The sequence below is a fragment of the Calypte anna genome, chromosome 13 (genome assembly GCF_003957555.1).
Source record: "Calypte anna isolate BGI_N300 chromosome 13, bCalAnn1_v1.p, whole genome shotgun sequence".
Classification (NCBI taxonomy): domain Eukaryota; kingdom Metazoa; phylum Chordata; class Aves; order Apodiformes; family Trochilidae; genus Calypte; species Calypte anna.
In genome coordinates, this window is record NC_044259.1 from 1,895,969 (window position 1) to 2,008,478 (window position 112,510).

The 112,510-nt window shown below is 55.1% G+C and overlaps 8 protein-coding genes and 6 pseudogenes across 8 annotated transcripts; all 14 read right to left on the minus strand.

Annotated features, from left to right (window-relative positions):
* Positions 1-321: 321 nt before the first annotated feature.
* On the minus strand, positions 322-2,814 carry LOC115599102 (annotated as a pseudogene).
* Positions 2,815-2,844: 30 nt separating this feature from the next.
* On the minus strand, positions 2,845-11,554 carry LOC115599103 (protocadherin alpha-2-like). Its single transcript, XM_030459383.1, has 3 exons — positions 9,845-11,554; positions 9,089-9,799; positions 2,845-3,240 (listed from the first exon to the last, which is right to left on the minus strand). The coding sequence occupies exons 1-3, from the start codon at positions 11,552-11,554 to the stop codon at positions 2,845-2,847; spliced, it is 2,817 nt and encodes a 938-aa protein (XP_030315243.1).
* A 3,357-nt stretch (positions 11,555-14,911) lies between these two features.
* On the minus strand, positions 14,912-17,477 carry LOC115599104 (annotated as a pseudogene).
* An 829-nt stretch (positions 17,478-18,306) lies between these two features.
* On the minus strand, positions 18,307-24,333 carry LOC115599105 (protocadherin alpha-3-like). The gene is made up of 2 exons (XM_030459384.1): positions 21,877-24,333; positions 18,307-18,402 (listed from the first exon to the last, which is right to left on the minus strand). The coding sequence occupies exons 1-2, from the start codon at positions 24,331-24,333 to the stop codon at positions 18,307-18,309; spliced, it is 2,553 nt and encodes an 850-aa protein (XP_030315244.1).
* An 832-nt stretch (positions 24,334-25,165) lies between these two features.
* LOC115599106 (protocadherin alpha-3-like) lies at positions 25,166-31,206 on the minus strand. The gene is given in 5 exon segments (XM_030459385.1): positions 25,166-25,261; positions 28,749-28,964; positions 28,966-29,232; positions 29,234-29,955; positions 29,958-31,206. Coding segments are annotated over 5 exon segments (2,550 nt in total).
* An 828-nt stretch (positions 31,207-32,034) lies between these two features.
* Positions 32,035-38,060, minus strand: LOC115599107 (annotated as a pseudogene).
* Positions 38,061-41,678: 3,618 nt separating this feature from the next.
* On the minus strand, positions 41,679-45,334 carry LOC115599108 (protocadherin alpha-3-like). Its single transcript, XM_030459386.1, is given in 3 exon segments — positions 41,679-44,201; positions 44,203-44,330; positions 45,244-45,334. Coding segments are annotated over 3 exon segments (2,742 nt in total).
* Positions 45,335-47,845: 2,511 nt separating this feature from the next.
* Positions 47,846-50,413, minus strand: LOC115599109 (annotated as a pseudogene).
* A 5,356-nt stretch (positions 50,414-55,769) lies between these two features.
* Positions 55,770-58,322, minus strand: LOC115599110 (annotated as a pseudogene).
* A 5,017-nt stretch (positions 58,323-63,339) lies between these two features.
* Positions 63,340-65,903, minus strand: LOC115599111 (protocadherin alpha-3-like). Its single transcript, XM_030459387.1, is given in 3 exon segments — positions 63,340-64,414; positions 64,416-65,614; positions 65,616-65,903. Coding segments are annotated over 3 exon segments (2,562 nt in total).
* Positions 65,904-69,506: 3,603 nt separating this feature from the next.
* LOC115599112 (protocadherin alpha-8-like) lies at positions 69,507-72,072 on the minus strand. The gene is given in 2 exon segments (XM_030459388.1): positions 69,507-70,796; positions 70,798-72,072. Coding segments are annotated over 2 exon segments (2,565 nt in total).
* Positions 72,073-77,426: 5,354 nt separating this feature from the next.
* On the minus strand, positions 77,427-79,986 carry LOC115599113 (protocadherin alpha-3-like). The gene is given in 2 exon segments (XM_030459389.1): positions 77,427-79,583; positions 79,585-79,986. Coding segments are annotated over 2 exon segments (2,559 nt in total).
* A 3-nt stretch (positions 79,987-79,989) lies between these two features.
* On the minus strand, positions 79,990-86,271 carry LOC115599114 (protocadherin alpha-5-like). Its single transcript, XM_030459390.1, is given in 5 exon segments — positions 79,990-80,162; positions 82,423-82,434; positions 83,504-83,582; positions 83,787-84,278; positions 84,280-86,271. Coding segments are annotated over 5 exon segments (2,748 nt in total).
* Positions 86,272-105,353: 19,082 nt separating this feature from the next.
* Positions 105,354-109,894, minus strand: LOC103534767 (annotated as a pseudogene).
* Between the last annotated feature and the right edge of the window lie 2,616 nt (positions 109,895-112,510).

The window sequence follows — 112,510 nt, forward strand, 5'->3', positions numbered from 1 at the left end:
TCCCATGACCATATTCCACCTAAAGATTAAAAAGGCACTGAAATTTCTTCCAGGTGTCACAACATGTCACCTGCCCTCCTGCAAGTGCCCTTGGTACCCTCTGCACAGACTAGTAGTAGACACAAGTAGTGTAGACCTTCAATTTACCTTCAGTTATTCTGAAGGTCCTAAATGTTTGTGGGGAAAAAAAAAAATCTCATTTGTCATCCCATGACCATATTCCACCTAAAGAGAAAGATTAAAAAGGCACTGAAATTTCTTCCAGATGTCACAACATGTCACCTGCTCTCCTGCAAGTACCCTTGGTACCCTCTGCACAGACTAGTAGACACAAGTAGTGTAGACACAAGTAGTGTAGACACAGTGTAGACACAAGGCCAAGTGCTCCAAAAGAAAAGTGAAGGCAGAAGTACTCACCACCAGGACAGCACTCAACCGATCACTTTGGACCTGCTGCACCTGGATGCAGGGTCCTGGCACCTGTAACCTGGAGCTGCCGGGCACATTCCCAGCATCACCATTTGGGATGTTGCTGCTATGAGGGCCAAGACCTACAGCTGCCCTGTACAAGTAGGTATGGGTGAGTTTACCCACACCAGCGACCTCCAGCATGTCTGGTGGGAGGTGGGAGCTGGGGAGCATGTGCACGCTGTAGCAATACTTCTCATACTGCTTGGGTGGGCAGCAGCAGCAGGGGTGGCAGCGGCAGAGCCGCAGGATGGCCAGGAAGAGGAGGAATGCTGCGAAGATGCAGGAGACGCAGGCCAGGGAAACAATCAAGTAGATGTTTGTGGCATTGAGCAGCGGCGGGGGCTCCCCGTAGTCATCAAAATCGGGCAGCACCTGGGGCAGGGTGTCAGCCAGCAGGATGCCCACTGTCACAGTAGAGGAGAGCGGGGGCTCCCCATGGGTCCTGCACCACCACCACCACCCTGTGCTTCAGGAAGTCCGTGGAGCGCAGGGAGGCGCATGGTGCGCAGCTCGCCCGAGTGTGGGGCCAAGCGGAACAAAGGTGGAATCAGAGGATTGGGCCAGGTGATAGGAGAGCCAAGGCGTTCTGGGCGTTGTCCTCGTCAATCTGCCACCACTTTGGTCACCAGGTAGTCCTCATCAGCCAGGCGGGGCACGACTCCACAGCTACTGAGCCGTTCTGGTTGGTGGGGTAGAGGATGGCCGGGGCGTTGTACGTTCTGGTCCGAGATGTAAACGTTCACAGTTTATGGCAGCACTCAAGGCTGGTGACCCATTGTCCTTGGCTTCCACTTGAAATGGAAGCTCCTAAGCTGCTCAAAGTCAAAGGCAACGTGTTGCATAGATGCTCCGGTTGGCCAAGCTCACAGACAAAAGCTGGCCAGAGCACTGCCTGGCAACTGTGGAATCCCTGAGCACGTAAGAGACCCGCCCGTTCTCCCCCATATCAAGGTCAGATGCTGAGACCTGGTAAAGAAAAGCACCAAGGGGATTGTTCTCCTCCACAGACACATCAAGTGTGTCAGCACTGAAGACAGGGGGGTTATCATTCACATCAGAAATCTGCACCGCAAAGGGTCTTCTGAGTGGTGATGGGTGGAGAGCCCAAGTCTGTGGCAGTAATGGGTGATATTGTACTCGCTGATCAGCTCTCTGTCCAGAAGCCCACTGGTGACCAGGCTGAAGTAAGTTTTCCAGGGAAGGTTTCAGCTGGAAGGGAAGGTTATCAGGGATCGTGCAGTTACTTTCCCATTCTCCCCCAGGGTCCCTTATCGATTAATACTCAGCAGAAGCTATCACTGTGCCAGGAACAGCATCCTCAGGATGGGACTGGAAAGGGATGTAACTGTTATCTCTGGGCCATGATTGTTCACATCAGTGATTTCCACCAGCAGCTTTGCTGTGCTGGACCATGCAAAAGCCCCGTTATCCCTTGCCTCATCAGCATTTCCAGGAGAGGTCTCTGAACAGCTAAAACGCCACGACTGTCACCATCCCCGGTGTGAGGGTCGATGAAGAACATTTGCTGCAGATCAGCAGAAGTCGTATTGCTAAACGAATACCTGACCTCTCCATTTGGACCTTCATCCAAGTCTGTAGCATGCACCTGCACTACCAAAGTGCCACTGGGGGAGTTTTTCCAAGACACTCACCCTGTAGACCGAGTGCTCAAATTCCTGGTGCATTGTCATTGGTATCCAGCACAGTCACAATGACCGGGACATCACCAGACTTTGGAGGATCCACCATCTTTGGCTGTAAGGACAAGTCTGTGAGCTGCTTGATGCTCCCTAATCTAAGGCTTTCTCAGCACCAGTTCAGGATATTTAACTCCCATCCCGCGTGTCTGCATTTCCAAGTGGAAATGTTCATCAGGGCTCAGAGTATAAATTCTGGACACTGTTGGTACCTTCATCAAGGTCTTGGGCGTTGGGGAGTGTAAACCGTGCCCCGGGCGACAGAAATTCAGGCACACTTACATGATATTCACTTAAGGGAAAGGTGGGAGAGTTGTCATTTATGTCCAAGACTTTAAATTCCATCCTATAAAGCTCTAGAGGGTTTTCTAACACGAGTTCATAATTCAGAAGACAGGCAGACTTTAACTCACAAAGCTGCTCTCTGTCTATGGGCTCATTAACAGACAAAGTCCCGTGCTTCCATTTATATGAAAATATTGCTTACTTGAACCGGTGATCATGCGAAATTTCCGAGCAGAAAGCGTAAGCTGCATCTATTCCTAAATCCTTTGCTATGTTCCCAACAGACGCCCCACGCTCCGTTCCTCGGTGATGGAATACACAACTTGCCCTCCACGGCGCAGCAAATAAGGCAGAAGACCATTAAAATAGACCCGCATTCTCCTCCCCTGGCTCAGCTCCCCGCAGACCGGCTCAGCAGGAACATAATCCAGAATTTCACCACCCCCCGCCCCCTTCCCCTTCCTTCCAAAGTGCCCAGCGCGAAGCAAAAGCCCCCGGGGGGACCGGAGAGCGGGAACAGACGGGCACCGGGGAGCGAGTTGGCTGCAGGGGCGCGGGAGGTGCCCCGGTTCCGCGGCAGTCCCGCGCCCCCACCCCGCCGGTTGCCGTGCGGGGAGAGGCGGCAGCTCCGCTGCTCCCGCACCGCTCGCTCTGACCGGGACCCCGAGCGGCTCCGGTGCGGGCGGCGGCCGTGGCGCCACCCAGAGGCCCCGGTGATACCTGCACCGCCCGGGAGTGCGGGGCTGCGCTCCCCCTCACCGGCTGCTTTCCTCTTTCCCGACCCTCTCTTTTTATATTTTGAACTCCCCGGTGGAGATTCGGAGGGGTCCCGGGTCCCCCAGTCCGCGGCACCGATGTGATGGAGGAGAGATGCAGGGCAGCCCCCGCTCCATCCCTCCCTCCCTCCCTCCCTCCCTCCGCTCCTTGCCGGTACCGCGGCGGAAAAGAAACGCGGATGAGAAGTGACAGGAGTTGGCTAAACATGGGTCAGCACAGTCTAGGCAGGCTCCGGCTCAGCACGACATTTCCCAGAGGGGTTTTGAGAGTGCAATTAAAGGAAAGCAGTCGACTCTACACTTGTTAAACCTTAAAGAAGGGGGGAAAAAAAAAAAAAAAAAAAAAAAAAAAAAAAGGGTGGGGGAGAGGGAAAAAGGAAGTAAAAAAGAAAGAGCCTCTTTCCTGCCTTCTTCCTGACAGGAGATAAACTAAGACAGATTATTGGAGGGATGGCTGTCTCCTCTGCCAGACCCCAGCACGAATGCATTCGGATCACCCACCCGCAGTCACAGCCGAGCTCCCTCCCATCCAGCCCAGAAGCAGGGGGGGGAAGCTGGGAGGCTGCAGAAGTCCAATTAGTTTGTGGGAGGAGTTAATACCGGCGCAGAGAGGTCTTGCGTTTAGGACATGCCCAAGAACTAGAGCGGAGGCTGACACCACACAGCGAGAGTAGAAAAGAAAAGGGAAAAAAAAAAAAAAAAAAAATCCAAGCCCTCTGCTTTCCCGACTTTCCTGCCCCCAAGGGCAAAGACGGCAACCAGCACCCGCATCCCCGTTGCCCCCCTGCCCAAGAACGTGGGAGAGAGCAGAAAGCATTTCAGAAAACCTTCTTGGCGTGACCCTCTGGCTGTAATTTAAACAATTTTCCATCTTCCCTCTGTGAGATCTTGCTAGCACAAGGTCCTGATCGATCAAAAGCAAGAGGCTAGAAACATGTGACAAGGACACATATTAACCCTTCTTCCATTCACTGTGTTTAGAAATGCAAGCTGAGAACTCCCAGGAAAAGTTAAAAAACAGCAATTTCAGTTACACAGACTATCAAGGCCCTTCAAAACAGGAAGAAAAATCAGTACCACAGCCAAAAGTTGTAAATTAAATTTAGACAAATAAATAAATATTTTAAAAACAAACAACAAAAAATCTCTGCATCCTCACAAACTCAGTAAACCTCCCAGTGAGGTTCCGCCCTGCCCACACCAGAGCAAGCTTTGGCCCAGCACAAATATCTGCAGATATTATGACTTTTGAACTCCAGTCACTCCTGACAGTACCTGAATATTGCATTTTACTTCAACTGTGTTGACACTACAGCATGTGTTCGAGCTGCAGGAAGGATGCTGAGTGCAGGACTGTAGAGCTCCTGTGCATCCACCTTAATTCACACACTATGTGAACTTGTTCAAAGGACCATAGCACACAGTATTAAATCTCACTATTTACAACTCACTGTTTACTTGCTGTTTGTTTCTTTTTCCTTGATTGGAAGCTGCAGAAATCCCCAGCTCCCCACCTTAAAATTGCCATCCAGACTCCTCCCACCCTAAATTTGGCCTTAGACTCCTGCCAACATAGACGTTCTCTAGAATAAATGAAAAAGTTGCTGGATTTCCTTCTCTGTAGTGATGCAGTCATTAGAAACACCCTGAACCAATTCAATAAACTCCATTAAAGTCATAGGAAAGACTGATAAAATTCCTGAATTCTGCAGCAAAGAAAAACCCACCTGCATGGGAAGGCTGCAGCAGACCATGCTGGTGTCCCAAGCTGCACACACAGAACCTGCTCACCCATCTGTGACTGGATTAGCAACTAAAAAAAGCCAAAAATTTGGGCCTCAAGATCCTCCTGTTGAACACACAAACTCACTCAAAAGGCAGATTTTCCCTAAAATCTTAATATTGGAACAACAAGTTGTGGTTATGTGCCTGAAGTCCCAGCAGCACTTGCAGAAATTTATATGGTCAAAATCAAAGTAATTATCCATCTGCTTCTTTCCAAGAAGTACTCACTTCTTGAGAAGTATCTGGGAGCCTACATGGATTTTGTCTTTAATTCACTCATTTACTATTGAAATAACTTTTTCAGCTTTCAACTACATCTCTTTAATTTTGTAGCAAACTTAAGCCGTGTTCACAGGGCCCTAAGGGAACTTGCCTCCAATTCACTTTTTTAAAACATTTTAAACATTTTTAAACCTAACAACCCTGCTTTAGTATTTTGCCATCCCTTGTCCTATTGTCCATATCCACACCCTGCTGCAGACACTGATGTCCCCAGAAGTCAGGCAGCTTAACTAAGTGGAACATGCAAGGTTTGGGCCATCTCAACGTCCAGCTTCCACAGCACTGCCTTCCCAGTCCAGCCTGGATCAGTGCCTGATCCACGTACCACTCAGACCTGTCAAAATCCAGTGCTTAGCGATGTTAAATATCCAGAGGCAGCTACACCACAGCCATTCCTGCCCAGAAGGAAGCAACATTATTGTGCCAAGGGTAGAATCCAGCCTTGTCCTATGTGCACTCTGCATGGCAGAGCCTCAGGACCACTGATGCTCAGCTTCCCCCATCCTGCATCCCCAGGGGTCTCAAAGGTGCTTCAGGTTCTTCACTCTCACTCATTTTGTCACCCTTTCACCTAACCCCTCTTTTCAGGGTCTCCAAAGTTCTCCTCTCCATCTCAAGACACTCGAATTATATTATTTACACATAAATCTTATTAAACACTTTTAATGAAGACACTTCCTTTGGTATCACACCAAGATAACATAATCACCATTTAAAAACTCCCCCCCTTTGAGTTTAAAAACTCCCATCTTTGCCTTCAATTTGCCAATCTCCAAATTCCCTTCCCATTCCTAAAGCTGGTTTGACCCAACTCGCCAAGGAATTCCATAGTTTTGCAATCCCAAAGGCACAGTCCAGGCCCTTTGCAGTCTCACTCACAGCTACACAACCCCTCGCATCAGCTGCCCCTCCCTGATGCTCACACAGAGCTTCCTCCACATCCCTCCTCCCATCAGGCAGTTCCAGTCCTGCATTTACACCACATCAGAGCCCGGAGTGTCCCTCAAGTATTCTTTTTTCGTGCCCAGTCTTATATTTTTAGCTAATCACCCCTTTTTCCAGCAATTAGTCCAGCCGGGCACACTGGCCTCAGAACAATGGTAGCAAGAGAAAATTCTTCAAGAAGCAAAGACAAAAAAATTAAGGTGCATAACAAAACCAGGTCACCTCGGGGATGTGAAGCACATGGCAGCACCACACGAACAGCCACTCGTGTTTGAGCTGCAGCATCTATGCCAGCAATGATCTGAAGACGCCGTTTCCGCGGGTAATTCAGAGACGCGGAGCTGTGCGGGGCACGTCCCGCTCCCCTCAGGCTTGGGAAAATCCCAGAGGCACCCACCGGAAACTCAGGAGTGCCGATGGTGCTAGATTAGGACATGGCTTTTCAGCGGGAGGCAGCAGAAGGGGACGAATCCCTTGGGTGAGCAGACGGAGCGTCAGCCCCGCGGTTCTCATCCAAGGGGAACCAATGAGTTGTCCGCCTCTGGACCGACACGAAACCCCAGCCTCCATCTCTGCCTGGAAGGAGCATGTGAAAAGCTCCTCTTGCACTGAAAGGAGCCCGACAGTAAGTAGGATTTCTCTACAGGCTGAGAAAGACAGGTCTCAAAACAAGGAGCTCCTTCTCGGACCGTACCCGAACAGCCAGCGAGGAGCCGGTGACGGAGCCGCAGGAATCCCGTTACCACACGTGGGCTACCCCGGGCAGGGATAAGAGCAAGGACAGGGATACCCACGGTAACCCGAAACGCCGAGCTCCTCCCAATGGGGAACCCAACGGGGCAGCCCCTCAATCCCACGGGCTCACTCCCAGCCCCGTGTCCCCCCTGAGAAATGGGGTGGGACAGGGCAGCTCTGCTGCTGCAGCGCTAGGCTGATCCGTTCCTGCTCCCACAGACCCAGTGCCCTCCTCGGGCACTGCCTGCTGGCAGAGATCTCCAGATGCCCTTCAGCAACCCCGCAGGAACCCGCAGCTGCTACATGGGGACAGCGGGAGGGGAGGTGACCACAAGGAGTTCGGGAGAAAAATCTCGAAGGCAGAGGATTTCGGGATTTCAGCGAACCCCACGAAAATCCCAATTACTCACATCAAGCCACAGAAATACGGACTCGCAGCGTGCAACTGACTATCCTGCCCCCAAGAACTCGTCCCTTGGGACGACGGAAATTCGTGTATTCACTCCCAGTCAGAGCCCACAGGGCTTGGCAGAAGGGGCGGAGGGGACAGTTCCGAAATGATCATCCAGTGACTCTCACAATTATCTCTGGCTGCCGTGCCGCTCATTTTCCTGCCTGTCCCTCAGTTCCGAGGCTGCGAAACAGCCTCCGACCGCCGCAGCGCTGCGGGAGCTGAAGCCGTCGCTCCCCCGCCCGCCTCCCCCCGCGGAAGCTCCTGCTTGATAGCTCCGCCTCGACTGCCACGACGGACAGCCCTGTTCAAGACATTAATTAATAGTTCTGACTCTGATAGCGACTGCTGCCCAGATGCTACAAAGCAGAAGCATCCGTGAGCTCTGTTTCTAAAGTTGAAACTCCAGAAATACTGAAATATCCTACAACACTGAGAGTAATTTACAAAAATCTACAGTAAATCTCGTTCAGATCCGCAATTCGTAACTGGACCCAGAGAATTCGAGAGAAACCATGCTGAAACCGAAGCCTCCCCTGCACCAAATGATTTGCATTAGGATTTAATCGCCTTAGTGATAAACCAAGCAAAAGAATTGCTCCCCACACCTGTGGGAAACTGCTGTGCTTTCCCATCCTCTCCCACAAAATCGGTGAAACCTTTTTGGAACTTAATAAAAATATTACCCTTTAGGAGGTGGCGGTTTGCTGTCCCTGCCTTCTTGACACGTCCATGTGAATTAAGCTACAGCTCTGGGATAAACCTTGTTACTCACAGGTGAAGGCTGTTCACGCATAGATAAAGAGGTGATAACCCACTCTCCCCAGGCATATCAGATAACAGGAGCACAGCAGGCTAGAAAACCAATCCCCAGTAAATACACAAATTACCCAAACACAGAGCCCTTAATAGGGATCTAAAACACTTGCAAGAGGGAGAAAGAAATTCGCTGGATGCGCTCAATTTATTTTTTTTTTCACCAGAGAGAGACAGTAGACTCCTACCATTTATCTTTAAACGGACATGAAATTTTCAGCTTTCATTACTGTTTTTCAGCCCTCCCGTAAAGACCATCCTTGTAATTGTGGAACCAACGACCTGCAAGGTTTTTTGTTGTTTTTTTTTTCCAACATTCTTAGTTTAAAACTTCCGTTAGTAGAAAACTCAACAAAACGCACATGCTCACTGTACCTCCTACCTTTCACTTAATGAGATGGATAAAACATACCAGCCAGATGAACTAATAAAACCCAGGATAACCCTTGATAAACAGGAACCCACTATTCATTCATCAAACAGAGAATAACCACATGTGCACTAAAACACAACTAATACAGTCAGCCTGAGGGGAACCACCCAATTCCTGGCCAAGCAACGCACGTTTCCATATGGTGAAAGATGCTTTAAAACAAATATAAAAATATGATCCGCTAAGACCTACTACTGCCATGAAAAACACACCACAGGGCAGAGGACCCAAACAAACAAAAAACCAACACAGATAATTACGGCTATATGCAATAAAAACCTAAGAATAGGAGTTAAACTGTAAAACTCGAAAAAAAAAATTAATAGACCCGTAATTCATGAAATGAAAAACGTGGAAAAAAACACGAACGGGAAGAAAGAAAACGAAAATATACATAAGCGACAACGCTTACCGCGCCTGAAGAAAATGGGGACAGAGAAGGCCCATTCGCAGAACTGTTTTCTGCCGCGGTGCCGGGCGGCGGCGGGAAGTTGGGGCTGAAAACCATCAGATCGCTCTTGCCCGCGCCCTCCGCCACGCACAGGCTCCGGCTCTGCCGCTGCGAGTACGACCAGCTCCCCACTTCGCTGGCGCACACCAGCGTCGTCGGACCGGGCCCCGACACCACGCCCGCCCGCGCCGACCACCGCGACGCCACGTACAGCACCACCGCCAGCACCAACAGGCTCGACACCGCGCAGATGGCCACCACCAGCCACACGTTCCTCGACGACGGCGACAACAACGAAACCTCCTCGGACACCGACGGCGTCCGCGGACCCGACGACCCCGCGGCCACCGCCGCCGACGCCTCCGCGCCCTCCACCAGCGACACGCTCAGCGTGGCCGTCACCGAGCGCGGCGGCTCCCCGTGGTCCCGCACCACGATCACCAGCCTCTGACGCGGGCCGTCCGACTCCTCCAGCGCCCGCGTCGTCCTCACCTCGCCGCTGTACAGACCCACGCGGAACGGCACCTTCCCCCGCGGCTCCCACAGCTCGTACCGCAGCCACGCGTTGTACCCCGAGTCCGCGTCCACCGCACGCACCTTCGCCACCACCTGCCCCGCCGGAGAACCCCACGACGCCCACGCCCACAAAGGCGGAACCGCGCCCGACGAACCCTCCACAGACCACGACTCCCCACCCGCTCCCCCTCCCGCCTCCACACCCGCCCCGCCGCCCGCAGCCGGCAGCAGCGACGGCGCGTTGTCGTTCTCGTCCACCACGAACACCTGCACCGTCGCGTTGCCGCTCAGCGGCGGCTCCCCCGCGTCCACCGCCCGCACCTCGAACTCCAGCACCTGCACCTCCTCGTAGTCCAGCGCCTGCACCGCCCACACGCGACCGCTCTCCGCGTCCACCGACACGTAGCTCGACGCCGACCGCCACCCCCCGACCACCGCCTCCGACAACGAGTACCTCACGCGACCGTTCCCCGCCTCGTCCGGGTCACGCGCCCACACGCGACCCAGCTCCGCGCCCGCCGCGTTGTTCTCCCGCGTCAGCACCGTGTACACCGCCTGCGAGAAACTCGGCGCGTTGTCGTTCACGTCCGACACCGACACACGCACCCCGCGCCCCCCCGACAGCGACGGCGACCCGCCGTCCTCCGCCAACACCTCCACCTCGTACTCCGACACCCGCTCGCGGTCCAGCGCCTCACGCACCACCAGCGAGTACGACCCCGACAACCTCGACACCAGACCGAACGGCGACGACGGACGCACCCAGCACCGCACCCGACCGTTCGCCCCCGAGTCACCGTCCCACACGCTCAGCAGGGCCACCACCGTCCCCACCGACGCATCCTCCGACACCGGCACCGACAGCGACGTCACCCGCACCTCGGGCGCGTTGTCGTTCACGTCCAGCACTTCCACCACCACTTTGCAGTGACCCGACAGCGGAGGGGTGCCACTGTCTCTTGCTTCTACCATGATCTCATAACTGTTCATTTCTTCGTAGTCCAACTTCCCTCGAAGTCTGATTTCCCCTTTCTTTTCGTCAATAGAGAACATTTCTTTCACTTCAGCAGACACACGCCTGCCGAATAAATATGTAATATCACTGTTGCTTCCTTCGTCCGCGTCCGTGGCACTGAGCGTGATTAACAAAGTTCCGAGGTCTGAACCCTCTAAGAGTTTCACTTTATACACCGACTGGTTGAACTGGGGCGCGTTGTCGTTGGCGTCCAGCACCGAGATCACCAGCTCCATCGTGCCCGTCAGAGACGGACGGCCCCCGTCACTCGCCGTCACCACCAGGCGGTGCACCGGAACCGTCTCCCGGTCCAGGGCTTTCGTTAATACAAGAGCCAAGGACGCGGTCTCGTCGTTATTCCCTTGGTGATCAAGAGAGAAGTGCTCGGTGGCGCTGAGCGTGTAGGAGAGCTGCGCGTTAGATCCGACATCTGCATCCGACGCGCCCTCCAGCGGGAAACGGGAACCGGGCAGTGATAATTCCGCGATAGTCAAGGCTTCTTCCTTCACGGGGAAGACCGGGGCGTTGTCGTTGATGTCGGTGACCTCCAGCTCCACGTGGAAGACGCGCAGCGGCCGCTCCACCAGCACCTCCAGCCGCAGGGCGCACGGCGCGCTCTTCCCGCACAGCTCCTCCCGGTCCAGCCGCGAGCTCACCACCAGCGCCCCGCTCGCCCCGCTCACCTCCACGCTCGCCCGCCGGCCCTGCGCCACCAGAAGCAGCCGCCGCGCCTCCGCATCGCCCGCCTCCAGGCCCAGGTCCTGCGCCACACGCCCCACCACCGTCCCGACCTTGGCTTCCTCCGACACCGAGTACCGCACCTGACCCACCGACACCCGCCACGCCGCCTGCACCAAGAACAACACCCGCAACACCGCACCGCAACACACCGACATCCCTCACACCACCGCCGCCGCTCCCCGCACGGCTCCCGCCGCCTCCCTCACGCTCGCCTTGAGGTTCCCCGTATCGCCGCTCTGTTCTTGGCGGCTCGGTTCTGCCCGGTCCGGTCCGTCCCAGTCGCCGCTCGCTGCAGTGCCCGCGGTCGGGGTGGAGCCGCCGCTTTCCCGGCGCCTTCCTGGACAACAGCGCCACCTGGCGCCCGCCCGCGGCTCTGCTGCGGCTGCGACCCCCAGGGAGGGGCCGGATGCGACTTCGCTCGCTGTGACGACACCGTCCGGAACATCCCTCCTGAACACTCCCTTTCTATAAAAACGAAAACAAATGGTTCTCCGTTTTCTCTTTCTTTCCTCTTCCTTCGTCTCTTCCTTATCTGTTTTTCCTTTTTTTTTTTTTCTTTCTCTCAAGTTTTTTTCTCTTTTCTATGTTCTCTCGTTTCTTCTTTTATTCTTCCTGTTTCCCAGATTTTTCCGATCTTCCTCCTCTTCCTCCTTTCTTCCCTAACCGCACTTTAACTGACATATATACTTGACAAGACGTTTTCTAAACATCTACATAAACCCAGAAATCACAGCTGTGAAGGTCTTCACTGGAAAGAACCAACCCCACTTCCCACCTCCTGACTTTTGTCTTCTCTACACGCTTCTGAGAAGCCTTAATTCAGTTTCCTCGTTGATTTTTTTCTCTGCAGAGACAGCCCAGCTGTTTCCACTATTGGAGAATAATCTATTCTTGGTCTTCCTTTTATGGCAAGTACTCAGGTCTCCAGAACAAACAGTTTCACATGGAAATTAGTTGCGTCCAATGCAGCAAATTTAAAAGCAAGCAGAAACGGTGTATTTTTCCGTGGCTATTTTTCCTTGGCTTTATGACAGTGATTGATGAGTTCTTTCTTACCTTTTTAGGCAGGCAGGCACTCACGGTACAGCAAACGGTGTGCCCATTACTGATGGATATGAGCTACCCCAGGCTGTAATACGCCCATCCCATAGCTGAATACAACCCAACAGGGCTGCAACCACCGCTCTGCCACGATACAGTTTATGTTGCAACATATTCCCACGTCATCGTGGTCTCTACACTACAGACACTGCTGCTACCCCACCACAGAGACCAGGCAGCAACACAAAATGGATGATTTCACATGGTACTGAGCTGCTGGTTCTACTAGAGAAGTATCGATAATGCCAGAGGAGGTCCAAACTAAATGAAGATAGCAAATGCAAAAAAAAAAAAAAAAAAAAAACAAACAAACAAAAAAAAACCAAAAAAAGAAAAACAGTCCATGTGGGTGTATAAATGGATCATCTTTAATTATACCTGTTGCTATCCTAACAGTTGCTTTGATTTATCATTTTCAGGTCTCCACTGTCAGGGCTGAGTTCAAGGATTCCTGTTCATGGTTTTAGAGATTCTGGGCTGGAGAAGCAAACAGGTTTTGTCCAGCCACTCAAATCCCTGTTGTATCACTGATGTTTCTGTACCCACTTCTGTCGAGGTAGAAACAGAAATTCCACCTTCATAGAAGTGGATGCAAAACTAATCCTGAAGATTCACATAATTCTCTTGAGGTAAATAGATAGTACAGGACAATGAAGCACTGTGATAGCAAGGGGCACAAAGTGAAATCAAGCAGTCAACACTATTTAACAACAGGGCTCTTGCTCACAATGACTGACACATCTCCCAAAAAGAAAAGCAAGCTAGAGCACCCTGTGTGGGGGAATCAGAACTATCAAATCTCATCCCAGTTCACATTCACATAATCATCATAATGTACACGCACAACGAGATACAAAATCACTGTTTATTTTAAAACTATTCTCAGGAAGAAAATAAAAATAAATAAAGGAAATACAAAGCCTACCACAGCAGAGTACATGGAAACATCAGAGTCAGGAACTGTAGCTGAGGGGCTTCAAAAACATATTCACCCCAACAAAACAAGTCCTCTGGCAATATATCTTGCCTAATATAGCACTACAGCTGCAGGTTTTTCACACCTACCTTGGTTTGTGCTCTTCTGCTGTTAAATACTTTGTATTGGAAAGTAGATTCGCATCATACTTAAAAATGGGCAGCATTAATGCTTCTGCTCTCTTTTCCACGTCCACAGTTAATTCTCTAGTAGCTCACAAAGTAATACATGACATGCAAGGTGAACAGAGGAGAACCTGGAGTACCAATTCTTGACACCTTGCATCATCTCTTTTGCAGAGAAGAACCAAAAAGGAGAACAGACGTCTAATTAGGCAAAAAACTAGAGATTCACAGCAGAAAAAGCAAAAATCTCACTAAGAATACTCTGCCTGCAATACAGGAAAACGCACACAAATGAAGACACTCAATGGAAAATGAAACAAAGCTGAACTGAGGCACTTGGAATTAAGATTAACTACTCAGATGGCAGGAAAACTGAACCTGGCCATTGAGCATCATCATAAGGTCAACACTGAAGTCAAGCAGAGGTCTTCGCCAGGAAATGGCAAGGCATCTCAAAAGGTCATAGAGAGTGATGTAACAAAGGTTACAGGAGATACTGCCCGACAAAGGAGAGTAAAAAGAGTAAAGATACAAATCTGCTGAGAAGTACTGCAGAAACAGCTGATGACCTTGAGTACGGAGGCAGGAAAATGGCAAAAGATTGGACACCAAAAAGCTGAACAAATTAATATGTGGCTTCAACAGAGACTGTCAGTGATTCTGAGACAACCACTTGGAATATTTGTGAAGGTCCTTTCATTCCTAACATGGAATGAAGAGAGGAGGCAAAGAGGAGTTTCAAAGGATGGCAGCAGGATGACCAAATACATAGAGCAGCTTCGGTCTGAGGAACGTTTCCACGTGTTAAAAAAATAGAACACTATCCTGAACATGACAGAGGTCTTTAAAGCAGAACTACCATGAAGAATGATAAGAAGCAAAGGCATGAATAACTGGCTTAGATGACACCATGAGAAAAACCCATCCCCCTTCAACATCTCAGGAATTACATCCAACTTCATCCTTTCAGCACGGGTTATGACAGCACATTCCCAGAAAACCTTAAATCCTATCTTACACCCTCAAACTCCGAATCTACTTATAAAAAAAAAGCCAACCAGTGCAACAGAGCTCAGTAGCACACCCTACACCACATAAACATGAAACAGAAGATATAAGAATCGAGGTCATACTGATATGGAAACTACCAGCAGAATGGCGCCGAGCAATTCCATACTCGAGGAAAACAAGTGTGTGGCCAAAAAAATCTTAAAAATCCAAACCTTCAGCGCTGCAACAATTTGCACACGAAGGACATAATAAAATCCTACAGAGACCAGAGAGCAAGCAACCACCAATATTCACTGCAATCAAGATATATGGGACGATCGCGCCTCCCAAAAGCCCGAGATCATAGAAAGGGTGAAGACAGCAAAAGAAAGAGCCCGGGGAAGGACACGGGGAGGGCCACTGACCGTGTCCAGCAGAGCGGGCGGCTCCGGCTGCGTCTCCTTCGCCGCGGCGCCGGGCGGCGGCGGGAAGTTGGGGCTGAAAACCATCAGATCGCTCTTGCCCGCGCCCTCCGCCACGCACAGGCTCCGGCTCTGCCGCTGCGAGTACGACCAGCTCCCCACTTCGCTGGCGCACACCAGCGTCGTCGGACCGGGCCCCGACACCACGCCCGCCCGCGCCGACCACCGCGACGCCACGTACAGCACCACCGCCAGCACCAACAGGCTCGACACCGCGCAGATGGCCACCACCAGCCACACGTTCCTCGACGGCGACAACAACGAAACCTCCTCCGCCACTGACGACGCCCGCGGACCCGACGACCCCGCGGCCACCGCCGACGCCGCCTCCGCGCCCTCCACCAGCGACACGCTCAGCGTGGCCGTCACCGAGCGCGGCGGCTCCCCGTGGTCCCGCACCACGATCACCAGCCTCTGACGCGGGCCGTCCGACTCCTCCAGCGCCCGCGTCGTCCTCACCTCGCCGCTGTACAGACCCACGCGGAACGGCACCTTCCCCCGCGGCTCCCACAGCTCGTACCGCAGCCACGCGTTGTACCCCGAGTCCGCGTCCACCGCACGCACCTTCGCCACCACCTGCCCCGCCGGAGACCCCCACGACGCCCACGCCCACAAAGGCGGAACCGCGCCCGACGAACCCTCCACAGACCACGCCTCCAAGGACCCACCCGCTCCCCCTCCCGCCTCCACACCCGCCCCGCCGCCCGCAGCCGGCAGCAGCGACGGCGCGTTGTCGTTCTCGTCCACCACGAACACCTGCACCGTCGCGTTGCCGCTCAGCGGCGGCTCCCCCGCGTTCCACCGCCCGCACCTCGAACTCCAGCACCTGCACCTCCTCGTAGTCCAGCGCCTGCACCGCCCACACGCGACCGCTCTCCGCGTCCACCGACACGTAGCTCGACGCCGACCGCCACCCCCCCGACCACCGCCTCCGTCAACGAGTACCTCACGCGACCGTTCCCCGCCTCGTCCGGGTCACGCGCCCACACGCGACCCAGCTCCGCGCCCGCAGCGTTGTTCTCCCGCGTCAGCACCGTGTACACCGCCTGCGAGAAACTCGGCGCGTTGTCGTTCACGTCCGACACCGGCACACGCACCCCGCGCCTCCCCGACAGCGACGGCGACCCGCCCGTCCTCCGCCAACACCTCCACCTCGTACTCCGACACCCGCTCGCGGTCCAGCGCCTCACGCACCACTAGCGAGTACGACCCGACAACCTCGACACCAGACCGAACGGCGACGACGGACGCACGAAGCACCGCACCCGACCGTTCGCCCCCGAGTCACCGTCCCACACACTCAGCAGGGCCACCACCGTCCCCACCGACGCATCCTCCGACACCGGCACCGACAGCGACGTCACCCGCACCTCGGGCGCGTTGTCATTCACGTCCAACACCTCCACCACCACTTTGCAGTGACCCGACAGCGGAGGGGTCCCCTTATCCGTGGCCTCGGACTTGTATCTTCATATGAACGGACGTCTTCAAAGTCCAGGCCGCCCGTCAGACGGATCTCACCCGTTTTCGGATTTAAACTGAACAGGTTTAATCCTTTTGCGGGATATGAGTTACTCGCACTGAACGTCATGTCGGCATTGCTTCCAACGTCCGGATCCGTGGCGTTCACCCGCGCCACCAGTGTCCTCTCTGCAGCGTTCTCGGGCAGCTGCACTTATTACACCGACTGGTTGAACTGGGGCGCGTTGTCGTTGGCGTCCAGCACCGAGATCACCAGCTCCATCGTGCCCGTCAGAGACGGACGGCCCCGTCACTCGCCGTCACCACCAGGCGGTGCACCGGAACCGTCTCCCGGTCCAGGGGTTTTGTGAGCACCAAGAACAGGGATTCTCGGTATTCGTCACTCCGCTGTAAATCCAACGCAAAGTGCTCGGAGGGGCTGAGCGTGTAGGAGAGCTGCGCGTTAGATCCGATATCTGCATCCGACGCGCCCTCCAGCGGGAAACGGGAACCGGGCAGCGACAGCTCCGCGATGCTGAGGTTTTTCCGGTCGGCGGGGAAGACCGGGGCGTTTGTCGTTGATGTCGGTGACCTCCAGCTCCACGTGGAAGACGCGCAGCGGCCGCTCCACCAGCACCTCCAGCCGCAGGGCGCACGGCGCGCTCTTCCCGCACAGCTCCTCCCGGTCCAGCCGCGAGCTCACCACCAGCGCTCCGCTCGCCCCGCTCACCTCCACGCTCGCCCGCCGGCCCTGCGCCACCAGACGCAGCCGCCGCGCCTCCGCATCGCCCGCCTCCAGGCCCAGGTCCTGCGCCACACGCCCCACCACCGTCCCGACCTTGGCTTCCTCCGACACCGAGTACCGCACCTGACCCACCGACACCCGCCACGCCGCCTGCACCAACAACAACACCCACAACACCCCACCGCAACACACCCACATCGCTCACACCACCGCCGCCGCCGCCTCTGCCCCCCGGTCCCCGCACGGCTCCTACCGCCGCCGCCCGCACGCACCGGCTCTGCTGCCCGGGGCCCCGCGCCGCCCCCCCGCACTCACAGCCGGGCTCTCCGCCGCACCGGGGCGGAGCCGCCTCGCCGCTCGCCGCCGTTTCTGAGCCTGCAGCGACACCGTGTGCTGCTCCCTCCACCCAACACGCTCCGCGGCACCGACCGAGCAAATGGATCTGAAACGGTCACCTCATCTCCGGTCTTTTTTTTTTTCCGGTCGCTTTTCTTCTTTCTTCTCTTTTCCTCACCCCTCCTTATTTTTTATTTCCATTGCTTGTACAGATTACTTTTTTTTTTCCCTTCCAGGTTCTGTCTTCCTTTCTCATCTCTACTTTACTTTTTCTCTTTCCTTATCTTCCTTCTTTTCTCTCTGTTGCATCAGCCTTATTTTCTGCCCTGCCTCACATTTCTTCTGCTTTTCTGTCTTGCCCTGCCGTGCCCGATTCTATTTTCTCTTTGCACTTCTTCTTCCATCTTTCTGTCGTCTTCAGCTGCACTTCCAATCTCCCCAGTCTTCTCTGGCCTTGCGGGTGCGACCACTAGAGATGGAGCTATGGGCTCTAATTGCGGGCCATTAGCACTAATTACGGTGTTTCAGCTCCGGAGCTTCACACTCTGACCAAAGGGGAGGCTTTTAGGGACTCACTCCAATCAGCGTCTAGAGGCAAGATCTACGCACCTCCTCTATTGGCTCCTGCTCTCTTGTCTTCGACAACTTCCTTTCTTTAGTGCTTGCCTCCTCTTGTTTCCTTTTCATCCCCTCACCCGTCGCTGGTCCATGCTTGTACGCACGTTTTACCATTCATCCTTTCCTTATCTTCTGTCTCTTCTTTGTTCTTTGCTTCGTTCTCTTCTTCCTCGGAAAAGCACAGAGCAGCAACAGTTCCCGACCACTGCTCATGTAGCTCGATGAAGAACCATTCCTTTGGCCTCCTTTTCCACCTGCACCATCAATGTCAAACTCTTGCTTTCCCTTTCAAGCAGGCACAAAGCAAACCCCCGTGCTCAGGGTCCCCACGGAATCTCTGCCACTCCTATATTATGATCCACCCATGAAAAGCCATGATGGAAAAAATCACAGCATTTTCACTGAGAACACTTCCTCGTGCAACACTTCCACTCCAAGAAACAATTCGAGGTCCCACTCCATCCATGCTTCCTTCCATATCCTTACAGAGTACTGGGAAGCAACAAGGAAGGAGTGATGGCAGTGTGGTGCTGTTGCTGCTAAATCCATAGACTGTGTCAAGTTGTAAGGTAAAGATAACCGAGCCCAACTCCCAATAGAGGCAATACTCAGACAACCTACATGAAGATACCATTACAATTCCCAGAACAAAAGTACACCTCTCTCCCTGACTCACCTCCTCTAGGTATGAATGACTTACCTGCAGCATCACTGGTTGCTTCTTCAGAAAAGAATCATTTTCAGGGAGAGTAATTGCTTATGAGGGACATTTCCCCTTAACTTTATCAGAAACTGCTGGGGAAGGTGGATTAAAAAGAATGCCACACATTATGGAAAAGCCTTGAAATCACTGGACACTGCACAGGACTCCCTTATGTGCTTCTGTCACAGGGAAATAGGAGGGAGACCTGAAAGCTGAGGAATTGTCTCAAGGTCAGCCTCAGCTCAGAAGAACAGAAAAGTCATCCCACACACTGATGAAAAATGACCCGAATGTCTGCGACCTGACAGCTGCTGAAAATGAGCATCTCATATCATCCATTGTCACCAATATTTTGCCCACATAAGCAACAAAAAAAATAGAATCATGGAATCATAGAATTGGCTGGGTTGGAAGGGACCTCAGAGATCATCGAGTCCAACCCTTGAACCACCATTGCGGTTCCCAGCCCATGGCACTGAGTGCCACATCCAGTCTCTTTTTAAAGAAGGGTGGAAGTATTTTGTAAGAAGAGAGAAGAATGGCAAAGGAACAATCTCACTGTAGTAATACACAAGAAGAACAACATGGTACAAGAAATTCAAAACTTCTTCAGGTCCTAAAAGGATCCCAGGGAAGGAGCACTGTTGTAGAGACTCTACCTGAGATTTTTCTACTCTCATCTTCTGTCTCATGCCCACACAAATGGGATCTCCATTCATCAGACAATGTCCAGTCCTTCCACAAAGACACAGACTGTGTTGTACACAGCATCACCATTTCCCTCAGCCAAGACTCTTCCCCAATCAAGGTTACCCTCACCATGACGGATCCCCAGGCCCTACATGGTCTCACTCACAGGACTGATGTCAGCAGTAGTGATTTCCTGCTCTGGGCAGGAGCCAGGCCTTTGCACATCCTCACCTTCCCTTTCAACTGGCACAGAAACCATACAGAGGGATGTAAAGCCACACAGTGTCTGACAGACTCATCCAGCTGCCTGAATTTCACCATCAACTTCTGGTGATTTTCAGCAGTCTCAGATTGAAATACTGCAGAGCTGCACATCAGAGTTTCTAAAATATTCTGTGACTAGAGCAGTGATAGCTCTGATCCCAGTCTGCATGAATATTTTTCTTTGAGAAAACCACACAAAATGCTGAAGCACAAACCCCCTCCCCATTAGCAGCTGAGGGGAGAAGCTGTACCATAGGAAACCAGAGCTGAGCACCTGTGAGGATATGGCAAGTACATACCTGAGTTAAACATGACAAGGGGGCACAGCTGCTCTACTGAGCTCAGCTCTTGAAGTACAAAAGTAGAGGATAGCAAGAAAACACATATGTCACCACGCCACCCCTCCTTAGTACCACTGCTTACAAATCCCATGTCAGGAGGGGCAAGGAATTACCATGGCAACATTAGAGGCTACCAAAACTACCATGCATTCCCAACAATACAAAGAAGACAGGCAGGCTGAAGAGCTCCTCACCCCCAGCACTCTTCTGAAGAAGGAATAAAAAATCATTTAAAACTTCATTACAGAATTATCAGAGTTGGAAGGGACTTCTAGAGATCATCTAGTCCGACTCCCCTACTACAGCAGGATCACCTAGAGCACATTACCAGGACTGCATCCAGGTGGGTTTTCAATATCTCCAGAGAAGAGGACCCCACAACGTCCCTGGCAGGCTGTACCAGTGCCTTATCACCCTCAAAGTAAAGAAATTTTTCTTATGTTTAGATGGAATTTCCTATTTCCAGTTTGTGCCTCTTGCCCCTCATCCTCTCACTGGGAATTACTGAAAGGACTCTGGCTCCATCTTCCTTGCACAACTCTCCTTTAGATACTTGTAGACATTGATAAGGTCTCCCCTCAGCCTTCTCGACTCCAGGCTAAAGAGTCCCATCTCTCTCAGCCTTTCCTCAGAAGAGAGGTGCTCCAACCCTCCAGACATCCTTGCTGCCCTCCGTTGGACTCTCTCTAGTAGTTCCCTGTCTCTCTTGGGCTGAGAAGCCCAGAACTGGATGCAGTATTCCAGCTGTGGACCACCAAGGGCAGAGTAGATGGGGACAATGACCTCCCTCGACTTACTGGCCACAGTCTTCTTTATAAAACCTAGGATTCTGCTGGCTATCTTGGCAACAAGGGCACACTGCTGGCTCATGGATAATTTACTATCTATCAGGATTCCCAGATCCTTCTCGTCAGCTCTACCTCGAACAGGTCCACCCTTAACCTATACTGGAGCTTGGGGTTCTTCCATTCCAGGTGCAGGACCTACACATGCTCTTGTGGAACCTCATTAGGTTCCTTTATCCAGCTCTCCAGCTGTTCAGGTCACGGTGGATGGCAGCACAACCCTCTAGACTGTCAGCCCCCCTTCAGAATCCAACCGCCCTCAGGAGTTTGGAACTCCCGAGGCTCCAGTTGTTATCAGGCATCATGTTTTCCACAGGAAAAAAAAAACCAACAAGCAGTGGGAGAACAGATTTCTCAGTTAAAAATAAAATAAAACAAAAATTTCAAACCACCACACACCTGATAACAGCAAGATCATCAGTCAGCACAGGTAAGTAAAGAGCAACCAGAGGACTGTGCCCATCACAGCCCACGGCACCTGCACACCTTCAGGATGCTTCAGATGGGAAGAGCGATTTCACTTTATAGGACAAGGAAAACACCCACAACATCAAACTGCAGCTGTGGAAAGAAACTGATGTCAGATGTGCCACTATCACCGCTTAACCCACCTGTATAAAGCAAGAGTCTGAGCAGGTCCATAACGGCCACCAATATAAAGCGAACGGAACAATTAACACCATCAAGGACCTACCAAGAGCAGGATCCAGGGGACAAGCCCCAGTGGTAAAATTCCGAGACCACAAAAAGGACCAAACAGAAAGGAAGGGGCGAGTGCCGGGACAGGGAGGGCCACTGACCGTGTCCAGCAGAGCGGGCGGCTCCGGCTGCGTCTGCTTCGCCGCGGCGCCGGGCGGCGGCGGGAAGTTGGGGCTGAAAACCATCAGATCGCTCTTGCCCGCGCCCTCCGCCACGCACAGGCTCCGGCTCTGCCGCTGCGAGTACGACCAGCTCCCCACTTCGCTGGCGCACACCAGCGTCGTCGGACCGGGCCCCGACACCACGCCCGCCCGCGCCGACCACCGCGACGCCACGTACAGCACCACCGCCAGCACCAACAGGCTCGACACCGCGCAGATGGCCACCACCAGCCACACGTTCCTCGACGGCGACAACAACGAAACCTCCTCCGCCACTGACGACGCCCGCGGACCCGACGACCCCGCGGCCACCGCCGACGCCGCCTCCGCGCCCTCCACCAGCGACACGCTCAGCGTGGCCGTCACCGAGCGCGGCGGCTCCCCGTGGTCCCGCACCACGATCACCAGCCTCTGACGCGGGCCGTCCGACTCCTCCAGCGCCCGCGTCGTCCTCACCTCGCCGCTGTACAGACCCACGCGGAACGGCACCTTCCCCCGCGGCTCCCACAGCTCGTACCGCAGCCACGCGTTGTACCCCGAGTCCGCGTCCACCGCACGCACCTTCGCCACCACCTGCCCCGCCGGAGACCCCCACGACGCCCACGCCCACAAAGGCGGAACCGCGCCCGACGAACCCTCCACAGACCACGCCTCCAAGGACCCACCCGCTCCCCCTCCCGCCTCCACACCCGCCCCGCCGCCCGCAGCCGGCAGCAGCGACGGCGCGTTGTCGTTCTCGTCCACCACGAACACCTGCACCGTCGCGTTGCCGCTCAGCGGCGGCTCCCCCGCGTCCACCGCCCGCACCTCGAACTCCAGCACCTGCACCTCCTCGTAGTCCAGCGCCTGCACCGCCCACACGCGACCGCTCTCCGCGTCCACCGACACGTAGCTCGACGCCGACCGCCACCCCCCGACCACCGCCTCCGACAACGAGTACCTCACGCGACCGTTCCCCGCCTCGTCCGGGTCACGCGCCCACACGCGACCCAGCTCCGCGCCCGCAGCGTTGTTCTCCCGCGTCAGCACCGTGTACACCGCCTGCGAGAAACTCGGCGCGTTGTCGTTCACGTCCGACACCGGCACACGCACCCCGCGCCTCCCCGACAGCGACGGCGACCCGCCGTCCTCCGCCAACACCTCCACCTCGTACTCCGACACCCGCTCGCGGTCCAGCGCCTCACGCACCACCAGCGAGTACGACCCCGACAACCTCGACACCAGACCGAACGGCGACGACGGACGCACGAAGCACCGCACCCGACCGTTCGCCCCCGAGTCACCGTCCCACACACTCAGCAGGGCCACCACCGTCCCCACCGACGCATCCTCCGACACCGGCACCGACAGCGACGTCACCCGCACCTCGGGCGCGTTGTCATTCACGTCCAACACCTCCACCACCACTTTGCAGTGACCCGACAGCGGAGGGGTCCCCTTATCCGTGGCCTCGACTTGTATCTCATATGAACGGACGTCTTCAAAGTCCAGGCCGCCCGTCAGACGGATCTCACCCGTTTTCGGATTTAAACTGAACAGGTTTAATCCTTTTGCGGGATATGAGTTACTCGCACTGAACGTCATGTCGGCATTGCTTCCAACGTCCGGATCCGTGGCGTTCACCCGCGCCACCAGTGTCCTCTCTGCAGCGTTCTCGGGCAGCTGCACTTTATACACCGACTGGTTGAACTGGGGCGCGTTGTCGTTGGCGTCCAGCACCGAGATCACCAGCTCCATCGTGCCCGTCAGAGACGGACGGCCCCCGTCACTCGCCGTCACCACCAGGCGGTGCACCGGAACCGTCTCCCGGTCCAGGGGTTTTGTGAGCACCAAGAACAGGGATTCTCGGTATTCGTCACTCCGCTGTAAATCCAAGGCGAAGTTCTCGGTGGAGCTGAGCGTGTAGGAGAGCTGGGCGTTAGATCCGATATCTGCATCCGACGCGCCCTCCAGCGGAAAACGGGAACCGGGCACCGACAGCTCTGCGATGCTGAGGTTTTTCCGGTCGGCGGGGAAGACCGGGGCGTTGTCGTTGATGTCGGTGACCTCCAGCTCCACGTGGAAGACGCGCAGCGGCCGCTCCACCAGCACCTCCAGCCGCAGGGCGCACGGCGCGCTCTTCCCGCACAGCTCCTCCCGGTCCAGCCGCGAGCTCACCACCAGCGCTCCGCTCGCCCCGCTCACCTCCACGCTCGCCCGCCGGCCCTGCGCCACCAGACGCAGCCGCCGCGCCTCCGCATCGCCCGCCTCCAGGCCCAGGTCCTGCGCCACACGCCCCACCACCGTCCCGACCTTGGCTTCCTCCGACACCGAGTACCGCACCTGACCCACCGACACCCGCCACGCCGCCTGCACCAACAACAACACCCACAACACCCCACCGCAACACACCCACATCGCTCACACCACCGCCGCCGCCGCCTCTGCCCCCCGGTCCCCGCACGGCTCCTACCGCCGCCGCCCGCACGCACCGGCTCTGCTGCCCGGGGCCCCGCGCCGCCCCCCCGCACTCACAGCCGGGCTCTCCGCCGCACCGGGGCGGAGCCGCCTCGCCGCTCGCCGCCGTTTCTGAGCCTGCAGCGACACCGTGTGCTGCTCCCTCCACCCAACACGCTCCGCGGCACCGACCGAGCAAATGGATCTGAAACGGTCACCTCATCTCCGGTCTTTTTTTTTTTTCCGGTCGCTTTTCTTCTTTCTTCTCTTTTTCCTCACCCCTCCTTATTTTTTATTTCCATTGCTTGTACAGATTACTTTTTTTTTCCCTTCCAGGTTCTGTCTTCCTTTCTCATCTCTACTTTACTTTTTCTCTTTCCTTATCTTCCTTCTTTTCTCTCTGTTGCATCAGCCTTATTTTCTGCCCTGCCTCACATTTCTTCTGTTTTTCTGTCTTGCCCTGCCGTGCCCGATTCTATTTTCTCTTTGCACTTCTTCTTCCATCTTTCTGTCGTCTTCAGCTGCACTTCCAATCTCCCCAGTCTTCTCTGGCCTTGCGGGTGCGACCACTAGAGATGGAGCTATGGGCTCTAATTGCGGGCCATTAGCACTAATTACGGTGTTTCAGCTCCGGAGCTTCACACTCTGACCAAAGGGGAGGCTTTTAGGGACTCACTCCAATCAGCGTCTAGAGGCAAGATCTACGCACCTCCTCTAATTGGCTCCTGCTCTCTTGTCTTCGACAACTTCCTTTCTTTAGTGCTTTGCCTCCTCTTGTTTCCTTTTCATCCCCTCACCCGTCGCTGGTCCATGCTTGTACGCACGTTTTACCATTCATCCTTTCCTTATCTTCTGTCTCTTCTTTGTTCTTTGCTTCGTTCTCTTCTTCCTCGGAAAAGCACAGAGCAGCAACAGTTCCCGACCACTGCTCATGTAGCTCGATGAAGAACCATTCCTTTGGCCTCCTTTTCCACCTGCACCATCAATGTCAAACTCTTGCTTTCCCTTTCAAGCAGGCACAAAGCAAACCCCCGTGCTCAGGGTCCCCACGGAATCTCTGCCACTCCTATATTATGATCCACCCATGAAAAGCCATGATGGAAAAATCACAGCATTTTCACTGAGAACACTTCCTCGTGCAACACTTCCACTCCAAGAAACAATTCGAGGTCCCACCTCCATCCATGCTTCCTTCCATATCCTTACAGAGTACTGGGAAGCAACAAGGAAGGAGTGATGGCAGTGTTGGTGCTGTGCTGCTAAATCCATAGACTGTGTCAAGTTGTAAGGTAAAGATAACCGAGCCCAACTCCCAATAGAGGCAATACTCAGACAAACCTACATGAAGATACCATTACAATCCCAGAACAAAAGTACACCTCTCTCCCTGACTCACCTCCTCTAGGTATGAATGACTTACCTGCAGCATCACTGGTTGCTTCTTCAGAAAAGAATCATTTTTCAGGGGAGAGTAATTGCTTATGAGGGACATTTCCCCTTAACTTTATCAGAAACTGCTGGGGAAGGTGGATTAAAAAGAATGCCACACATTATGGAAAAGCCTTGAAATCACTGGACACTGCACAGGACTCCCTTATGTGCTTCTGTCACAGGGAAATAGGAGGGAGACCTGAAAGCTGAGGAATTGTCTCAAAGGTCAGCCTCAGCTCAGAAGAAACAGAAAAGTCATCCCACACACTGGATGAAAAATGACCCGAATGTCTGCGACCTGACAGCTGCTGAAAATGAGCATCTCATATCATCCATTGTCACCAATATTTTGCCCACATAAGCAACAAAAAAAATAGAATCATGGAATCATAGAATTGGCTGGGTTGGAAGGGACCTCAGAGAATCATCGAGTCCAACCCTTGAACCACCATTGCGGTTCCCAGCCCATGGCACTGAGTGCCACATCCAGTCTCTTTTTAAAGAAGGGTGGAAGTATTTTGTAAGAAGAGAGAAGAATGGCAAAAGGAACAATCTCACTGTAGTAATACACAAGAAGAACAACATGGTACAAGAAATTCAAACTTCTTCAGGTCCTAAAAGGATCCCAGGGAAGGAGCACTGTTTGTAGAGACTCTACCTGAGATTTTCTACTCTCATCTTCTGTCTCATGCCCACACAAATGGGATCTCCATTCATCAGACAATGTCCAGTCCTTCCACAAAGACACAGACTGTGTTGTACACAGCATCACCAATTTCCCTCAGCCAAGGACTCTTCCCCAATCAAGGTACCCTCACCATGACGGATCCCCAGGCCCTACATGGTCTCACTCACAGGACTGATGTCAGCAGTAGTGATTTCCTGCTCTGGGCAGGAGCCAGGCCTTTTGCACATCCCTCACCTTCCCTTTCAACTGGCACAGAACCATACAGAGGGATGTAAAGCCACACAGTGTCTGACAGACTCATCCCAGCTGCCTGAATTTCACCATCAACTTCTGGTGATTTTCAGCAGTCTCAGATTGAAATACTGCAGAGCTGCACATCAGAGTTTCTAAAATATTCTGTGACTAGAGCAGTGATAGCCTCTGAATCCCAGTCTGCATGAATATTTTTCTTTGAGAAAACCACACAAAATGCTGAAGCACAAACCCCCCTCCCCATTAGCAGCTGAGGGGAGAAGCTGTACCATAGGAAACCAGAGCTGAGCACCTGTGAGGATATGGCAAGTACAATACCTGAGTTAAACATGACAAGGGGGCACAGCTGCTCTACTGAGCTCAGCTCTTGAAGTACAAAAAGTAGAGGATAGCAAGAAAACACATATGTCACCACGCCACCCCTCCTAGTACCCACTGCTTACAAATCCCATGTCAGGAGGGGCAAGGAATTACCATGGCAACATTAGAGGCTACCAAAACTACCATGCATTCCCAACAATACAAAAAGACAGCAGGCTGAAGAGCTCCTCACCCCCAGCACTCTTCTTGAAGAAGGAATAAAAAATCATTTAAAACTTCATTACAGAATTATCAGAGTTGGAAGGGACTTCTAGAGATCATCTAGTCCGACTCCCCTACTACAGCAGGATCACCTACGAGCACATTACCAGGACTGCATCCAGGTGGGTTTTCAATATCTCCAGAGAAGAGGACCCCACAACGTCCCTGGCAGGCTGTACCAGTGCCTTATCACCCTCAAAGTAAAGAAATTTTTTCTTATGTTTAGATGGAATTTCCTATTTCCAGTTTGTGCCTCTTGCCCCTCATCCTCTCACTGGGAATTACTGAAAGGACTCTGGCTCCATCTTCCTTGCACAACTCTCCTTTAGATACTTGTAGACATTGATAAGGTCTCCCCTCAGCCTTCTCGACTCCAGGCTAAAGAGTCCCATCTCTCTCAGCCTTTCCTCAGAAGAGAGGTGCTCCAACCCTCCAGACATCCTTGCTGCCCTCCGTTGGACTCTCTCTTAGTAGTTCCCTGTCTCTCTTGGGCTGAGAAGCCCAGAACTGGATGCAGTATTCCAGCTGTGGACCACCAAGGGCAGAGTAGATGGGGACAATGACCTCCCTCGACTTACTGGCCACAGTCTTCTTTATAAAACCTAGGATTCTGCTGGCTATCTTGGCAACAAGGGCACACTGCTGGCTCATGGATAATTTACTATCTATCAGGATTCCCAGATCCTTCTCGTCAGCTCTACCTCGAACAGGTCCACCCTTAACCTATACTGGAGCTTGGGGTTCTTCCATTCCAGGTGCAGGACCTACCACATGCTCTTGTGGAACCTCATTAGGTTCCTTTATCCAGCTCTCCAGCTGTTCAGGTCACGGTGGATGGCAGCACAACCCTCTAGACTGTCAGCCCCCCTTCAGAATCCAACCGCCCTCAGGAGTTTGGAACTCCCGAGGCTCCAGTTGTTATCAGGCATCATGTTTTCCACAGGAAAAAAAAACCAACAAGCAGTGGGAGAACAGATTTCTCAGTTAAAAATAAAATAAAACAAAAATTTCAAACCACCACACACCTGATAACAGCAAGATCATCAGTCAGCACAGGTAAGTAAAGAGCAACCAGAGGACTGTGCCCATCACAGCCCACGGCACCTGCACACCTTCAGGATGCTCAGATGGGAAGAGCGATTTCACTTTATAGGACAAGAAAACACCCACAACATCAAACTGCAGCTGTGGAAAGAAACTGATGTCAGATGTGCCACTATCACCGCTTAACCCACCTGTATAAAGCAAGAGTCTGAGCAGGTCCATAACGGCCACCAATATAAAGCGAACGGAACAATTAACACCATCAAGGACCTACCAAGAGCAGGATCCAGGGGACAAGCCCCAGTGGTAAAATTCCGAGACCACAAAAAGACCAAACAGAAAGGAAGGGGCGAGTGCCGGGACAGGGAGGGCCACTGACCGTGTCCAGCAGAGCGGGCGGCTCCGGCTGCGTCTGCTTCGCCGCGGCGCCGGGCGGCGGCGGGAAGTTGGGGCTGAAAACCATCAGATCGCTCTTGCCCGCGCCCTCCGCCACGCACAGGCTCCGGCTCTGCCGCTGCGAGTACGACCAGCTCCCCACTTCGCTGGCGCACACCAGCGTCGTCGGACCGGGCCCCGACACCACGCCCGCCCGCGGCCGACCACCGCGACGCCACGTACAGCACCACCGCCAGCACCAACAGGCTCGACACCGCGCAGATGGCCACCACCAGCCACACGTTCCTCGACGGCGACGACAACAACGAAACCTCCTCGGACACCGACGGCGTCCGCGGACCCGACGACCCCGCGGCCACCGCCGCCGCCGCCTCCGCGCCCTCCACCAGCGACACGCTCAGCGTGGCCGTCACCGAGCGCGGCGGCTCCCCGTGGTCCCGCACCACGATCACCAGCCTCTGACGCGGGGCCGTCCGACTCCTCCAGCGCCCGCGTCGTCCTCACCTCGCCGCTGTACAGACCCACGCGGAACGGCACCTTCCCCCGCGGCTCCCACAGCTCGTACCGCAGCCACGCGTTGTACCCCGAGTCCGCGTCCACCGCACGCACCTTCGCCACCACCGCCCCGCCGGAGACCCCCACGACGCCCACGCCCACAAAGGCGGAACCGCGCCCGACGAACCCTCCACAGACCACGCCTCCAAGGACCACCCGCTCCCCTCCCGCCTCCACACCCGCCCCGCCGCCCGCAGCCGGCAGCAGCGACGGCGCGTTGTCGTTCTCGTCCACCACGAACACCTGCACCGTCGCGTTGCCGCTCAGCGGCGGCTCCCCCGCGTCCACCGCCCGCACCTCGAACTCCAGCACCTGCACCTCCTCGTAGTCCAGCGCCTGCACCGCCCACACGCGACCGCTCTCCGCGTCCACCGACACGTAGCTCGACGCCGACCGCCACCCCCCGACCACCGCCTCCGTCAACGAGTACCTCACGCGACCGTTCCCCGCCTCGTCCGGGTCACGCGCCCACACGCGACCCAGCTCCGCGCCCGCAGCGTTGTTCTCCCGCGTCAGCACCGTGTACACCGCCTGCGAGAAACTCGGCGCGTTGTCGTTCACGTCCGACACCGGCACACGCACCCCGCGCCTCCCCGACAGCGACGGCGACCCGCCGTCCTCCGCCAACACCTCCACTCGTACTCCGACACCCGCTCGCGGTCCAGCGCCTCACGCACCACCAGCGAGTACGACCCCGACAACCTCGACACCAGACCGAACGGCGACGACGGACGCACCCAGCACCGCACCCGACCGTTCGCCCCCGAGTCACCGTCCCACACACTCAGCAGGGCCACCACCGTCCCCACCGACGCATCCTCCGACACCGGCACCGACAGCGACGTCACCCGCACCTCGGGCGCGTTGTCATTCACGTCCAACACCTCCACCACCACTTTGCAGTGACCCGACAGCGGAGGGGTCCCCTTATCCGTGGTCTCGACTTGTATCTCATATGAACGGACGTCTTCAAAGTCCAGGCCGCCCGTCAGACGGATCTCACCCGTTTTCGGATTTAAACTGAACAGGTTTAATCCTTTTGCGGGATATGAGTTACTCGCACTGAACGTCATGTCGGCATTGCTTCCAACGTCCGGATCCGTGGCGTTCACCCGCGCCACCAGTGTCCTCTCTGCAGCGTTCTCGGGCAGCTGCACTTTATACACCGACTGGTTGAACTGGGGCGCGTTGTCGTTGGCGTCCAGCACCGAGATCACCAGCTCCATCGTGCCCGTCAGAGACGGACGGCCCCCGTCACTCGCCGTCACCACCAGGCGGTGCACCGGAACCGTCTCCCGGTCCAGGGGTTTTGTGAGCACCAAGAACAGGGATTCTCGGTATTCGTCACTCCGCTGTAAATCCAAGGCGAAGTTCTCGGTGGAGCTGAGCGTGTAGGAGAGCTGCGCGTTAGATCCGATATCTGCATCCGACGCGCCCTCCAGCGGGAAACGGGAACCGGCAGGGGAGTTCTCCGATATGCTGAGGTTTTTACCGTCGGCGGGGAAGACCGGGGCGTTGTCGTTGATGTCGGTGACCTCCAGCTCCACGTGGAAGACGCGCAGCGGCCGCTCCACCAGCACCTCCAGCCGCAGGGCGCACGGCGCGCTCTTCCCGCACAGCTCCTCCCGGTCCAGCCGCGAGCTCACCACCAGCGCCCCGCTCGCCCCGCTCACCTCCACGCTCGCCCGCCGGCCCTGCGCCACCAGAAGCAGCCGCCGCGCCTCCGCATCGCCCGCCTCCAGGCCCAGGTCCTGCGCCACACGCCCCACCACCGTCCCGACCTTGGCTTCCTCCGACACCGAGTACCGCACCTGACCCACCGACACCCGCCACGCCGCCTGCACCAACAACAACACCCACAACACCCCACCGCAACACACCCACATCGCTCACACCACCGCCGCCGCCGCCTCTGCCCCCCGGTCCCCGCACGGCTCCTACCGCCGCCGCCCGCACGCACCGGCTCTGCTGCCCGGGGCCCCGCGCCGCCCCCCCGCACTCACAGCCGGGCTCTCCGCCGCACCGGGGCGGAGCCGCCTCGCGCTCGCCGCCGTTTCTGAGCCTGCAGCGACACCGTGTGCTGCTCCCTCCACCCACACGCTCCGCGGCACCGACCGAGCAAATGGATCTGAAACGGTCACCTCATCTCCGGTCTTTTTTTTTTTTTCCGGTCGCTTTTCTTCTTTCTTCTCTTTTCCTCACCCCTCCTTATTTTTTATTTCCATTGCTTGTACAGATTACTTTTTTTTTTCCCTTCCAGGTTCTGTCTTCCTTTCTCATCTCTACTTTACTTTTTCTCTTTCCTTATCTTCCTTCTTTTCTCTCTGTTGCATCAGCCTTATTTCTGCCCTGCCTCACATTTCTTCTGTTTTTCTGTCTTGCCCTGCCGTGCCCGATTCTATTTTCTCTTTGCACTTCTTCTTCCATCTTTCTGTCGTCTTCAGCTGCACTTCCAATCTCCCCAGTCTTCTCTGGCCTTGCGGGTGCGACCACTAGAGATGGAGCTATGGGCTCTAATTGCGGGCCATTAGCACTAATTACGGTGTTTCAGCTCCGGAGCTTCACACTCTGACCAAAGGGGAGGCTTTTAGGGACTCACTCCAATCAGCGTCTAGAGGCAAGATCTACGCACCTCCTCTATTGGCTCCTGCTCTCTTGTCTTCGACAACTTCCTTTCTTTAGTGCTTGCCTCCTCTTGTTTCCTTTTCATCCCCTCACCCGTCGCTGGTCCATGCTTGTACGCACGTTTTACCATTCATCCTTTCCTTATCTTCTGTCTCTTCTTTGTTCTTTGCTTCGTTCTCTTCTTCCTCGGAAAAGCACAGAGCAGCAACAGTTCCCGACCACTGCTCATGTAGCTCGATGAAGAACCATTCCTTTGGCTCCTTTTCCACCTGCACCATCAATGTCAAACTCTTGCTTTCCCTTTCAAGCAGGCACAAAGCAAACCCCCGTGCTCAGGGTCCCCACGGAATCTCTGCCACTCCTATATTATGATCCACCCATGAAAAGCCATGATGGAAAAATCACAGCATTTTCACTGAGAACACTTCCTCGTGCAACACTTCCACTCCAAGAAACAATTCGAGGTCCCACCTCCATCCATGCTTCCTTCCATATCCTTACAGAGTACTGGGAAGCAACAAGGAAGGAGTGATGGCAGTGTGGTGCTGTGCTGCTAAATCCATAGACTGTGTCAAGTTGTAAGGTAAAGATAACCGAGCCCAACTCCCAATAGAGGCAATACTCAGACAAACCTACATGAAGATACCATTACAATCCCAGAACAAAAGTACACCTCTCTCCCTGACTCACCTCCTCTAGGTATGAATGACTTACCTGCAGCATCACTGGTTGCTTCTTCAGAAAAGAATCATTTTCAGGGGAGAGTAATTGCTTATGAGGGACATTTCCCCTTAACTTTATCAGAAACTGCTGGGGAAGGTGGATTAAAAAGAATGCCACACATTATGGAAAAGCCTTGAAATCACTGGACACTGCACAGGACTCCCTTATGTGCTTCTGTCACAGGGAAATAGGAGGGAGACCTGAAAGCTGAGGAATTGTCTCAAGGTCAGCCTCAGCTCAGAAGAACAGAAAAGTCATCCCACACACTGATGAAAAATGACCCGAATGTCTGCGACCTGACAGCTGCTGAAAATGAGCATCTCATATCATCCATTGTCACCAATATTTTGCCCACATAAGCAACAAAAAAAATAGAATCATGGAATCATAGAATTGGCTGGGTTGGAAGGGACCTCAGAGATCATCGAGTCCAACCCTTGAACCACCATTGCGGTTCCCAGCCCATGGCACTGAGTGCCACATCCAGTCTCTTTTTAAAGAAGGGTGGAAGTATTTTGTAAGAAGAGAGAAGAATGGCAAAGGAACAGTCTCACTGTAGTAATACACAAGAAGAACAACATGGTACAAGAAATTCAAAACTTCTTCAGGTCCTAAAAGGATCCCAGGGAAGGAGCACTGTTTGTAGAGACTCTACCTGAGATTTTCTACTCTCATCTTCTGTCTCATGCCCACACAAATGGGATCTCCATTCATCAGACAATGTCCAGTCCTTCCACAAAGACACAGACTGTGTTGTACACAGCATCACCATTTCCCTCAGCCAAGACTCTTCCCCAATCAAGGTTACCCTCACCATGACGGATCCCCAGGCCCTACATGGTCTCACTCACAGGACTGATGTCAGCAGTAGTGATTTCCTGCTCTGGGCAGGAGCCAGGCCTTTGCACATCCTCACCTTCCCTTTCAACTGGCACAGAAACCATACAGAGGGATGTAAAGCCACACAGTGTCTGACAGACTCATCCCAGCTGCCTGAATTTCACCATCAACTTCTGGTGATTTTTCAGCAGTCTCAGATTGAAATACTGCAGAGCTGCACATCAGAGTTTCTAAAATATTCTGTGACTAGAGCAGTGATAGCTCTGATCCCAGTCTGCATGAATATTTTTCTTTGAGAAAACCACACAAAATGCTGAAGCACAAACCCCCCTCCCCATTAGCAGCTGAGGGGGAGAAGCTGTACCATAGGAAACCAGAGCTGAGCACCTGTGAGGATATGGCAAGTACATACCTGAGTTAAACATGACAAGGGGGCACAGCTGCTCTACTGAGCTCAGCTCTTGAAGTACAAAAGTAGAGGATAGCAAGAAAACACGTATGTCACCACGCCACCCCTCCTTAGTACCACTGCTTACAAATCCCATGTCAGGAGGGGCAAGGAATTACCATGGCAACATTAGAGGCTACCAAAACTACCATGCATTCCCAACAATACAAAAAGACAGCAGGCTGAAGAGCTCCTCACCCCCAGCACTCTTCTTGAAGAAGGAATAAAAAATCATTTAAAACTTCATTACAGAATTATCAGAGTTGGAAGGGACTTCTAGAGATCATCTAGTCCGACTCCCCTACTACAGCAGGATCACCTAGAGCACATTACCAGGACTGCATCCAGGTGGGTTTTCAATATCTCCAGAGAAGAGGACCCCACAACGTCCCTGGCAGGCTGTACCAGTGCCTTATCACCCTCAAAGTAAAGAAATTTTTCTTATGTTTAGATGGAATTTCCTATTTCCAGTTTGTGCCTCTTGCCCCTCATCCTCTCACTGGGAATTACTGAAAGGACTCTGGCTCCATCTTCCTTGCACAACTCTCCTTTAGATACTTGTAGACATTGATAAGGTCTCACCTCAGCCTTCTCGACTCCAGGCTAAAGAGTCCCATCTCTCTCAGCCTTTCCTCAGAAGAGAGGTGCTCCAACCCTCCAGACATCCTTGCTGCCCTCCGTTGGACTCTCTCTAGTAGTTCCCTGTCTCTCTTGGGCTGAGAAGCCCAGAACTGGATGCAGTATTCCAGCTGTGGACCACCAAGGGCAGAGTAGATGGGGACAATGACCTCCCTCGACTTACTGGCCACAGTCTTCTTTATAAAACCTAGGATTCTGCTGGCTATCTTGGCAACAAGGGCACACTGCTGGCTCATGGATAATTTACTATCTATCAGGATTCCCAGATCCTTCTCGTCAGCTCTACCTCGAACAGGTCCACCCTTAACCTATACTGGAGCTTGGGGTTCTTCCATTCCAGGTGCAGGACCTACACATGCTCTTGTGGAACCTCATTAGGTTCCTTTATCCAGCTCTCCAGCTGTTCAGGTCACGGTGGATGGCAGCACAACCCTCTAGACTGTCAGCCCCCCTTCAGAATCCAACCGCCCTCAGGAGTTTGGAACTCCCGAGGCTCCAGTTGTTATCAGGCATCATGTTTTCCACAGAAAAAAAAAAAACAACAAGCACTGGGAGAACAGATTTCTCAGTTAAAAATAAAATAAAACAAAAATTTCAAACCACCACACACCTGATAACAGCAAGATCATCAGTCAGCACAGGTAAGTAAAGAGCAACCAGAGGACTGTGCCCATCACAGCCCACGGCACCTGCACACCTTCAGGATGCTCAGATGGGAAGAGCGATTTCACTTTATAGGACAAGAAAACACCCACAACATCAAACTGCAGCTGTGGAAAGAAACTGATGTCAGATGTGCCACTATCACCGCTTAACCCACCTATATAAAGCAAGAGTCTGAGCAGGTCCATAACGGCCACCAATATAAAGCGAACGGAACAATTAACACCATCAAGGACCTACCAAGAGCAGGATCCAGGGGACAAGCCCCAGTGGTAAAATTCCGAGACCACAAAAAGACCAAACAGAAAGGAAGGGGCGAGTGCCGGGACAGGGAGGGCCACTGACCGTGTCCAGCAGAGCGGGCGGCTCCGGCTGCGTCTGCTTCGCCGCGGCGCCGGGCGGCGGCGGGAAGTTGGGGCTGAAAACCATCAGATCGCTCTTGCCCGCGCCCTCCGCCACGCACAGGCTCCGGCTCTGCCGCTGCGAGTACGACCAGCTCCCCACTTCGCTGGCGCACACCAGCGTCGTCGGACCGGGCCCCGACACCACGCCCGCCCGCGCCGACCACCGCGACGCCACGTACAGCACCACCGCCAGCACCAACAGGCTCGACACCGCGCAGATGGCCACCACCAGCCACACGTTCCTCGACGGCGACAACAACGAAACCTCCTCCGCCACTGACGACGCCCGCGGACCCGACGACCCCGCGGCCACCGCCGACGCCGCCTCCGCGCCCTCCACCAGCGACACGCTCAGCGTGGCCGTCACCGAGCGCGGCGGCTCCCCGTGGTCCCGCACCACGATCACCAGCCTCTGACGCGGGCCGTCCGACTCCTCCAGCGCCCGCGTCGTCCTCACCTCGCCGCTGTACAGACCCACGCGGAACGGCACCTTCCCCCGCGGCTCCCCACAGCTCGTACCGCAGCCACGCGTTGTACCCCGAGTCCGCGTCCACCGCACGCACCTTCGCCACCACCTGCCCCGCCGGAGACCCCCACGACGCCCACGCCCACAAAGGCGGAACCGCGCCCGACGAACCCTCCACAGACCACGCCTCCAAGGACCCACCCGCTCCCCCTCCCGCCTCCACACCCGCCCCGCCGCCCGCAGCCGGCAGCAGCGACGGCGCGTTGTCGTTCTCGTCCACCACGAACACCTGCACCGTCGCGTTGCCGCTCAGCGGCGGCTCCCCCGCGTCCACCGCCCGCACCTCGAACTCCAGCACCTGCACCTCCTCGTAGTCCAGCGCCTGCACCGCCCACACGCGACCGCTCTCCGCGTCCACCGACACGTAGCTCGACGCCGACCGCCACCCCCGACCACCGCCTCCGACAACGAGTACCTCACGCGACCGTTCCCCGCCTCGTCCGGGTCACGCGCCCACACGCGACCCAGCTCCGCGCCCGCCGCGTTGTTCTCCCGCGTCAGCACCGTGTACACCGCCTGCGAGAAACTCGGCGCGTTGTCGTTCACGTCCGACACCGACACACGCACCCTGCGCCTCCCCGACAGCGACGGCGACCCGCCGTCCTCCGCCAACACCTCCACCTCGTACTCCGACACCCGCTCGCGGTCCAGCGCCTCACGCACCACCAGCGAGTACGACCCCGACAACCTCGACACCAGACCGAACGGCGACGACGGACGCACCCAGCACCGCACCCGACCGTTCGCCCCCGAGTCACCGTCCCACACGCTCAGCAGGGCCACCACCGTCCCCACCGACGCATCCTCCGACACCGGCACCGACAGCGACGTCACTCGCACCTCGGGCGCGTTGTCGTTCACGTCCAGCACTTCCAGCTCAACGCTGCAGTGACCCGACAGCGGAGGGGTGCCACTGTCTTTCGCTTCAATCCGAAAATCAAAGATACTGACGTCTTCAAAGTCCAGGGCACCAGTCAGACGGATCTCCCCCGTCTTCGGGTTGACGGCAATCACATCTCTTCCACTCGGCGGAATGAAATTGGTTGCTGTGTAGGTCACCTCACTGTTGCTCCCCTCGTCGGGATCCGTGGCGTTCACCCGCGCCACCAGTGTCCCCTCTGCAGCGTTCTCGGGCAGCTGCACTTTATACACCGACTGGTTGAACTGGGGCGCGTTGTCGTTGGCGTCCAGCACCGAGATCACCAGCTCCATCGTGCCCGTCAGAGACGGACGGCCCCCGTCACTCGCCGTCACCACCAGGCGGTACACCGGAACCGTCTCCCGGTCCAGGGGTTTCGTTAATACAAGATCGGGTACAGTATTTCGCTCATTGGATTTTTGTAAATCCAACGCGAAGTGCTCGGTGGGGCTGAGCGTGTAGGAGAGCTGCGCGTTAGATCCGACATCTGCATCCGACGCGCCCTCCAGCGGGAAACGGGAACCGGCAGGGGAGTTCTCCGATATGCTGAGGTTTTTACCGTCGGCGGGGAAGACCGGGGCGTTGTCGTTGATGTCGGTGACCTCCAGCTCCACGTGGAAGACGCGCAGCGGCCGCTCCACCAGCACCTCCAGCCGCAGGGCGCACGGCGCGCTCTTCCCGCACAGCTCCTCCCGGTCCAGCCGCGAGCTCACCACCAGCGCTCCGCTCGCCCCGCTCACCTCCACGCTCGCCCGCCGGCCCTGCGCCACCAGACGCAGCCGCCGCGCCTCCGCATCGCCCGCCTCCAGGCCCAGGTCCTGCGCCACACGCCCCACCACCGTCCCGACCTTGGCTTCCTCCGACACCGAGTACCGCACCTGACCCACCGACACCCGCCACGCCGCCTGCACCAACAACAACACCCGCAGCACCCCACCGCAACACACCCACATCGCTCACACCACCACCGCCGCCGCTGTCCCCCGGTCCGCGGGTCCCCGCACGGCTCCTACCGCCGCCGCCCGCACGCACCGGCTCTGCTGCCCGGGGCTCCGCGCCGCCCCCCCGCACTCACAGCCGGGCTCTCCGCCGCACCGGGGCGGAGCCGCCTCGCCGCTCGCCGCCGTTTCTGAGCCTGCAGCGACACCGTGTGCTGCTCCCACCACCCAACACGCTCCGGGACACCCACTACTGAAAAGCTGCCTTCAGCCTCATCTCCTCTCCGACCCTTCCTCCTCTTCGCCCATTTGCCTTCTTCTTTCATTTCCTCTTTTCTTCCCATAATTCTTTTTTCCTTCTTGCTCATTCTAACATCCTTGGATTGCTTCCTAACCTTCGTTATTACGCCTTTCTCCTGGTCTTCTTTTTTTCTTCTTTCTTCTTTTTTTTTCTCTCTGCTTTCTTCTTATGTTCCTTTTCCATTTCTGTTTTGCTTTTCTCTGCCTTCCTCCTCCCATCCTTCTCTCCTCTTCTGTAGTGCCAGCAGCTCCCCTCTCTCTTCGGATGCTGTGACCAACAGCATCAAAATAGAATCATCTCCACTAATTATGTCTTCATCGGCACTGATTACAGGGCATCAGCTCTAAGCAAGGTTCCAGTGCTTAACCACCCGTTCCGTAAAGAAGTCTCTCCTGATATCCAACCTAAATCTCCCATCACACAACTTGAAGCCATTTCTCTGTGTCCTGTTCTCTGTCACCAGTGAGAGGAGACCAACCCCATGCTCACTACAACCTCCTTTCAGGTATTTGTAAAGAGTGATAAGGTCTCCCCTCAGCATCTGATTCCCCACACCATACAGCCTCAACACCCTCAGTTGCTCCTCAGAAGGGATGCTTTCCAATTTCTTCACTGGTTTTGTTGCCTTTCTTTGGACTTCCTCCAACACCTCAATGTCCTTTTTGTATTGAGGTGCCCCAAACTGAACACAATACTCGAGGTGGGGCCTTACCTGTGTCGAGTTCTCGTCCTTCAGGTTCATTTTCTTTCACTCCAAGCACTGCCTCTCTCAAATCCCCACCCCTTCTGCAAACACCTTACTTGTCTGGTTTTTCCATTTACCAAAGTGTTTTCTAAAGCTCTACAACCTTTACACAATCCACCACCCACAGCCCTTTTGTCACACACGTGCCCTCGTGGCATCCTTAAAACCTGCAAAGAGGGAACCACATTCCTGCCTTGCTCTGGTCAATGTAAAGCAGGCAGACTGAGTCTCCATCTCCTCTTCCCTCCCCTTCCACCAGAAGGCCATGCTCTTCAGCATCCAGGCCTCACAAAGAACCAGCAAATAACAGAGCCAGGCAATCACACAGCAGAGGAAACAATCCACCACCCTCTGAAAGACAACTCCAAGCACCGGGAAACATGGACATCCATGCAAACAAGAACCAAGGAATCCAAACAACCCACAGCAGCTTTTCCTTCAGGAACTATGGTGGATGTCTTCTCATCAGAAAGGAAGAGCATGGACATCAACAAGGCATATGAATATTCAGTAATTCTAGAGATCCTTATATGATCCAAGGCAAAAAAGCCTGTGAACCAGGAATATTCCCAGGGCTTTTCTCCTACAATCCTTTATCCTAAGTCACGCAAAATGACATCTCCAGAAGTAAAAACATTCTCCAGTTCTTCCCCACTGACACACCCCATGTTCTACACAGCATCTCCATTGTCCTCAGCACAGACTCTTCCCCACTCACAGTCACCCTCCCCATGACACAGGTACAACCTCTGCTTGGTACCACTCACAGGATCACTGCCAAAACACTCACACTTCCTCCTGACCCCACAACATGCCCAGCACCAAACCCCACTCTGCAAGTGCCTCGTGCCTTTGCACATCCTCACCTTTCCTCACAAGCAGTGTGCACAATCTCCAGAGGGCTGGCAAGTCCCTCACTCTCTGGCAGGCTCTTCCCACCTGCCTGAACCTCACCACAAATGCTTTGGGCCTTTTCAGCAACCTCAGATGGAAACACTGCAGAGCTGGACATTACCATTCCTAAGGATTCGGGGATTAGAGCTGAGACACCTCTGATCCCAGTCCACAGGGATTTTATTCTCCAAGAGAAGCACACCCAACACACAAGTGTCAGTGCTCTGAAGGTGTCAGCTGGGTCAGGAGGAGAGAGATGAGCCACTGTGCAGGGTTGGCACATCCATGGATTTAACTCGATGAGTAAAGCCTGGCAAGCAGACACAGCAGCTCTCGTGAGGCCAGGTGTGCAAGGGCACAAGTAAGCAAAGTCAGGTGCACATGAAATTACACCCCCCTCATCAAATCTCCTGGGCTGAGTTTCTTCCTGAAGAGGAACAAGAACCATCAAAGCAACATCAAGAGCTGCACAAGCTCCAGGGGATCCACAGCTACAGAAAGAGAGATGGGTGAGACTCCCAGAACAGAAATCAAAAGATTCCATCAGAGGCTCTTCAGGATTCTGCATCTCACCTCATACCACCACATCACCTGTGTCAGGCAAAGCAGCACCAGGGGACTGGCTGTGGTGGGAGATCTTCAACACCTTTAGAAGTACTGTGGGTATTGCAATACCACAAACTATCCCAAGACCTACAAGGCCTCCAGATCCAAGTATCTGGAGAGCAGAAAATGATCAATGGCAGGAACTACCAATGCCCCCCATCTTTCACTCCTTCCTCTCACCATCCTCCATTCCACACCCTGTGACATCTGTTCTCAAGACACACAGATCATCTCCCATTACTGCCTTAAGACATGGCCCATGGACTTCCCCAGGATTTCCAATTCAGACAACTCTTCCCACTGCTCCAGGACACATTCCACATCACGACAGGACCAGGCCCTGTGTACTGCCACTGCCACATTCACCTCTGTCTCATGACACTCTTTCCTTTACCACGTGAGTGCTTATTCCATCTTGTGTGGAGCCTTCCCATCAGTGACACCAACATAAGTAAAAATACAGATGGCAACACAGACAGCATGGCCAGCAGACTGCTCTCTCTTTCTACAGGAAATCTGGCACAGCTCTAAGTAGCAATGGAACTGATTTTCTACTGTTAGAGAACAACCCAGACGTTCACAAGCACCTAAATGCAATGGAGATAACTCTGTAGAAGAATATGGTTTTTAGTTATTTTCATTTCTCTGTGTTTTTTATTCTTTCATTATTTCTTTTATCCATTTCAGGCATGTTGCTGCTGATACCAATATCGAAAGCAAACACTGAAAGCACATCCAGCACATGTCACACCACTTCTCTGCCCAGGAACAAAAGCCCAAAATGCTCCCCATCAATGACACCACCACAAAGATCACAGAGATGGCATAACATACACTGTGCTCAGCAGACACCCTGGTCAGGGTACAATAAGGCTCACAGTGCTAACACAAACACGGAAAGAACACAAAACCAGCCCAGTGTATTGCGGCAGGGGGAAGTCAGAACCTAGAAGGAGTTTCGACCTCAGCAAAAAGCAACCTCCGGCGAGCCCGACAAGGCAGATGCAACGGTGCCATGGCAGAAGAAGAGGTCCCATTAACACCCGCCAAGCACCCACTGAAAACGGGAACCCAGGGGCGAACACACCTACGACGAGCCCAGAAACATGGGATGGGCCAAGAAGGCAAAGAGAAGGGACAAGGGGAGGCGGAGCAGGAAGGGGCGAGTGCCGGGACAGGGAGGGCCACTGACCGTGTCCAGCAGAGCGGGCGGCTCCGGCTGCGTCTCCTTCGCCGCGGCGCCGGGCGGCGGCGGGAAGTTGGGGCTGAAAACCATCAGATCGCTCTTGCCCGCGCCCTCCGCCACGCACAGGCTCCGGCTCTGCCGCTGCGAGTACGACCAGCTCCCCACTTCGCTGGCGCACACCAGCGTCGTCGGACCGGGCCCCGACACCACGCCCGCCCGCGCCGACCACCGCGACGCCACGTACAGCACCACCGCCAGCACCAACAGGCTCGACACCGCGCAGATGGCCACCACCAGCCACACGTTCCTCGACGACGGCGACAACAACGAAACCTCCTCGGACACCGACGGCGTCCGCGGACCCGACGACCCCGCGGCCACCGCCGACGCCGCCTCCGCGCCCTCCACCAGCGACACGCTCAGCGTGGCCGTCACCGAGCGCGGCGGCTCCCCGTGGTCCCGCACCACGATCACCAGCCTCTGACGCGGGCCGTCCGACTCCTCCAGCGCCCGCGTCGTCCTCACCTCGCCGCTGTACAGACCCACGCGGAACGGCACCTTCCCCCGCGGCTCCCACAGCTCGTACCGCAGCCACGCGTTGTACCCCGAGTCCGCGTCCACCGCACGCACCTTCGCCACCACCTGCCCCGCCGGAGACCCCCACGACGCCCACGCCCACAAAGGCGGAACCGCGCCCGACGAACCCTCCACAGACCACGCCTCCAAGGACCCACCCGCTCCCCCTCCCGCCTCCACACCCGCCCCGCCGCCCGCAGCCGGCAGCAGCGACGGCGCGTTGTCGTTCTCGTCCACCACGAACACCTGCACCGTCGCGTTGCCGCTCAGCGGCGGCTCCCCCGCGTCCACCGCCCGCACCTCGAACTCCAGCACCTGCACCTCCTCGTAGTCCAGCGCCTGCACCGCCCACACGCGACCGCTCTCCGCGTCCACCGACACGTAGCTCGACGCCGACCGCCACCCCCCGACCACCGCCTCCGACAACGAGTACCTCACGCGACCGTTCCCCGCCTCGTCCGGGTCACGCGCCCACACGCGACCCAGCTCCGCGCCCGCCGCGTTGTTCTCCCGCGTCAGCACCGTGTACACCGCCTGCGAGAAACTCGGCGCGTTGTCGTTCACGTCCGACACCGACACACGCACCCCGCGCCCCCCCGACAGCGACGGCGACCCGCCGTCCTCCGCCAACACCTCCACCTCGTACTCCGACACCCGCTCGCGGTCCAGCGCCTCACGCACCACCAGCGAGTACGACCCCGACAACCTCGACACCAGACCGAACGGCGACGACGGACGCACCCAGCACCGCACCCGACCGTTCGCCCCCGAGTCACCGTCCCACACGCTCAGCAGGGCCACCACCGTCCCCACCGACGCATCCTCCGACACCGGCACCGACAGCGACGTCACCCGCACCTCGGGCGCGTTGTCGTTCACGTCCAGCACCTCCACCACCACTTTGCAGTGACCCGACAGCGGAGGGGTCCCGTGATCTGTTGCTTTGACCTGTAGGTCGTAGAAAGTTCCTATTTCGAAGTCCAGAGCACCCCTCAGACGGATCTCTCCCGTTTTCTCATCAATGCTGAATAAATTTGAGGCCGAAGAAGGAAGAAAAGTTTCAATTTCATAAATCACGTCGGAATTACTGCCTATATCTGGATCCGTGGCATTCACACGTGCCACCAGTGTCCCTTCTAAGGAGTCTTCATGTAAAACTACGCTGTACACCGACTGGTTGAACTGGGGCGCGTTGTCGTTGGCGTCCAGCACTGAGATCACCAGCTCCATCGTGCCCGTCAGAGACGGACGGCCCCCGTCACTCGCCGTCACCACCAGGCGGTGCACCGGAACCGTCTCCCGGTCCAGAGGTTTTGCGAGCACCAAGAACAAGGATTTACTGCGCGAGTTAGTGTTTTCTTCCTCTATTCTGAAATGCTCGGTGGGGCTGAGCGTGTAGGAGAGCTGGGCGTTAGATCCGATATCTGCATCCGACGCGCCCTCCAGCGGAAAACGGGAACCGGGCACCGACAGCTCTGCGATGCTGAGGTTTTTCCGGTCGGCGGGGAAGACCGGGGCGTTGTCGTTGATGTCGGTGACCTCCAGCTCCACGTGGAAGACGCGCAGCGGCCGCTCCACCAGCACCTCCAGCCGCAGGGCGCACGGCGCGCTCTTCCCGCACAGCTCCTCCCGGTCCAGCCGCGAGCTCACCACCAGCGCTCCGCTCGCCCCGCTCACCTCCACGCTCGCCCGCCGGCCCTGCGCCACCAGACGCAGCCGCCGCGCCTCCGCATCGCCCGCCTCCAGGCCCAGGTCCTGCGCCACACGCCCCACCACCGTCCCGACCTTGGCTTCCTCCGACACCGAGTACCGCACCTGACCCACCGACACCCGCCACGCCGCCTGCACCAACAACAACACCCGCAGCACCCCACCGCAACACACCCACATCGCTCACGCCACCACCGCCGCCGCTGTCCCCCGGTCCGCGGGTCCCCGCACGGCTCCTACCGCCGCCGCCCGCACGCACCGGCTCTGCTGCCCGGGACCCCGCGCCTCCCCCCCGCACTCACAGCCGGGCTCTCCGCCGCACCGGGGCGGAGCCGCCTCGCCGCTCGCCGCCGTTTCTGAGCCTGCAGCGACACCGTGTGCTGCTCCCACCACCCAACACGCTCCGGGACACCCACTGCTGAAAAGCTGCCTTCAGCCTCATCTCCTCTCCGACTCTTCCTCCTCTTCGCCCATTTGTTTTATTTTTTCCCTTCCTTTTTTCTTCTCCTAATTCCTTTTTTCCTTCTTGCTCATTCTAACATCCTTGGATTGCTTCCTAACCTTCGTTATTACGCCTTTCTCCTGGTCTTCTTTTTTTCTTCTTGTCTTCTTTTTTTTTCTCTCTGCTTTCTTCTTCTGTTCCTTTTCCATTTCCGTTCTGCTTTGCTCCGCCTTCCTCCTCCCATCCTTCTCTCCTCTTCTGTAGTGCCAGCAGCTCCCCTCTCTCTTCGGATGCTGTGACGAACAGCATCAAAACAGAATCATCTCCACTAATTATGTCTTCATCGGCACTGATTACAGGGCATCAGCTCTAAGCAAGGTTCCAGTACTTAACCACCCGTTCCGTAAAGAAGTCTCTCCTGATATCCAACCTAAATCTCCCATCACACAACTTGAAGCCATTTCACTGTGTCCTGTTCTCTGTCACCAGTGAGAGGAGACCAACCCCATGCTCACTACAACCTCCTTTCAGGTATTTGTAAAGAGTGATAAGGTCTCCCCTCAGCATCTGATTCCCCACACCATAAAGCCCCAACACCCTCAGTTGCTCCTCAGAAGGGATGCTTTCCAATTCCTTCACTGGTTTTGTTGCCTTTCTTTGGACTTGCTCCAACACCTCAATGTCCTTTTTGTATTGAGGTGCCCCAAACTGAACACAATACTCGAGGTGGGGCCTTACCTGTGTCGAGTTCTCGTCCTTCAGGTTCATTTTCTTTCACTCCAAGCACTGCCCCTCTCAAATCCCCACCCCTTCTGCAAACACCTTCCATTTACCAAAGTGTTTTCTAAAGCTCTACAACTTTTACACAATCCACCACCCACAGCCCTTTTGTCACACACGGGCCCTCGTGGCCTCCTTAAAACCTGCAAAGAGGGAACCACATTCCTGCCTTGCTCTGGTCAATGTAAAGCAGGCAGACTGAGTCTCCATCTCCTCTTCCCTCCCCTTCCACCAGAAGGCCATGCTCTTCAGCATCCAGGCCTCACAAAGAACCAGCAAATAACAGAGTCAGGCAATCACACAGCAGAGGAAACAATCCACCACCCTCTGAAACACAACTCCAAGCACCAGGAAACATGGACATTCATGCAAACAAGAACCAAGGAGTCTAAAAACCAATAGAAGCATTTTCTTCATAAACTATGGTGGATGTATTCTCATCGGAAAGGAAGAGCATGGACATCAACAAGGCATATGAATATTCAGTAATTCTATAGATCCTTATATGCTCCAAGACAAAAAAGCCTGTGAGCCAGGAATATTCCCTGGTTCATCACAATCCCCTATCCTAAGTCACGCAAAATGACATCTCCAGAAGTAAAAACATTCTCCAGTTCTTCCCCACTGACACACCCCATGTTCTACACAGCATCTCCATTGTCCTCAGCACAGACTCTTCCCCACTCACAGTCACCCTCCCCATGACACAGGTACAACCTCTGCTTGGTACCACTCACAGGATCACTGCCAAAACACTCACACTTCCTCCTGACCCCACAACATGCCCAGCACCAAACCCCACTCTGCAACTGCCCCGTGCCTTTGCACATCCTCACCTTTCCTCACAAGCAGTGTGCACAATCTCCAGAGGGCTGGCAAGTCCCTCACTCTCTGGCAGGCTCTTCCCACCTGCCTGAACCTCACCACAAATGCTTTGGGCCTTTTCAGCAACCTCAGATGGAAACACTGCAGAGCTGGACATTACCATTCCTAAGGATTCGGGGATTAGAGCTGTGACACCTCTGATCCCAGTCCACAGGGATTTTATTCTCCAAGAGAAGCACACCCAACACACAAGTGTCAGTGCTCTGAAGGTGTCAGCTGGGTCAGAAAGAGAGAGATGAGCCACTGTGCAGGGTTGGCACATCCATGGATTTAACTCGATGAGTAAAGCCTGGCAAGCAGACACAGCAGCTCTCGTGAGGCCAGGTGTGCAAGGGCACAAGTAAGCAAAGTCAGGTGCACATGAAATTACACCCCCCTCATCACATCTCCTGGGCTGAGTTTCTTCCTGAAGAGGAACAAGAACCATCAAAGCAACATCAAGAGCTGCACAAGCTCCAGGGGATCCACAGCTACAGAAAGAGAGATGGGTGAGACTCCCAGAACAGAAATCAAAAGATTCCATCAGAGGCTCTTCAGGATTCTGCATCTCACCTCATACCACCACATCACCTGTGTCAGGCAAAGCAGCACCAGGGGACTGGCTGTGGTGGGAGATTTCTACACCTTAAGAGGTACTGTGGGCATTGCAATACCACAAACTATCCCAAGACCTACAAGGCCTCCAGATCCAAATATCTGGAGAGCAGAAAGGGATCAATGGTAGGAACACCCCATGCCCACCAGCTTTCGTTCTTTTCTCCAGCCATCCTCCATTCCACACCCTGTGACATCTGTTCTCAAGACACACAGATCATCTCCCATTACTGCCTTAAGACAAGGCCCATGGACTTCCCAAGGATTTCCAATTCAGACAACTCTTCCCACTGCTCCAGGACACATTCCACATCACGACAGGACCAGGCCCTGTGCAGTGCCACTGCCACATTCTCCTCTGGCTCATGACACTCTTTCCTTTATCACGTGAGTGCTTATTCCATCTTGTGCAGACCCTTCCCATCAGTGACACCAACATAAGTAAAAATACAGATGGCAACACAGACAGCGTGGCCAGCAGACTGCTCTCTCTTTCTACAGGAACTGTTGGCACAGCTCTAAGCAACAATGGCACTGATTTTCTACTGATAGAGAATACCCCAAGCTTTGTTAAGCACCCCAATACAATGGAGAAATAAACTCTGTAGAAGAACATGGGTTTGGGGTATTTTTCATTTGTATGTTTTTTTTTTCTTTCGTGCTTTCTTTTTTCCTTTTCAAGCATGTTCCTACTGATACCAATATCGAAAGCAAACACTGAAAGCACATCCAGCACATGTCACACCACTTCTCTGCCCAGGAACAAAAGCCCAAAATGCTCCCCATCAATGACACCACCACAAAGATCACAGAGATGGCATAACATACACTGTGCTCAGCAGACACCCTGGTCAGGGTACAATAAGGCTCACAGTGCTAACACAAACACGGAAAGAACACAAAACCAGCCCAGTGTATTGCGGCAGGGGGAAGTCAGAACCTAGAAGGAGTTTCGACCTCAGCAAAAAGCAACCTCCGGCGAGCCCGACAAGGCAGATGCAACGGTGCCATGGCAGAAGAAGAGGTCCCATTAACACCCGCCAAGCACCCACTGAAAACGGGAACCCAGGGGCGAACACACCTACGACGAGCCCAGAAACATGGGATGGGCCAAGAAGGCAAAGAGAAGGGACAAGGGGAGGCGGAGCAGGAAGGGGCGAGTGCCGGGACAGGGAGGGCCACTGACCGTGTCCAGCAGAGCGGGCGGCTCCGGCTGCGTCTCCTTCGCCGCGGCGCCGGGCGGCGGCGGGAAGTTGGGGCTGAAAACCATCAGATCGCTCTTGCCCGCGCCCTCCGCCACGCACAGGCTCCGGCTCTGCCGCTGCGAGTACGACCAGCTCCCCACTTCGCTGGCGCACACCAGCGTCGTCGGACCGGGCCCCGACACCACGCCCGCCCGCGCCGACCACCGCGACGCCACGTACAGCACCACCGCCAGCACCAACAGGCTCGACACCGCGCAGATGGCCACCACCAGCCACACGTTCCTCGACGACGGCGACAACAACGAAACCTCCTCGGACACCGACGGCGTCCGCGGACCCGACGACCCCGCGGCCACCGCCGACGCCGCCTCCGCGCCCTCCACCAGCGACACGCTCAGCGTGGCCGTCACCGAGCGCGGCGGCTCCCCGTGGTCCCGCACCACGATCACCAGCCTCTGACGCGGGCCGTCCGACTCCTCCAGCGCCCGCGTCGTCTTCACCTCGCCGCTGTACAGACCCACGCGGAACGGCACCTTCCCCCGCGGCTCCCACAGCTCGTACCGCAGCCACGCGTTGTACCCCGAGTCCGCGTCCACCGCACGCACCTTCGCCACCACCTGCCCCGCCGGAGACCCCCACGACGCCCACGCCCACAAAGGCGGAACCGCGCCCGACGAACCCTCCACAGACCACGCCTCCAAGGACCCACCCGCTCCCCCTCCCGCCTCCACACCCGCCCCGCCGCCCGCAGCCGGCAGCAGCGACGGCGCGTTGTCGTTCTCGTCCACCACGAACACCTGCACCGTCGCGTTGCCGCTCAGCGGCGGCTCCCCCGCGTCCACCGCCCGCACCTCGAACTCCAGCACCTGCACCTCCTCGTAGTCCAGCGCCTGCACCGCCCACACGCGACCGCTCTCCGCGTCCACCGACACGTAGCTCGACGCCGACCGCCACCCCCCGACCACCGCCTCCGACAACGAGTACCTCACGCGACCGTTCCCCGCCTCGTCCGGGTCACGCGCCCACACGCGACCCAGCTCCGCGCCCGCCGCGTTGTTCTCCCGCGTCAGCACCGTGTACACCGCCTGCGAGAAACTCGGCGCGTTGTCGTTCACGTCCGACACCGACACACGCACCCCGCGCCCCCCCGACAGCGACGGCGACCCGCCGTCCTCCGCCAACACCTCCACCTCGTACTCCGACACCCGCTCGCGGTCCAGCGCCTCACGCACCACCAGCGAGTACGACCCCGACAACCTCGACACCAGACCGAACGGCGACGACGGACGCACCCAGCACCGCACCCGACCGTTCGCCCCCGAATCACCGTCCCACACGCTCAGCAGGGCCACCACCGTCCCCACCGACGCATCCTCCGACACCGGCACCGACAGCGACGTCACCCGCACCTCGGGCGCGTTGTCGTTCACGTCCAGCACTTCCAGCTCAACGCTGCAGTGACCCGACAGCGAGGGCCAACCATTGTCTCTCGCTTCAATCCGAAAATCAAAGATACTGACGTCTTCAAAGTCCAGGGCACCAGTCAGACGGATCTCCCCCGTCTTCGGGTTGACGGCAATCACATCTCTTCCACTCGGCGGAATGAAATTGGTTGCTGTGTAGGTCACCTCACTGTTGCTCCCCTCGTCGGGATCCGTGGCGTTCACCCGTGTCACCAGTGTCCTCTCTGCAGCGTTCTCGGGCAGCTGCACTTTATACACCGACTGGTTGAACTGGGGCGCGTTGTCGTTGGCGTCCAGCACCGAGATCACCAGCTCCATCGTGCCCGTCAGAGACGGACGGCCCCCGTCACTCGCCGTCACCACCAGGCGGTGCACCGGAACCGTCTCCCGGTCCAGGGGTTTCGTTAATACAAGATCGGGTACAGTATTTCGCTCATTGGATTTTTGTACATCCAACGAGAAGTGCTCGGTGGGGCTGAGCGTGTAGGAGAGCTGCGCGTTAGATCCGATATCTGCATCCGACGCGCCCTCCAGCGGAAAACGGGAACCGGGCAGTGTAATGAACTCCGGGATGCTGAGGTTTTTCCGGTCGGCGGGGAAGACCGGGGCGTTGTCGTTGATGTCGGTGACCTCCAGCTCCACGTGGAAGACGCGCAGCGGCCGCTCCACCAGCACCTCCAGCCGCAGGGCGCACGGCGCGCTCTTCCCGCACAGCTCCTCCCGGTCCAGCCGCGAGCTCACCACCAGCGCCCCGCTCGCCCCGCTCACCTCCACGCTCGCCCGCCGGCCCTGCGCCACCAGACGCAGCCGCCGCGCCTCCGCATCGCCCGCCTCCAGGCCCAGGTCCTGCGCCACACGCCCCACCACCGTCCCGACCTTAGCTTCCTCCGACACCGAGTACCGCACCTGACCCACCGACACCCACCACGCCGCCTGCACCAACAACAACACCCGCAGCACCCCACCGCAACACACCCACATCGCTCACGCCACCACCGCCGCCGCTGTCCCCCGGTCCGCGGGTCCCCGCACGGCTCCTACCGCCGCCGCCCGCACGCACCGGCTCTGCTGCCCGGGACCCCGCGCCGCCCCCCCGCACTCACAGCCGGGCTCTCCGCCGCACCGGGGCGGAGCCGCCTCGCCGCTCGCCGCCGTTTCTGAGCCTGCAGCGACACCGTGTGCTGCTCCCACCACCCAACACGATCCGGGACACCCACTGCTGAAAAGCTGCCTTCAGCCTCATCTCCTCTCCGTCCCTTCCTCCTCTTCGCCCATTTGCTTTCTTCTTTCCCTTCCTCATTTATTCCCATAATTATTTTTTCCTTCTTGATCACTCTTTACATCTGTACCTTCCTTCCGAGCCTTCGTTATTTTGTCTTTCTCATTTTTTCTTTTTTTTCTTCTTTCTTGTCTTCCTTCTTTTCTCTCTGCTTTCTTCTCATCCCTCCTTGTTTTTTATGTTCCTTTTCCCATTTCTGTTTTGCTTTGCTCTGCCCTCCTCCTCCCATCCTTCTCTCCTCTTCAGTAGTGTCGGCAGCTCCCCTCTCTCTTCGGATGTTGTGACCAACAGCATCAAAACAGAGTCACCTGCACTTATTTGTGTCTCCATCACCATTGATCACGGGGCATCAGCTCTCAGTAAGGTGCATCAGTGACAGAACTGGATACTCGGACCAAGGAGGATGCTCTCAGAGACCTGTGCTGTTCAGTGTCTGGAGGGAAGTTGACAGCACTGGTCATCTGCTTTCTTCTCGGTTGGTCTCTTCCTTATTGTTGCTTGGTCATCTTGATTATCTCTTGCTTTCTCCTTTTTGCCAGCTTCTTCCTTAATGCTTCCCTGCTCCTGTCTCTTTCTCTCCCATCACTTCTCCGTGTACAGATTGAATGCTGCTTCATGTTAGGAATCACCTTGGACTTTTCATCCTTTATCTTCTCTCATTTTTTCTTCACTTCCTTCTCTTCTTTTTTTTTTTTATTCCTCATACGATTTACCATCCTTCTCACCTGCTTCTTCTTCTTTTCATATTTCACTTCCTTCTGTTTCCTCTTCCGTTCCTTCTTTTCCTTCAGTTTTATATTCTTTCCCTCCATACAGTACCCTCCTTCCCTCCCCTTCCCTTTTGCATTCACCCTACTTCTTTTTTTTCATCCATTCACCAACATTTTTTCTCAAGGTACAAAACCTCACCACCCAGCAGCCACAAGCCCTTTGAGAAGAGCTCTCTCCATGGCCTTCCATCCATCCAGAATGAAACCATATCCTTGCTTTCCTGGGGCCAACATAAAGCAGACAGATTGCCCATCCAAAAGCCCTCCCCTGCCCCAGGGAGGACACAGCCTTCAGCCTCCACTCATCACAAGAAACAACAAATAACAGAGCCAAACCACCACACAGCAAAGAACAGAATCCACCACGTCCTGAAGCACAACCCAAGAAACATCCCTTCAAAGACCAAGACATCCATACAGAGAAATACACCAGGGCCCTTCCTCCATCCCTGCCTCCTGCTGCTCACCCACACTCTGCCTCTGAGCAGCAGCACAGCAACAAGAGCAGAGAGTGGTGCTGGGCTGCTCCAAACCTACAGCCATTCCTTACAACCCCAGAAACATTTTGTTTCTCCAACAGGAAGATGAAGGAGGAGCAGAAGTACATCTGTTTCTCAACATACATTACTGTAGGGATGAGGAACTTACCTGTAGCATCACTGCTTCGTTCTTGAAAATAATAAACTTCAAGACAAGGGAATTGGTTTTAAGGGATGTTTTCACTTAACATTATAGGAGATTAACATTATGAGACATGGACATAGGAAAAAGTTACTCATGTACTGCAAATCCCTTGAGATCACCACAGAGAACAGTGCTCCCTCATACACTTCTGTCACAATAAAACAAGATGAAAACAAGAAAGCTGAAGACCTTCTCTCCATGTCAACCACAGCTCAAGAGACAAAATCAAATCATCCCCAGCAATGATGGCCAACCCCCTGAATCTCTGCCCCCAGACACCTAACACAGTCCTGCAGTCTGCATCCCATCCACTGCCACCAGCACATTCCCAGGGTGAGAGGAATAAAACCAAAGGCGTGGGAGTGTCAGTCAAAAGGGAAGAAGAAAACCAAAAGATCCATCCCACCATATTGCATCACCAGCTCTGCAAAAGTCCCAAACATGCACTGCACTTCTTTCCCTCTCTAGCAAGAGAGATGAGCACACAGATAACAGTGAGAGCTTCAGAGAAGGCTGGCAGCAGGATCCACATCTGGAAAAGCTTCTCTTTGATCAACAACTTTCCTCAGCAACAAAAACCAATTAAACCAAGTCTGGCAAATGCCAGCACATCTGGCAGCAATACCAAAGAGGCAAGAGTGTAAAAACATGCAGAAGTTCTGGATGTTCTCAGAGGAGCCCTGGAAAGGAGATCCATACACAGGGACACCTCTCGAGGCTCTCTGCTGGCACCTGCTCTTTTATCCCATGGGAAAACACATCAGCTAAGTGAGTATTTTCCATTTCCTTCACAGAGACCCAGCCCATGTTCTACCCAGAACCTCTATTGCCCTCAGGTAACACTTCTCCCTGCTCAGGGTCACAGTCCCCAGGACACATGTCCAGGCCCCACTCACATGCTCCTCACCACAGAACCCGGGTCCTGCTCCAGCTCAACATCTGAAGCCTGGGCTGAGCATAACCCAGGCCTCTGCACATCCACACCTTCCCTCACTCAGAGCCATCACTGACACAATACCCAGATATTGCTCCACCACAAGAATGGCTCCCACTTAGAAACCCCTCTCAGAGCATGACACAGCCCTCTCTGCTTAGAGCTCTGACACAGTCCACACCCACTGCACTCTGCAAGAGAATAACATCAAGTGCTGAAGCATCAGAACACTCACAGTGTCAACAGGAGGGGAGAATTTGTAGCACATCAAACCAGAGCTGGGCTGCTCTGCAGGGTTTGTCCTGTACATCCAGACATGAGAATGAGCCCTGAGTGAAAACAGGACACACCAGCCCGACTGAGCCTGACTGTACAAGTGCACAAGGAGGGGAAGTCAGGAGCACACAGACGAAACCCACCTCGTCACATCTCCTTAATATCCTACCTGAGCAGGACAAAGGAACCACCATGGTGAGGTCCACAGCCATGAAACACCATTCCCCACCAAATCCATGGGATCAGAGTTGGCTATGGAGGATGTTTTCTGCTTTTTCACGAAGAGCAGGAACAACAAGGCATGAAGATATTCAGTACTTCTGGAGGCCACGGCAGGATCCCCAGCAAGCAATCCTGAGCACCCGGCATTTCCCAAAGTTTACTATTGGAATCCTCCAGACTATGCCCTGGGGAATAATATCACCACCAGTGAGAACGTTCTCCAGCTCTTCCCCACTGACACACCCCATGTTCTACACAGCATCTCCATTGTCCTCAGCACAGACTCTTCCCCACTCACAGTCACCCTCCCCATGACACATGTACAACCTCTGCTTGGTACCACTCACAGGATCACTGCCAAAACACTCACACTTCCTCCGGACCCCACAACATGCCCAGCACCAAACCCCACTCTGCAAGTGCCTCGTGCCTTTGCACATCCTCACCTTTCCTCACAAGCAGTGTGCACAATCTCCAGAGGGCTGGCAAGTCCCTCACTCTCTGGCAGGCTCTTCCCACCTGCCTGAACCTCACCACAAATGCTTTGGGCCTTTTCAGCAACCTCAGATGGAAACACTGCAGAGCTGGACATTACCATTCCTAAGGATTCGGGGATTAGAGCTGAGACACCTCTGATCCCAGTCCACAGGGATTTTATTCTCCAAGAGAAGCACACCCAACACACAAGTGTCAGTGCTCTGAAGGTGTCAGCTGGGTCAGGAAGAGAGAGATGAGCCACTGTGCAGGGTTGGCACATCCATGGATTGAACTCGATGAGTAAAGCCTGGCAAGCAGACACAGCAGCTCTCGTGAGGCCAGGTGTGCAAGGGCACAAGTAAGCAAAGTCAGGTGCACATGAAATTACACCCCCCTCATCACATCTCCTGGGCTGAGTTTCTACCTGAAGAGGAACAAGGAACCATCAAAGCAACATCAAGAGCTGCACAAGCTCCAGGGGATCCACAGCTACAGAAAGAGAGATGGATGAGACTCCCAGAACAGAAATCAAAAGATTCCATCAGAGACTCTTCAGGATTCTGCATCTCACCTCATACCACCACATCACCTGTGTCAGGCAAAGCAGCACCAGGGGACTGTCTGTCGTGGGAGATCTTCAACACCTTTAGAAGTACTGTGGGTATTGCAATACCACAAACTATCCCAAGACCTACAAGGCCTCCAGATCCAAATATCTGGAGAGCAGAAAGGGATCAATGGTAGGAACACCCCATGCCCACCAGCTTTCGTTCTTTTCTCCAGCCATCCTCCATTCCACACCCTGTGACATCTGTTCTCAAGACACACAGATCATCTCCCATTACTGCCTTAAGACAAGGCCCATGGACTTCCCAAGGATTTCCAATTCAGACAACTCTTCCCACTGCTCCAGGACACATTCCACATCACGACAGGACCAGGCCCTGTGCAGTGCCACTGCCACATTCTCCTCTGGCTCATGACACTCTTTCCTTTATCACGTGAGTGCTTATTCCATCTTGTGCAGACCCTTCCCATCAGTGACACCAACATAAGTAAAAATACAGATGGCAACACAGACAGCGTGGCCAGCAGACTGCTCTCTCTTTCTACAGGAACTGTTGGCACAGCTCTAAGCAACAATGGCACTGATTTTGTACTGATAGAGAACAACCCAAACGTTCACAAGCACCCCAATCCAATGGAGATAACAACTCTGTAGAAGAATATGGGGTTTAGTTATTTTCATTTCTCTGTGTTTTTTGCTCTTCCATGGTTTCTTTTATCAATTTCAGGAATGTTCCTACTGATACCAATATCGAAAGCAAATACTGAAAGCACATCCAGCACATGTCGCACCACTTCTCTGCCCAGGAACAAAAGCCCAAAATGCTCCCCATCAATGACACCACCACAAAGATCACAGAGATGGCATAACATACACTGTGCTCAGCAGACACCCTGGTCAGGGTACAATAAGGCTCACAGTGCTAACACAAACACGGAAAGAACACAAAACCAGCCCAGTGTATTGCGGCAGGGGGAAGTCAGAACCTAGAAGGAGTTTCGACCTCAGCAAAAAGCAACCTCCGGCGAGCCCGACAAGGCAGATGCAACGGTGCCATGGCAGAAGAAGAGGTCCCATTAACACCCGCCAAGCACCCACTGAAAACGGGAACCCAGGGGCGAACACACCTACGACGAGCCCAGAAACATGGGATGGGCCAAGAAGGCAAAGAGAAGGGACAAGGGGAGGCGGAGCAGGAAGGGGCGAGTGCCGGGACAGGGAGGGCCACTGACCGTGTCCAGCAGAGCGGGCGGCTCCGGCTGCGTCTCCTTCGCCGCGGCGCCGGGCGGCGGCGGGAAGTTGGGGCTGAAAACCATCAGATCGCTCTTGCCCGCGCCCTCCGCCACGCACAGGCTCCGGCTCTGCCGCTGCGAGTACGACCAGCTCCCCACTTCGCTGGCGCACACCAGCGTCGTCGGACCGGGCCCCGACACCACGCCCGCCCGCGCCGACCACCGCGACGCCACGTACAGCACCACCGCCAGCACCAACAGGCTCGACACCGCGCAGATGGCCACCACCAGCCACACGTTCCTCGACGACGGCGACAACAACGAAACCTCCTCGGACACCGACGGCGTCCGCGGACCCGACGACCCCGCGGCCGCCGCCGCCGACGCCTCCGCGCCCTCCACCAGCGACACGCTCAGCGTGGCCGTCACCGAGCGCGGCGGCTCCCCGTGGTCCCGCACCACGATCACCAGCCTCTGACGCGGGCCGTCCGACTCCTCCAGCGCCCGCGTCGTCCTCACCTCGCCGCTGTACAGACCCACGCGGAACGGCACCTTCCCCCGCGGCTCCCACAGCTCGTACCGCAGCCACGCGTTGTACCCCGAGTCCGCGTCCACCGCACGCACCTTCGCCACCACCTGCCCCGCCGGAGAACCCCACGACGCCCACGCCCACAAAGGCGGAAACACGCCCGACGAACCCTCCACAGACCACGACTCCGCTCCCCCTCCCGCCTCCACACCCGCCCCGCCGCCCGCAGCCGGCAGCAGCGACGGCGCGTTGTCGTTCTCGTCCACCACGAACACCTGCACCGTCGCGTTGCCGCTCAGCGGCGGCTCCCCCGCGTCCACCGCCCGCACCTCGAACTCCAGCACCTGCACCTCCTCGTAGTCCAGCGCCTGCACCGCCCACACGCGACCGCTCTCCGCGTCCACCGACACGTAGCTCGACGCCGACCGCCACCCCCCGACCACCGCCTCCGACAACGAGTACCTCACGCGACCGTTCCCCGCCTCGTCCGGGTCACGCGCCCACACGCGACCCAGCTCCGCGCCCGCCGCGTTGTTCTCCCGCGTCAGCACCGTGTACACCGCCTGCGAGAAACTCGGCGCGTTGTCGTTCACGTCCGACACCGACACACGCACCCCGCGCCTCCCCGACAGCGACGGCGACCCGCCGTCCTCCGCCAACACCTCCACCTCGTACTCCGACACCCGCTCGCGGTCCAGCGCCTCACGCACCACCAGCGAGTACGACCCCGACAACCTCGACACCAGACCGAACGGCGACGACGGACGCACCCAGCACCGCACCCGACCGTTCGCCCCCGAGTCACCGTCCCACACGCTCAGCAGGGCCACCACCGTCCCCACCGACGCATCCTCCGACACCGGCACCGACAGCGACGTCACCCGCACCTCGGGCGCATTGTCGTTCACGTCCAACACTTCCAGCACCACTTTGCAGTGCCCTGACAGAGGAGGGGTGCCACTGTCTCTCGCTTCGATTCGAAATTCAAAGACACTGACGTCTTCAAAGTCCAGGGCACCAGTCAGACGGATCTCCCCCGTCTTCGGGTTGACGGCAATCACATCTCGTCCACTGGGGGGAATAAAATTCGTCGCCCTATAGGTCACCTCACTGTTGCTCCCCTCGTCGGGATCTGTGGCGTTCACCCGCGTCACCAATGTCCCCTCTGCAGCGTTCTCGGGCAGCTGCACTTTATACACCGACTGGTTGAACTGGGGCGCGTTGTCGTTGGCGTCCAGCACCGAGATCACCAGCTCCATCGTGCCCGTCAGAGACGGACGGCCCCCGTCACTCGCCGTCACCACCAGGCGGTGCACCGGAACCGTCTCCCGGTCCAGAGGTTTCGTTAATACAAGATCAGGGGGAGAATTTTGATCACTCGATTCTTGTAAATCCAAGGCGAAGTGCTCGGTGGGGCTGAGCGTGTAGGAGAGCTGCGCGTTAGATCCGATATCTGCATCCGATGCGCCCTCCAGCGGGAAACGGGAACCGGGAAGGGAGGATTCCGCGATAGTCAAGGCTTCTTCCTTCACGGGGAAGACCGGGGCGTTGTCGTTGATGTCGGTGACCTCCAGCTCCACGTGGAAGACGCGCAGCGGCCGCTCCACCAGCACCTCCAGCCGCAGGGCGCACGGCGCGCTCTTCCCGCACAGCTCCTCCCGGTCCAGCCGCGAGCTCACCACCAGCGCTCCGCTCGCCCCGCTCACCTCCACGCTCGCCCGCCGGCCCTGCGCCACCAGACGCAGCCGCCGCACCTCCGCATCGCCCGCCTCCAGGCCCAGGTCCTGCGCCACACGCCCCACCACCGTCCCGACCTTGGCTTCCTCCGACACCGAGTACCGCACCTGACCCACCGACACCCACCACGCCGCCTGCACCAACAACAACACCCGCAGCACCCCACCGCAACACACCCACATCCCTCACACCGCCGCCTCTGCCCCCCGGTCCCTGGGTCGCCGCACGGCTCCTACCGCCTCCGCCCGCACGCACCGGCTCTGCTGCCCGGGGCCCCGCGCCGCCCCCCCGCACTCACAGCCGGGCTCTCCGCCGCACCGGGGCGGAGCTGTCTCGCCGCTCGCCGCCGTTTCTGAGCCTGCAGCGACACCGTGTGCTGCTCCCACCACCCAACACGCTCAGGGACAACCACTGCTGAAAAGCTGCCTTCAGCCTCATCTCCTCTGCGTACCTTACTCCCTTTTTCAAATTTCATTTTATTTTGTCTTTTCTTCTTCCTCTTTTTTTCACCTCTCGTTATTTTTTGACCTTGAACATTCGCCCGTTCCTCGCAGCGATTCTTTTATTTTGTAGTTTTTTCTTTTTCCTTGTTTTGTCTTCATTTATTACCTCCACGTTCTTTTCTTCTAGTACTTCATTGTCTTCCCACTTCTCTCTCTCTCTCTCTCATTTCTTCTCCGTTGATTTTCCTCTTCCTTCTCTGTCTCCTCCATTTCTTTTTTGCCGTCTCATTTCTGATTCCTTCCTCCCCCTTTCCTTCTCTTCCCATCCTTTAACTCTTCTTCTTCCTCGCACTGGGCTCCCAAGTCGCCTTCAGCTCCGAAGATGAGGTCATCAAGGACGGAGCTATCAGTGCTAATTACGCGTGTATCAGAGTTAATTACGGCTCCATCAGTGTTAATGACGGGCTGTCAGTGCCGGAGAGCTGCTCTCTAACCCGGGGGACCTACTCTTTTCAGCATCTACAGGTAGGGTCTGAGCACCCTGGGTATCTCCTGTGTCGTCTCTTGCTTCCTCTTCTTTGGCAGCTTCCGTCCTTACATGATTTCATGCTATTTCTCCCCCTCACTTCTCCCTATACAGAGATAATCGCGGTTCATGCCATAGGACCCTTGACTTTTCCTCTTTTCTTCATCTTCTTTCTCTCCATTTTTCTTTCCTCCCTTCTTTTCTTTCTCTTCCTTTCCCCATTTCTCCTTCTCTTCTTTTCACTGACCTTCTCTCGCTCTCTCTTCGACTTCCCTCTTTGTCTCATACAGACTGCCCCTCCCTATCCAGAGGAAATCCACACTCTTCAGCCTCCAGTCCTCACAAGCACCCAGCACAGAGCAAGGACATCACATGGCAAGGAATAGAGAATACCACTCTCACAAACACAACCACAAACACCCCGTGACTGAAAATGTGTCCAAAAACGTTCCAACCAGCTCAGCAACCCAGGGGTCTGTCCTTAAAGACATCAAACCCATCACAGGTCAATACAAAGGCTGAAAAAGCACAGGACAACCACATCTCCTGAACTCTTCATGTAATTCCATGAAGAGCCATTCTTCCTGTCTCCTTTTCCACATCCATCATCAGTGGGAAGCTCTTGCTTCCCCTTTCAGGCAAGCATGGGAGAACCTCCAGGAACACACCAAGAGCCTCCATACCCAAGGGCATTAGTAGCCACAGAAAATGTCTCACTCATAGCAGGAGTTACTTGTCAAAAGCCACATGGAAAAAACACAGCATGTTCACTGAGAACAGCCCCCAACACCCAACACATCCACTCCAAAAAATGTATTCATGTCCCACTTTCACCTGGGCTTGCTGCCACTTGTTCATGCTGTGCCTGGAAGCTTCAGCAGAGATCAAAGTGCTGCTTTACTGCTCCAGTCACAGAATATTTCAACTTCAGAGGGCCTATCAAGGCTATCAAATCCAACTCCTAATCCAGGCAACATTTGCTCAGTCCAACAGGAAGGCACCAAGACAACACCACAACAACCGTACACCTGTCTCTCAGGCTCACCTTCTGTAGGTAGGAGTGACTTACCTGTAGCTCACTGCATCCCTGTAGCATTACACGTGGCTGATATTCTGTATCATCACAGAATAGCAGAATAATTCCACTTGGAAAAGGTGTTCAAGATAATAAAATAAAACTATAACTTTACCAAACATTAAACTAAATCTATCAAGTTCAGGAACAAGATTCCTCATAAAAAACAAATGATCAAAGTTGCCTTTGATCATGGTGGATGTCTTCTCATCAGAAAGGAAGAACATGGACAACAAGGCAGAAGAATATTCAGTAATCCAGAGGCCCTGACAGGATCCCAGCAAGAAACCCTGTGCACCAGGCAGCTCCCCAGTTTTCTACTGGAATCCCCTAGTCTAAGCCCTGAAAAAATGACATCTCTATATATAAAAAAAACATTCTCCAGATCATCATCCATGACCTATTCCACATTCCCCCCAGCATCTCCATTTCCTCAGGGAAGATTCTTCCCTGCTCAACCACCTTTCCCACACCTTGTGCCCCAGGCCCCACTCAGTGACACTCAGAGGGTTGCTGCAACCGCAGCCAAACTTCACTCCACCACTACAGCCCAGCCCAGCAAGGAAACCCACTCTGAACACAACCCTGGACTTTGCACATCCTCACCTTCCCTCACCACTGGCACAGAGAACATACAGAGAACAGGAAGTGATTGGCAGGCTCTTCCAGGCTGCATGAACCTCACCAGGAATGTTTTGTGACTTGTCAGCAATCTCAGGTGGAAACATCACAGAGCTTCACATCAGAGTTTCTAAAGAATCTGGGAAAGATCTGATCACAGGCCTTTCCAAGTGAAAAGACCACACCAAATGCTGAAGTGCAAAACCACTCCCAATAGTCACTGAGTGGGAGCAGCTGTGCCACAGAAAACCAGAGCTGGGCAGCTGGGAAGGCTTTGGAATGTTGGTGAACAGACCTGGCAAAGGGATGCAGCATCTCTACTGAGACCAACTCTGAAAGGGAACAAGGAGGGAAAACAGGAATACACAAATTATACCCACATCCTCATCACATCTGCTGAAATGTCCCACCTGAGAAGGACCAAGGGAGGAACCACTGTGGCAACATCAACAGCTGTGGAAGCTGCTATGGATCCCCAGCACTACACAAGGACAGCAGGATCAAGCACTACACTCCCACAACACCTTGATGGAGCAACAAGCTCCATCAAAATCAAAGTATTCAGCAGTCTGCATCTCACCTGCCCTTACCAACACATGGCCTGCAGCAGCAGCAGCAGCACCAGGGACTGTCTCTCGTGGGAGGCAGACATGACCTCAAGGCATATTGAGGGCATTCCAGAAGCACACACTACCTCAAGATCCAGAAGAACTCCAGATCCTTGGATTCTGGAAAATGATCTTGGGCAGAAACCCTCCGTGCCCATCCTGCATCATGCTTTCCTCCAGACTCCCTCCATTCCACACCCTGTGACATCAGTTCTCAAGGCACACAGATCATCTCCCATTGCTGTCTGGTGACACAGCCCATGGTGCTCCCAAGGATTTCCCATTCAGACAACTCTTCCCACTGCTCCAGCACACATCTCACATCATGGCATGGCGAGGCCCAGCACAGCTCCACTGTCACATTCATCTCTGTGACACAAGGCCTTTAACCCTCCCCATCTCAGCCTCACTGCAGCTTTTGCAGACCCTTCACATCAACGAGAGGACCACAAAACCCATACAGGTGGTGTCACATGAACCATGTCAGGACAGTGCCCTCTTTCTACATGTGCAGCTGGGGCAGCTGCAAATGGCAATGGCATTGATTTCATGCTCTGAGAGAACACCCCAAATGATGGCAAGCACCACAACGTGACACAGGATACTGACTCTGGAGGGGAATTTCAGTTATCAAGGGCTTTGTTATCAGGCAGTAATTTCATTGATTATTTTGGTTCTTTTCATTGGTTGGGATTTTTTTTTTATTTTTATTGCAAGGGTGTAGCTGCTGATGCAAATACTGAAAGATGATCACAGCCCAGCACATGTCACACCACTTTTCTGGCCAGCAGTGCAAGCCTGAAGCAATTTCCAGCACTGACAGCAACACAGAAATTATAAAGATGGCATCACCCACACTGCAGTCTGCATCCTCAGTCCTTCTGCTTTATGGTTTACACTGTTCAGCTATCTCAGATGGAAATGTTACACACCTGGGAACACCGAAAATGTTACATGTCTGTTTGTGGAAATGGTTTCAAGACAGGTCTAGAGACCATGGGAACTGATTTCCTTCTCTGGGAGGACAACCCTGATGGAGACAAGCACAGCACCATAATGGACATATCAGCTTATTTGGAGAGGGGTTCAATGAAGGTTTCCAGGGTGCCATAAGACTCTCAGTACTGATATGAATATTTTTAAAACACCAAAATGGAGCAGTGTTCATCATATCACCTCATTGCTCCATCCAGGAACTGGAGTCTACAGCACAATGTGGAGAGGCTGGAAACATTACAAAAAAAATCATTCCCATTTCTGACACCTACCTTGGGTCACACTCCTCTCTCTGAATACATTTTAACTGCTACATAAAGGAACAGGATACTTCTAAAAGAACACTGGACAAGACCACAATATTTTCCCTGTTTTCCTAATGATACTGCTGTGAGGATCCAAAGGGAAAAAAAAAAAAAACCCACGGGAGACAAAAACATCAAGTCCACGTTATTACTTTGTGTCAAGTCTCCCGCAGAAGGGAATCAAAGAAGAGAAGGACACAGTGTTCAGTAAGAAACCAGCCCAGATACCAGCAGGGTCAGCAGTCAGCACAGCTGGATAAGGAAATAAAGAACAAATACGAGACTATCCCCAGGCACAAGTGCTGCACTCCTGCTGGAGTATCAGCTGGAAAGGCTGCACACCAGGAACCAGGAACTGATCTAAACCTGATCTGTGCACCTCATACTGCAATCAGCACGGGTTTCATTGTACAAGACTAAAAAAAAACAACAAACCCACGAAAGCAAAGCTCAGATCTAGCAAGGTACACGAGTCCCTTTACTTTTCATTTCCATCCCGGCCCGAAAAAGGCAAAAGACGAGGGGCTCCACACAAAGAACAACAAGAGAGATGCAAAGGGCCCGTTAAGACCCTTGAAGCACCAGAAAGCACCAACCGAGACCGGGACCCGAGGGTCCAGCCAAGCTACTCCCGTACTAGGGGAGTGACCAGGAGGGCAAAGAGAAGGGACAAGCGGAGGCGGAGCAGGAAGGGGCGAGTGCCGGGACAGGGAGGGCCACTGACCGTGTCCAGCAGAGCGGGCGGCTCCGGCTGCGTCTCCTTCGCCGCGGCGCCGGGCGGCGGCGGGAAGTTGGGGCTGAAAACCATCAGATCGCTCTTGCCCGCGCCCTCCGCCACGCACAGGCTCCGGCTCTGCCGCTGCGAGTACGACCAGCTCCCCACTTCGCTGGCGCAAACCAGCGTCGTCGGACCGGGCCCCGACACCACGCCCGCCCGCGCCGACCACCGCGACGCCACGTACAGCACCACCGCCAGCACCAACAGGCTCGACACCGCGCAGATGGCCACCACCAGCCACACGTTCCTCGACGGCGACGACAACAACGAAACCTCCTCGGACACCGACGGCGTCCGCGGACCCGACGACCCCGCGGCCACCGCCGCCGCCGCCTCCGCGCCCTCCACCAGCGACACGCTCAGCGTGGCCGTCACCGAGCGCGGCGGCTCCCCGTGGTCCCGCACCACGATCACCAGCCTCTGACGCGGGCCGTCCGACTCCTCCAGCGCCCGCGTCGTCCTCACCTCGCCGCTGTACAGACCCACGCGGAACGGCACCTTCCCCCGCGGCTCCCACAGCTCGTACCGCAGCCACGCGTTGTACCCCGAGTCCGCGTCCACCGCACGCACCTTCGCCACCACCTGCCCCGCCGGAGACCCCCACGACGCCCACGCCCACAAAGGCGGAACCGCGCCCGACGAACCCTCCACAGACCACGCCTCCAAGGACCCACCCGCTCCCCCTCCCGCCTCCACACCCGCCCCGCCGCCCGCAGCCGGCAGCAGCGACGGCGCGTTGTCGTTCTCGTCCACCACGAACACTTGCACCGTCGCGTTGCCGCTCAGCGGCGGCTCCCCCGCGTCCACCGCCCGCACCTCGAACTCCAGCACCTGCACCTCCTCGTAGTCCAGCGCCTGCACCGCCCACACGCGACCGCTCTCCGCGTCCACCGACACGTAGCTCGACGCCGACCGCCACCCCCCCGACCACCGCCTCCGACAACGAGTACCTCACGCGACCGTTCCTCGCCTCGTCCGGGTCACGCGCCCACACGCGACCCAGCTCCGCGCCCGCCGCGTTGTTCTCCCGCGTCAGCACCGTGTACACCGCCTGCGAGAAACTCGGCGCGTTGTCGTTCACGTCCGACACCGACACACGCACCCCGCGCCTCCCCGACAGCGACGGCGACCCGCCGTCCTCCGCCAACACCTCCACCTCGTACTCCGACACCCGCTCGCGGTCCAGCGCCTCACGCACCACCAGCGAGTACGAACCCGACAATCTCGACACCAGACCGAATGGCGACGACGGACGCACCCAGCACCGCACCCGACCGTTCGCCCCCGAGTCACCGTCCCACACGCTCAGCAGGGCCACCACCGTCCCCACCGACGCATCCTCCGACACCGGCACCGACAGCGACGTCACCCGCACCTCGGGCGCGTTGTCGTTCACGTCCAGCACTTCCAGCTCAACGCTGCAGTGACCCGACAGCGGAGGGGTGCCACTGTCTCTCGCTTCGATTTGTAAGTCGTATAAACGCACGTCTTCAAAGTCCAGGCTGCCCGTCAGACGGATCTCCCCCGTCTTCTGATCAATCGTGAAAACATCTCTTTTATCAACAGGAACCGAACTCATGATAATGTAAGAAAATTCCTTATTAACACCTTCATCCGGATCCGTGGCGTTCACCCGCGTCACCAGTGTCCCCTCTGCAGCGTTCTCGGGCAGCTGCACTTTATACACCGACTGGTTGAACTGGGGCGCGTTGTCGTTGGCGTCCAGCACCGAGATCACCAGCTCCATCGTGCCCGTCAGAGACGGACGGCCCCCGTCACTCGCCGTCACCACCAGGCGGTGCACCGGAACCGTCTCCCGGTCCAGGGCTTTCGTGAGCACCAAGAACAGAGATTTCCTGTTTTCATCAGAGGATTTCACATCGAGCGTAAAGTGCTCGGAGGGGCTGAGCGTGTAGGAGAGCTGCGCGTTAGATCCGATATCTGCATCCGACGCGCCCTCCAGCGGGAAACGGGAACCGGGCAGCGTTGTAAACTCGGCGATGCTGAGGTTTTTCCGGTCGGCGGGGAAGACCGGGGCGTTGTCGTTGATGTCGGTGACCTCCAGCTCCACGTGGAAGACGCGCAGCGGCCGCTCCACCAGCACCTCCAGCCGCAGGGCGCAACGGCGCGCTCTTCCCGCACAGCTCCTCCCGGTCCAGCCGCGAGCTCACCACCAGCGCCCCGCTCGCCCCGCTCACCTCCACGCTCGCCCGCCGGCCCTGCGCCACCAGACGCAGCCGCCGCGCCTCCGCATCGCCCGCCTCCAGGCCCAGGTCCTGCGCCACACGCCCCACCACCGTCCCGACCTTGGCTTCCTCCGACACCGAGTACCGCACCTGACCCACCGACACCCACCACGCCGCCTGCACCAACAACAACACCCGCAGCACCCCACCGCAACACACCCACATCGCTCACACCGCCACCGCCGCCTCTGCCCTCCGGTCCCCGCACGGCTCCTACCGCCGCCGCCCGCACGCACCGGCTCTGCTGCCCGGGGCCCCGCGCCGCCCCCCCGCACTCACAGCCGGGCTCTCCGCCGCACCGGGGCGGAGCCGCCTCGCCGCTCGCCGCCGTTTCTGAGCCTGCAGCGACACCGTGTGCTGCTCCCACCACCCAACACGCTCCGGGACACCCACTGCTGAAAAGCTGCCTTCAGCCTCATCTCCTCTCCGACCCTTCCTCCTCTTCGCCCATTTGCTTTCTTCTTTCATTTCCTCTTTTCTTCTCCTAATTCCTTTTTTCCTTCTTGCTCATTCCAACATCCTTGGATTGCTTCCTAACCTTCGTTATTAGGCCTTTCTCCTGGTCTTCTTTTTTTCTTCTTGTCTTCTTTTTTTTCTCTCTGCTTTCTTCTTATGTTCCTTTTCCATTTCCGTTCTGCTTTGCTCCGCCTTCCTCCTCCCATCCTTCTCTCCTGTAGTGCCAGCAGCTCCCCTCTCTCTTCGGATGTTGTGACCAACAGCATCAAAACAGAATCTCACCACTAATTATGTCTTCATCGGCACTGATTACAGGGCATCAGCTCTAAGCAAGGTTCCAGTGCTTAACCACCCGTTCCGTAAAGAACTCTCTCCTGATATTCAGCCTAAATCTCCCATCACACCACTTGAAGCCATTTCACTGTGTCCTGTTCTCTGTCACCAGTGAGAGGAGACCAACCGCACGCTCACTACAACCTCCTTTCAGGTATTTGTAAAGAGTGATAAGGTCTCCCCTCAGACTCTGATTCCCCACACCATAAAGCCCCAACACCCTCAGTTGCTCCTCAGAAGGGATGCTTTCCAATTCCTTCACTGGTTTTGTTGCCTTTATTGGACTTACTCCAACACCTCAATGTCCTTTTTGTATTGAGGTGCCCCAAACTGAACACAATACTCGAGGTGGGGCCTTACCTGTGTCGAGTTCTCGTCCTTCAGGTTCATTTTCTTTCACTCCAAGCACTGCCTCTCTCAAATCCCCACCCCTTCTGCAAACACCTTACTTGTCTGGTTTTTCCATTTACCAAAGTGTTTCTAAAGCTCTAAAACCTTTTCACTATCCACCACCCACAGCCCTTTTGTCACACACGGGCCCTGGTGGCATCCATAAACCCTCCAGAAAGGGAACCACATTCCTGCCTTGCTCTGGTCAATATAAAGCAGGCAGACTGAGTCTCCATCTCCTCTTCCCTCCCCTTCCACCAGAAGGCCATGCTCTTCAGCATCCAGGCCTCACAAAGAACCAGCAAATAACAGAGCCAGGCAATCACACAACAGAGGAAACAATCCACCACCCTCTGAAAGACAACTCCAAGCACTGGGAAACATGGACATCAATGCAAACAAGAACCAAGGAATCCAAACAACCCATAGCAGCTTTTCCTTCTGGAACTATGGTGGATGTCTTCTCATCAGAAAGGAAGAGCATGGACATCAACAAGGCATTTGAATATTCTGTAATTCTATAGATCCTTATATGATCCAAGATAAAAAAGCCCGTGAACCAGGAATATTCCCTAGTTCATCACAATCCCCTATCCTAAGTCATGCAAAATGAAATCTCCAGAAATGAAAACATTCTCCAGTTCTTCCCCACTGACACACCCCATGTTCTACACAGCATCTCCATTGTCCTCAGCACAGACTCTTCCCCACTCACGGTCACCCTCCCCATGACACATGTACAACCTCTGCTTGGTACCACTCACAGGATCACTACCAAAACACTCACACTTCCTCCTGACCCCACAACATGCCCAGCACCAAACCCCACTCTGCAACTGCCCCGTGCCTTTGCATGTCCTCACCTTTCCTCACAAGCAGTGTGCACAATCTCCAGAGGGCTGGCAAGTCCCTCACTCTCTGGCAGGCTCTTCCCACCTGCCTGAACCTCACCACAAATGCTTTGGGCCTTTTCAGCAACCTCAGATGGAAACACTGCAGAGCTGGACATTACCATTCCTAAGGATTCGGGGATTAGAGCTGAGACACCTCTGATCCCAGTCCACAGGGATTTTATTCTCCAAGAGAAGCACACCCAACACACAAGTGTCAGTGCTCTGAAGGTGTCAGCTGGGTCAGGAAGAGAGAGATGAGCCACTGTGCAGGGTTGGCACATCCATGGATTTAACTCGATGAGTAAAGCCTGGCAAGCAGACACAGCAGCTCTCGTGAGGCCAGGTGTGCAAGGGCACAAGTAAGCAAAGTCAAGTGCACATGAAATGACACCCCCCTCATCACATCTCCTGTGCTGAGTTTCTACCTGAAGAGGAATAAAGAACCATGAAAGCAACATGAAGACCCGCACAAGCTCCAGTGGATCCACAGCTACAGAAAATAGATGGGTGAGACTCCCAGAACAGAAATCAAAAGATTCCATCAGAGGCTCTTCAGGATTCTGCATCTCACCTCATACCACCACATCACCTGTGTCAGGCAAAGCAGCACCAGGGGACTGGCTGTGGTGGGAGATCTTCAACACCTTTAGAAGTACTGTGGGCATTGCAATACCACAAACTATCCCAAGAACTACAAGGCCTCCAGATCCAAGTATCTGGAGAGCAGAAAATGATCAATGGCAGGAACTACCAATGCCCCCCATCTTTCATTCCTTCCTCTCACCATCCTCCATTCCACACCCTGTGACATCTGTTCTCAAGACACACAGATCATCTCCCATTACTGCCTTAAGACATGGCCCATGGACTTCCCCAGGATTTCCAATTCAGACAACTCCTCCCACTGCTCCAGGACACATTCCACATCACGACAGGACCAGGCCCTGTGCAGTGCCACTGCCACATTCACCTCTGTCTCATGACACTCTTTCCTTTACCATGTGAGTGCTTATTCCATCTTGTGCAGACCCTTCCCATCAGTGACACCAACATAAGTAAAAATACAGATGGCAACACAGACAGCATGGCCAGCAGACTGCTCTCTCTTTCTACTAAAGATTTTGGCACAGCTCTAAGTAGCAATGGAACTGTTTTTTATACTGTTAGAGAACAACCCAAACGTTGTCAAGAACCCCAATACAATGGAGATAACAACTCTGTAGAAGAATATGGATTTGTTTTTTTTTAATTTGTATGGTTTTCTTCCTCCTCCATGGTTTCTTTTATCCTTTTCAAGCATGTTCCTACTGATACCAATAGCGAAAGCAAACACTGAAAGCACATCCAGCACATGTCACACCACTTCTCTGCCCAGGAACAAAAGCCCAAAATGCTTCCCATCAATGGCTCCACCACAAAGATCACAGAGATGGCACAACATACACTGTGCTCAGCAGACACCCCTGTCAGGGTGCAATAAGGCTCACAGTGCTGACACAAACATGGAAAGAACACAAAACCAGCCCAGTGTATTGCGGCAGGGGAAAGTCAGAACCTAGAAGGAGTTTCGACCTCAGCAAAAAGCAAGCTCCGGAGAGCCCGACAAGGCAGATGCAACGGTGCCATGGCAGAAGAAAAGGTCCCATTAACACCCGCCAAGCACCCACTGAAAACGGGAACCCGGGGGCGAACACAGCTACGACCAGCCCAGAAACATGGGACGGGTTAGGAGGGCAAAGAGGAGGAGTAAGGGGCGGCTACGGAAATCAGGGCGAGTGCCGGGACAGGGAGGGCCACTGACCGTGTCCAGCAGAGCGGGCGGCTCCGGCTGCGTCTCCTTCGCCGCGGCGCCGGGCGGCGGCGGGAAGTTGGGGCTGAAAACCATCAGATCGCTCTTGCCCGCGCCCTCCGCCACGCACAGGCTCCGGCTCTGCCGCTGCGAGTACGACCAGCTCCCCACTTCGCTGGCGCACACCAGCGTCGTCGGACCGGGCCCCGACACCACGCCCGCCCGCGCCGACCACCGCGACGCCACGTACAGCACCACCGCCAGCACCAACAGGCTCGACACCGCGCAGATGGCCACCACCAGCCACACGTTCCTCGACGACGGCGACGAAAACAACGAAACCTCCTCCGCCACCGACGACGCCCGCGGACCCGACGACCCCGCGGCCACCGCCGCCGCCGCCTCCACGCCCTCCACCAGCGACACGCTCAGCGTGGCCGTCACCGAGCGCGGCGGCTCCCCGTGGTCCCGCACCACGATCACCAGCCTCTGACGCGGGCCGTCCGCCTCCTCCAGCGCCCGCGTCGTCCTCACCTCGCCGCTGTACAGACCCACGCGGAACGGCACCTTCCCCCGCGGCTCCCACAGCTCGTACCGCAGCCACGCGTTGTACCCCGAGTCCGCGTCCACCGCACGCACCTTCGCCACCACCTGCCCCGCCGGAGAACCCCACGACGTCCACGCCCACAAAGACGGAACCGCGCCCGACGAACCCTCCACAGACCACGACTCCCCACCCGCTCCCCCGCCCGCCTCCACACCCGCCCCGCCGCCCGCAGGCGGCAGCAGCGACGGCGCGTTGTCGTTCTCGTCCACCACGAACACCTGCACCGTCGCGTTGCCGCTCAGCGGCGGCTCCCCCGCGTCCACCGCCCGCACCTCGAACTCCAGCACCTGCACCTCCTCGTAGTCCAGCGCCTGCACCGCCCACACGCGACCGCTCTCCGCGTCCACCGACACGTAGCTCGACGCCGACCGCCACCCCCCGACCACCGCCTCCGACAACGAGTACCTCACGCGACCGTTCCCCGCCTCGTCCGGGTCACGCGCCCACACGCGACCCAGCTCCGCGCCCGCCGCGTTGTTCTCCCGCGTCAGCACCGTGTACACCGCCTGCGAGAAACTCGGCGCGTTGTCGTTCACGTCCGACACCGACACACGCACCCCGCGCCTCCCCGACAGCGACGGCGACCCGCCCGTCCTCCGCCAACACCTCCACCTCGTACTCCGACACCCGCTCGCGGTCCAGCGCCTCACGCACCACCAGCGAGTACGACCCCGACAACCTCGACACCAGACCGAACGGCGACGACGGACGCACCCAGCACCGCACCCGACCGTTCGCCCCCGAGTCACCGTCCCACACGCTCAGCAGGGCCACCACCGTCCCCACCGACGCATCCTCCGACACCGGCACCGACAGCGACGTCACCCGCACCTCGGGCGCATTGTCGTTCACGTCCAACACTTCCAGCTCAACACTGCAGTGACCCGACAGCGAGGGCCAACCATTGTCTCTCGCTTCAATCCGAAAATCAAAGAAACTGACGTCTTCAAAGTCCAGGGCACCAGTCAGACGGATCTCCCCCGTCTTCGGGTTGACGGCAATCACATCTCTTCCACTCGGCGGAATGAAATTGGTTGCTGTGTAGGTCACCTCACTGTTGCTCCCCTCGTCCGGATCCGTGGCGTTCACCCGCGTCACCAGTGTCCCCTCTGCAGCGTTCTCGGGCAGCTGCACTTTATACACCGACTGGTTGAACTGGGGCGCGTTGTCGTTGGCGTCCAGCACCGAGATCACCAGCTCCATCGTGCCCGTCAGAGACGGACGGCCCCCGTCACTCGCCGTCACCACCAGGCGGTGCACCGGAACCGTCTCCCGGTCCAGGGCTTTCGTTAATACAAGATCGGGTACAGTATTTCGCTCATTGGATTTTTGTACATCCAACGAGAAGTGCTCGGAGGGGCTGAGCGTGTAGGAGAGCTGCGCGTTAGATCCGACATCTGCATCCGACGCGCCCTCCAGCGGAAAACGGGAACCGGGAAGAGTATTAAATTCCACGATGCTGAGGTTTTTTCTGGCGACGGGGAAGACCGGGGCGTTGTCGTTGATGTCGGTGACCTCCAGCTCCACGTGGAAGACGCGCAGCGGCCGCTCCACCAGCACCTCCAGCCGCAGGGCGCACGGCGCGCTCTTCCCGCACAGCTCCTCCCGGTCCAGCCGCGAGCTCACCACCAGCTCCCCGCTCGCCCCGCTCACCTCCACGCTCGCCCGCCGGCCCTGCGCCACCAGACGCAGCCGCCGCGCCTCCGCATCGCCCGCCTCCAGGCCCAGGTCCTGCGCCACACGCCCCACCACCGTCCCGACCTTGGCTTCCTCCGACACCGAGTACCGCACCTGACCCACCGACACCCACCACGCCGCCTGCACCAACAGCAACACCCGCAGCACCCCACCGCAACACACCCACATCGCTCACACCGCCGCCTCTGCCCCCCGGTCCCTGGGTCCCCGCACGGCTCCTACCGCCGCCGCCCGCACGCACCGGCTCTGCTGCCCGGGGCCCCGCGCCGCCCCCCCGCACTCACAGCCGGGCTCTCCGCCGCACCGGGGCGGAGCCGCCTCGCCGCTCGCCGCCGTTTCTGAGCCTGCAGCGACACCGTGTGCTGCTCCCACCACCCAACACGCTCCGGGACACCCACTGCTGAAAAGCTGCCTTCATCGCCATCTCCTCTCCGTCCCTTCCTCCTCTTACATTTGGTTTCTTCTTTTCCTTCCTCTTTTCTTCCCATAATTCTTTTTTCCTTCTTGATCACTCTTTACATCTGTACCTTCCTTCCGAGCCTTCGTTATTTTGTCTTTCTCATTTTTTCTTTTTTTTCTTCTTTCTTGTCTTCCTTCTTTTCTCTCTGCTTTCTTCTCATCCCTCCTTCTTGTTTCTTATGTTCCTTTCCCATTTCTGTTTTGCTTTGCTCTGCCCTCCTCCTCCCATCCTTCTCTCCTCTTCAGTAGTACCAGCACCTCCCCTCCCGTTTCGGATTCTGTGACCAGCAGCATCAAAACAGAGTCACCTGCACTTATTTGTGTCTCCATCACCATTGATCACGGGACATCAGCTCTAAGTAAGGTGCATCAGTGACAGAACTGGATACTCGGACCAAGGAGGATGCTCTCAGAGACCTGTGCTGGTCAGTGTCTGGAGGGAAGTTGACAGCACTGGTCATCTGCTTTCTTCTCAGTTGGTCTCTTCCTTATTCTTGGTTGGTCATCTTGATTATCTCTTGCTTTCTCCTTTTTGCCAGCTTCCTTCCTTAATGCTTCCCTGCTCCTGTCTCTTTCTCTCCCATCACTTCTCCGTGTACAGATTGAATGCTGTTTCATGTTAGGAATCACCTTGGACTTTTCATCCTTTATCTTCGCTCTCTCATTTTTTCTTCACTTCCTTCTCTTCTTTTTTTTTTTTTATTCCTCATACGATTTACCATCCTTCTCACCTGCTTCTTCTTCTTTTCATATTTCACTTCCTTCTGTTTCCTCTTCCGTTCCTTCTTTTCCTTCAGTTTTATATTCTTTCCCTCCATACAGTACCCTCCTTCCCTCCCCTTCCCTTTTGCATTCACCCTACTTCTTTTTTTGCATCCATTCACCAACATTTTTTCTCAAGGTACAAAACCTCACCACCCAGCAGCCACAAGCCCTTTGACAAGAGCTCTCTCCATGGCCTTCCATCCATCCAGAATGAAACCATATCCTTGCTTTCCTGGGGCCAACATAAAGCAGACAGATTGCCCATCCAAGAGCCCTCCCCTTCCCCAGGGAGGACACAGCCTTCAGCCTCCACTCATCACAAGAAACAACAAATAACAGAGCCAAACCACCACACAGCAAAGAACAGAATCCACCACGTCCTGAAGCACAACCCAAGAGACATCCCTTCAAAGACCAAGACATCCATACAGAGAAATACACCAGGGCCCTTCCTCCATCCCTGCCTCCTGCTGCTCACCCACACTCTGCCTCTGAGCAGCAGCACAGCAACAAGAGCAGAGAGTGGTGCTGGGCTGCTCCAAACCTACAGCCATTCCTTACAACCCCAGAAACATTTTGTTTCTCCAACAGGAAGACAAAGGAGGAGCAGAAGTACATCTGTTTCTCAACATACATTACTGTAGGGATGAGGAACTTACCTGTAGCATCACTGCTTCGTTCTTGAAAATAATAAACTTCAAGACAAGGGAATTGGTTTTAAGGGATGTTTTCACTTAACATTATAGGAGATTAACATTATGAGACATGGACATAGGAAAAAGTTACTCAGGTACTGGAAATCCCTTGAGATCACCACAGAGAACAGTGCTCCCTCATACACTTCTGTCACAATAAAACAAGATGAAAACAAGAAAGCTGAAGACCTTCTCTCCATGTCAACCACAGCTCAAGAGACAAAATCAAATCATCCTCAGCAATGATGGCCAACCCCCTGAATCTCTGCCACCAGACACCTAACACAGTCCTGCAGTCTGCATCCCATCCACTGCCACCAGCACATTCCCCGGGTGAGAGGAATAAAACCAAAGGCGTGGGAGCTTCCAACAAGACTACAGAAGAAAACTAAAAGATCCATCCCACCATATTGCATCACCAGCTCTGCAAAAGTCCTAAACATGCACTGCACTTCTTTCCCTCTCTAGCAAGAGAGATGAGCACACAGGTAACAACGAGAGCTTCAGAGAAGGCTGGCAGCAGGATCCACATCTTGAAAAGCTCCTCTTTGACCAACAACTTTCCTCATCAATAAAAATCAATTAAAACAAGTCTGGCAAATGCCAGCACATCTGGCAGCAATACCAAAGAGACAAGAGTGTAAAAACATGCAGAACTTTTGGATGTTCTCAGAGGAGCCCTGGAAAGGAGATGCATACACATGGCCACCTCTCGAGGCTCTCTGCTGGCACCTGCTCTTTTATCCCATGGGAAAACACATCAGCTAACAGGGTATTTTCCATTTCCTTCCCAGAGACCCAGCCCATGTTCTACCCAGAACCTCTATTGCCCTCAGGTAACACTTCTCCCTGCTCAGGGTCACAGTCCCCAGGACACATGTCCAGGCCCCACTCACATGCTCCTCACCACAGAACCCGGGTCCTGCTCCAGCTCAACATCTGAAGCCTGGGCTGAGCATAACCCAGGCCTGTGCACATCCACACCTTCCCTCACTCAGAGCCATCACTGACACAATACCCAGACATTGCTCCACCACAAGAATGGCTCCCACTTAGAAACCCCTCTCGGAGCATGACACAGCCCTCTCTGCTTAGAGCTCTGACACAGTCCACACCCACTGCACTCTGCAAGAGAATAACATCAAGTGCTGAAGCATCAGAACACTCACAGTGTCAACAGGAGGGGAGAATTTGTAGCACATCAAACCAGAGCTGGGCTGCTCTGCAGGGTTTGTCCTGTACATCCAGACATGAGAATGAGCCCTGAGTGAAAACAGGACACACCAGTCCGACTGAGCCTGACTGTACAAGTGCACAAGCAGGGGAAGTCAGGAGCACACAGATGAAACCCACCTCCTCACATGTCCTTAATATAATACCTCAACAGGACAAAGGAACCACCATGGTGAGATCCACAGCCATGAAACACCATTCCCCACCAAATCCATGGGATCAGAGTTGGCTATGGAGGATGTTTTCTGCTTTTTCACAAAGAGCAGGAACACCAAGGCATGAAGATATTCAGTACTTCTGGAGGCCACGGCAGGATCCCCAGCAAGCAATCCTGAGCACCCAGCATTTCCCAAAGTTTACTATTGGAATCCTCCAGCCTATGTCCTGGGGAATAACATCACCAGCAGTGAGAACGTTCCCCAGTTCTTCCCCACTGACACACCCCATGTTCTACACAGCATCTCCATTGTCCTCAGCACAGACTCTTCCCCACTCACAGTCACCCTCCCCATGACACAGGTACAACCTCTGCTTGGTACCACTCACAGGATCACTGCCAAAACACTCACACTTCCTCCTGACCCCACAACATGCTCAGCACCAAACCCCACTCTGCAAGTGCCTCGTGCCTTTGCACATCCTCACCTTTCCTCACAAGCAGTGTGCACAATCTCCAGAGGGCTGGCAAGTCCCTCACTCTCTGGCAGGCTCTTCCCACCTGCCTGAACCTCACCACAAATGCTTTGGGCCTTTTCAGCAACCTCAGATGGAAACACTGCAGAGCTGGACATTACCATTCCTAAGGATTCGGGGACTAGAGCTGTGACACCTCTGATCCCAGTCCACAGGGATTTTATTCTCCAAGAGAAGCACACCCAACACACAAGTGTCAGTGCTCTGAAGGTGTCAGCTGGGTCAGGAAGAGAGAGATGAGCCACTGTGCAGGGTTGGCACATCCATGGATTTAACTCGATGAGTAAAGCCTGTCAAGCAGACACAGCAGCTCTCGTGAGGCCAGGTGTGCAAGGGCACAAGTAAGCAAAGTCAAGTGCACATGAAATTACACCCCCCTCATCACATCTCCTGTGCTGAGTTTCTACCTGAAGAGGAATAAAGAACCATGAAAGCAACATCAAGACCTGCACAAGCTCCAGTGGATCCACAGCTACAGAAAGAGAGATGGGTGAGACTCCCAGAACAGAAATCAAAAGATTCCATCAGAGGCTCTTCAGGATTCTGCATCTCACCTCATACCACCACATCACCTGTGTCAGGCAAAGCAGCACCAGGGGACTGGCTGTGGTGGGTGATCTTCAACACCTTAAGAGGGACTGTGGGCATTGCAATACCACAAACTATCCCAAGACCTACAAGGCCTCCAGATCCAAGTATCTGGAGAGCAGAAAATGATCAATGGCAGGAACTACCAATGCCCCCCATCTTTCAATCCTTCCTCTCACCATCCTCCATTCCACACCCTGTGACATCTGTTCTCAAGACACACAGATCATCTCCCATTACTGCCTTAAGACATGGCCCATGGACTTCCCCAGGATTTCCAATTCAGACAACTCCTCCCACTGCTCCAGGACACATTCCACATCACGACAGGACCAGGACCTGCGCAGTGCCACTGCCACATTCACCTCTGTCTCATGACACTCTTTCCTTTACCATGTGAGTGCTTATTCCATCTTGTGCAGACCCTTCCCATCAGTGAGACCAACATAAGTAAAAATACAGATGGCAACACAGACAGCATGGCCAGCAGACTGCTCTCTCTTTCTGCAGGAAATGTTGGCACAGCTCTAAGCAACAATGGCACTGATTTTCTACTGATAGAGAATAACCGAAACTTTGTTAAGCACCCCAATCCAATGGAGAAATAAACTCTGTAGAAGAACATGGGTTTGGGGTATTTTCCATTTGTATGTTTTTTTTTCTTTCGTGGTTTCTTTCTTCCTTTTCAAGCATGTTCCTACTGATACCAATAGCGAAAGCAAACACTGAAAGCACATCCAGCACATGTCACACCACTTCTCTGGCCAGGAATGCCAGCCCAAAATGCTTCCCATCAATGGCTCCACCACAAAGATCACAGAGATGCCATAACATACACTGTGCTCAGCAGACACCCTTGTCAGGGTGCAATAAGGCTCACAGTGCTGACACAAACATGGAAAGAACACAAAACCAGCCCAGTGTATTGCGGCAGGGGGAAGTCAGAACCTAGAAGGAGTTTCGACCTCAGCAAAAAGCAAGCTCCGGAGAGCCCGACAAGGCAGATGCAACGGTGCCGTGGCAGAAGAAAAGGTCCCATTAACACCCGCCAAGCACCCACTGAAAACGGGAACCCAGGGGCGAACACAGCTACGACCAGCCCAGAAACATGGGACGGGTCAGGAGAGCAAAGACGATGAGCAAGGGGAGGCGGAGCAGGAAGGAGCGAGTGCCGGGACAGGGAGGGCCACTGACCGTGTCCAGCAGAGCGGGCGGCTCCGGCTGCGTCTCCTTCGCCGCGGCGCCGGGCGGCGGCGGGAAGTTGGGGCTGAAAACCATCAGATCGCTCTTGCCCGCGCCCTCCGCCACGCACAGGCTCCGGCTCTGCCGCTGCGAGTACGACCAGCTCCCCACTTCGCTGGCGCACACCAGCGTCGTCGGACCGGGCCCCGACACCACGCCCGCCCGCGCCGACCACCGCGACGCCACGTACAGCACCACCGCCAGCACCAACAGGCTCGACACCGCGCAGATGGCCACCACCAGCCACACGTTCCTCGACGACGGCGACGAAAACAACGAAACCTCCTCCGCCACCGACGACGCCCGCGGACCCGACGACCCCGCGGCCGCCGCCGCCGCCTCCGCGCCCTCCACCAGCGACACGCTCAGCGTGGCCGTCACCGAGCGCGGCGGCTCCCCGTGGTCCCGCACCACGATCGCCAGCCTCTGACGCGGGCCGTCCGACTCCTCCAGCGCCCGCGTCGTCCTCACCTCGCCGCTGTACAGACCCACGCGGAACGGCACCTTCCCCCGCGGCTCCCACAGCTCGTACCGCAGCCACGCGTTGTACCCCGAGTCCGCGTCCACCGCACGCACCTTCGCCACCACCTGCCCCGCCGGAGAACCCCACGACGCCCACGCCCACAAAGGCGGAACCGCGCCCGACGAACCCTCCACAGACCACGACTCCCCACCCGCTCCCCCGCCCGCCTCCACACCCGCCCCGCCGCCCGCAGGCGGCAGCAGCGACGGCGCGTTGTCGTTCTCGTCCACCACGAACACCTGCACCGTCGCGTTGCCGCTCAGCGGCGGCTCCCCCGCGTCCACCGCCCGCACCTCGAACTCCAGCACCTGCACCTCCTCGTAGTCCAGCGCCTGCACCGCCCACACGCGACCGCTCTCCGCGTCCACCGACACGTAGCTCGACGCCGACCGCCACCCCCCGACCACCGCCTCCGACAACGAGTACCTCACGCGACCGTTCCCCGCCTCGTCCGGGTCACGCGCCCACACGCGACCCAGCTCCGCGCCCGCCGCGTTGTTCTCCCGCGTCAGCACCGTGTACACCGCCTGCGAGAAACTCGGCGCGTTGTCGTTCACGTCCGACACCGACACACGCACCCCGCGCCTCCCCGACAGCGACGGCGACCCGCCGTCCTCCGCCAACACCTCCACCTCGTACTCCGACACCCGCTCGCGGTCCAGCGCCTCACGCACCACCAGCGAGTACGACCCCGACAACCTCGACACCAGACCGAACGGCGACGACGGACGCACCCAGCACCGCACCCGACCGTTCGCCCCCGAGTCACCGTCCCACACGCTCAGCAGGGCCACCACCGTCCCCACCGACGCATCCTCCGACACCGGCACCGACAGCGACGTCACCCGCACCTCGGGCGCGTTGTCGTTCACGTCCAACACCTCCACCACCACTTTGCAGTGACCCGACAGCGGAGGATTCCCTTGATCCGCTGCATCCACTTGCAGACGATAGAGAACAACAGCTTCAAAGTCTAAGTCACCACTTAGATGGATCTCTCCGCTTTTTTTGTCGATCTCAAACACGTCTCTTCCATCCTGTGGAAACAACTGCTGGAGCGAATAGGAGATATTCCCGTTCGAACCCTCATCCAAATCCGTGGCATTTAATCTCGTCACTAGAAAGCCGCGGCTCGTATTTTCGGACAGCTGTACTTTATACACCGACTGGTTGAACTGGGGCGCGTTGTCGTTGGCGTCCAGCACCGAGATCACCAGCTCCATTGTGCCCGTCAGAGACGGACGGCCCCCGTCACTCGCCGTCACCTCCAGGCGGTGCACCGGAACCGTCTCCCTGTCCAGGGGTTTCTTGAGAACCAGAAATAAGGAGTCGCCGTCCTCCTCCATTTTCTGTAAATCCAACGCGAAATGCTCGGTGGGGCTGAGCGTGTAGGAGAGCTGCGCGTTAGATCCGATATCTGCATCCGACGCGCCCTCCAGCGGAAAACGGGAACCAGCGGGAGAGTTCTCCGGGATGCTGAGGTTTTTTCCGGTCGGCGGGGAAGACCGGGGCGTTGTCGTTGATGTCGGTGACCTCCAGCTCCACGTGGAAGACGCGCAGCGGCCGCTCCACCAGCACCTCCAGCCGCAGGGCGCACGGCGCGCTCTTCCCGCACAGCTCCTCCCGGTCCAGCCGCGAGCTCACCACCAGCGCCCCGCTCGCCCCGCTCACCTCCACGCTCGCCCGCCGGCCCTGCGCCACCAGACGCAGCCGCCGCGCCTCCGCATCGCCCGCCTCCAGGCCCAGGTCCTGCGCCACACGCCCCACCACCGTCCCGACCGTGGCTTCCTCCGACACCGAGTACCGCACCTGACCCACCGACACCCACCACGCCGCCTGCACCAACAACAACACCCGCAGCACCCCACCGCAACACACCCACATCGCTCACACCGCCGCCTCTGCCCCCAGGTCCCTGGGTCCCCGCACGGCTCCTACCGCCGCCGCCCGCACGCACCGGCTCTGCTGCCCGGGGCCCCGCGCCGCCCCCCCGCACTCACAGCCGGGCTCTCCGCCGCACCGGGGCGGAGCCGCCTCGCCGCTCGCCGCCGTTTCTGAGCCTGCAGCGACACCGTGTGCTGCTCCCACCACCCAACACGCTCCGGGACACCCACAGTCTCTGAGGCTCTCTCATCCTCATCTTCTCTCCCGTCCCTTTCTCCTTTTGCCTTCTTTCCTGTTCTTCTTTCTTTTTCTCTTCTTTTTTCCCCCGTCTCATCATTACTTTTTCCTTGCTCACTCACTCGTTGATTCCCCGTAAAAAACCTTTGTTTCGTAGTTCCTCTTCTTTTTTCTTGATCAGTTGTCCTTTTTCCTGCTTTCTTTACTTTTACTGTTTTTATCTTCCCGCTCTGCTTATTTTTTAGTTCCTTTCCATCCTCCTTTTTTCTTCTTCCTCTCTCCTCTTTTGCTTCCATTTCTTTTTTGCCATGTCGTGCTCAACTATTTTGCCTCTTTTCCTTTTCTTCACATCCTTATCACTTCTTCTCCTCTTCTATCAGCTACCCACTCACCTCCGGCTGCGAAGCCGAGACATCAGACACGGAGCCAGCAGTACTAATTACGGGTCAATCAGTGCTCATTATGGGCTAGCAGAGCTGGTGAGCAGCTCTCTAACCATAGGGGACACTCTTAGGGACCAGCTCTGAGAGAAGAAAAACCAAAGGGGTGGGAGTTTCTGTCAAGGGGGGAGAGAAAACCAAAGGATCCATCCCACCATACCGAATCACCAGGTCTTCCTACATCTGACCATGGACACCACATCCCCTGTTCCCTGGTAAGTCTCATTCACAGACAGATAGACAACGAGAGCTTCAGAGAAGGCTGGCAGCAGGATCCACATCTGGAAAAGCTTCTCTTTGACCAACTACTTTCCTCATCAACAAAAATCAACTAAAGGCAAGTTGGGCAGATGTCATCACATCTGGAAGCAATACCAAAGAGACAGGAGTGGGAGGATATGCAGAACTTCTGGATGTTCTCAGAGAAGCCCTGGAAAGGAGATCCATACACAGGGACACCTCTCGAGGCTCTCTGCTGGCACCTGCTCTTTTATCCCACGGGAAACAGAAGCAGCTAAATGGCTCTTTTCCATTTCCTCCTCAGAGACCAGAATCTCCATTGCCCTCAGGTAACACTTCTCCCTGCTCAGGGTCACAGTCCCCAGGACACATGTCCAGGCCCCACTCACATGCTCCTCACCACAGAACCCGGGTCCTGCTCCAGCTCAACATCTGAAGCCTGGGCTGAGCATAACCCAGGCCTGTGCACATCCACACCTTCCCTCACTCAGAGCCATCACTGACACAATACCCAGACATTGCTCCACCACAAGAATGGCTCCCACTTAGAAACCCCTCTCGGAGCATGACACAGCCCTCTCTGCTTAGAGCTCTGACACAGTCCACACCCACTGCACTCTGCAAGAGAATAACATCAAGTGCTGAAGCATCAGAACACTCACAGTGTCAACAGGATGGACATCCCATTCCATAAGAATACTTATGGAATTCTTAAAGAGTCTGTGATTAGAGCTGTGACAGCTCTGATCCCAGTTCTCATGGATTTTATTGTTTGGGAAAATCACACCAAGTGCAGAAGCACACGTGCACACACGGTATCAGGGAGGGGGGAGAATTCTTACCACAGAAGAACAGGGCTGGACTGCTCTGCAGGGATTGGCAGGTACTCCCCACACATCAGAATGAGCCACACAAGATCACAAGACACAGCATCTCTACTGGGGCTAAATTTGCAAGCACACAAGGAGGGGAAGTCAAGAACACAAAGATGACACCCACGTCTTCACTTGTCCTTTATATCCTGACTAAAGGGCACAAAGAAATCACTACTGCAACATCACAGCCATGAAACACCATTTCCCATCATAACCAAGTGATCATCACAGTCTCTGGATGATGCCTTCACACCTCGTCTGAAGGCCATGAACACTAACAACAATATTCTGTATTTCTAGAGGCCCCGACAGGATCACAGGCACATAACCCTGTGCACCAGGCATCTTCCCAAGGCTTTCTACTGGAATCTTCTATCCCAAGCCCAGCATAATGACATCTCCAGCTAGACAGGGATTCCCTAATCCTTCCACAAAGACAGACTCTGTTCCACACAGTATCTCCATTTCCTCAGGGAAGACTCTTCCCTGCTCAAAGTCACACTCCCCAGGACTGATGCCCCAGGCCCTACTCAGTGACACTTCCAGCATTGCTGACACAGTGCTCAGACATTGCTCCACCACTACAGCCTGCCCCAAAAATGAAACCCTCTCTAAGGGTGACCCAGATCTTCACACACCCTCACCTGCCCTCACAACTGGAACAGAGAACATATGGAGAAGACACAGGGTCTGTCAGGCTCTTCCAGCCTGCACGAACTTCACTGGGAATGTCTGGAGATTTTTCAGCAAGCTCAGATGGAAACATCACAGAGCTCCATGTTGGAGTTACTCAAGTTACTCAAGTCACTAGATTGGTGACAGCTCTGATCAAACTCCAGACACATTTCACTCTTCAAGTGAACCACAGCAAATACAGAAGCACAAAAAACCTCCCAGTAGCAACTGAGGGGGAGAACCTGGACCATGGAAAACCAGAGCTGGGCTGTTGTGAAGGATTTGGCATGTAGGTGCACATAACCCAATCGAAGTGTGGCAAGGAGACTCAGCACAGAAATGTTACACACCTGGGAACTCCTCTACACATGGGAAAGGTAACACAGCTATTTGTGGGGATGGTGTCAAAACAGCCCTAACAGCCAAGAGGAATGATTCCCTTCTGTGGAAGAACAGCCCTGTGCTGATGAGCACAGCACCAAAATGGATGGAAAACATCATTTGGGGCTTTTGTAATGAAGACTCGCAGGGTTCAGTAAGCCTGTCAGTGCTTAGATATATATTGAAAGAACATCAGAGCAGGGCACCACACCTTGTATCATGTCACTTCTCCAGCCAGGAACAAGAGTCTAGTGCATGAACTTTGGTGGAGTGTGAAGAGAAAACCAAAATTCCTGTTTCTCACACTTACCTTAGGTCACACTCCTCTCCCTGAACACATTTCTAAGTAGGAGAAGCAACGCATTTGGAAAAAGAAAATAGGAAAAGCCCACATTACCTTCCCAACTTCCTTCATGACTCAGGTAAGGAAACCAAAGACAAAACACAGTACAGGGAGACAAAACACCAAGCCCTAATTGTCAACAGGCATCAAGTCCCTTGCAGAGGACAATCAAAGTAAAGGACAGTTTTCAACACAAAACAACACCAGATACCACCACGGTCAGCTGTCACCATAGGAAAATACAGATGGAAATAGCATCAGAGGACTGTCACCACCACAGCCCAAAAACCGTGCACATATTCAGGAAGCTCGTGGAGAAGTGTTACATTCTAGGAGGGAACCAGTGACCCCCACAAAAAGTGTCTGCAGCTGCAGGTGGGAACCCTTATATCTCCATTCGCCCATCTGCAGAATTCAACAGCCGAAGGGGCTTTGTACCCCAGGGCAGATGCAAAGGCCCCAATAACACCCTGAAGCACCCAGTCACCCACAGAAAACCAGAAACAAGGGACTCACACAGCTACGACCAGCCCAGAAACATGAGTCAGGCCAGGAGGGCAAAGAGGAGGGGCCAAAGAGGCGAGTGCCGGGACAGGGAGGGCCACTGACCGTGTCCAGCAGAGCGGGCGGCTCCGGCTGCGTCTCCTTCGCCGCGGCGCCGGGCGGCGGCGGGAAGTTGGGGCTGAAAACCATCAGATCGCTCTTGCCCGCGCCCTCCGCCACGCACAGGCTCCGGCTCTGCCGCTGCGAGTACGACCAGCTCCCCACTTCGCTGGCGCACACCAGCGTCGTCGGACCGGGCCCCGACACCACGCCCGCCCGCGCCGACCACCGCGACGCCACGTACAGCACCACCGCCAGCACCAACAGGCTCGACACCGCGCAGATGGCCACCACCAGCCACACGTTCCTCGACGACGGCGACAACAACGAAACCTCCTCGGCCACCGACGGCGTCCGCGGACCCGACGACCCCGCGGCCACCGCCGCCGCCGCCTCCGCGCCCTCCACCAGCGACACGCTCAGCGTGGCCGTCACCGAGCGCGGCGGCTCCCCGTGGTCCCGCACCACGATCACCAGCCTCTGACGCGGGCCGTCCGACCTCCTCCAGCGCCCGCGTCGTCCTCACCTCGCCGCTGTACAGACCCACGCGGAACGGCACCTTCCCCCGCGGCTCCCACAGCTCGTACCGCAGCCACGCGTTGTACCCCGAGTCCGCGTCCACCGCACGCACCTTCGCCACCACCTGCCCCGCCGGAGAACCCCACGACGCCCACGCCCACAAAGGCGGAACCGCGCCCGACGAACCCTCCACAGACCACGCCTCCAAGGACCCACGCGCTCCCCCGCCCGCCTCCACACCCGCCCCGCCGCCCGCAGGCGGCAGCAGCGACGGCGCGTTGTCGTTCTCGTCCACCACGAACACCTGCACCGTCGCGTTGCCGCTCAGCGGCGGCTCCCCCGCGTCCACCGCCCGCACCTCGAACTCCAGCACCTGCACCTCCTCGTAGTCCAGCGCCTGCACCGCCCACACGCGACCGCTCTCCGCGTCCACCGACACGTAGCTCGACGCCGACCGCCACCCCCCGACCACCGCCTCCGACAACGAGTACCTCACGCGACCGTTCCCCGCCTCGTCCGGGTCACGCGCCCACACGCGACCCAGCTCCGCGCCCGCCGCGTTGTTCTCCCGCGTCAGCACCGTGTACACCGCCTGCGAGAAACTCGGCGCGTTGTCGTTCACGTCCGACACCGGCACACGCACCCCGCGCCTCCCCGACAGCGACGGCGACCCGCCGTCCTCCGCCAACACCTCCACCTCGTACTCCGACACCCGCTCGCGGTCCAGCGCCTCACGCACCACCAGCGAGTACGACCCCGACAACCTCGACACCAGACCGAACGGCGACGACGGACGCACCCAGCACCGCACCCGACCGTTCGCCCCCGAGTCACCGTCCCACACGCTCAGCAGGGCCACCACCGTCCCCACCGACGCATCCTCCGACACCGGCACCGACAGCGACGTCACCCGCACCTCGGGCGCGTTGTCGTTCACGTCCAGCACTTCCACCACCACTTTGCAGTGACCCGACAGCGGAGGGGTGCCACTGTCTCTTGCTTCAACCATGATCTCGTAACTCTTCATTTCTTCGTAGTCCAACTTCCCTCGGAGTCTGATTTCCCCTTTCTTTTCGTCGACAGAAAACATTTCTTTAACCTTTGCAGTGACATATTTACCAAATAAATACATAATTTCACTATTGATCCCTTCATCTAAATCCATCGCACTGAGCGTGATCAATAACGTCCCGAGCTGTGAACCCTCTAAGAGTTTCACTTTATACACGGACTGGTTGAACTGGGGCGCGTTGTCGTTGGCGTCCAGCACCGAGATCACCAGCTCCATCGTGCCCGTCAGAGACGGACGGCCCCCGTCACTCGCCGTCACCACCAGGCGGTGCACCGGAACCGTCTCCCGGTCCAGGGCTTTCGTTAATACAAGAGCCAACGACGCGGTCTCGTCGTTATTCCCTTGGTGATCAAGAGAGAAGTGCTCGGTGGGGCTGAGCGTGTAGGAGAGCTGCGCGTTAGATCCGACATCTGCATCCGACGCGCCCTCCAGCGGGAAACGGGAACCGGGCACCGTGTTTAATTCCGCGATAGTCAGGGTTTGTTCGTTCACACGGAATATCGGGGCGTTGTCGTTGATGTCGGTGACCTCCAGCTCCACGTGGAAGACGCGCAGCGGCCGCTCCACCAGCACCTCCAGCCGCAGGGCGCACGGCGCGCTCTTCCCGCACAGCTCCTCCCGGTCCAGCCGCGAGCTCACCACCAGCGCCCCGCTCGCCCCGCTCACCTCCACGCTCGCCCGCCGGCCCTGCGCCACCAGACGCAGCCGCCGCGCCTCCGCATCGCCCGCCTCCAGGCCCAGGTCCTGCGCCACACGCCCCACCACCGTCCCGACCTTGGCTTCCTCCGACACCGAGTACCGCACCTGACCCACCGACACCCACCACGCCGCCTGCACCAACAGCAACACCCGCAGCACCGCACCCGAGCAGTACCGCGGAGGTCCACAGCTGCGCATCATCACCGATTCTTGCTTCTCCCTCCGAGTCGCAGGGGTCTTTTTAAGGAAAGGCTTCCAGCCGTGCGCTGCTCAATAATCCTGTCACAGGCGCTGCGCGTCCTCTCCTCTGCTGCTCATCCCCTTGTCTGCGGTCTCTTTTTTTCAGAAGCACCGGAAGGTTTCCCCGCCCTTCCCCCGGTTTGATCCTGCGTTTTTTAGGTCAGAGCGGCATCATGTGGCGCTCTGCACGAATTGCCTCTTGCGGCTGACCGCGGTTTACTTATCTTTGACGTTTTCCATTCTTCAAAGCTGAAGTTTTCCACTTCAGGTCTTTCTCATTTTGCTCCCATCCTCTTCGTCCTCCTGGTTCATAATTTCATGATTCTGCCTTGCTCCTCCGCAGATTTCCTCTCCGCCCCTTTGTCTTAAATACGGTGCTTTTCGCTAATTGCAACTGATTTAAGACCTGAATTCTGTTGTTCGGTTAAAACATCCAGAGAAATCTCATCAAATGTTTCCGTCTTCTCGGAGTGGGAAGGGGTTTGTCGCCTCATCTTGACTTGTAGTCCCTTTCACTAGGGCGAGTGCCCCCAGAATCACCTTTCACATTTGTTTTCTTAGTGAAATCCTCTCGCTATAAATTACATTGAATATATTTTCCGATTAGTGATGCAGGTCTTAAGATGACCTTAGTTTTGTTTCCTCTATTAGAAACCCTACGGTTTAATTAGAATTTTCCCGAAATCATACTTGTTCCATGATCAATTCTATACATTCCTTGCAACCGAATAGATCTGGAAGTCGTTTTCTATCAAAACACCGACGCTGTGAGGGGTCTTGTAAGGACTGGGCATAGAAGGAAAAAGGGAAACCGGGACACAGATCCCCTTTTCGCTGGCGCTAGTTTCCCCACACAGCACCCATCTGATGGTACAGGAGGTTGAAATGGTTCGGCGATCAATCCTTCACCCATCAGCTCTGCTGGCAGCTCCAGTGACCGCCCTGCTACGAACACGAGTGGAAACGAGATGTAGGAGGAGAGGGGACTCTGAGAAATGTGGGTTACACCGCGTTTACCCCTACTCCGAGCCATGGAGGGAGGGGAACACGGGAGTGCAGAGGTGAGAAGAGATGGGGCCATCACGCAGGGTGACCCCAGGTCAGGATTTTCGACCACCCTTTGAAGCTTGGGCCAAAATCCTTCACTCGCCCCCACGGCTCTCATTCGCCCTCCTTGGCATTCACCAGCCCCAGCCCCGGGGCTGCTTCCTGCAGCCATTCTAAGGATGAGAACAATTTCTGCCCCTGCAGCTCACGTACACGGACCACAGCGAAAAGAAAAGAAAAAAAGGAAAAAAAGAAAAATGAAAGATGATTTGTACCCACTGACCTTTTTGTTGCTTTGCCGGACTGAACTCAGCGCCGCCGGCTCAGACGGAATGTGCCGCTGGAAGCACTCAGGCTTTCCATGGACACCGATGATTTCTTGATTCTAGATCCATCCCTGATGTCCTTTTTTATGGCTTAGACCATCAGAACGCAAAGATGAACTCTTCTTACTTTGTAACTTACCTGCATTTCCTTATCCTTTTACTCCCTTGAGGATGACATTCAGGCAGATCCCGTTTCATATCCAAAATCCTTGTGGGAGTTCAGCCTCGGAGTCTTTCCCTCCAGCTCTGCTCTCGGGATGAGGCAGAAGGGACCTCAGGCAGACACTGCTGCTCCGGGAATTCGGATTTTAGGAGCCCATTAGCACATCCCTATCGCCTTCCTGACACACACGCGTTTTGTCCTTCTTTTCCACTGCCTACGTTCACACACTGATTTTCTGCAGTCTCACACACTGTCCCTACCTTAGACCGCAGGAAAACAGAGATAATTCTGTCCTATCAAGTACAAGAGGATTTGTTAACTTCTTCCAGCTCCAGGCGACAGAATTGACCTTTTGTGTGACAGAACTAACGAGTTAGACTCTAACAAGCTACGATTTTCCACGAGCTCCCGAGTTTCCTGGCAGTTTATTTTAATTCACTCAGCAAAAGAAAATAAGGACTTGGGTAGAGATCACCGTTTTGACTCTTCGATAGCAAGAGATGCCGGGACAGATCTTCTGTTAACGACTTTGCCACTGTCTCTCCATGTGAATCCAGGACGAGAGGTGTTAAAGCAGGATGGGTTGTTTTGGTGGTTTGGGCTTTTTTGTTTGGTGGGTTTTGAGTTTTTTGGTTGTTGTTTTTTTTGTTTCTTTTTGGGGGTATGTTGGGTTTTTGTTGGGTTTGTTGTTGTTGTTGTTGTTTTTCTTTTATAGGGTGTGCGGTTTTGGGTGTTTGGTGTTTTATTTGTTTCTACTTACCTGCTGTCTACGTTAGTCCACTTACCTGCAACAACTTGATCTCCTCTGGAGGAATATTTAATGCCAGGTTCACAGGGATGATGATAATATAATGCCGATGTCAGGAAAAGCAGCACCATTTTATTTTCAAGTATTTTAGAGCCGTGCGAGGGTCTCAGTTTAGCTTGCTGCAAAATGTAGCAGGGACAAGATGAGAAGCATCCATTGGTTCGCTCACGGAGAGAGGATTCTGTGCCCCTTTTCTTGGGGTCCAAATAATTGTCGGCATCATTTGTATATCCACTGAGCAGCAGCTTCACAAAACCAGATATCCGAGCTTAACTAGAGATAAAGGTGTTTCTGAGTATGAAGGAAAAAAAAAAAAACAAACAAACCACAAGCAGCCCAAACAGGAAAACCTGCACGTCGGAAGAGTTTTCTTGATTACTCAGGCCCGTGGGAAATTCTCCAATTCTGATGAAATCCTGAAATCCAGCAATGCAGCTACTACGTGAGCAGCAGGAGGGGAGTGGGTAGCACTGCTTACCCGTAATCATTCATCATTGCAGCTTTCCACTCCTACCACAGAAGTTGCATTCTACCCCACCGGTATTCGTAACGAGAAGCCGTGAAGGTTCTTTTATAAGAAGGTTCTTTTCCTATCTTTTATAGGAAAACTGAGAAGATCCTGCAAAAAGCACCCGAGCTGCTGGAAGGCTTAGTGACTCCGATCAGTCTCAGAGCATGCCCTGTGCTTGTGACTAAGAAGCAAGACGTGAGAAGTGGTGATCCACACTAAGAAAGAACCTGTACCGAAAAATATCAGTAAAAGCAACTTACCTTCACACCCCCACAGCCCGCCAGGTGCCCGGGCGTTACTCTGAGCCTCCTTTATTAGTCAGAAGGGGTGAAAGCCCGGTTAAACTGTTGGGAAAGAATAACGACGAATTTGGAATATCTTCAGTCTAAGCTCAGAAGGCTGAATGCTTAGAAAAGAGCAAGAAGAGCCCAATGGCAAGCAGCAGCCCAAAGGATCAGCTCCCGCCGTGCTTCAGGTAGTGGAGACACGGACACTTCCAGGGATGTTTGGAAAGCTACAGTTCCAATTGCCGCTGAACTGTGACAGGATGAAATAAGAACCAGAGAATCATCCAGACGGAGAAAAAAAAGCAGAATCGCTGCTGTGACACCCGGGACACCTCCAGCTTTATCACCCCGAGGTGGAAAGTGCCGCTCAGCCGCTTCACATCCCTTGACGGAGATCCAGAAAGAACCTGACACCTCCTGAAGGGCAGGAGAGCCCCCAGCTCACACTGACGATTTTTTTTTCCTGCAGAGAGGCTCCTTCACGCTTCTTCAACGCCACTGAGCGGGTGCAGCACGGCACAGAAAAGCCAAGGTCGGGTTTCAAAGCCCTCTAGAGACTGAACGCGTCTAGAACAGCCTCTCCCATCCATCAAGACGGTCCGAATCACCGAAAGACGAACTGGGTCAGATCGAAGGGGGTGACCCGCTTGCCCAGCGCCGAGGGGTTTGGTCCTCGCTTCTTTATAGCAGCAACCACCCGGTGCAACGGGGGCAGAATGAGAGTCGGCAAAGCACACCCACTCTGTCCCTTTCTACCCGTGTCTTCAGAACGCTGCGGCAGAGCTAGAGCCTCCCTCCCCCCGTGTTTTTGGGAAGCTGCCGGGGATGCCCATCGCAACGCACCCACCCGCGGGCGCTCAGCCCGTCACTCGGACGGTGACAGGACCCAGAGCAGGGTGACAGGAGGGTGACAAGAGGCCTTTTCTTAGGGTCCCAGTTCCCCCCAGCAAGCCCAGCTCCCGGCTCCTTCAGCATCCCGCAGCCCGCCTGCGGGGCGGCTCAGCTCCAGGCTCGGCCGGGCTCTCCCGGGAAGAGAGCAGCGGTCTCGGCTAAAAGAGCATGGGAAAAAAAAAAAAAAAAAAAAAAAAATCAGCCAGTCCCAACGCGCTCCCAAACCGGCGCGTCCCTCCCGGGAGGGCACGGATCGGATCCGCTCCCCATCCCCGCCGGGCTCCACAGCGCTCCAGGAGCATCGGCGGAGCAGGCGGATCCCGGCCCCGCTTCCTGCCCGCTGCCGGAAGTACCGGAAGCCGCTGCTGCTGCCACCGAGACCGGGGACCGACAGCGGCCACTCCCGCTCGGCGGGGTCTGGGCTCCCGTTCACCCCCCGAGAAGGGGAAGAGGTGGCTTCACCCTCAGCCGCCGGTGGGCGCATCCCTTCCCTTCCCTTCCCTTCCCTTCCCTTCCCTTCCCTTCCCTTCCCTTCCCTTCCCTTCCCTTCCCTTCCCTTCCCTTCCCTTCCCTTCCCTTCCCTTCCCTTCCCTTCCCTTCCCTTCCCTTCCCTTCCCCTCCCCTCCCCTCCCTTCCCTTCCCATGAGCTTTTCCACGTGTGAAGTGTCACTTAAGGGAGTTCAGGATAATCTGTACCTTTGCCCCACCAGGTCCTGGTCAGGAGCTAATGCTCCAGCAGTTACCATTCTGGCTCTCCATCCCGTGATGACAGCCCCTGTGGAAACCCCACCCATGCCCCAGCTTTCCTCAATTAACAGAAATGACATCTAGGGCTTTGCAGCACCCCACAAGTCCCCGTTTTTCCCAGGGGACAGCAGGCACTGAGATACAGTGATGGGTGAGCCCCAGGTTGCCCAGAGAAACTGCTGCCATATCCCTGGAAATATTCCAGGCCAGGTCACAGGGGGCTTGGAGCAACCTGGGCTACTGGGAAGTGTCCATGGCACAGAGGGAGGGCTGGGTGAGCTTTAAGGTCCCTCCCAACCCAACCCATTCCATGAGCCATAGAATCATAGAATTGGCTGGGTTGGAAGGGACCTCAGAGATCACCAAGTCCAACCCTTGATCCACTCCCCCCGTGGTTCCCAGCCCATGGCACTCAGTGCCACATCCAGGCTCTTTGGAAATAGCTCCAGACACGGAGAATCCACTACTTCCCTGGGCAGCCCATTCCAATGCCTGATCAGCCTCTCCAGAAAGAAATTCTTTCTCATCTCCAACCTAAACCTCCCCTGGCACAACTTGAGACCCTGCCCTCTTGTCTTGCTGAGAGTTGCCTGGGAAAAGAGCCCAACCCCCCCCTGGCTCCAACCTCCTTTCAGGGAGTTGGAGAGAGTGATGAGGTCTCCCCTGAGCCTCCTCTTCTCCAGCTTCAACACCCCCAGCTCCCTCAGCCTCTCCTCATACGATCTGTGTTCGAGTCCCTTCACAACCTCCTTGCTCTTCTCTGGACCTGCTCCAGCACCTCAATCTCCTTCCTGAGCTGAGGGGCCCAGAACTGGACACAGGACTCAAGCTGTGGCCTCCCCAGAGCTGAGCACAGGGGCAGAATCCCTTCCCTGGACCTGCTGGCCACGCTGTTCCTGATCCAGGCCAGGATGCCATTGGCCTTCTTGGCCACCTGGGCACACTGCTGGCTCCTGTTCAGCTTCCTGGCAATCCAGACTCCCAGGTCCCTTTCTGCCACTCTGTGCCCAGCCTGGAGCTCCCCATGGGGTTCTTGTGGCCAAAGAGCAGGACCCGGCACTTGGCCGTGTTGAATGCATCAGATGAATGAATCATATGAATAGGATGAAGGAATTCTGTGAATCTATTGATTCTGTGATTCCATGATTCTGCCTGGAAGCAGTTCTTCTCCCTGGCCCAAGGGCCCTTTGAGTTCTGGAAAGGATCTCAAAAAAGAGAGTGACTTTCCCAAGGGCTGCAAGGCTGCACAGGTGATGCCCACACTTGGCCTGAGTCCCAGTTCTCTGTGCATCCATGTGGGATCCTGTCCCAGGCAGAGGATCAGCAATAACCATTGCCTTTCATTTCCTATGTTAATTCCCCAAGCACCATTAGAGCTACCACTCGAGAGCAGATGGTTGCCCTCCATCCTCAGGTTCATCCAGGACAGATTGCATACAATTTATTAATAACCCAACAGATGCTTGGGCACTTTCCAACTCAGATTATATTTCCTGATTGCTCAAATCCCAGCACGGTGGAGCTGTTCATTTATTTTCCACCTCTCCTCTTTGTGCCTTACCAGCACCAACCTGACACAGATAAAAAAATGTAATTTTTGTCTTCCCCACCTCCATCCTATAAGCATCTGGGAACTGGATGGGGTCTGGTGCCAGCCTTGATTTGGACCTCTCAGCCCCTGTGTCTCCAGGAGAACCCCCACTGCCTGCAGCTGGGGCTGCCCCACTCCTCACTCACCAGCCCAGCAGGGACCCAGTTGGACCTTCCAACTAAACCAGCAGGACTCGGGATTTATGCCCCTTGTTTCCCAGGATTATGTTAATTGGGTTGCAAAGAGCCAAGTCTGGGAGCTGCTTTGTGAGTCGAGGTGAAATTAAAACAACCCCACAAAGAAACCCAACACTGCCCTCAGCACAACCTCCCCTGGTAGGGGCAGTCAGAGAGGCAGAGCTGGGGGCTGGTGACCCCATCTACCTCCTGGTCTTAAAAGAGGGGGGGGATGTGTGAGGAGAAATTGCTTTATGCCCCGTGAGACCCCTCCAGAACTAGCTAAGATGCTCCAAGCTCCAGCAAAAGCCATCACAGACCTTTCAGCAACACCACGTTCAATTTTAATGCACAAAATGGGCTTTTCTTTGCTCTGTGGGGAGAAGCACAAAAGCAGCAGGTTGTTTATGCTACTGAATAAACCAAATGCAGGTCTCAGAGAGATCTTATGCAAACCACTTACCTTGAAACACACCCCCCCGGGAAAGGGAGCTCTGGAGAGATGCACAGTGAATGTTTGACATCACCAGAGCAGCAGCCAGGCAGCTGGCTTAGCACCAGTTTGCATCAGGCACCATCAAGGTAGAGGCTGGGGATAAAATCTGGGATGTAAAAGTCACTTGGAAGGTGTAAATAGCAGGACATGGGGGGCTGAAGTTGAGAGGGTGATGTAGGAGCTGAGCCTAAAGGCTAAAAGCTGAAATCAAGTCCTGAAGTGGAGGGTTAATTGTTGAAGTGGGAGTTTGGAGAGCCAGGGCATTTATTATTAGAATTTGTGCCTTGGTGTAGTTTTAAAATAAAAATAGGAAGCATGGAAATCTTGTCTGCTGGGTGGCAGCTGAGCTCGTTAAAAGGCACATCACTTTCTGTGAGTGCAGGTGAGAGACACTCGCAGCAATAACAGCAGAAGAATATTAAAGTCTGTTACATTTTTCATAACTCCTGACATTTGCAATATAATTCCACTTCCTTGCCTCCACCGTGCTCCCTGTGCCCAACAGAGTCAGCACAGGGCTGAGTTTTCCTCCCTTCAGCTTCTGTAAATAAAGTGAGAGGATCAGGCAGTTGCAGGGGAAAAAAAATTCCTTTCTCCTTGCTCTGCAGCACAGGGAAGAATGGCACAGCCCAGCTCCAGGCTTGCCATGGGAAGGAGATCTGGGATGTAAAAACTGGGGATGTTGCTCTGGGATCCCCAGTGAGCACCATGTGAAGGGGATGGGGCTATCAGAGGCTGAGCTCTTTGGGATTTCAGGTAGAAACCATATAATACCTTGCACCCTACTTATATAGGATTTTTCCCTGTCTGTAGGTTCCCCTCATACCACATCTGTCCAGCAGGAAGGGGATGTAGAGCTTTGCCAACTCTGGTACAGGGTTGCTGGTCAGACAGTGGCTGTTTTATCCAGGTTTTAATGTCCTTCCCATTTTCCTTCCTTCTGTAACAACAAATGCAAACATTGTCTCCTGGCAAAAACCCTCATAGGCTCTTCTGATGGGCAAATCTATCACCACCCTTTTTTACTTTCTTTTTCCTTTGCTGTGTAGGTCCTCAACTCCACTTCCTTTATTTTTTTTCCTTCACAGACCCCCCAAATAGAGAAGTCCTCACTGAGTTCCCTGGGCCAGGTCACAGAAGAAAACAGAGAATGAGCAAAACCCTCAGCAGCAACCAAATCATTTTTGGGGTTAATGAAAGTTCTTCAGTCACTCCCTGCTTTCCTCCCCGGACAAATTGTCACCACAGGGAGTAAATATTTAAAATAAGCAGCAAAGCTTTAAGGGAATGTGTAATGCTGTGAGCTGATGCTGTTTTGCTCATTTTCAGTCCTTGCTAATAAACTCAGCAAAAGGGAAACACCCAAAATCCCAATGGTGTGAAGGAGAACACTGTGAGAGAACAAACAAAAAAGAAATCAGAAGGGTTTCCTCCTGCAGTCCCTTCCTGCATTTCCCCCTTTTTTTCCATCCCAGCTGCCTGAAGAGTGAAGGACTTGGCCATACTGTTTATCCCTTGGAGGGCAGACACATCCATGATGAGAACATGGAAAGGGCTTCTGGATGCAGGAGAGAAGTCAGCTGAGAACTTCAGCTGCCCCCAGAACAAGGCCACGTGGAAAAGGTTGGGACAGAGCAAAATAAATGGAAAACCAGGGCTTTAAAGTAGGAAAAAATGCTCATTACCTGCAGGCTGTGTTTTCACTTCACAGGTTTCCAAGCAGTGGTGAGGAGGGTGGGACCAGGCCCTGGGGTTTGTCCTTCCATGGTCTGACCAGAAGACACAAGTGTCCCATGGCACAAATTAATTCCAAGGTATAAATCTGATACAAACCTCTACAGACAGAAAGATTCTGAATCAATGATTCCAGGGGCTTGGATAAATGGGAAAACTGCTGGGACCAGCTGCTCGTTTTCCCCTTTTCCTAGGTGACACCACATTCTTAGCTAAAACCTCTTCTCAGTGCCTTCTGTTCCCCAAAATTCCAGTGTTCAGGCTGAGAAGAATGATCCTGGGTCTTGCCATGGAAAGACACTTGGTTTGCTCAAGCAGCACCCAAATTACAACGTTGTTTGAGGCAGGAGAAAAAAAACAGGGCAGGGAGCAGAGGATGCTGAGGTGTAACCAGACATCCCTGGTTATCCCTGAGCCAGGAGAATCCTGGTGTAACCAGACATCCCTGGTGCAGGTCCCATCCAGGCTTTGTGAGCTCCTTGGGTAATTTGTCACCAAAGGAGAGACAGAGAAAGACAGAGAAAGCAGTTTGGTTGCTGGCTGGTCAGAATATTGCATTGGGTTACACGTAATGACCAAGTGTGAAGAGAGAATCCCAAAATTCCTGTGTTGGGAAGAGATCCCTGGGCAATCCCCTCTGCAGGTTGCTCAGCGTTGAGTCCTGGCTGAGATTTTACTCCTCATTTCTCTTTCCTTGGGATCAACTTTCAGCATTTGGCAGCTGGATAAAGTGGATTTGTTGGAGGAGTTTTGCTCGGTTGGTTTTGTTAAGGAGATGTCTGCAGCAGTTTGGGGGTTTGGGGGTCTTGCTGGGAATCTCTGCTTTTGTGGAGCCTGCTGCTCCCCAACTCATCTCTGAGGCAACAACCAGTTGGATCTGTTTTACAGGGGGAAAAAAAAACCCAAACCAAAGCAAACCCATAAAGCAATCCAGTTAAGCCAATGAATGACAGCCCCACAACCCCAGCCCAGAAATCCCTGGAAGCTGCATCTGGATTGAGGATTCATTGGTCACCAAAATGCATAAAGGATAAATAAAGGAAGGCTTGAAAGCAGCAGGATGTTCATTGAGGAACCAAAAGCTGGGGCAGAGGAGCAGCCTCCTTGGTGGGAATGAGGAGAAATAAAAGAAAAAAATAGAAAAGCAAAACCAAACCAAACAACTACAAAAAAACCAAACCAAACAAACAAACAAAAAAAAAAAAAAAAAACCACCTCAAAAAACCCCAAAACAAAAAACCAAACACAAGCAAAAAAAAACCCAAAAAACCCTACAAACAAAAGACCAAACCAACCAAAAAAACCCACAAAAACCCCAAAACAAACTAACCAAAACTGAAGCCTTATTCACAGTCTCAGCCCAAACAAATCCCAAACCCAAACCCTCTGCATGTTGCAGGACCCAGGGACCACAGGTGTCCATCATCACTTTTGCAGCAGGGACACCTCTCCTCTCCCTGGTGGTCTCTTTTTTTTTGATTTTCCTTTTTTTTTGCCTTTCTCAACCCTTTGGTCTCTTTTGGGCCACATTCCTTTGGGATCTGATGTCCCTGATTCCTCCCCAAAGCCTTAATTTGGCCAAAGGGTTCCCTGGGGGGGTGCAGCCTGAGGAACTCTGCAGTTTTTTCTCTTCCCAAGGCTGTCAGGAGATGCTGTGGTCCTGATTTATTTTTTTTTTCCTCCTGATTTTCTCCTCATCAGGCTTGGTCCACTGCTTTGTTTACCATTTCTTGGCTTTTCCACAGAATCCAAGAAAGAAACCAGGCACCAAATCCTAATGAAAAGCTCGGGATGTAAAAGGGAGAATTTATATTTCATTTCTTGCCTTTGCTATTGGTTTTACAAGTGATTGCTCATCAGAAACCAATTACCCCAGCAAGGCTTGGGTTTGGGTCCCTACTGATGTTCGTGGGATGAATAGCCTCATTTACAACCTCTCAACTGGAAAACAAAAAGTAATGATAATAATAAAAAAGTCTTCTCTAATTCTCTCTGCCCCTGTTGTAATTCACAAGAAAATTAAACTAATAACTCTCTCAGTGAGTGTGTTATGGAGATGCTGGGAGTCAGGGATAAATGGATGAAATCCCAGGCAAAATCCCCCAGGAAGGAACCTCTGAGCAGGCAACTCTCATGCCCTGCAAGATTCCGAGCTTCTCCAGCAATCTGTGCAGAGATGAGGCTGTTTCATTTTACTTTCTTCCTTTCTCCCCCCCTCCACCTTCTTTTTCACTTGAATTCCACAGCAAAAAATCATCAGTGGTTTGTTTGGGTTTTTTGGGCTCCTCTCCCACTCCATCTCCATTTGGATTTAAGAGGTCCTTGGTGAAGGGAATTTTCATGCCAAAAGATTCAAGCTTTTGTTGCTCCCAGGATGCTTTTCCCTCCCCATTCCTCCAGCAGACAGACAGAAAGGCTTTGGGAAGACACCAGGGTCCCCCTTGGGTTCCCAGGCTCTGGGCTGTGATTTGTCCCTGCAGCTCAGATCTAAGTTTTTAAATTGATTTTATGATTGCCTGGAAGAAGATACAACACTCACCCAAAGTCTGTAACTCACCCTTGCTGCTCTCCAATACAGGGGGAGCAGAAATTCTCCTCTAACTCCATCCTTGCAGGAGTGGAAGTGGTTTTCAGGTGGGAGGTGGTAACAACCCCCAGAGACCCACCCTGATTTCCAGGCATCACGATGCTGCTCAGAGGAATGACTCAGGAGACCCCAGCACAGGGGATAAAATGGTTTTGTCCCAGCTGGGTGCTGGTGGGGGGGTGCATCAGGTGGGTGCCATGGAGAGGTCACCATTTCCTGAGGTTTCAGCATGGGATCTCCATGGATTCACAGGACTGAGCCTCCAGGGATGCCTGGGAGGGATCCAAAGCAGGGTCAGATGTGATCCAACTTCACTAGGGAGCTACAACAGATTAAAAAGACAGAAATCCAGGATGAGGGTGAAGTCCTCAGCCACAGGAGGAGCCTCTGAGGGTTGTTGAGATGTCAGAGGTGACCCTCATGGTGGGCACTGAGGGACCTCGTGTCCAGCCAAGCCAAGAGGATTCTTGGGGGACATGGGGAAAAGACTGAACCCCAGCTACACATTTAGTGAGGCAAATAACCATTTTGCAGTGGGAAACTAAGAGATAGAAAAGATGGTTTAGGTAAGTAAAGGAAATATGACTTTGCATTTCCAGGCAGCAGAAAAATGAAGCTTTAGTTTCAGGAACTGATTTCAGGATTCCATTCCTGGAGTTTGGATTTCTAGGGGGGGGGGGAACCATAGAAAAAATAGCCAAGTTCCTCCTGGGGTCCTGCAGGGTTTTAATTTCTGCTTCTGTGAAATAATATTTAGGGAAGATCATAGGAGGAGACAGGGGACAAGAGGGACAAGAGGGATCCTGCAGGTGAGATTCAGCCCCAGGTCAAACTTTTCAAACACTTGGGGACCAGGGTGGACGTGTCCCATCTGTACTCAGGGGAATTTGGGGATGATTTGGGATTTCAGTCGATGCAGACTGAACACTGCAAAGCAGGGGCTGTGACAAACTGCCTGCAGAAGAGCAGCAGCTCCTTGAGAGAAAAATTAAGCCTCGAGCCCTCAGCCCTCACCCTTGGCAGCATGAAAAATACTTTCTGCTGCTTAAAACACCAAGAAATATGGACATGGACTTCAGAGGAGACTCATCAAACCAGCCAGGCTTCCTGCAAGAGTCTGAGCTAAGCTCTGAATTTCAGAGAGACTTGGGCTGAACAAGTCCCTGTCTAGAGATCTGCATTATTGTTTGCACCAGGATGAACTCCAGGGCTTTTTGGGGGAAGCTTTGGCTACAGAAACTCAGTGACTCATTGCAGTGGAACAGAACAATTTCAGACAGCTCATTTTTTTTTTTTCCCTGGGTTCACAAAGCAATTTAACCCCAATTTTTCTATTTCAGAGGCAGGATGCTATCACCAAGCCCCTGCATCTCTGCCTATCAGGAACCCTCCTAATGCTCATCATGATTTCCTTGATTGATGGCTGCTTTTCCTGCTTCTCTTCCCTTCATATCATTTATTTTCTGTGCAGGCAAAACGTGTGATAAGGCATTTCTGGAGTTATTGGATGGTCTTTTCTGTTGTAGACATTACTGAAATGAATGTGCAGCCCCCAGTGACCCCTCTGGGAATCTTGACCCTCTTTTTGGGTCCTTCTGATGCATTTTTTCACTTGTTGCTGCATTCTCAGCAGTGAATTAAAATAAATATCTCATCAGAAATGCCTGCAGATCCTCTCTGGATGCCTTTCTGCTGGCTGACTGCACAAATGTTTTCTTTTTCAATCCGTTTACCATGAACTTGTTTGCCCTGCTTCCCGGCGTGGGAGGAAGGCTGTGAATTCCAAAAGCTGAGATAAAAATCACCATTATTGTTTAAAACATGCAAAGAAAAGGGAAAAAAAAAAAAAGTCCCATCTATTCAAATGTAAGATTTGTAAATCATTGAGTTTCATGGGAGGCAAATCATTAGTCAAAGTGCAGACTGCACTACAGGTCATATTTAATTTATTTTCCAAGCCTTCATTCGTGCTTTTTGGTCCAGCACATCATAAGTTATTCAATACACAAAGGTGTCTGCTTATGCCTCGCAATAATTAAGCTGATTAAGTCATATTATCACTAACAAGAAGCATTAATTCCACTTGAGTGAATGCTGCAAGCAGAGTCAGTGACATTTTCCACCACTTCGATTGAAAATGCATCAGAGGGAAAGAAGGGAGGAAAAAAGCTTCACTTTGCCCAGGCCTCTTCCTGCATCTCTGCAGAGGAGCCAGAAGCTGGGGTTTGCAGAGCAGGAAAAAGGAAAAAAAAGAAAGAAATAAAAGGAAAAAAAAAAAGAAAATGAAAAAAAAAAAAAAAAAGAAAGAAAGAAAGAAAGGGAAAAAGAAAAAAGAGAAAAAGGAAAAAAGAAAAAAAAAGAAAAAAAAGAATAAAGAAAAAAAAAAAAAAAAAGAAAAAAAAGAAAAAGAAAAAAGAAAAAAAAAAAAAAAAAAAGGTGCAAAGGAGCAGAGCAAATCAGTGCCTGACAGACATGCAGACCAGTTTTTCCCATGTGGCAGAGGCCAAATTATTATGAGAGAAGCTGAAGGATATTTATTGCTACAGAAATATCTACAGACATCAAAATAAAAAGAAACAAGAGGAAGGGATCCAGCCCAAAACAGCAGGTTGCTTGTAGGGTGAATCTGGGGAGATATTTAAGACACTGAGATGATTTGAAAAGGAATTGGGATGGAAGGAGAGGAGAGGAGAGGAGAGGAAGGAGAGAGAGGAGAGGAGAGGAAGGAGAGGAGAGGAGAGGAGAGGAGAGGAGAGAGAGGAGGGAGAGGAGAGGAGAGGAAGAGGAGAGAGAGAAGAGAGAGAAGAGAAAGAAGAGAAGAGAAGAGAAGAGAAGAGAAGAGAAGAGAAGAGAAGAAGAGAGAAGAGAAGAGAAGAGAAGAGAAGAGAGAAGAGAAGAGAAGAGAAGAGAAAGAAAGAGAAAGAGAAGAGAACGAGAAGAGAAGAGGAGAGAGAGAAGAAGAGAGAGAGAGAGAGGAAGAGAAGAAGGTAAGTGAAGAGAAAGAGAAGAGAAGAGAAGAGAAGAGAAGAGAAGAGAAGAGAAGAGAAGAGAAGAGAAGAGAAGAGAAGAGAAGAGAGAAGAGAAGAGAAGAGAAGAAGAAGAGAAGAGAAGAGAAGAGAGAGAAGAGAAGAGAAGAGAAGAGAAGAGAAGAAGAGAAGAGGAGGTCAAAGCATCTTTGAAGTCTACCATTAACCACTGAGTCCCACAGACTTCAGCTGGATCCATCAGCTTCCAAGGGCAGATTCCCACTGGCTCCCCCTGGATTTTCAGGACTCTCCTACCCATGCCAAGCCCTCTGGGGAGCTGGGGCTGTTGGGTTTTGTGGCTGTGTCCCTGCTGAGGTTTCCTGGGGGTTTCAACAGCTGATTCCATGTGTGACAGAGAGGAACAGAGCTGAGTGCCAGCCCCCTCTGGCTCCTTTCTTTCTGGCCTCTTTTCTCTCTCCATCTGGATTCATTTGTCTCTCTGGGATGTTCTTTCAAAGACATCCCAGAGATGTGAGTGATGTTTCCATCCCAATAATCTATTCAGAAAGAGCAAGAGCACAAAATCCTCCCCTGTCTGTGCCCATGCCCAGAAGCACTCTGTGCCTGCCTAGCATGGCCTGCAGCATTTTGCAGCCAGCTGCAGCACATGGCAGCTTTCCTGCTCTTGTAGAAGCAAATCTCAAGCTGGTTGGCAGGTCCCTGAAAGCCAGATTTGCCTCTGGATCTCTGAGAGAGCTGGAACATCCAAAAAGGGGAATGGAGAGAGGCTCTGTTGAGTGGGTCCCAAAGTGGCTCTCCTGCCCACTGCATTACCAGGCTACAGAAAGCAGCTAAGGCTCATCAGCTGTGCAGGAGGGTGAGCACAGGGAGTGCTGTAAAAATAACTGGTTGTAGGGCAAAGAGCTTGCATCTTTAATGATGCCCTTTTCCCTGTGGGACATCTTCAAAGGAGATCTCATCCCTTAGATGGACTCTGACCAGCCATGGCCTTTGAAGAAGGGGCTGCAGTGTGGATGGATCAGGTTGAAGCAAGTCCCCTCTGATTGTCCTGTTCATCAATATGTTGATGGAGAACTAAGCTTGAACATGAGCTCTTGTCATGCAGGATTTCCTTCAGCTGAAGCAAAAAGACATCCCCAGGGAATGTTTGGGTGTTTGGGGCCTCTGAATGAGCCCTCAGATTCCTCTTGGAAGAGACCCTGACCATGCAGACCTGGGGATCAGCAAGAGAAGCAGAGATGTGGAACTGCCCCATCTCCTGGGCTGGAGAGGGCCAGGGGTCATGGGAGGAGAGGGAGGCCAATGTCCTGGTGACAGTAGAGTTCAAGATGTTAACAAAATATCCTGATACTCACAGGGACATCCCCCCCTGGAAGTTTCCAAGATCAGGTTGGATGGGGCTTGGAGCACCCTGGGCTGGTGGGAGGTGTCCCTGCCTGTGGGACTGGGTGGGACTGGGGGCCTTCAAGTTCCCTTCCATCCCAAACCATCCTATGGTTTTCAAAAACAGGGAAGCAAAGCATCACTTCCAAAGGCTTGAAGATCCATTTTGAGATCACTGTTCCTTTGGGAGGACACACTTGGCAGTCCAAGCAGTGGTTTAGATCCTGGATCCCAGCACATGTCCTGGGGGCTTTTTGCCCTGTGAGCTGAGGGCTCAGCCCTGCCTGAAAATGGCAGGGGAGGGATTGCCAGAGCTCATCCCAGGGAGGGAGATGCTTTCTGTCCCCACTGGGACTCAGGTCCATTTGATGCCTTTGTTACTTCTGGAGGCTGTTATTAATGTTGTCGTATCACTTGGCATAATTCATTTGTTCTTTTGAAGTGGTGAGAGAGGCTGATGCTGCACAGGGGGCTCTGGCAGGGGCTCTTCAGGGTTCTTTTGTCACCCTTAACATTCTGCAGAGGCCACTGAAGAATGCACTCGACAGCATGAAATCTTTCATCCTCCCCTCTAATTGCAGCAGGGAATAAAATTTCCCCTCTTGACAGCCAGGAGCTGGGACTGAAGTCACCAGCCAGGTTCCTTTCATGTCCAGAGCACTGTCCTCTTGGGTCCCTGACTCCTGTGGGACCTCTTTAAATGTTCCCTGCCACTAAAGAGCACTTGGAGACAAGGACTTCCCTGGGTTAATCCCAAAAGCTGCTCCAGGACAGTCACTGAGCAAGCAGGAGGGATGAGAAGGACACCGTGGCCATCTCAGGACTTCACCCAAAGGTGGGACACTTCTCCATCAGGTCAGGAGCCACCCCAGCAGCATCTCCAGCCCTGCTTGCTCCCAGGTGGTTGGTCCCTACAGCTTCACACCCCCAGGTTATCTCTGCAGCTCCCAGGGCAAGCTGGTGGGTGCTGAGCACCCAGGAAAGGATTAAATGAACCTCAGAGCCCTCAAGACTTCCCTCCTCCCCCTGCCCACACCTCGTGCAAATCCCTGAGGAGCCCAAGCTGGAGCACAGAGGAGCTGGGAGGCATCTCAGGGCCATGGAGATGCTGGGAGGGCTGGAGCAGCTCTGGAACCAGGCTGAGGGCTGGGGGTGTTCAGCCTGGAGAAGAGAAGGGAGCAATGGGGAGACCTCAGAGCACCTTCCAGTTGCCTGAAGAAGATTGCAGGAAAACTGGGGAGGGACTTGGGACAAAGCAGGGAGTGATGAGACTAAGGATGATGGCTTTAAACTGGAAGAGAGATTGAGAATTTTAGGGAAAAAATTGTTTGGGGTGAGGGTGCCTGAGCCCCTGGGTGCCCCAGGTTGCCCCCAGAAGCTGTGGCTGCCCCATCCCTGCGCAGTGTTGAGGTTGGATGGGGCTTGGAAGCACCCTGGGCTGGGGGAGGTGTCCCTGACCATGGCAGGAGGTTGGCACTGGTGGATTTTAAGGAGCCTCCCAACCAAACCAGTCTGGGATTCCCTGCTCTTCAACACAGAACTTCTCCAGGCCATGTCCCCAAAGTGCTCCTGAGTCCAGGGAGGGAGAGAAGGGCACCTTGATCCCCAAAATTTGGATGAAGTGAATAAAATGAGCTCTCCCAGGCTGCTCAAGCAGCTGAGGAATCCAGAGGGACAATCCCAGACCTTGCTCCAAGAGCTGAGCAGGAGTTCCTGCTGCCACACACAGCTCAGGGAGAGCCAAGGTTGAGTTATTAAAAATACAATTTATTGGTACAAATCAGACATCATGAAACAAACTGGGTTTCCAGAAGAGCTGCCACGTTCTGCACAGATGGGTTGGAAAGGAAACATCCCATGACAGGAGCCCCTTGGCAAGGCTGTCAGACAGACGGGTGGGCAGGTGTGGGGAGAGCAGGGCAGGGGGAGAGAGGGTTCTGGGGCTGAGTGCTGCCTGTCAGGGATCCTGGCAGCCTGCTAAAAATCCTCAGTGAAAAGCAGGGCACAGGGGGAGGTGTCTTCCTCTGCAGGGCTTCCCCCCAGGGGCTCAAGGACTTGGGGAAAATAGATCAGGGGGAGGAGGGAAGAGGACTGTCACCTGTGCTGACCCACACTGATGGATGGAAATTCTTTCAGGTGATGTTGCCTTAAAGGGCTAAAGAGTTTCCCAGCCTGGCCTCACCTTGAGCATCTCTCAGATGCTTCACTGAAATGCTCAGAGGGCTGAAGCAGCTCCCTGGGAAGCCAGGCTGAGGGATTGGGGTTGTTCAGCCTGGAGAAGAGGAGGCTCCCAGGTGAGCTCAGAGCAACCTTCCAATATCTGAAGGGGCTCCAGGAAAGCTGGGGGAGGGCTTTGGACACGGGGGGGTAGGGAGAGGACAAGGGAAATGGGTTAAACATGAAAGAGGGGAGATTGAGGTTGGACATTAGGAAGAAATTCTTTAATTTGGAGGGTAGTGAGACATTGGAACAGGTTGTCCAGGGACATTTTGGCTGCCCCATCCCTGGCAGTGTCTCAGCCCAGGTTGGATGGAGCTTGGAGCAGCCTGGGCTGTGGGAGGTGTCCCTGGCCATGCAGGGGGTTTGGAACTGGATGAGCTTTAAGTTCTCTTTCAACCCCAAACCATTCTGTGATTCTGATTCTTCTGCCCATCCAGTCTGTGTGTGTTCCAGCCCATTACACTCCTGAAATACACTGTCTGTGTCCTAGATTTTAGGTCTTTAGTCCTGGACTTCAGAGTTTGAAGGGAAGCCCTCCTGGTGGGATGGGTTTTGCAACTGACTTCCCTGAAGAAGCCAGGCTCCAGTACATCCACACATCCACCAGATCTGAGGGACAAGAACCGTGGGTCCTGCCCCTGGGAAGGTGGGGCTCAGAACCAGGCTGGGGCTGTGCAGATTTTCCATGGGGCAGAAACACAGACATGCAGCTCAGCACATTCCCACAGCCAGACAAGAAAAGAGGAGACAATGCTTACAGAGATGGACGGTCCCAGAGGGGACACAGGAATGGGTAAAATCAAAGCAGAGCTGCTTAAATCCAATCATATGAGTCCCCAACAGCACTTGCTGCCAACACAGCTCTGGCAGGAGGGGATGGGACAAATCCCACTGCCCCACTCCTCCATCCTTAGGGGATAAATCTGTTGGTCTAAATCCCCATTGCCCTGGTGAGCCAGGCCTCTCAGTAGCCCCTCCAGGGTCCTGGGGTGGTCCATCCATGGAGCTGTGTGCTGCGGGTGGCCAGAGCAGCTGAAATCATGTGGGTGATTCCCCGGGCTTTGGGCAGAAGCATCCAGGCCCAGTGGCCTATTTCAGGTCATTGTTGATAACCACACTGTCGTGCATGTCACAGTAAGTTGTCATCTTCTTCCTCTTGCCAAAGGTGGAGAAGCTGTTCTTGTTCTCCCTGCCCAGGAAGAGGGCCCCATCTTTGCCAGCCAGCAGGGTGGGGGTGCCAGGGATGTAGACGTTGTGCTGATAATCCAAGGCTGGGATGTGCCCTGGGTACAAGGAGCTGTACTGGGGTGCCCAGATGCTGTTGGTGCCTGCTGAAGCCTTCTGAAACTCTGGAGGAAAGGAGAACAGGAGACTGGCTCAGGGGAGGTCACATCCATGGGACCATCACATCCATGGCCCAGGGGACAAACCCCAGGTCTATGTGTCACCAATCTCCCTTCTGGAGCCTGGACACCCTTTTCATCCCACAAATCCCACCTGTCCAAGAGCAGGGATGTGTCCCCTCCACTTCACTCCCACCCAACAACAAGCAGGTTGGGGTTTCCCAACCCCAATACTAACCTGAGACAGGGGTCACCAGAGTGCACAGCCTCTCATGCTCCTTCTGGAGGGCTCTGCGGATTTCCCCAACATCCTCCAGGCTCTGGGAGCTGAAGAGAAGAGAGCTGATCAAAGCCATATCAGAAATAACCTCCCCTTCCACCCACTCCCTCCGTTCATCAGTGCCAGGGCTGGTACCTCTTCAGGCCAGGTGTCTGTGTGCTGGGAGGCAGCCGTCCGTGTTGGGTCTGCTTGATCTGGAAAACACAGGGAAGGGCAAGGCTGGTTATTGGACCTTTCTGGGAATCAGCCAGTCCTACCAGCACAAGGCTTTCAGTTGCAAGGGGTGTAAGGACCCCATCTCCTCTCCCCAGGCCCTTGGTAAGGGAGCAAGCAGCACAATTCACATTTTAATAATAGAATCACAGAATCAATAGAATGGTTTGGGTTGAAGAGAACTTAAAGCTCATCCAGTTCCAATCCCCCTGCATGGCCAGGACACCTCCCACAGCCCAGGCTGCTCCAAGCCCCCATCCAACCTTGGACACTGCCAGGGATGGGGCAGCCACAACATCCCAGGAAAACTTGTTCCAGTCTCACTACTCTCAAATTAAAGAATTTCTTCTAATGTCCAACCTAAATCTCCCCTCTTCCAGTTTGAAACCAACCTTGGAAAGCCTGGAAAACTTTAGGGAAACTGAAGCAGCATTGAGCTTTTCCCCTTCCATATTTTCTTCACCCTCCTGAGACATCAGGGTTGTTTGGGGCTCTCTGTCTCTGGGACTTTGATTTCCCAAGGTCTGTCTTTCTGGGCAGAGAGCTTTTCCTGATTGTCTTTATTTTATAGGGGACAATCCCGTGAGCCTATTAGAGGGGCAAGCCCAGCCTTGGAAGGAGATGGGCCGGGGAGAACCTCTTGGTGGTGCTTCCCGGGCTTTCCTTGGAAGGGCCTTTTATTAAAAGTCCAAATGTAAGTGGATTAGATGCCTCATCACTCTCCAGCCTTGTAATCGCCTTCAGGAGGAGCCCTTTCAGCAGGAAAATGAGATGTTCCTCATTTCAAACACCTAACAAAGGTTGACATTCAAAATCCCACCCTGATCACCCCACTCCCTTCTCCGCCCGTGCAGCCACAGTGGCCACGTCTGGAGCCCGGAACCGGGGACAGGAGTGGTGCCAGAACCACCCCAGGTGCAGCAGAGGGGTAACACTGTGGACCCACGGGCCCCTGGGCCTGTCCCAGTGTGAATTGCTCACCCGCATGGAGAAGGGGCCACCCCCACCGCACCCCTCCAGGGCATCATCAGAGCATCTCCACTGCCTCTAATGGGTTGCAAAAAAGCGGCAGGGAGGGATTTCCTCTCGCCTCAGCGGAGCCTGAGACTCCCCCGGTAATTGGACCCATCAAGAAGCTCGGTGGAGAGTTTCCCACTGCCTGACACCTCCTAATTACCTGCCCTCACCAAAGCCTCCGGTTATCCTCTGGGAAAAGCCTCACGGGAGAGTCTGAGGGAAGGGGTTGGGGGTACCCCAGGAAAGCACCCACCAGGCACGGTGTTTACCTGCTTGGGAAACTTGGAGGTTCTGGCCAGGCTGGGACCGCTTCCCGGGGTCCTTCCTCGTTGTTGCGGGGTGGGCTGCAGGGTTTGAGGAACATGAAGTCACTCTGGGCAGACTCGGGACCGAGGCAGACCTTGTAGCAGTAGCCCCGGGGGGCCACCCGGGGGTACGTCAAGGCAGGTGGGAGCCGCGGTGCCTGCGGGGGGCTGAGCTGTCAGGTTGGAGGTCTTCAGCCCGTCAGAGGAAGGGCTGGAGCCGCGGGCAGCAGCGGCAGCGAGGAGCGGACAGCCGTCCCCTAGACGGGAGCGCCGCTCCCCGCGGCACCGAACGGCTGTGAGGATGAGGATGGCGAGGAGGAAGGTGAAGGAGATGGAGCCCAGGGAGACGAGGAGGTAGAGGGTGAGCGGCGAAGATGAGGAGGCTTCCGGGGGAAGGCTGAAATCGCTGAAGTCAGAGAGAGTCTGAGGCAATGGTCTCCACCACAGAAAGCAGGAGGGACACGGTGGCAGAAGAGGGCTGGCTGCCCCCCTCCCTCACCTGCACCACCCAGGTGCTGCCGGCCCGCATCCTGCTCCAGAAAGGAGCGGAGGGTGCGCAGCTCCCCGTGTCCGGTGCCAGGCTGAAGAGGGTGAAGTCGGTGGCCTGGAGGGCTGGTAGGAGAGGCGGGAGTTCAGCCCCGCGTCCGCATCCACCGCCGACACCGTGCCCACCAGGTAGCCAGGCCTGGCTGAGCGTGGCACCAGCTCCGTGGCCACGGAGCCGTTGCGTGGCATGGGGGACACGATGAACCGGGGCGTTGTCGTTCTGATCCAGCACGAAGATGTGGACGGTGACGTTGGCGCTGAGCGGGGGAAACCCCGCATCCTGCGCCTGCACCTGGATCTGGAAGTGCGGATCTGTTCGTAGTCGAGGGAGCGCAGGGCGTACATGTGCCCGCTGTCCGAGTTGATGGAGACGTAGGTGCCCACGGGCATGCCCGTGGATGTGGCCCTCCGGCGATGGGAGTAGGAACAGAGTAAGCGTTTTGCTGGCAGTCGGGGTCCAGAGCGCTGGACAGAGCAGAATGGAGGCACCCAGGGGCGTTGTTCTCCATCACGTAGACGCTGTAGGAGGGCTGGAGGAAGCGGGGGGCGTTGTCGTTGACATCGGACACGGGGACGGTGAGGGTGCTGTGGGTCAGCAGGGAGGGGAGCCCATGTCCCGTGCCGTGATGCTGACATTGTACTCAGGCACGGCCTCCCGGGTCCAGAGCCTGCGTTGGTGACCAGAGGTGTAGTAGGTTGTGGAAGGAGGAACGGAGCTCAAAGGGTACGTCTGGGGCCGACCTCGCAGCTCACACGCCCGTTGTCCCAGAGTCCCGGTCCAGAACGCTGATGACAGCGATGACGGTGCCCGGTGGGGCATCCCTCCTGCACGGGGGTGGACACGGAGGTGAGGGTCAACCTCCGGCGCGTTGTCGTTCACGTCGAGGAGGTGCACGAGCACCCGGCAGTGCCACGGCCACAGCCGAGGGCCCACGGTCCTTGGCTTGCACATAGAGCTCGTGGAGATTTGCCCGCTCGTAAGTCCAGAGGTACCCTTCAGCAGGACCTGCCCGCTCCGGGGCTCTATGTGGAAAGAGCTCCCGGACCCGCGGGCGGTGCGTGCCCGCTGAAGGAGTACTCGACCTCCCCGTTGGGACCCTCGTCCAGGTCGGTGGCGTTGAGCTGGATGACCAGGGTGCCAGCAGGGGCATCCTCGGGAAGGCTGACACCGTAGGAGGGCTGGTCGAAGGCCGGCACGTTGTCGTTGGCATCCAGCACCACGATGAGGATGCGGGCGGTGCCCGAGCGCTCGGGGACGCCGCCGTCGAGCGCGGTGAGCAGCACCCGGTGCACCCGTTGCTGCTCGCGGTCGAGGCCGCGTTCTAGCACCAGCTCCGCAAACTTGCTGGAGTCACTGCGCGTCTGCACCTCGAGGGAGAAGAAGCTGTTGGGGCTGAGCCTGTAGGTGTGCACCGAGTTGGAGCCCACGTCGGGATCCTGGGCGCTCTCGAGAGGGAAGCGGGCACCCAGCAGGGCGGACTCGGCTACCTCCAGAACATACTCTTGCCAGGGGAAGGTGGGAGCGTGGTCATTGATGTCCAACACCTCCACCTCGACGCGGTAGAGCTCCAGCGGGCTCTCCACGAGGAGCTGCAGGTGGAGCAGGCAGGTTCCCCCGGCCTCGCACACCTCCTCCCGGTCGATCCGTTCGTTGACGAAGAGGATCCCGTTCTCCAGGTTCACCTCCAGGTGCTGCCTCGCCCCGGCCCGCGAAACGATGCGGAACCGTCGCGCCGACAAAGTGGACACGTCCAACCCCAGGTCCTCCCCAAGGTTGGCCACGAAGGCTCCGTGTTCCAGCTCCTCTGGCACCGCGTAGCGCAGCTGCCCCTCCGCCGGGCGCGGGGCCGGGGACCCGACCAGCAGGAGGAAGAGGAGGGAGAGAAGGAAGAGCTGCCCTCGCCCGGAGCCTGCCCCGGTCCCCATGCCCCACCTCCCCAGCTCTCCCGGGGACCCGCCGCGTCCCTCCTCGCCTTTGCTCGCCCCTCGCACTTCCGAAGAGTTTGGGGCTGCCGGGGCGGCGGGGAGGGACCTGCCCGGAGCTGGGGGCGGGGGATGTGGGGGGCACCAGCAGCCGCTTAACCCTTCTCTGCTGCCACTGAGATGCGAGCCGGGTCCTGGTGCCACACCAGAATAAGTCGACCGGAACCAGACGCACCTGAGGAAGCTGCTAGCCCCGGGTAGGTCCCGTTAACGGCGGTGGGAGCTCAGGTGAAACGATCGCTGCCCGGGGCGCCGGTATTACCCCCGGGGCACCGGTATTACCCCGCAGATGCTGCGCTCGTCCCTGCCGTAGATTAAGAGGAGCCTGGATCGCGGCGGCTGCCAAACCCCCCCCCTCCCCGGGCCGGCCCTAACCTTTACCAGATGGTTAAGCCCCTCCAGACTTGATTACATTTCCCCGCACACCGTTTGTCTTGTAATGCGGAGTTTTTAATTACCGGAGCAGGGGGGATTACAGCCCTGGATAAAGCTGAGCCCATCCGCTCAGAGGCACAGGGAGACCCCCCGCATATTCCACCTCCCCCTCCCCCCCTTTCCCTGCCAGCTCCCCCACCCCCTGGCTCTCGGGGCACGATCCCACCGGAGACCCCGAGGATCTTCACACCCCCCCTCCTCCTACCCACCCACCCACCCACCCACCACCGCGGGCACAAACTTTCCACACACCCCCCCCCCGAGGGGTGCGGACCGAGTCGCGGGTCCCCACTGCCTCAGGAGAGGGACAGACAGAGCCCCCACGACCCCACTGCCCCTCCCCGGTACCGATCACGGTCTCTCCGCTGGCCGATCCGTTTCTCCCCGCAGACCCGTCTCCAGCCACCGCCGAACCCGGGCAGTTCCGTTCGTCGCCTCCCACCGGTGCCGTTCCCGGGGGCGTTCAGTACCGGGACGGGGCGGCCGCCCCTCCTCCACCCCCCAAGCCCCCCCTGCCCCGGGGCTCGGATAATCCCCTAACGATCTAGTTAAGGGCTCGTCAGGGCTCGGAACGGCTTTAGCCTTGCAGTGATATTTCACCGCCTTTGTCTCTGCCTCCCGGGCCCCCGGTGGGATGGGAACGGCCGGCCCCAAACCGCTCCCCCCCTCCCCACCTCACCGCCCCCTCCCGGCTCCCTGCGGGAACCCGCGTGGGAGGCAGGATCCAGGAGCGACCGGAGAAAGCGGTGGGGCTGGAGGGGTTTGATGACCTGGGGAAAGGGGGGTTTAATGCCCGGGACCTGCGGGGAACGCGCTGGTTCAGGGAGAGGAGAGGGCGAGCTGGTGAGGGGGCGGCGAGTTGGGTTACGGGTGGGCTCGGGCCACCCACGGGTGGGACTGGGACGGCTCCCGTTGAGCCAAGCCGGGGCTACCTCGGTCACGACCACCCATCCATCTCCCACTCCAGAGCCACCCCTGGGTGTCGTTGTCACCCCCTCCTCCTCCGCCCCGATCTGTTTCGGTCTCATTCCCCCATCCTCCGCCTCCCCCCGCCCCGCTTTGCCCCCCCATCCCCGCCCTGCGTCATCCCCCAGCCCTGCCCGGGGATGGGACCCCGCGGGTGGGATGGCTGGGGCAGCGCTGCTCCGGCAGCCCCCCGAGGGCTGTTCAGGGGGGGCAGAGATTTGCGGGAGGGGGGAGGAGAGAGTGGAGAACAGACACAAGAGATTTTCGGGGGTCTCTCTCCCCCCCCCTCGCTCCCCCCTCAGTCCTTTCCCGTCTCGACCAAATGCGTTCCGGGAAAATCCCCGGAGCGGCTCTCGCCCTTTTTTTTTAATTAAAATATTCATTCTCCCCTCTCCCGGGAGCAACCTGCTGCCGGCAGGATCTGTGCCCCCCCCCCTACCCGGTCCTGCCTGTCCTTTTCAGGCTTTTCTCGGAGATGTGCCTTCCCCTCCTCTCCAATAACGGGAAGAATCCGTGTCCCTGGGTCCTCCCCTCCCCACTCTCCTTTCCCCCGCCTTTTTCCTCACCTCCCCAAACCTTGGGGTCCCTTTCTGCTCCCCCGCCCCGCGATTCCAGAGAACAGAGGTCAAAAGTGGGGGACTTAAAAGGGGGCACAAGCTTGTTCCAAGGATCCCTTCCCTGAAGGAAACGGCACAGGCTGGGGGGAGCAGGGGGTGCTGCAGAGGGATGGGGGATTAAAAAAAAAAAAAAAAAAAAAGGAGCCTTTTTTGGGGGCGGGGAGCATAGCAAGGGAGGGTAGAGAGCAGAATGGGTCTTGGGGACCCATTGGGGACAGTCCAACCCCCAGCTAACACCCCACTTCGTGTCCTACAGATAAACCCACGGGGAGCATCCAGGTGCCAGCCCTCTCAGGAATCAGGATGCAGCAGCAGCTTGTTTTGGGAAGACTCTGGAAGCTCGGAGAAAGAAGGGGGGCGGGGGGGTGTCTCTCTGAGATGCCTTGGCAGAGGCAGGCGGGTGGCCGGTGGCTGCAGGTCGGCACTGCTGCTCCTTGGCAAGGCCAAGTGGAGAGATCAGGGGGGGCGGGAGCAGGAGATGAACGCCGCAGGTTGAGCCGCTTTGGCAGAGCAGAGCAGAGAGCAGGGTGGAAGGGAAAGG

Coding starts and splice junctions, on each gene's coding strand:
- LOC115599103 (XM_030459383.1), bottom strand. CDS start 11,554: ATGTCGGTGTGTTGCGGTGCGGTGTTGCGGGTGTTGTTCTTGGTGCAG. Junction 9,800..9,844: donor CTGCGGGCGGCGGGGCGGGT/GTGGAGGCGGGA, acceptor TGGTCTGTGGAG/GGTTCGTCGGGCGCGGTTCC. Junction 3,241..9,088: donor CCCCATTTTCTTCAGGCGCG/GTAAGCGTTGTC, acceptor AAATATAAAAAG/AGAGGGTCGGGAAAGAGGAA.
- LOC115599105 (XM_030459384.1), bottom strand. CDS start 24,333: ATGTGGGTGTGTTGCGGTGGGGTGTTGTGGGTGTTGTTGTTGGTGCAG. Junction 18,403..21,876: donor CGCCCGCTCTGCTGGACACG/GTCAGTGGCCCT, acceptor TGCTTTTCCGAG/GAAGAAGAGAACGAAGCAAA.